The sequence below is a fragment of the Cygnus atratus genome, chromosome 1, assembly GCF_013377495.2.
Source record: "Cygnus atratus isolate AKBS03 ecotype Queensland, Australia chromosome 1, CAtr_DNAZoo_HiC_assembly, whole genome shotgun sequence".
NCBI lineage: Eukaryota > Metazoa > Chordata > Aves > Anseriformes > Anatidae > Cygnus > Cygnus atratus.
Genome location: NC_066362.1, coordinates 4196044 through 4318245, shown reverse-complemented (window position 1 = coordinate 4318245; position 122202 = coordinate 4196044). Strand labels below are relative to the sequence as shown.

At 43.6% G+C, this 122202-nt stretch overlaps 1 protein-coding gene across 1 annotated transcript; it reads left to right on the top strand.

Annotated features, from left to right (window-relative positions):
• Nucleotides 1-6316: 6316 nt before the first annotated feature.
• Nucleotides 6317-116712, top strand: SFMBT2 (Scm like with four mbt domains 2). Its single transcript, XM_035549394.2, has 21 exons — nucleotides 6317-6476; nucleotides 18877-19046; nucleotides 24982-25076; nucleotides 28265-28505; nucleotides 56080-56168; nucleotides 59336-59582; nucleotides 65782-65879; nucleotides 76774-76875; nucleotides 77528-77675; nucleotides 82213-82295; nucleotides 83974-84100; nucleotides 90331-90444; nucleotides 91717-91759; nucleotides 92334-92404; nucleotides 93567-93706; nucleotides 100880-100989; nucleotides 108603-108778; nucleotides 110347-110519; nucleotides 112340-112588; nucleotides 113615-113743; nucleotides 115726-116712. Exons 2-21 carry the CDS (start codon nucleotides 18941-18943, stop codon nucleotides 115864-115866), a joined length of 2682 nt encoding a protein of 893 aa, XP_035405287.1. The 5' UTR covers nucleotides 6317-6476; nucleotides 18877-18940; the 3' UTR covers nucleotides 115867-116712.
• The last annotated feature ends 5490 nt before the right edge of the window (nucleotides 116713-122202 follow it).

Here is a 122202-nt window from a genome sequence, read left to right as displayed (position 1 = left end):
AGGAAAATAAAAACATGATTTCCTCCTGTGTAAAGAGACATGTTCCCCGAGACAAAAAACTTTTCAGAGTAATAAAACCTATTATGTTCTTTAAAGAACTGCATTTATATAGAATAATAGAATCATTAAGGTTGGAAAAGACCTCCAATATCATCTGGTCCAACCATCCCCCTACTACCAATGTCACCCACTAAACCATGTCCCTAAGTACCAGGTCCAACCTTTCCTTTAACACCCCCAGGGATGGTGACGCCACCACAACTATAATGAAAGGTGGTCAAAAGACCCACCCAGTGCTGGTGAAATCTTCTTGTATTTACCCTTCTCACGTTGTTTGCTGCAAGAGGAGATGTCCAGCCTCCAGGCCAAGTTGTGGCCATCCAGCTCATGGTTGGCCTCCTCCAGGGCCACCAGCTGTGCCCACTTGCATTGGTGCTTGGCCATGGTCTCCTCCTGGATTCACATGGCGTCTCTCTGGCCCTAAGATCAGAGTTAATTTTTAGGGCAAAATGCCCGAAAATGCAGTCCAATGGAGTGGCACTTTTGTGTCGCATCCCTCCCATGGGATCCTGGCAGAGTGTCCTAAGGGTACTTGAGGTTTTGAGGCTTGCTGGGATAGTATTGGAGGACTGGGTAGGACAGAAGGAGGCAAATTTAGCGTGGATCATACTGCCTACAAAGGGAAATCCCTCAAGTAACCCCTGAATATGCCCAGGGTTCATCTCACAGAGAACTTGTTGGTTCAATCCAAAAGAAAATCTGGGACATAATTCATATTTATGGTGCACAGCTGATACAAGAGCAACAGGAAAGTGGCACGAAAATTGGATACTTCACAATTCAGCTGAAAATACTGTAAAGTATGGCTAGCATGGATGTCAGAAGCTGTTCCTGTACTGAGGCACGGAAACCATCTCTTGTCAGAGGTGAGCCAGGGTCTGGTATCAGAGTCTAGAGTTGGCAGTAGGTAGGACATGAATTGCCAAAACAATGTGGTCTCAAATGAGACCAGAAAATCCCCTTTGTGAGAAAAAGTTCCCTTTCTGAAAGCTTTCACAAGAAATTCCTTCTTTATTTATTAACCTGCAGCCACGTCTTGCTTGACAGAATCCTAGTAAGGAAAGTATTTATATACCTTCCCTCCTGATCCCTGGACTGAGATACTTAGTCCCGAGCTCATTATGACCTTAAATATGTTACCTATTACCTTTAATGGCATATTGCAGACTCCTGCACTCATATGCATTCTTATTAAATGCGTTTAGCAACCTGGCAGTGAAGAAATAGAAGTGTCAGCTCCTTCAAATTAAAATAAAAAATCAATTATGCTCTAAGGGGCAGATGGAGATTAAGCTGAATGCAATGTACATTTACACTACTGTGGAAACCGAGGCCTTTATGTGCAATTAGTGGCATTTTATTCTTAATCTTTCTCCTTAATACAGAAGGGGCCATTAAAACAGTAAAAGCCATCCACGTGCCTGCTTCACAGTCAGCTTCAGAGAGATGCTTCTAAATGTATCATTTTCATCTTATTTTTGTAGGTCAAAAACATTACTTATATGCCCCTTTAATTCTTTGCTGTTATTTTTGGGGGTGGCAGTGAATGGGGGCTGGAAAGATGGAGGAGAAGGCCAAGTGCACAGTTGCAGGATGAGTTTTTGTTGAACCTGAGAGTAATTTTTGCTGGTACTTCGTGCATGTTGCATCCTTTCTTCCAGGTTTTGTCCAGCTCATTGGAAATTGTTAAAGGGGGATGTTTGTTGGAGAAACTTCAGCATGAAGCATGTTGTGGACAGGCTGTTGGGCTTTTATGGGAATGTGCCAGGACATTTCAGCCTGCAAATAACCATCTCATAATTCTGATTCAGTACCAAAACTGTGGCAGTGCCCGTGCTGGTTTTTGGGTCCATTGTGCAAGAAGAGTGTACAGAGAGCTAGGACAACTCAGTATTTTGTGTGCTGTGATACAGAAGGCACTCAGCTTGCAGCAGAAGCTCTGTTCTTCCACTGGGACACTCCAGCAATGATGAGAAATGCAGATGTGAGGCAGAATTCAGCTTTGTTTATAAGACATGAGCTCCTGCTCCTGCTTGTCAGTCAGAGAATTTGGCCTCAGTTTCCCCAGCCTCCCTTCCCAATCCCAGCTCTTAGAGGCTAAGCACACCAGGAGGTGTTTTCCTGCTGGGGAAAGGCATGTAAATAATCAGAATAAACAAGGAAGCTGTTAATAAATGGTACAAATGAGCAAGTTCTTGCCATGGGAGTGGATCTCTTCTGTAGTGCAAGCATGATCAATAAGACTCACAGCTATGAGCCCTGGTATTGAACCTCAGCGCTGTGATTTATTGGATATAACACATACTTCCTTTTCATTTACTACTAAGGCGGAAGAGCTGCTGTTCAGCACACTTTCTTAGCATTCTTGGGCTGCAGACATGATGCACTGGCTCAGATTTTCCAGATAATGTTAAAACCAGTTTCCCTTGAGTTGCTGCAGGAGAAGGGGTACAGCTTTTTACCTCTGCAACCACCACGCAGGGCTGGTGCTGTAAATGAAAGGGTTTGAAGTGGTGGGAGATGCTAACCAGGTTCCTTCCCTTTCCAAAGGGAATGTTTCACAAATCCCAAACCAGTAATCTCACTGCTGCTCGCAGTGTTTAACAAGCAGGACTTTTACTACGGATCATAAAGAGAGAGTTTAAATTTTGGATTAACTTCACTTATGCTAATCTCCCCTTTAGATCATGCCTTAAACACCTGCCTTCAAAGCACCCTACGCTCAACGGTAAATCGGGAGAGAAAAAGTGTCTGCAAAACGCTTTGTAAATTTGATGTTCTTCTCCAGAAGATGGCACTGTGAAACTAGGCTTAGAGCATCCCCGTGCCAGCTTCCAGGAGAGTTTTACCATTTTACGTGGTATCAAGCTCCACTATTTGCACCACCTGCATGACTAATGCCATTTATTAAGGTTTATGAGAAGTCTCTATACTGTATGCAAACAGAGAATCGCAGAATGGTTGGGGTTGGAAGGGACCTCTGAAGATCATCCAGTCCAACTCCCCTGATGAGCAGGATCACCTAGAGCACGTTGCACAGGATCATCTCAGCACCGTGTTAAGCCTGTGGGACATTCTGAGTCTGTGAGGCTCCTGGCTAAGTTGGGGCCAAAAAAGGATGTCAAGGTGCACACCCATCCATAAATCCTACTGAATGTTCTCCCTCAGGACATTTATCTTCCCATGCCTGGAGAAAAGAGAGAAGTTGGGAATGTTAATGCCCCTTTTGGTTTGTATGTGCATATTATTGCTTCTCTTTGTGTAGGGGGTGCTTTTTATATCCCCACATCTCCTCTATCCTGGAGGTCAGAAACCACTAGTACCTTATCTAAAGTAATTGGACTTTGAATTTCACTGGTTTGCACATGTTCCTCTTGTTCAGCTGTGAAAAATTGAGGGTGTGAACATCCTTTGGAGATGAATATCATAAGCAAGGCAGATGGATGATCATCATAACTTGGGTAGTTAGTGCTCAGGTCAATTTCATCTTTTGTCAGTGCTATTTGCATAAAAGTGTTTTTCTTAAAAACAACCAAAAAATATCAGTTGGGAAATTTCTATTCCGTACTCCAAATACAAGTGTTGGTGTTAGGTGGCTGACAACAGGTCTGACACTCAACAGCATCATCAGCAGCAAAATTAGTGTAATGTGGTAGTTGGAGACATATCCCTGGGAACACAGGGCCACTGAGACTAAAACCTGTGCTAACCTCAGTGTGGTTTTTCACCGATGGATTAAATCCATTTTATATCTTGGGATACTCAGCTGGGACAATTCAGCATTTCTCAGAGTGTTTTCTTTTTCCCAAGGATACTCTCTGAAAGGTAGTACTAAAATGAAATTGCTCAGATATTGCTGCAATTTATGTCCACTAAACCAATTTGTATTCTCAGCTCTGAACAAGATCCAAAGTCTTTGCTGCCAACAGGAGCTGATACAGTCATGTTCAGATCAGGCCTGCTATAAATCTGCACCTTTTCATTCATATCTGAAAGTCTTACGGTAGCAGCCATTTAGAAAAAAATCTGGAGGGATTTCCTTCCTCAGCCTTGATTTTTATTTATTTATTTATTTAATCCACCTTTTTGGACACCTTCCATAGAGTTAATTTAGATGATAAATTCTTCGGACAAGGATAATGCTTTCTTCTACATCTCTATGAACATGGCCAAACACGCTCTCAGCTCTTCAGAAATAGCCTGTAAATAGAAATATGAGAGGGCCAAGAGAGAAGAAGTCCAGGTCAGTGGAACCAAAGCAAAGAGCCCTTAAGTGTGAACGGGAACAGAGCACAAAGGCAGCTGGTGGTAATGGAAAGAAGCTGAAGAAACATCTGAAATGACGTGAGAGCTGTTTCTGCATCCCTAGGTCGGATGGTGGTAGTGTCAGAGCTTGGCAGTGGCACCCATGGATGTGTTATAGTGAGGGGAGCCTCGGTGTGACCTAATTTGGGGAGGGTGAAAAGGAGCAAGAACATAGACATCGTGTTTGCAGAGAATTTTCCTTTCAAAAGTACAATGAAAATCTGAAATGTCTCCCTGCTGAAAATGTCAGCCACTTTCCTGGCATCTTTTAGATTTTGGGTCTTATTTTGAAGTTTGGACAGTGTTCCCTTGCTGTTTTGAAATCCCATCCAACCTGTAAGCCAGAAAAAATATGAACTGCCTGATTTATGTGTTTTACAGCAACTCTGCTAGAACCAGAGGGGCTGAATCGTTCTCCATGGCTGTTTGGAGACGGACCACGAATGGCAAGAAGGTGGTTTGTGGGGAAGAAATGCACGGTCTGCAGAATTTGCTCTTTTCTCCAGTATTCAGTATCTCCTCCATGAATATATCCCAGGGGAAGAAAAAAGAAAAAATAAATAATAATAAAAAAGCACACCTTTCTTCTTCTCTACTGCACTCCTCACTCAGAAGTGACCAGAAAAAGTCAACTGAGACAGAGATTGTGTCTGAGCCTGTGGTGTGAGATCTCAACTTTATAGCCTGGGCGTGGGGGCAAACACACTGGTGTTTGGGGTGAATTTCATGGGTGGAAAGGGCAAAGCCCTGTGGCGAGGAAGCCCCTTCCCTCTGCTCCCCTGTGGACCTGTTGAATACTTGTGTGCTGCACCAGACCTGGTCCTGGAGGATGCTCCAAAGGCATCTGGCTGCATCCTCAGCCCTATCAGGGATGCTGCAAGGAGAAGGGATATGAAAAAAATCCAAAAATCCCCAGCAAGGAGCATTGTGAGCCTCTGGGCAGGGCTGCAAGGCAGGCAGAGGAATCCCTGCAAATTCCCCTCACCGCCCCGCTGCTGAGCAAAGTCGGGTAGGGAAAGCCGTGGAGCTGGCTGAGTCGGGGCATCCCCCCCCTCAAAATGGCTTCAAAGGTGGCTTTTATTGCCCTCATTGCCCCCGGGAACACTTGTGCCCCTCCGGGGAGCTGGAGCAGTCAGGGCGGGGGGCATGGGGCGGTTTCCAGACCTGCGTCGGGGCCGATTTCAGGAGCTCGAAAGAGAAATAAAAAAAATAAATCAGAAAAATCCCGCAGTGTGGCTGAACGTGCAGACACCCCCGCACAAGCACACCCGCACGGCGACGTTCATTCTGTCGCGAATCCCCTGCAGCCACTACAAGGAAAAAAAAAAAAAAAAAAGGAAAAAAGAAAAAAAAAGGAAAAAAAAAAAAAGAAAAGCCCAACGCGCAAACGACAGCCAGAAAGTTGTGTGTGTGCCTGCGCGCTGGGAGGGGAGCGCCCCGGCTGATTTTGCATCTTGCCTTGTGCCTCGCCTGCTTTGTTTTCATTTTTATTTTATTTTATTTTGCAACAGGGAGTTAACAGGTAATAGAGGGGCAGGGGAAAGCCCGGGCAAGTGCGGTGCATTTTTTCCCTGTTTTCCCATCCTCCCTGGAAGTTTCTTTGCGACCCAAAATCGGGCAAGAACCCGAGATAAAAGCTTGCGGGGAGCGGTGGGGAGGGAAAAATCCGAGGGAGACGTCCCACTCGGCTAGCAGCACTGCTGGCTTTGGGGCATTTTATGGGACAAAAATTGCGCGCAAGGCGAGACCCCGCTGCGCGCTTCCCTGCGCCGCTCCCCGGTGATGCCGGCTGGTGCAAGGGTGGGGGGGGGAGAGATGCGGGGGATTTTCTTTTCTTCTTTTTTTTTTTTTTTTTTTTTTTGAAGCTGCTGAAAAAGGTCACTGAAGGAGTTGGCTGCTAAATAAAAAAAAAAAAAAAAAAAAAAAGCCCTAAAAAGAGCGGCAGGCATGCGCACTGCGCGGATGCCATATTGGAATGAAGCTGCCGCGGGTGCGGGCGCAGGGACGGCTCCGCGCAGCGCCGCGCACCGCGGGCTCCCGCTGCTGAGGCGCGGAAAAAAAAAAAAAGAAAAAAAAAAAAGAAAAATTTTAACCCCCTCAAACTTCCTCAGGTAAGGCACCGCATCCAGCAGCACCTCCCGGGACTCTCCTTGCTGGCATTTCTCTTTATTTATTAATTTTTTTATTTTTTAATCTTTTTTTTTTTTTTTTTTTTTTTTCGCAGCGCTTGGGTGGAGAGAGTCGGGTGGATTTTTTTTTTTTTTTTTCTTATATTAAAGGAAAGCCGAGGGATGGAAGGTGGCCGTGGGTGTGTTGTGTGGAGAGGTGGAGTTGTTGGGAAGTGTTTGCGGGAGGCTTGCGGGGCTGCTGGGGCACAGCCCCGGCTGGAGCCGGTACCTGCGCTCGGCTTTGCGGCTGCCGCTCCCCGCGCACCCTCCCCGGGCACTGCGGCCGCAATTCCCCGCCGGCTGTCAGCGGGTTCTTTTCCTGGCATACTCTGCATGCCCTCATTTCTCCCTCTCTTTTTCTTCCTTCCTTTTTTTTTTTTTTTTTTTTTTTCCCTCTCTTTAAAGTAATCTATCTTTTTGGGGTCTTCCCTGACATCCTTCGGGGGCATCCTTCGCATGCAACCCCCCCTTTCAAATTGCTGCGTGTCTCGGAAAGAGTTATTTTGGGTGTGTTTTTTTTTTTTTTTCTTCCGAATCTGCAAGGGTGAAAAAAAAAAAAAAAGCCGCCGCAAATAGCGGGGAAGAAAAAGAAAAGAAAAGAAAGCAATCAGCTGTGCCAAAACGTGCAGCCCTGATCTCTACATATTTTCCCCTGTAGCGCTCCCGAACTGCGGTAAATGAATATTTATAAAGCTTGTCAGTTCAACATGGCGGGTTAAGGTGTCTTTAAAACTGAAAATAAACATTTTGAGGGGAGAAAAAGAGGGAAGCCAAGGTGTCACACGTTGGCTCAACTCTCTTTTGTTGCTCGGAGAGGTGCGCCGGTGAATTAAACGCAGAGAGGTGGGGATGGGATCGGTCCTCGGGGTCCCCCCCCCTGCAGGACTCGCTGGTGGGAAAAGTACAGGGGATTTGTGTGTGCTCGGAAGGAACCATGAGAAGGGGCACGCAGACTTCGCAGCCCGTCCGATTTGCCTTTGAATGCCAAAATCGCAGGCGTGCCACGAGAGAGAGCTAAAAAAAAATGCCGAGAGACGCGGCGATGATTTATTTTGCATTAACAGTAGACATGTCGTGGGATGAGATGTCCTGTTGGAGCTGTCAAGCCTTCCCCGCTCGACGCAGTCAACCGGGGATGTGCTTTTATTTTTTCGCCCCCCCTCTGTTGTTTAACAAAAATGCTCAGAAATTGCCGTGCATGGAAGTCGGGGCTGCCAAACAAGTGGCTTTACCAGTGCGTGCCGCAACGAGCATCTCTTGTGCGGAGAGACCCTAAAAAGCCCACGACGGCGGAGGCGACTCGCAGCTTTTGCAAAGCAAGCAAATGAGAGTTTGCGAGGAGTTTGCAGGGAGTTGTTTGTGCTCTCCCCTGCTGCCGTCTGCAAATGCATTTTTCGGGAGAGTGGAGGAGCGAGGCTGGCTCTGAGGCAGGAGAAACTTCCTTGTTCCAGTGCCGGGAGTGCTCTGGTGCTGCTGCCCGGGGATCGTTTCACCGTGGTTGCAGGGTGTTAGCGTGGGGCCATCCGTATTTTACAGCCCTGGGAAGTGATGGGAAGCTCCAGCATCGCGGGGATGGAGAAGCCAGGGAGGATCCTGGGGGGAAGATTTCCCTGAGCCTCTTGGAGATGCTCTCCAGAAACCCACCATGCTTTTAGTTAGCAGGAGGGGTTGGAGGTGCTGTTTGCCCATCGCAGCATGCTCGCTGAGGTTTTGCCTTCCAGCGGGGCTCTCTTCCATCTTCCCACCCCATTTTTCCCCTCTGTCCAGTCTCCGTTCCCAGTCAGGACCAAGTTTTGCCACTCAGGGAGCCAGCACACTCATGTCGCAGGGGTGGGGACAGTGGGGACGAGGGAGGGGGAAGGATTCTGACCTGTTATCAGAAAATAGCATTAATTATAAGCAGAGCTGCTTGGGGGGCAAACAGCGGTGGGACTGAGCTTGCAAAATCCAAGTGGAGTGGAGTGGTGTCAGCCTGTGGTATCTTCTGTGGGGTGGGAAGGGATGGAGCCATTGCAAAACGGGGAAAAATCTCCCCCATCCCTGCTCTGCATCTCCCCCTCCCCACGTGCCCTGCCCCTTGGCAGAGGGGCTTTTGGAGGCAGTTTGTGCCCCCGGACACTGAGGCGGGAGATGTTGTAGCAGAAGGAGCTGGAGGCTGAGCAGAAAAGCAACTCTGGTGGGGTTCCTGCTGTGGATGGGGGCACAGAGGGGGTGCACGGGTCTCTGCAGATCCCTCTCTACTTGGGCTATTGCCCCCCCCCTTTTATTTTTTTCATTAAAGGAATCTGCTTAAAAGTAGAAAAAGCAGCCTAAAATGGCACTTGCAAACTGTGCTTTCTGATGGGAACACCTCGCTTCGCACCAGTGCTGCCCACTTCAGGCTCTGCAGCCAGCCCCCCACCCAAGATGGGGTGCAACCCCCCCACCCTCCAGGGCAGGGAACACCCCATCACCCACAGGGGCTGTGTTTATAGGACAGCTTTGCTCCCCCAAATCTTTGCTCCTATTTCCCCCAAAGAGAGGGGATCCTGCACAAGCACTTCTGATTTCCTTTGCTGGGGGGCAAGGGGATTATTTGCTGGTGGGCTCTGCAGGAGTTGGGGGGAGTGGGTGAGGCAGGTTTGCTCTCAGGGTTTGGGATCGTAGCCCAAGGGAACAAGGACACAAGTGGCCTGTTTTTTTTTCCTTTTTTCCCTTTTTTCCCAGCAAATTATTTATGGAAAGGAAGAAAATAGTCTCACAAGTCTAATAACTTCAGTGTTTATAAAGGATTAGATCCTAATAACTCCTCTGATAAGATGGAGGCTCGGTGTAATCTGTTACTAAGTGAAAATGTAAAAGCCATTTAAATAGATAGAGCAAAGAGATGCTGGGCAACTAGCGCATTGCAAACAAAAAGGAAATAATACCTTTTACTGATTTTTTGGGGTGCAGAGCATAACAGGATAGTAGGCAGCTGGTATCATTTCATTTATATATTGAGAAAACATTTACAGATATTCAACAGATGTTTTCAGGATGCTGCAGAGGTGGAGAGTGTGTGGCACAGCTGTAAGAACATCTGTAGAAGGCAGTATATAGTTGTGTGGCTGTGATTATGAGTGATAATTGACTGGCTGGACAGACAGCTGATGTTTTAATGAAACATTTATTAAAACTTTATGACGGTGTTGCCAGAAATAGAATAAATACTGCAACTGTCAGCTCTTTAGTCTAGTAATGCTTTTTTCCCCCATGGCTTGTGCTGTGCAGGGTGGGCTGACCCCTTAAATAAAATAAATAAAATAAATAAAATAAATAAAATAAATACATGTATGTATTTCAAGTTGCTTTTCCAGGCCTTTTTGCAGGGATGTGGCCACAATATGGGCCTCCAAAGGGATGTGGAAAATACCTTGTGGGACAGGCCATGAGAAAGAAGGTGCTGTGTTGTTTCTTCAAGGACTTTTTGCTGGCTAAATTCACATTGTTGTAGGATGGGGGGGTGTGGTGGTACCAGGGATGGTGGCTGAGGAAGGTGGCTACTCCCTGCTCATGTCCGAGTGACAAAGTCATGAAAGTTGTGGAAGCTCCAAGAATCAGGCTGCGGAGATGAAGCATAGAGAAGGAGGAGCCAGAGGCACGTTTCTGAAGGTGCCCAGGGAAAAATTAACGGGGTGGCCACTTTTCAGATGACCTGAAGGTGATAGAAGCGTCCCAGGTCCTTTATTACTGTGTATTGACACGTGCCATGGATCGACTGGTGCAGCCGGGCCCCCGGTGCAGAAAATGAGATGCTGTTGGTAACAGTGATGCTGCTTGCTGAATTTGTTCTATCCCTGTGATGCTCCAGTCCTCAGGAGCAGTTATTTTAGAGTGTCCGGTGGTACCTTGCCAACATTTAAGTCTCATCGTTTCAAACTATCTGTCGATCTTTTTACAATAGTCATCTCTGATGAAGCCAGTCAAATCCACCCTTTGGGTTTTCAGTCAGAAGATTTATATTAGCTTTGTTTTCTGTGTCTTAGGTGGCACTCCCATGGTGAGTAGAAGTGTTTGGGTTGCAGAGCAGGGGGAATGCAGAAGTATGAGCAAAAGGCTTTGTCACTGACATTTAACAGCTCCTGAAAAAGTTTATTTTGAGATCAGCCTTTTTGCAAGGCCTAAACAAAGCGTTCTTGAGAGGGCTGGTTTGGAAAGTGTGATCACAGTTACTCCACTTTCATGAATCAGAAACGTTTGTTCTAAAATTAAATAGTAATAAAAAGCCATAAAATCCCCCGAACCAGGCAGATCTTGACAGCTGACCGAAAGATCATTTCTGAGTAGGTGTGAAGCTTAAAAAAAGGTATGTGCGGAATCTAGGCTATTTTTTCCTTGTGCTCGTGATTCTTGCTTTCGTGATTAATGCTCCAAACATCACCAGGTGGCTTGTGCAAGGGAGCCCTGATTGCTTGGGCAAAGTTCTGAGCTCCAGTTTGAATATAAGTTATTGGGAGGGTGTGAGGCCACACATCGGGATGCTCTGCTCTGTGGGGCATTCATTCTGGATGACCTGGGGCAGCTCACGTGTTCGCTGTGGCATCTCTCAGAGGCCACATGTGGGATGAAAGGGAATCCAGTCGGTCTTGTCTTGGAGCAAAGGGGTGGAATTAGCCCCCTAAATGTGACTTGCAGACCTCTGAATTAAAATGTCTTGTGGAGTTTGGTCCTGGATAGACCTTGGCAGGGGCTGCTGTCTGCTCTTTACTTGTCCCGGGGGAAGGGAAGGGGTGGCAGGAGATGTCCATGAGGGCTGCAATTTGGTTTTGCAGATCTTCCCACTTCATGGAGCTCATCTGGATGTAAAGCACTGAGAGGGATGTAAATACACACAGGACTAAGCCCAAGTGCTGATCAGCTGCGCTGTGTAAATGAACCAAACAGTGCCAGGAACCTAAAATGTCATTTTTCCTAAAAAGCGTTGGAATCAGATGGCAGATGTTTCCTTTTTTTTTTTTTTCCTAGTTTGTGTATATTTATTTATTTATTTATTTATTTGGAGAGTGGCTCTGACTGCTGCAAGGCACCGTGATGTAAAAGGCAGCACTCATTTCCCCAGGCAATGGGAGTTCTGGCTGGTGAGAGGCTTCTGAATTGGACTCTAAATGAAGTCCGTGAAAACAGTGTTTTGTGTTTCCCTCTGGTGACTTGGCTGATTGGTCCCTTTGTGGGGGTCTGAGTGATTTTTTTTCTTATTTTTTGGTCCATGTGGCTGGTGCTAGATGAGATGTTTTGGGATGATAAGCAGCTGTGCGTGTTCGTTACCCCTCTAAAAGGCTTCCTTGTTTCCGACACAGGGGTGGCAGAAGAAGGGGCACTGCAGATGGTTGATGTTGCTGCTCTGCTTCTTCCCTGCATGTTTTTTTTTTTTTTTTTTGCCTTTGTAAAGGGCAGTGTTGGGGATGTCAGCTGAGTCTGCTCCATGGCCCTGATTCAGCCGAGCACTTTAAAAGATGCTTAATCTTAAATATGCCACGTTCCCAAAGCAGCTGGTGTTTGGTGAGTGCTGAACGTGTGTGGAAGCACACACCAAAGTGGGGCTGAGTCACGGGGACTGCCTGTTGAATCATGGAGAAGGTGACAGCCACCTAGCAGGTGATGGAGCAACCTGGAATGGGAAAGGTTAGCACGTGGCGACTTCCCTCTCCCTGTCCTGGCACCTTCTGCTGACATTTAGCTCTCTGCAAAGAGGATGTAAAATAGCCATGCTGTGGCAGGAGGGGATTTCACAGCTGCTTGGGATGAGCATAAATAATTCAAGCGCAGCACAGGGGAGAGGTGCCCGCTTGGCTTGTCTTGCTGTTCGGGGCAGAGCAGGAAATTGGTTTCAGGCCAGATCCTGCCATGAGCACCCCCCAGGTGTCTGGTGTGGGCGCTGAGCATGCAGGTTCATGCCCTGCATGCATGGCCTATGGGATGCTTGAGGAGGGGATGTCCGGGGTTAGCAGGCAGGGGTACAGGTGTGGCAGTGATGCTGTGCTTGGTTATAAACCTTCCAGCTCAGGTGGAAGAAGGGAAATTTAAGGAAAAAGTGCTTTTAATTTTAGAGGTTTGATCTAGTTCTTACTGAAGTCCATGGCAGGTTTTTGCTTTAAGTCTATCTCTGAGTCCTTAGGCTGCATTTATGCACAGGGCAGCTAAGAGTGGGATGAGTACCTCAGCCAGACATCTGTGTGCTTGCCTCTCATCTGTCTTTTTTTTTTTTTTCCCTAATACTGCAGGGCTTTTCACTGTAAACAAGTTAGTTGCTCTAATTAGGTTTATTTTACTTTCTGTCATCTTACCTCGCTGCTATTTATCTCCATGCGTATCTTGGACTTCGTGGTATGCTGGGTGGAGAGGAGGAGAAAATGGCCTAGTGAAACAGGTCTTTCTCCGTCAGCCTCAAAGTGTGAGGCATTTGGCACCAGGGCAAGGAGAGAGCAGTGCAAGGACCTGCTCAGTTACAGAGGCCTGTCACCACCTCGCATAATCCCTTTTTGACCACGTGTTTGCAGAGAGCTTGATTCCCATCCTTCTTCCCTTTCAGGATGCCAAATCTGGACCCTCCCCACTCCGATGATTCTTCTGTTTTCCCATTTTTGCATGTTTTCCCTCCAGGGTTAGTTGTCTTATTTTCCGTGCTAGTGTCCAAATGATACAGGTGCAATAAAAAACCCTGCTTGACAGGGCAGAAAGATCAGCCCTATTGAGTGGCTGGGGCAGGAGGGCTGGAGGGACCTCCAGGGCTTGTGCAGACCATCTTTAACCTTAGAGCAGGAGTAGCTGTAGCAGGACCTTTATCTGGACAGATCAGCATCCGCACACCTCCAAAAAGGGAGCCTCAGTGCCCTTCCCACAGTCTATTCCACTTCCTCACCAAATTCATTATTAGTGATTTTCTTTCCTGTGCCCAAATCAAATGCCTCCTCCTGTAGTTTAAACCCAAACCTTCCTGTTCTATTCACCAAGAACATGGAAAGCAGATTATTCTCTTCCTCTGGTCAGTGGTTTGTTACATATTTGTATTTTTTGAACATTTTTGGTTCGCTGGATTAGGTGAAATTTGTTTCTTCCACCTTAGAGTATATCTACACCAACACAGCGCTGTTTGAAGCGGTGATGTGCCCCTAATCAAATCCTGCGGGGTATTCAACGTGAAGGAGAAATTGTCACTTGATATAAATGAAAACACTGGGCGAGGGGAGCGCTCGGATAAATAAATAAATAAATGAAAGGACAGGAATTTGGAAGAAGTGATCCTCAAAAGGTTTCCAACTGGTACTTTGTCTGAGAAGAGAGACAGGCTCTTTCTCTGAGAGGTGAAAGCTGCTCCTTGGTGTGTTCAATAGCCCTTCTGAACGAGCCTCCGTTCGCATTGTGCAGATGCTTGGGGGGTGTAAATATTGTGGCAGGCTGCCACTAGCAATCCTGCATGAAGTATGGTTTTATTTAGGGACCTCTGCCTGGAGGAGCAGGCTTTCTTCTCAGGCACGGCTTTAGTCGGGGGCATCGTTGTGTTAAATGAAACGGGAGATTTGCAGCATTGCCTGTGAGCTGGCTTTTGGGGGAAGCTGGAGACCGCATTGATCGCCCTGGGATGCCTGCGTGTTTTTGGAGGTGGTCTCTGAGCTTTGAAAAAGGTCACCTGCGTTGTTTAAGGCAAAGACTGCACATCCAGACTTTTAGACCTGGCAGAAAGCGTTGCTGACTTGACCTGAGCTGTAAAACGTAGAGGTTGTGTATTGAGATTTGCAGTGTGGCTACTGGGGAGACTGAGCCCAGCATTTACTGGGGCTGGGATCCACTGGGACACGTGTATCTCCAGGCAAGCAGGGAAAGGAGCTCAATATTGGGTCAGAAACCCAATGAAGGGTGAGTCCCAAAGAGGCAAAAGGGGATGCTGTGGAGGAGAATGCTTTAGGGTGGGCCAGGGATTGACTTGGTTCCTGTTTGCCCTGACCATTAGGTGATGACTGGTCTCATACTGTGTCCCATGGGTCACAAGGTGCCTTCATGGTCACCGAAGAAGGGGGGGAGAGCCTGATTCAAGATCAATCTTGAGGTGGTTTATCTGCCTGCATCCTAGACCTAATCCCGCAGGGCTGAGTTCACTCTGAGTGCAGAACTAGTGCTGTTTGGCTCCTTGAGTTTGCTGGTGGATATCTAAAATCTCAGCAGGTGCTGTGCCAGCACAGGGACCCTCCCCAGGGCTGGTGGTGTGATGCAAGCTTAGGTTGTCTCGCTTCAGCCCCGCAAGTTGCCCTGTGCAGGTTTCTCTCAGCTAGCTGTAAAGGAGGGTCTAGGTAAAAGAAATCCCACCAGCATATCTAGGGTCGAGCTCTGGAAATGCAGCGAGCCCAGGGACCCCCCCAAGCATATCCCCGTTAGGGGCTCTTTGCCAAGGACATGGGGCCACGCTGGCAGCCCTGACTCCAGCCCCACAGCAGGTGCAGCAAGGCTGCGATGCTCATCACCCTCACTGAGAGGTGGGACCTCCAAGTCACTGAATGTTACTGAATACTGGGGCAGGGGCCAGATCCTTTGGAAAGCAGTGGGGTTGGTGCTTCTCCTCCGTTCAGGATTCAGCAGTACGTTGGCATAAAGTGATGGACATAAATTATCCAGATAGGAAGTTTCAAGGATGTAGGATCTCTTTTGCATCCTCTGTTCCAGCAGCCTACCTTTTTTATGTCAGGCCCTATTAACCAAGAATGTGTTGGAGGGGAAAGGTGAGTTTTTTAGGAGTAACTCCAAGGGAGAACCCAAGGGTGCTGGGTTTGTGTGTGTGTGTGTGTGTGTACCTCTCCCTACAGAAGCTTGTTCCAAAGGAAGGAAAAACAGGTTGGAGTGCACAGGGGACAAGAAATGTAAAATGGTGTGAGAAAGCCAACGCCAGCACTTATTCAAAGAGCCAATATTGATAGAGATGACAAGGCAGCATGTTTGAGATAATGATGCGGCTAAGACTGACAGCCGTGGGAAGAAGCAAATAAAAGAGATTCTTTTTTATATTGGCTGGCTTTTCCTACCTGTGAATTAAAAGTCTGGATGTGAATTAAATACCAGGGGAATGGGAGCTGCGTGGGGGAAGCATCCGATCGGTTTGAACCACCACTGTGCAAACACAATGAACAAGGGATCTGAAACCAGGGGCTTTTTTACCCCCTCCCTCTTTCAGTTGCATTTTGTAATCCCTTTCCTTCTGTTCCTGCCTGATGCAGTGTCACCTTGAGCATCTTTTGCTGTAGTTTCCCATCCCCTGGTTTACTTGTGGTCCTTAATTTGAGACAACACGTTTCTTTGGATGGACGGAAATCAGCGAAGGGCAGCATGCGGTGCTTGTTTGGTGGTGGCAGGCAGGTCAGCATGCTGCTGTTACAGTGTGGCTGGGGACTCCGTTTGAAGTGTTAATTAGCAGCAATTAATAAGAAGAGAAAAATTAATACCCTATGTCAGCTTTCTTTGCTAGTTAGTTATATCAACTCAGGCTCAGAGCTATCTTGGAGCTTGTGTTTGCACAGGAGTTTGGTCTTGTTGTATGGTGTTGGGAGGATACTCAAGCGCTCTCCTACCATGAACTATGAACCATTTATTCCCAAAATAAGAAGATAAACCATAGCCTCTGGCAGATCCAGTTTTCTTGGAATGTGAATACTCTCGATGAGACACCTCAAAACCAGAGAGCTGTCCATCACTTAAAGAAAAAATATGTTACAGTAGAATTAGACCAACAAAAATGTCGATGACATTGCTGAATTTGGCTGAGATTCTGCATCGCCCCCTTTTAATGAGGCTTAGACGTGGCTGCTGAGGATCGATCCCAGCCATGCTGCAGCCACTCGGGCAGGTTCCTGCTCTTTTCCCATCCATTTCCCACTTCTGATGGGGAAATTCCCGGACGCAGAGGAATAGTCCCTTCTCATGGGTCTTCTGGCAGATTTGGGGCTTGACTGCATAAGAAACAGCAAAGACTGTCATTGTCTGAATGGACGCCTTCAGCTTTCTGTAAGGTCCTAACTTTGCCCTGTCAGCATCATGGGAATGTTACAAGGTTTAACTATGCTATCAAACAGCTTATCTTTCTTCTGGGTATTTGTACTGGTACCCCAGAGTTCTGTTTAAGATGATTGATCTGTTGTGTTTAGATTCGTCTCTCTCTGTCCTTTATTTTATTTTATTATTACTATTTTTTTCTAATAGACCCAGATTACTTTCCATCACTGTCTGGTCCTAGGCAAAAATGAAAACTGCTTAATCCGCCCAAGGTTTAGCTTCTGCTGACAGTTCCCCTCCTCTCATATTTAACAAGCTTGATGTAAAATCCTGATACTTAAACAATTTATTATTAATGATATTTACAGAAGTATTCTCTACTGAAGGAGAAGTGATTTTTGACTTTCAGTAGACTGATTGCTTCTTGTTTCATGGTTAATTGAAAGTTAATATACACTGGGGATGAGTGATATATATGTTCTGAGGATAGCTGCACTCAAAATACTCATAGTATATAAAACACTTAATTCATTTAACAAGTCTCATGTCAACAAAGAATAAAGATAAAATGCTGTAGTGGCCATCACAATGGGGAAGTGATCATTATTATTTATGGTATGCTCCAAGTATACTAAGCACTTTGCAAAGAGACCAGCAAATATATTGCACTGAATAGGTTTACAATCTCCTTTTTTATTTTTTTTTCATTAGTAGGTTCCTTTAGGGTGAGGCACACAAATCACTGATGGAAATCTAACTTTGCCCAAACCATCTTCCTTGGTAATCTGCATCTATCAGTGATGCTTTGTGAAGCACGCATGGCTTTAGCATGGTTTAACTGTACTCACGACAATGCCGTTGTGATCACTCAGCCGGCAGTTAATGGGTGTTACACTTACACTTCACGTGCTCCTCATTTTTGTCAGTTCCTGCTCTAACTGCTCATACATGTCATTTTTCCCCTCACATTTTTCACTGGAACAGCCTTAAAAACTGGGAATGAAAAATCTACAACAAACCAGTCTTGCTCTATTTTATAACCACCGTATCTGGTCTTCCTGAATATGCTTCCTGAGCAGTAAAAGTTGGAAAAAATCCCATAATATTTTTACACTCTTATTACCTCCTGCTTTGCCTGGCCTCTGGCAGTAAACTGTTTTCTTACTTTTAGTCATGCTTCTTGCAGACATTCGGTGTTGGTGCTGCCAGCATAGTCCTCGCTTTCATGCAGGTATCGGAGGCATCCACTAATAAGCAGGACCCGTCCTCCACACCCTATATTCTGGACACACACCTTCCTTACCATCTGTCTTCACTTTAGCATATCTGTGTGAATAGCTGGTTCCCTCTGTGCCCATAACCCACACTCTTGGTTTCTCTTTTTCAGCCCTCCTTTGACACTTTGTAATTCATCACCATCTCGGTGAGTTTTACTGAAAAGCTCACTTTGGAGTTCTTTTTTTTATCTGCTCCTAAAGGTGTATCTCTGGGTATTGCTTGTCTGGTGGCTTGCTCTTGCTGGAAATACAGTTCTCATTTAGTCTGGTATCTGATTCAAGATCTAGTCAGTCTGTATTTCCTTTCTCATATCATTTTTCATCTCTTTGTGTTTTTATTCTGTTAGATTTTTACTATGTTCATTTCTTCAAGAAGAATCCCTTCTGCCAACATGACCCAAACTAAACCTGAGTTAATATTTGCTACCTTGGGTGGTACTAACTGTTGCAGTTCCCTTAGATCAGCCTTCATTAAAAAACAGTTGTGGCTAGCACTATTTCATTCTGGTGTCTGCATTAAGCATGTTGAACTTTACTTTCTAGAGTTTTTTCCAGTCTCTCCCAAGTATTGTCCCTTCATTGTTTCTTCTGCTTCTTTTCTGTAAATCTCCCCCTTCAGAAATTTAAGTGTTTATGAAATGAGATATAGCTCAATCAGTGTTAGCCATCAAAAAGTTAGAAGCCGAGGGCTCGACTTGTTGGAGGAGGGCTGAGCTGAGCTGGCCTTGCTTGGGTGCCTTTTTGGGCAAGGATTGTGCCACATTATGGGCATGTCCTTATCTCTCAGTTGGCAACACAAGGAGCTGGACTGAATTTTGGGAGGTGAATCCTTTGTGTTCAATACTGTGGATGTTGCTTATTACCACACTGTCATCTCTATTATTGCATTTATTATTGCCACTAAAGGGAAGTGTCCTCTGCTGTGGCTCCTCATCCAAAAATAGCTTCACCTTGGATGAGGAAGCAGGATTGAAGGGTTACGATCAACACAGAATAACTTGAAACTCCTTAGGAAAGGCTGAGGGTTGGTGTAGGTAGAACAAATCACCCATTGTTTCTTTTTTATTTAGTTTGTGCTCTAGGAACTCCCTGCTGCAGGATGAATTAGGAAGGGAAGGACTCTTCCTCTGAACCATGGACACAAGGGCGTCCTTCATCGCCACCATGCAAGAGACCCAGCATCTCTCCCCAGAGAAGGATCAGAGCCCAGCCAATGGCGACCAGGAGCAGTTTGATTCAGGTGAGCTCTCCTTCACCATCAGGGGTTACCTACATGGTCACTGACCAGCGGTAGGGGTGAGGGCAGTCATGTTATCAGGGGATCATTAGAGGTGGTTGTATGGCTTGATGGCCTTTTTTGAGCCTTGTGGGTTGGACAAGACTGTGTGTCCCATATTGCGGAGTGCTAAAGTGGATCCCTGACTGATGGGTTGGGAAATTTCAGCTTTTCTTCTACTGGATTTTTTCTACAGTACATAGTAGCTGCTCCAATTTTAAATAAAAAACAGTAGAAAGCCTTTCCCAGGACACTGTATTATGTTTTTCCTGTCCCTCCCCCCGCCCTTTTTTTTTGATTTTGTGGTTAAAGAAAGGATATTAATGTTCAGAAATTACAGTATGTCTTCTTTCTTCTGACCCTTATCCTCATTTTCATCAGACTTTTTTGAGTGCTTCAGGTGAGAGGGCATCACAAATGTCATCCCAACCATCAGAAAGCTGGTTGCTCATTGTCTTTGAGCTCATGGGTATGACTGGATGCTCTGTAATGCTCTGGGACAGGCAGCTAGAGGTGGGGATTCACTGGGTTAAATTCGGGCATCATCACGGTAGATGCAGGAGAGTAGGTACGAGCTTCTGGTTATTTCTTCTGGAATTAGGTGCTTTAACTTCCCATATCTAGCCTTAATGGGAGGAGACTGTGTCTTATGATGAAGTTGCACATTGGCTAGAGCCAGCCTATTTTCTTCTTGATGCCAAAATGGAAGGCCTCTCTTCTTGCCGTCTCATGTACCACCTCTGCTGCCCATTGCAACCTGGCTCACTAAACCAGCAGAAAGCTAATTCAGAAAAAATAAAGTGGGTAATTTCCTGCCAATTTTGTGAGTTGAAAGGAAGGAAAAAGGAGGGCCAGAGCACATGCTGGTGGGAGTGGAACCTCTCCCGGTAGCACTATGTTGCTAGTTTGGCTCAGTTATAACCTGTAACTTCACCCTTGTTCTGCCTTGGCACAGGAGAGCACAGCTGATGTACTTGTGGAGTGCAACACTGAGCCATCAGTCAGTTAATCTGTGCAAAACGGTTTGTTTTTGTATTGTGGTGCTTGCATTGTCACTCATATGCTTGAATGCTTTTCCAGAAATCGTTTGCATTTCTGTAAGAGTGATTCCTGACAAAAGGATCCTGAGATGTAATAGTAGTTGAAAATCTGTGTTTGCAGGTGAGCCTCTCAAAGGACTGCCTAAAGTCTGCTTCCATGAAAATAGGTGCCCTCACCAGTGGTGAATAATTGATCCAATGCTCCTCAAAAGCAGTGGTAGCAGTGGTGGGGTGAAAGCTTTCAAACTCCACATGCTTTGCCTTCAGTGCCTTTTGCATCTGTTCTCTCAGGTGGTGCTGTCTTGTGCTTTGTTGGTAGCTCTGTGCTCAATTCAAGCTCCAAAGCTCTGCCTTTGGTCCACTTCTCACTGTTTCTCCCTTAGCACCCCAGAAATTTGGGGGAGTGTGTTAAGATTCATCCCATCTGAAAGAAACAGGACACTTAATGTTACTTCAGGTAAGAACGTAAGTATTGCCTTGGGTTCTCCTATAGACATGAAAGAGAAAGAGCCCCCCCGCTCCTAGGGTGACGCGTAGAGATGGCTGCTGAGCGTCACCTAGAGTTGAACAGCTGAATCTGGAGCTGAGATGCCTTAAGACACTTAACAAAATAAATAAAAAATATAGTCATCACCAGTGAAGAGAGAGATGTAGCTCCAGAAAGCAATTCATCCTGTTTTAACATCAGTGCTGGGTCGCCTTTGGGTTGAGTCACCAGGTTGAGCTGCCTGCTTTTTCCCCAGCGAGGATAAATAAAAGTAACCCTGGCTGGAGCAGAAGGGAACATCTAGATTCTGGTTGCCCGTGTGAGATGGATCCCCGTCTCGAGGTGTGATGGATGTCCCCTAATTCAGACATTTCCAGAACAGACACGGCAGCTTTTTGTCACCACCAGATCCATTTATATCCGGGGGAGAGAGGTGGGATCCCCTAGGGTGAGATGCAGTTGGCCAGCTGTAGACGTTAGTTTTGGAATGACAGGAACTGGCCCATGGTACCTGGATGTCTTTGAGGATATGGATCTTGGTGATTCTCCCAAGGCCATGCAGGAGGTTTGTTGTTGATCAGGATTTCCCCCCGGCCCCAAGCCCTCAACTGGTGTGTTAATTGCTAAGTTATTTTGCCCTTCAGTTCTTTGTGAGTGACCAAAGTCACAAATGCATCTATGTGCCTGTAAATAAAATATCTTAACAATTTGCCACAAACCCTTTAAATTTCCAAAATTGTTCTCCTTCAAGTGAGCCTGGGAAAAATCTGTGCTTCTGGAGCCACAAGTTTGGAGTCTTTTATTCCCTTTATTTCCTGTAGCCAGACGTCCTGGGAGGCTGATAACAGCTGGAATAGTTGCATTTTTATCGTGTCAACGCATGGAGGACTGCAGAGCACTTTAAAACCATTGAGAGGCTCAGAGATAATGACTGGTTGATTTTATTTGCCGTCCTAGGCTTGTTTATACATCACTGTGTTGTAGGCTAGCCAGCCTTGACTCTCTCATTAAAAAAGAGCACTGGGCCTAAGCACCAGTAATTGGAAAGGGAGCTGATATGTAAAATAGGCCTAATGCCAAATTTGTCATCTTGTGGGGATCTCTGCAGCAGAGCCGAGACTTTTGTGGTTGGAGTGTGTGACTTGGGAAGGGACAAACAAATAATAGCTTTGGATAATCTCTTCTCGAGTGGGCATCTTTGTCATCACGTGTTAGGAAGGACTTTGCCTTTCTGTGTCTGCCTTTTAATTGGGGATCTCCAGATACTTGAGAGAGGCTGGTGAAGGCTGTCCTGTGCTCCTCATCGGTAGGGGTGTTGTGATGGATGAGGAGACTTGTGTACAGTCCCATTAATACACACGTGGATGGGGTAAAGGGGTGTAACGCCATGTCCCTTGGACTGCTCTGACCCCAGGGCCATGCTGTGTCTGCTCTGAACTATCCCCTGCCAGATTTCTACAAGGGAACAGAATCTATTAAACAAATAAAATAATAAAAAAGGAAGCTTCCAGTCCCTTCACAATCTTGTGTGGTAAAATGAGGGAATATAAAACACTGATGCCGTGATGAATGAATTCTCTGACATTATTTTTACAGACCTTGTAAAAGTAATTTCATGATAAAGTCTGCAGATAAAACACTGTAGAGGCGTCAGACTGGAGATGTGTCGGAGAGAAATGGATTGACGGAGAGGGAAGTCTACAGCTCTCATCGCTGGGGGAAGAGCACTCGTACTGCCAGGGCCTGAGCCTCTCTATTTGGGTTTAGAAAGAGATCTGGCTGATTTTGAAAACAGATGCTGTTGTGAGTTTTGTTGGACTGCATGTGAATGAACCTGCTGGTGAGGCTGCGGGAGCAGCGGGGTGAGTGATGCTCTGTGTTGGCACGTGGCAGAGTAGGTCATGGGTGATAAGATTTTAAAGGACTTGTTGCATCCATAACTAGCATCTGTAACGCTAACATAATTAACTTACTGTTGCCAAATTCTGGAGAAGATTTTGTCGCCCTGGAGACATTGCTCCCTGCATGGGCTGAAGATGTATATACTGAACTGCTTGAAAATCCTGCTCTGTGGTAATTACTCCTTCCATAAGAATATTTAGGAAGGATGGAGATAAGAAGAAACTTGCATGGATTCATCCAGAAAGTTAGAGCAAAAAGAAGGAATGAAAACTGAGAACATACAGAGAGCATCATGGGCTGGGAGAAATGTCTCATGCTTTGAACAAGAAATATCTGAGCAGGAGAGCGAGCCCTGGGCTGAGCTGGAGATGTCCTCAGGAGATGTCCTTGCAGTTGTTGAGCAGCCCATCCTAGCAGCACAGGCTCAGACGGATGCAAAAGCAGGGAGCAACCAGGCAGAGGGGATGTGCTTTTAGATGTGCTTTAGCTTTTTGCCTTTGCTTTTTCACATCAAATGTTACTGGCTTTTAGTGGGACTGGGATTGGCGGTGCTCAGGGTAGAAAGCTGCTTAAACATAGAAGTACTTTTAAGGCTTTGGATAAGCATATCTGCTAACCATCTACTCATGGACTCACTTTTTTGTAGAGTCTTAGCCTTTGAAATCTTTGAACCTGGCTCTCCTCTAAAACATTAACTCCACAGGGTTGCAGATGTTAAGGCTGAAGGATTTCCCTGATCATCAAAGTTGCCTGCCTGCGTGGTGTAGATGAGAGAAAGTCTTAGCAATTTTTGTACCAAGCTCCTACCTCATGGCTAAGCTGTGACTTGTGTTTCAGCCAAGAATGAACAGACCCCTCATTTTGGGTCCAGTATCTCAAATAGGGCCAGTTTCTATGCCTGGAGGTTTTTGGAATGATTGCACTACACGAAACAAAGCCCATCCCTTATTCTACATTGAATTTGTCTGCTTTCAGATTGTTACCATGGGGCTGGGCTATTTCTTGTCCAGCTGAGTTGAAAAGTCATCTGGTAGCCACCTTATCATGGGAGTAAATGTTGATTTACATCTCCATACTTAAGCAGGTTAATTGAGTTTGCAGTAAGGACTCAGACCTTAGGCTTGATGCAGCAGAGTGCAGTGTTCAAGGGTGATGATGGCTCAGCACTCCTCTTTGAACTCCCAGACAAATCTTTTACTCTCTGCCAGCTCTGACTCAAAACCCCTCCTCCGATACATTTTTTTCCCCTTGCATATATATGTCTGGCTCCATGGGCAGCAAATAAAACCTATTTCGTCCCCTTTTAATGAAGAGAGATTCCTATTGCACAATATAATTTTCTAGTCCTGAAAACTGGAGACCTGTAGCAATAATTGCAATAAATTAATCCTGCTGTTTTCTTCATAAAACTGTCTGGGGAGGTTTCTTAATTCAGTTTGTCATGAGTCACTTTAATTACATCATGACCATGCTGATGAATGTTTGGGCAGGTAAGGGTCTCGCAGAGTTTGCCTGATAAATGCTTATTGCGAAGGGCTCATTGCTAGACTGTAAATATTTTTGCTCTGGGGACGAAACTGGCTTTGTGAGATTGCCTGGGAACAAAATGAAAACAATCAGATTTGGCTGATTTTCTGTAAGTGAAGGAAGATTTATTTTTAATTATTGCTGCGTGTGTTTTGGTGATAGTTTGAGGCCTCGGCTCTGCTCTGCTCGGGGTGGATGTACAAAAAGAAAGAGCAGTAAAGTCAGCTCCTCTGCCATGGGGAAGGATCATGTGTGGGGCAATGGTCTGGATGAGGGAGGAATGATACAGAACCCCAAATCTGAAATGGGACAAGGAGAAATGCAGGGAGCAGTTTTTTGAGTGGTGCAGGAGGTTTAGGGGGAAAGCAGCTGTAGCCCTGGGTGAATGGTCCCATGGGGATCTTGGCTGATGTATTGGGACAGAGGGAGGCTGAGCAGGGACAGATAGGGTGGCAGCACCGAAACTGGGGCTCCACAGCCCCAAGGGTTGGGGTGTTTGCTCTGCGGGCTGCTCAGCCAATGGAAGCAACTCCTAACTTTGTCACCAGGATGCTGCTGTAATTAACAGTCCAGGGGATCCCAAGGCTGGGCCATTACACCCTAGAGATAGTGGACAGGCAGCCAGTTCCCTTGTGGCAAAGGCACAAGTCCTTGTTGCAATATGGTGAGGTTGTTCCGCTGCTGCCATGAAAGCAGAGTGACTTCTGGTCTCACAGTGGTGGCTGCTGAAGTCCCCAAATCTGCTGGAAGTGTAGTCAGAGCCAGTCAAACCGGCTAAGCACAGATCTTTAAACAAGCTTTCTGTGTTCCCTTGTGTTGATGTTTATATCGGTTGCTACTCTCACCCTGAACTCTTTGACATAACTTTTGCCTTCTTTGGCTGTGTTTTAGGCTGCTTTCCTTTCTATTTTTTCTTTTCTTCTTTTTTTTTTCTTTTGAGCAGATGAGGGCTCCAGCATTGAGGATGCAGACTTCAACTGGGATGAGTTCCTGGAAGAAACAGGAGCCAGCGCTGCTCCCCACACCTCCTTCAAACACGTACGTGCTTCGACTGCGCCTCACGAGCATTGAGCATGTTCCCTCTTCTGGTTTTCGGGGGATTCCTGGCCAACTGAAGTGGGATCTGACCATTTGGGGCTGGATTTGGCCCTCTGAGGATGTGACAGCCTGCATGGGAACAAGGTGTCTGTGCAGCTCCTGGCCATCCAACTGGTGTTTGGTGACATCAGTTTGCCTGCACTGCCTGCCTGAGTCACAACTCAGGGCACTGTGTCATCTGCCCTGGGTTCAGATTGGTCATTGATGAAGGTTTATGTTGCTCAATAATATTCATGTTTTTATAATGTTTATAATGTACTCAGCTTTTTTTCCATTCCTCTCTTTCTCCTTTTCCTTTTTAATTTATTTCTATCCATCCCAACTCATAGAGAATGACCTCACAAGAGTGCTTTATTTCTCTGAAGGTGTCCTATCAATGCATGATTTACTGACTAGCAGGGTCACCTAGCACTAGAATCCAGCATGGCCCATAGGAAGCCATAGAATAGAATAGAATAGCCATCTTACAGCCTCCTTTCAGGAGATGCTGCCTCAGGAGTGTGGGAACCAAACGCTTGGGTAGATAACCCTCCTGGGTGCATGTGGCTTGTGCAGACATAAAGGAATCCTGAATATGCCCTGGTAGTTACAGCATGGTCTGTGCCTCTGGTCCATATTAGCAGAAGTAGTATCCAAAATCTCTGAAATTTTGACTGCTGGAGAAGATTGGAGCATGCTTTGAAGAAGGAGTCTTCAAGCAGAGCCCATCGCAGTCAAAGATCTCATTGTATGGGACCAATTTCTCCATCTGCAACCAGTTGTCTAAGCTCTTCTGTTCAGCCCACCCACGTGCTGTTCATAGCCTGCCTTTATGCAAGGATGTGGACAGAACTGAAACCGATGCACAGGTTCTTCATCATAGTCAAAGGCGTGCATGAATGCTCTGGAGGATGTGGGCATCTTAAGCAGGAAGAGAGGGCATTTAAGCTGTGATGCTCTCAGTTGCCTTAAACTGAGTCTGGTTGCTGGCAGAGACATTTTTTGAGAACTGTGTAGTTGTGCTGCAGTGAGAAGGAAGTTCCCTGAAGAATCTGTTGCTACTTTAGGATTAGTCTCCATTTTGATGACTGCCTTCATGTCATTAAGTTATCTTTGTCTTCAGGTGCCTTCTTGATTTGTTTTGAAGAAGTAAGGAGCAGCAGTGATGAAAAGCCTCTCTCTCTCCTATCAACATCTGAAAAAAAAAAATCATATAATCCTCCATTACCTATTTTGTTTCCATTTTAACAGCAGTAGAGTATTGCAGGATGAAGGACCATAATTTTCTGTACAGGAGAATTACAGGATGATGGTGAAGTTTTGTTGTAGTTTATCTTTGGTCCAGTAGCTGTCAGGAAAGAACATCTTGTCCCACCATTCTGCTCTGGGCTCTGACTCAAATACTGCATCCAGGTGGAAGTTCTGTGCTTCGTGAAGACCTTATGGATTTCTTTAGGTGTGTGGAGATGCTTGTCTCATCCTGCTGATTGTGGAGTCCCACACCTGGGACTGTTGATGTGATACAAGTTAGCTCTGAGAATTGTCCTTAGCATCTATGCTTCACAGTCTGGAACTTCGTCCTCCAAAAAATTGGGTTGGCTAGGGACTAGAAGGCCCTCAGAGAAACTAGGTTATCTGTCTGTTTCATCCCCAGTTTGTGTCACAAAGTCTCTTACCTCTAGAATACTGCTTTGGTCCTTAATCATGGTGAGAGCAAGGAGAGAAACCACAAATGCCCATGTATCCTGGATTATTCTTGAGGACCCTTGACATCACAAGAGCTAAGATCCTGTCTTATGACTAAACTAGTAAATGTCACACATTTTCCTCAATCTTAGATGATCTCCAGAGGTCCCTTGCAACCTCAGCTGTTCTGACTCAGGCATTGATGCTGATGGAAGTGCCTGCACAACTAAAGGCATGTGGAGTGTTATAACCCGCAAATAATGTATGGCTTTGGCTGGCCACCACTTGTGTCGTAAACTGGAGTGGGGTGAGTGAGGCAGTGCTAGATATTCCAGAGGAGCTCTTTTATTTTTTTTCTGCAGCTTGGCAACCTGAAGTATGAGTCTGCAGGTGGCTATGTAAACTGTAATACATTTATCTCTGTGAGCAGAAGAGGCATTTTAACCTGTCATGTAAATGAGAACTAAATCAGAGACAGGCTTAAACCAGATTTAAAAATCTCTCTGGTTTCAGTAGGAGATAATGTACTTAGAAACCTTTAAGAAGCCGTCCTTAAGCATCTCATAGGGAGTCACAGGCTCCATTTTGGGTGGACTTCTGAAGACAAAGCTGGCATTGCAAACAGTGGACCGGCATCTACCTCTTCTGTACCAACAGCAGCTCGAGACACCCCACTGGTCCTTGGAAGATTGATTGCGATGTGCCCATAGCAGTCCCTGCAGGGTCCTAGAAGAGATGCACTGGCGCCTCCAGTATCCGTGGGCAAGTTACTTGTGACCTGTCACTGCTGAGATGAATGGAACTGACCTCTCCATCAGATGGCAGGACGGTGACGCCAAGCCCTTTGCTTCTTTCAGCCATGGATCCTACCTTCTTTACCAGGGTGCTGGGAGAGTGAATTGGTTGTGCTTTGAGCTGCTGGGGATGGTTTTAGTGGAAATGCTCTCCTTAGTCTGCTTGGCGCAGCATTCAGCCCTTGATGCTTGTCATACCTCAAGAGGTGCCTCAGTGTTGTTACATGACTAATTATTGTAGCTGGACCTAACTCCCAGAGGTGCTCAGTGCCTGCCTGTTCTACCGTACATGCATCGTGTGATTTGCCTGACAGAGCTGTGGGGTGGGAAATGGAACCTCACTAGGGTTACCCACCTTTTTCCCAGGCATTAGAAAGATTGATCATGCTAAGACAGCTACCAGCCCTCTCCTAAATGTGGTGCACCTGAGGTTGCCACTGCTGGTGGGCCCCTTTGGAGTACATGGGACCTTTCATGATGTGGTATGTACTAGTGAAGTAGGTGTGATCCTGCCCAGACTGGGAAGGAGGTGGTTGTATTAAGGAGCCCAATCAACTGATGTCCTAGTCCCAGATCTGCTCTTTAGTGGCAATGTTGGCTTGCTTAGACAGACAGGGAGTCTTCCTGCAAAGAAGGAAAAGTAACACCATGCCTTTCTCATTCTGTAAGGTTGAAATCAGCCTTCAAAGCAGTTTCCAACCAGGGATGAAATTAGAAGTGGCCAACAAGAGCAATCCGGACACGTACTGGGTGGCTACGATCATTACAACATGTGGACAGCTCTTGCTGCTTCGTTACTGCGGCTATGGAGATGACCGCAGGGCGGATTTCTGGTGTGACGTAATGACAGCAGACCTTCACCCCGTTGGCTGGTGTACGCAGAATAATAAGGTCCTGATGCCTCCGGATGGTGAGTTCTGTGTGTTTTGCTAGAGCTGTGCTGATGGTTAGTCTCCAGACTTCCAGTCAATGTGGAACAAGTGCTCCAGGTGCTTGTTGGGTGGTGTTGGGGTGGTGTTGAGTGATGCAACACCAACAACTGATGTTGGGTGATGCAATTCCACTTAAGTTGTTGTACGGCAGTTCATGGCCATGCCTCCATAGGTCAGTGGGTAATTCAATTTGCCAGTCGGTCTCCAGGTGAGGAGTTTTTGTCATGCTGGTAAGAACAGAAGAAGCTTCTGGACGAGGTTGTCTTAACAAAGAAATGCATTGCTAAATTGCCAAGCCATGACTTTAAGTGAGAGCCAAAAATTGTCCTGTACTTGAAGAAAGGAAGGACCAAATTCAGGGTGAGGACAAACTAGAATTAACAAGATATTTGGGTGTAACCAAAATCAGAAGTTGGCTGTGCACTCAAATATTTTGCCCTGGAAGTTTAAAGCCTTCTATTACCAGATTCTTGCAGCTTTTAATTCCGATGGTAGATATACATCAATAAAGATAGCAAAATTTGGTCATCATAAATGAGGATGTGTCCTGATTCTCTGCTCTTTGGTGCACAAAAGCTGAACACCAGAGCTGTAAATCCCATGTGGAACAGTTTTTTAATAATACGTTTGATCCTCAATGTTTAAGAAAAATAATGTGGTGGGTTTATTTGTTTGTTCATTTTTGCTGTGGACAGCAACAAAACAGCTGTGTATTCTTACCACTGCGTAGCTCCAAGCAGAGGCATTCTTGTCACTGTTGCTCATATGTATTCCCTCTGTACATCCAGTTTATTCTGGGCTAGGGGAAGAAGAGATGAATGTTTAGCCTCTGGCTTGTGAATGTGTTTGAGAAAAGTCTCGTTTAAGAATTCTGTCTGCTGAAGTCATTCTTCTACTTGCTGTTCACACGACCGTTGAAAAAGTATATGTGCCATTTGTGTGTCATGCCTGACTTCTGGTGTAGCTGTTGCTTCAATTCCTCTGGAAGTGAGCTGTAGTCTATGGATTAGAGCAGAAACAGGCTCATTCCTGCCTTGCATATGCTGAACTCTGAGCTAAACTGTTATCTTTTTGTTTGGATCTGACTGCCTTTTGAATAAACAGAAAATTGATTGTTTAAAAAACAACAGCAACAGCAACAAAAAACGTTAAATATGTCGGAGAAATCTGTTGGCTTAGGAATAAGTCAAATGATGTAAGAGGGGTTAATTTTTTAATTTTATTAGTGTCTTAAACTGCCTTTTATTATGTGGATTATAATCAATGTTACCAGAAGGGTGTACAATGCCATAAACTAAATCTCAAAATGCCATGGTCAAGGGGTAAAAGATTTTATCGACTGCTGTAATAGTAAATAATGGTTGTTTCGTAACTGGAGGCATACTGCTTTTCATGGAAATGTTAGAGTCTGCTCTTTGGGTTGTGGCTACTTCATGTAAACCGTTTTGCTTGAGTGACTGCAAATGTGGAGTGCGTCATGGCTCCTTTCTCCTATGTCCAGGTGATGTAACTGTAGGCCAGAGTATTAAATCTGGGAAACTTTCCTGCTTTTTGGGTGTGTGTTTTCTGGTTTGTTGTTTGTTTTGTTTTGTTTTTCCCTCACCATAAGATGTAAGCATTTAAGAGCTTGAGTTGTATTTTGAAATGAGACATCTAAAACATCCCGGAACATCTGAGCCTTCAGGACTTCTCTCAGTTGGAAAAGAGGGAGGTCCTAAATGCGTTCATAAATCACAGAGCTCCTCTGGGTGTTTGCTTATGGGGCTTGGCCTGTGGTCAAGGGTGGGCTTTGAAAAGACTGTAGCTCCCGTGGGGACACTACAAGGTGGAGGGTGTGTTTTCAGGAGTGCATCTCGTCCGCTGTAGGGAGACCTGAGCTCTGACCTGCTTTGGAAAGTAGCTTTTGAGTACTGGACTTCATTCTATGCAGATGTCTGAAGTTTGTCCTGTGCTTAATTGTTTTGCTGATCAATGACTGTATCTTAATGAGCTGAACTACACTACAGTCCTGAGAGTTTTATCTGGTGAAACCTGCAGGATGAGAACTTGCATTGATACAAAAGAAACTGTCATTCCCAATAAACTCCGCAGAGGTTTTCTGCCATTTTAGCATTGCACACCACTTTGTTGTCAAACCTTTTGAAGAAATAAAAGCCAGCTCTGAATTGCGTGGCCTTGTTTTCTAGGGGCCCAGTTCTGCACATATCGATCACAATGAGGGTATTTGTTGGCAAGACCATGCAAACAGAATGGGCAGGGCCAGTTACCTGTTGTTACAATTTGTTTTTAATCAGGAGCCAAAGGCATATCTGCCAAGAAGGAGTTGCTTAGCGGGCAAAATACTATCAGTGGTACACTGCTTTGTTTCTGCTTAGGAACCAGATAGGACTGATCAGTGCAAATCTTGTAAATGTGATGCCAGACAACACTGGTACAAGTGATAGGGTGGAGAATTTCAATAGATGGAAGAGAGATGGAAAAAAAATGGGCTGATTCAGTTTACCAAATCAATAGAGCTTGATTTAATGTTCAGCACATACAGAGCTTTTAAGGGGCAGCTGCCAAATAATTATTGTTTATGATCCTGATAGAAGGAAGTCATTTAATTTACACACTGTTACATTATTATTTATTGGGTGACGTTAGTTTTGCATCATGGTGCCTGCAAGGATAATGTCAAGTCATGTTATGTCCTCCCCTGACATTATGGTATAATGCACTAAAATAGGACTGAGGCCCAGATGCTTCAGTTTGTAATAAAATGTATTGGCATATCAAAGGACGGTGTGAGTGTGCATGTGCCTGCAAGCTTCACCCTCCATCCCCCTTCCCTGCAGGAAATCAAAGGAGTAAAATTGTAGTTACTTCAAGCTTTGCCATTAATTATATTTTTCTCATTACAAATCGGTGTGTAATTTGAATTGCAAACTCAACTATCCTGGCAGAATAGATCTGTTTACCATTCAAAGCAAAATGAAAATTATTTAAATTAGTTAATATAGAACTCATTTGAATGAATTGGATGTTTATTCATGAACTAGCTGAGGCAAGTGTGAAGCTGTCCTTATGGTCTGTAGCTTTGGCACTGATCAGCTCTAAAGTCACGTCCTGGGACAGAGATTTCTTTTTTATTTCATATTAACCATGGGGTAGACCAGTGGGGTAGGTACTGCCTGATGTAGTTGAGTCTGAATTTTTCATCCTTTCTGGGAGGTCCCTTCAGTAACTATAATTCATTCGAGGAAGAGTGACGTTCTTCAGAGTTTGTTGACAGTTGCAGGAGTGTGGTGGCAGGGTGAGATTTGGCTTCTGCACCGTAGATGCGGGATGTAAAGTACACCTTCCATTGCTTAGTTAAAATTGCCCCATTATACTGGCCTGCATGGAAGCAGAGACAGCTCCTTCATTGCTTCGTGTGTTTTACCAAGCTCCGTCCTCCTCCTCAGTACAGAGCTGATGCGGTTGTTGTTTCATATCCTTCATCCCTTGGGATCTCTTACTCGCTGAGCATTAAAAATTTAAGTCTATGTAAACTTTCCCTTACTCGTAATTCCCTTAACAGAGAAAGGAAGAGGTCTCTCGCCTCCTTTAGCCTGTTATTTCCATGTGCTGTTTTCCTTTGTTGATGACAGTTGGGTTCATGAACACATTTACCATCGGGTAGAAGAGCAGTGTGGAGAACCTGACAAGCGTAGTAGCTAAATTATGCATTGTGAAACACGCAGAGAGCAGGAACGTCTTTTGATTGACACTTGGGTGTTTTTGTACAGATTGCAGGTTTACAGCTGAGCCAACAGAGCCGAATCTCTCCTTGCACTATCTTAATGCGTTCTGGGATGCACTAAAAACACTGGATGACAAGATTATTGTATACACATGTAATTGCTGCAGTGGTTTTGCTTTAGCGTTATTGACAGATGGAAATTCAAATGGGGCATTTCGGAGTGTGGATCCGCATGGTGATCTCCGGTCTGCTCGCAGTGTAAACCAGGAGGCAGAGGAGGCTGGAGATGTAAAGGAATACAACAGGGAGAGAACCAGGTCTATATGCTGGTTTTACAATGAACTGGTGCAGATGGGAAAACCTCATCTAGCCATGGAGTTGGAGATCACAACGATCGATTGTACTGTGTAGGAAAGCAGACTCTACTTCTCTATTACACCAATATAAGGAGAATTAAAACTCAAAGGCCTGATCCTGGGATGTAATGAATCCTTCTTGCATGGTGCTGAGCTCCACCAGGCAAAATATGCCAGGAATTGCTGAACATGAAGCATTTTGCCTGCCCTCTGTGAAGGTAAATACCACCATTTGGTCACTCTCTGAAGTAGGTGTTTGTACGTTGCTCAGGTCAGGTTAACTTTTATGTTAGATTGAGGTGAAAGGAGGAGAATGTCACTCAGATTTCAAGTGCTGGGTTGGATTGTGGGCAGGGTATAGATTAAAAATTAGATAAAACTTTTGTGACACACAAAACTGGGTTGCCTTCTAAAGACAACTGTATTCCCATTTAGGTTGACATTTCTCACTGTGACATGTAGTCTACCTCAGTCCTGCTGTGGACTGATAGAGAGGTCTAATTACAGATTCCAGGTTTCAAATGAGAATCTTAATAGTCATTTCTTTTTTTTAGTCATTATCCGAGTCTATCAAAGAGCTAAACCTTGCTCTTTGAGATCTTTGGCGTGAGCAAGGGGAGAAGTGGATCTGTTTGGCCATGGTAGTACTCATGGCACGAGGCCTCACTGGCTTCTGCACAGTCAGAAGATGATCTGTGGTATTGCACAGTACATTTGTGTGCAACATGTGGGCTAGATGAATACATAGATTAAAGAAATAAATTAAGTCTGAGCCAGTTTTCCCATTTTGTTAGAGTTCAAGTGAAATAATCGATGGATGTAATGGTTAGAACAGACACCAGGTTTGGGATACAATGGAAAATAATGAAATTGAGACAAAATGGGGCACAGGGCATGGGAAGAAGAGCAAGGGGAGATGGTGAGGTAGGAAAAGAGAGAAGAACAAGCTTTGAGTAGTCAGTTTGTGTTCAGAGGGTAGATATGGTTTCATTCAAGAAGCCCTACGGGCACCGAAGGCTTTTCTTGGGGACACTGCTGAGGCTGGTGGGTGGTGGTGGAGATGTGGCCCTGTCACTTGCCTTTCAACCCCATTCTTGGACATCACTTGTGTTCAGAAAGCTTGTCCACAGGGTTCTTCAGGGTGACAGAGGTAACATTTCTGCAAATAGGTTCAGGCCTTCAGAGCTGTTCTCAGAAAAGGCGATCATGGATGTTTTTTTAAATTAAAGCCAACTTTCCCCTGGTAATCTCATCCCAGAGGAAATAAAACTTAGACTATGCCTGCAGCTCAGTGATTATAGTGCAAGTAGAGGGATCAGATGGGCAGGGCGGACTTCCTTTATCTTTCTGAGGAGTTGGCTCGCCTCCTCTGACTTATCTGAGATGAGTTTGCTTTTCAACTGGTATAATTGAGAGCAGATCTGGCTCTGCTTTACCTCTTTCACTGAAGGCTCACCTGAAATATTACTTCCTAAGAGCTCGAGGCTGGAGAAAATCAGTAGGCATTCACTGGGCTTATGCTGTTTTACATCTGCTAAGAACCGGGCCCTCGAGCCAAGTGAAATGAAACTCGGAAATCTTCTTTGGCAGGTTGTACTGTGAAAGACTGGATATTTCTAAAGTAGTATATAGATTTTAAAAAAATCTTGCTTAATCTTTATCCTCTTATTCCATCAAAACCAAATTTAGACTAACCTAATGCAAATAGATTGCAGGATTTCTTTCTTTTAAACACTGCAAATGACTCCTAGTGCAGTGTTTTATGTGCTTTTCAAGTCAACTTTAGCAGAGTATTAATTATGCAGGGGTGACGTTAGCATAAATAACTAGTCAGCAAATAAATGTCAATTAAATATTCTATTAGCATAGTAGGCAGCTTTATGCATTGGCATAGAACATTTAGCAGATCATACTTAACGACCATGTAAAAAAATAGCATTTTTTTTTCTTTGCTCTCTTAATGATGGCAGAAGGGAGGAGAGAAAGGGAGGTAAATATAATGCTAGCCTTGGCTGAAGAGCTTCGGGTGTTTGGGCTGAAATTTACCCTAGTGGGAGGGTGTCAGTTGCCTCCGTTGTCTCTTGGGAGCTTGCAGCAGCTGGAGAGCACTGGAGCGCATCCTGGCTCGGCATCTCCCCGCTGGCCCCACGCAGCCCCTTGCATTCTGGCTCCTGAGAAGAAAATATTTTCATTACAGCACCCACGGGAGTTTTTTCTTCCCTTCCTTGACAAGAGTCAGATGGCTCAGTCTGGGGTGTGAAAATTCAAGAGTTAGCCCATTTCTCGTGCGGTGTCAGGATGATGTTGTCTTGATCTCAAAAATAGTCTTTTTGCTACTGTGTGGAGCTGCAAATCTTTTACACGTGGTGTTGGCTTTAGTTACTTTCGAGACACTTCATATTGCCAAATGAGGCTGTTCTGGGGTAAACCAAGTGTAATAGGCCCCCGTGTGTCTTTTGGGAACGTAAGTAATCATTGAGCTACTGTGCAAATGTGGCACACCATGGTCAGTGGGACAGGCCCTGCAAAACATTTGAGTTGTTGATTTCATTAAATGTAGGGTTTCTGAGCATCTCCAGATCTACTGGGCTGGAGTCAACTTTTTTTTTTTTTTAATATATTATTATTTGATTATTTGGAGTCAACCTTTTTATTATTATTTGATTTTCCTTTTAATATGATTTTTCAGGTCTAGAGGCAGAGTTGCAGAGAACCTTATAGGGATTAAGTGCAGGCTGGTTTGTAAGGTGAGCTTGGGAGTAAATGATTTACCCTGGTATTTCTGCTGTGAGACTTGGACAAAGAAACACTGAGTGGGAAATGAGGTGTGTGCTGCTCTGGCCTTAGCTTTGGGCTGTGGTGATGCAGGCTATTGAGGGGGAAAAATAACTATTTGATTAAGCATATATTATTTTGTTTCAAGTTTTTGGGGAGTGTGGTGAAGGTGGTCCTAAGGGAAGACACCTCCTGTGAGGCTCCCAGCCTTGGCTCTGCAGTGCCCCTGTGGTTTAGGTGTGTGTAGGTGGGGTGCTGTCAGGCTCTCTGCAGAGAGGAATGTTTCTCCTAGGGTGAAACCCCATCAACTGAGGTCACTGTTTTTACTTCTCTATTGAGTTTTTGGTCAAACTGACTTAGAAGAGGTGGGTTTTCTTCCTTTACAAAAAGCCTTTGCTTTCTTCTCCTCAATATTTTCCTTTGGAAGAAGTCACTGTTTCCCCCTCCTCCCAAAATATCAGAACAGCTGTTTCTGGGCTTAAATGCCCCAAATGTTGTTCTGAACTGCAGCAGTGCCTTACGGGGTTTGTACGTGGGAGTTGGTCCCTCCTTGCCCTTTTGCCTTGGCTAGACTCTAGGCCTCAGGAGTCTAGGCCACTAGGCCTCTCCTTGTGACGGCAATCTGCGATGAATTCTCCTCCATGCCCCATGAGATGCTGTTGTGCTTGGGGAATCCAGGCCCTGCTGAGGATCAGGCACTTGAAAACCCAAGGCACAGGAGGTGGTTTAGGTTTCCAGCAAAAATAAAAAAAGACAAAGATGGTACATGAAGGAGGCTCTGGTTATTAAAGGCAAGAAAAGAACACACTTTAATCAAAACCTAATTTTCCAGCAAGAAGCTGTTTCAGCAGAAACACTTCCAGCAGGCCTAGTTTCCAGGGACAACGAGGTGTGCTTATGTTGCATTTATATTTATTTATTCTCACAAACAAATGGAGTAAGGGAAATGGGAGCAGGCCTGACCAGGCAGCTCATGGTCCAACAAGGCAGGGATGCATGCAGTGGCCACTAGACCTGCACAGGACCCTGCAGTGTACCCAAAGTGCCTGCTCTGCATCCATTTTGGGGTGCTTTTTTATTGTTTAGGATTTTATGGGAAAAATAGGCCTGGCCTACACCGAGGCTAAGTATCAGTGCAATTTCTTAGAGGTGAGTTTTATTAATGCAATTATCCCTGCACAGTCCTAATGCAAATCCTGGATTTTTGCACACTTATGAATGTAAGGCACTCTTATTTGGATTTCTAAATGTAGCCTATTCTCATTCCTGTGCTGCACTGAGATGTACAGTTGGTAAAACTACAGTAAAATGATATTACATCGCTTTACCGCTAACATTGAGGATACTATGGCACTGTTTGTCCTTGTGTGTTATTAGCCCAACTCGGAGCATGGGTTTAATCTGCAGGTTGGCTGGCAGCCGAGGAAGGGTTCGAGGAGGGGATCCACTGATGGAGTGAGATTTGATAACAAATGACTCAGACACACTGATGCTGAAATGAATGCACTTTCTGACTCCTCTTCTCTTGTTTAGGTGGACTTTCTGTCCCAGGACAGTAAGGGTCTGGGAGAGAGAAAAGGGGAATATCCTTCTTTGCAGTGTCCTCATGCTTAATGCAAAATAAATGGTGTTTTTTGCAGGTGCTTTCTGCCTGACTAGTGAGTGAGTTTGTCAGGCAATCCCTACACAGCTTTGTGTCCTTCCTCAGCAATTTCCTGATCAACCTGTCACCTGCCTGATGCTGAACTGGGCAAGCTTCACCCCTGCTTCACCCCTCCTTGCATCTAAAACTGTGCACGCATCTCCTGGAAGGGGAATTTCTGAGCATGTGTCTCTTAGCTGACCTGACTTCTATTTCCTTCTCTTAATGTGGGTGCAATAAATCAGTAGGGTGGTTTGCCGCCTGTAGCGGTCCCTTTTGGGTGGCACAGGGAAGACTGAATTATTTTAACTGCCGCTACCCTGTTACAATTCAAGAAGCAGTGCCTTGTGTACAAGCAACAGTGGAGCTGAGGGGTGTGCTTACTGCAATGAAAACTGAAAGCCTGATCCTTTCATAAACAGTCTGGAGGGGGATGGATTGGGGGGGGGTGGGTGGGGGGAAGAAAAGCAGTGTTTTTCTTGAACTTCGACAAGTTATAAATATATCCCGAGTGAAACTGATAGTGTGGAGCTTTATGAAAGATTTAATGAATAAATATTTCATGCCCACATGGTGCGTCTTCAGTAACACACGCTGCTGGTAAAAAGCAATAAACAAAGAACCTCCTTCAGGGTTTGTTTGGGCTTTCAAATTAAACTAATTTAATCAACTTTTTCAGTCAAGCTTGATATTAGTTCCTTTCTGTACACAGCACTGTACTTGGATCTGCTTGTTTTCTCCTGTAACCTGTTTTCCTGTTGGGAAGGTGTTTGAATATCAAAGAATGATTCCTTTCATCCCGCCACTGTGGTGTGTGTCTGGGTTTTCAAGGCAGAGAGCACAGTCTGACTTTCTCCCTGTCCTACAGCTTGAGGAATCAGCCGTCCTCCACAACTGTGGTTGTCAGGGTTAGAGGTCCCCCTGGTGAAGTTTTCATTTTCCAGCAGGGAGGTCGCTTGAGCACGGTACTTATTTCTGAATGCAAGCAGGTAGGCATCGTTTGGGTATTGGGAGCCTTTATCATCCAGTTTGCTGCTTGAAGATCCAGATTTAGCCGTGCATGCTCTGGAGACTGGCTCCATGTGGGCAGCAAGGCTTGCATGCGTCTGCATTGGGTTTATTGCTGCACAGATTTATGCAGAGATTGAAATGCTTTTCCAGCTCAGGCTATTGGCGAAGCTGGGTCTCAGGCATGCTGGTGCTGCTGCTTTATTGGGTGACTGTTACAACAAGTGGCCAGGAGGAGAGAAGGTTATATATTAGCACTGTGCTCCACGTCTTTGAAATACTTTAAAAAATAAAATAAGATCCATAGAGAGCTGTTTTTTCCTTGAAAAGAGCAGCGCAGCAGATAATCGATTCTTTCACAGCTGGCCCATGCAAATAAAGAGCAAGCAAGGCACAGTAGGGAGGCAAAAGCAAGGGTGCTCAGAAGAGTAGAGCTGACTTTGAGAAGACATCTGTGGACATAGCTGCTCAGTCAGTTGCGGATTTGCTCAGACTTGGACACTGTCATGCACCTTCATGTGGGGTGCTGGGGTTTTTTGTGTAGTCTAATGCAGGTGCATGTAACGGGACACTTCTCAGATTCTTTTCCCACAAGAAAATGCTTTTTGTTATTGTTGTTGTTCACATCCACTGATCTGGAATCAATTTTTTTTAGTGGGCAGCATCAAGAACTGGAATTTTTCCCTTGGGGTTGGATGGAGTAGATTCCCATGAAGCGTGTGCCAAACTCTGGGTCATGGCAAAAAAGGGGTTGTGTTAGAAACTTTGGAGGAAGCTCTGATTGTCCAAACCCATGTAGACCTATACTATTATTTTTATTTTTAATATTATTTAGGGAAATTGTTAGATTGTGTTTATCTAGATCATGATTAGATCTAGATTATCTAGTTGCACCTTTTGCTAAGACTGATGGCTTCCTGCAGCAGCACTGAGGCAGTTGGCTGATGGTTGACTGAATATTTCAATAGCTGACTGATCTATCTGGAAGTGTTGACAGCACCAAATTCTGCTGTGGCTCCCGACTTCCTGCACGGAAAGCATGTTTGGATGGGACTCGAGCGCCATTCAGGATGCTCAGAGGGCTTGAGATAAGTAGTTGGATCCTGTGGCTTTGCCTTCTGCTGCTCACAATTCTGGTCACAGTCTGTGGGATAACGCTGCAGCCGCTGCTGTGACTAAACCATTGGTTCTGCACCTGACATTTAGTGTGAGTTGTGCTGGAGGAACAAAGATACAGGGGGAAAAGAGTAATTGCAGCATGACTCTGAATGAGAAACTGTATTTCCAAGGAAATATATTGGAGGAAAAGGTTGTGAGCAGACATCAGGCTTCTCTGTGAGCAGAGATCTCCTGAGTGGCCTTTTTTATTTTAGCAACAAGTAAAATGGGGTGGATTTTTGGAAGATACTTTTGAGGCCATGTCAGCTAAAATATCCCGTTGATTGTTGCAAAAATAACAACCATTCGATCCATTGCACAAAACAGCAAAATCCTCCCCCCAAGACACTTAAGTTTCAAGGGATGGAAGCATGTAAATTATTTTACAATTAAGGTCCCAATGGGGCTCCTAAATAAAAGTTTGGTTGAGGAGACAGTCGGTTTTAGAAGTACTGGGCTTTCATGTTGAGCCACTGTTTGACGTCACCCCACTATTTGCTGCAAACCATATGAATACAGAAGAAAATGTAGAATGGCTGAGAATCTGTTCACTGCCAAACAGCTCTTTTTGTAGATGTGTTGAGTTGTCATTGAAGAGATTGAAACGTCCTTATTCAAGCAGGGGTCCCTGAGGTGTGTGCCTCGCTCATGACTGTGTAGATTTCCACACCTGGAACATCCAGCAGTGTCTTTTTTGGGTTGTTCTCCCCGTGTCACACACATCCTGGTATGTGAGCTCTGAAGCTGTTGAGCTAGAAGCCCTGAAACCATAGAAAAGTGCAAAAATTGACCCTGAAAGCATAACAGTGCTTAACAAAGCACTCTTCTTTGGCATGGTCAACCTAATTAATGTCCAGATAAATGGGATTTTATAAAGTGTTCTTTAAAAATAATAATTGAGAGAGTCTAAATGGCTATTCTTGGTAATTGCTTTTAATTTCCCTTCTCCAGTCTCCCATAACTTCCCCCAGAGGAATTTTGGAGTGAAAATGCCACCTCAACTGGAAGACTAAGCTTAGGTAGTTAATGTGGCGATGTAATCATCAACAGACCTTAATTGCAAGTGGAGACATCTGTGGAGACTTAAAAATAAGCAAACAAGCAGACAAAAAACCACAACCAAGCAATCATTTATAGTGTAAGCATGGCACAGTTTTTGGCCTTTTTATCAGGGAAGGAGGTGACTTTCTGTAGTAGCTGGGAAGGGTAAATAGCACAAGGGACCTGATCTGGAGCACACAGCAGTCAGCATACACATTCCTTCAGTGAACCCTTTTTTGATCAGGTTGAAGATTAAATTATGTCTGTTGTAGCTGAGTGGACTTCGGGGGATTTTCTGGGCTTGTTTAGGGCAAGGACAAACCAATGTGTCCAGTGTTATGTCTTCAGCAGAGCATCCCTTCCTACGCTAGGCTAGCGGCACCTCCAAGGTCGCTCATGAGGAGCATGCATTTAGCAAGCCTGGGAGGCTGCTAGGAGCAGATGCAAGCGGCAGCGTGATCCCGAGCCAGCTGTGACTTGCTCTTGATTTTTCTCTCATTACACATGGTAATGCGGGCTCCTAGTCATGACGGAAGGGGCTCGCTTCCCGAAGCAGACCATATGCTCCTGGAGCCCGTGCAGGTAGCTGTTAGGCAGTGCAGAGATGAAGTGATGGTCCTATAAAGCATTTTCCTGGTGAGAATTAAAAAGCAGTTCCTCCAACTCAGAATACAAATTCTGGCTCAATTTTGGCCCTGTTGCATGACATTGGAAAGCTTTTTATATGAATTCCCAGTTATTTTATGTGTCTGGGACAAATCTGACCCTGTTGCATAAAATTGAAAAGCTTTTTCTTTTTGAATTCCCAGTTATTTTATGCGTTTGTGTGTTTTCATTCCTGTTTGATTTTGATCACAATAGGAAAAAAGAAAAAAAACACAACAACCAAATTGGCTTAAGGATGTGCTACAACACTTCTTGACTGGTATTTTGTTGATGCAAGGCAGAGCATCCACCTCCTGTGTTTGTAGTGAAAAACAACACTTTTTCCCACACTGTCACTGTTGAGAATGGATAAAAAAAATGTGGGAAGTTCAGCTTTTTATGCCTGTGACATAAAAATGCAGCTGCTTCCCAACCTGCTGGAGTTAATACAGAAGGTGTATCCAGAGAAAACTTTGCCAAACCCAGGGAAACATTCTGCTATGTACTGTATGAGTTTTAATGAAGAGGCTCTGCTGTGATGAACCTGGAGCCTGAAGAGGCAAGAAGAAAATCCTGCAATTCTCCCATGCTTTGCAGCCCTGGCAAGGTGACCAAGCAATTCCTGGCAGCGTGACAGATCCGTGCCCTGGGCATTTGGGCAGTGAAAATGGCTCTTACATAGAGACTTGTTTTGCTTTGAGCTGTTCGCTGTTGACCTTGAACTTGTCAGCCTTGACATCAGCAGGTGGCTCTGTTTAGAAGCCCTTTTACCCCGTAAAGCACCTACAATATTTGTTCAGGAACAAAGAAGGCAAAAATACTCTGATGAAGCTTTGTATACTGAAGATGAGATTAAGAGCTCACAAATGAGTTTAGTGAGCCACAGCTCTGCACTGAGATTTAGGAGTCTTTGGTGTACTGGGGAAGGCACTTGGGTTCATCAGAGCACTGTCACATCCAGTCTTTGCATCCCATAATGATGGAGTTGCTAAAGTGCTAAAACTCAAAGAGGTTTGGAACATTGTAGAGAAGCTGCTTCCATTTCAAATCCTGCAACATGCAGTTAATTGCATTTCAGGTAATACCTTGTGAAATACTCTATGTTGATCTCCAATTCAGATCTAAACTCTTTAAAGTTAGGGATTTTTTTTGATCCTGGGATTTACAGTTCAAGCCCTTTTCTAGTTTCGGGTGAGGAAAACACATGTTTAGCAAGCACAAAATGAGTCTTGATGGAGTATTTCTTTGGTGTTGCAATGATGATTATGAATTTACATCTTGTGCATAGGATGTTAAGCACCTCACAGGGCCTGGCTGTGCTCAGACCATACCATTAGTTTCAGGAAGGATGAATGTTCATAAGGACCTCCAGGGTCTGATTTGTGGTGCTTACGTCACGCAGCTGAGAGGCTCCAAAGTGATTAAATAGGATTTGATCATTAGAAGCAGGCAATACAATTCCAATTAATTTCAGAATGAGCTGCAAATGCTAAATTCAATTTTTTTTAACACATGTTTATACCTCATAGGGTGTCAGAAGGTGAAATCATGGTGAATGAGGTTTGTCAGCTATTTCTTTGGTAATTTGGGAAAGTACTGGCTAACTCTTGGGTTGTGGGGAAGGTTGGATTTCAGTTGCGGCCCATGCTCTGACCATGAGCGGTGAGATTGTTGGAGAGAACTGTAAGCAAATCCTTAAATTTGATCTAGTGTATCCTGGTTTGCTGTTTGTACCTTGTAGCACTGCTCCTCACCAACTCAAACACCATGGCACTGGCCTCCTGCCTGAGTCCAGCCAATATTTTCCACGAAGATGTCTCTCTGCCTGTTCTCTCTGAGATGTTTCCATGCCTTGGGTTGGGGGTCCAGGTAAAAACAGCAATGGCTTGCTTAGAATCAGAGAATCATTCAGGTTGGAAAAGACCTCAAAAATAAACTAATCCAACCTTTAACGTAGTACTGGAGTCTACCACTAAACCATGCTACTAAGTTTTACATCTACATGTTTCTTGAAGACCTCCAGGGATGGTGACCCAACCACTTCCCTGGGCAGCCTGTTCCAATACTGCACAACCCTTTCAATAACGAAATTTTTCCTCGTATCCAATCTAAACCTCCCCTGGTGCAAATTCAGGCCGTTTCCCCTTGCATATCACTTGGAATCACTTGCTTTTAGCTTTCAAATCACTACTTGTGTCTTCATGAGAAGGCTCATTTTGAGGACTGCCACTCTGTGGCCATCCAGGCAGGAATGTTTCACCTGCACATAGCCCCAGCACCTGAAAATTTCAGGTAATGTGAGACGAGATGCTTAAATTTTAGATATGGATAAGGCAATTTTAGATATGGGTGAGGCAAATCTAGTCTTGTAGTATCTGTTTAAAGGCAGAAAAACTGAAAGTCAAAAATGTGCTTTTGTCTGTTTTCTTGGACTCATGCATATCCCATGAATTTGCTAATAGAGAAGAAAAAATAGTCAGTCTCTTCGTAGTCTAGTGCTGTAACCAGGAAACAAAACTTGCAACCTCATTTTTTTATTGATGTTTCCCACCAAAGCTGAAAAAAGAGACGTCTAAATTACTCTTCTGTTGTGTTTTAAACAATGCAATGCATATAACAAACTGCAAGCATCATCTCCACTAATTCTCATCTTTCTGTAGCAGGTGGGAAATGAAAAAAAAAAAAAAAGCAGAATGGATTTCTTAGACATCAGGTCTCTCTCTGTATGTGCTTCTGTGTTTTGATACCTTCATTAACAGTGGATATTTGCTGTAGACTGTTGGCACTACCAGAGAAAAAGAGGTAATTGTGCAGTGAACTGGTTTGTTCTTTATGTAAGAACATTGTGCTGCTGTAAATTTGTTGCATTTTACAGAGACGTCTCCAAAGAATAGCCTTCAGAAAGTGGCTATGGGATTTGGAAGTGAGAAAAGGCACTTAGTGTGTGAGATAATTGGACAGAGCATGAAGGTGTGAGGTCAGAGCCTTGGGCACAGTATTTATATTGCAATGACATCTTGCAGAGTGGCCCGTGACTTTTAGATGTTGTAATGGTGCAGAACCCCTTTGGGGCTGGTGTTTGAGATCCCAAAGGTACAGGACATAAAAGTGCCTCATGTGACCACTTGAAAAGGAGAGCCAAGGGGACAGAGTTTGGCATCTGGGCCAGGATCAAGTGGCTCCAGACCTCCTTTCCTCCACCAGCTCCACTTTCGAGCATCAGAGAGAACTGGTGCAATGCAGCACTATGTGAGAGACGCCCGTGCTAACCCATAACAACTACTAGCATGGCTCAATGCGTGCCTGGTGCTGTGCAGAGGTGCTAATTCTGGGTGTGAAGCAAGCTGATGGCTATATTTCTGTTGGTTCTGGAGCTAGCTTGGATATGGACTGATCCCAGAATTGCTGCATTTTGCTTTGTGGATGTGCATTTCTTCACTTTCTTTATTTCTCGTCTGGAACTAATGCACAGGAAGCATATGAAGTGCTGTTTGTTGGCTTTATCAGGGTGTTGATGGGCCAGCAACGGGCATGCATGTCCTCCCCAGAGGCTGCTTAAACTTTTTAAAACAGATTTTACAAAGTGTCCGTGTATCTGTATCTACCTGAAACAGCACGTGTCTGTGTAATGATGACCAAATGCCATCTCTGTTTTTACCCAGAGGGGTTACAGCTTGAAAAAAAAATAAAAAATCTGAGAATCTGCCTACTAAGTGTGATCTTGTGCTGGGTATTTGGTGCACTTACCTGCATCTCATGTAGGTACACACATAACCCATCTCCTGCCATCTCCCTCTGAGGTCTGTGGCCTGGGCCACTTCTGAACACCTTCTTAAGGTGCTGGTTTTGGCTGGAAAACAGAGCTCTTATAATTATTGTTATTATTTTTTTTATAAGGATACAAATTGATTTTTTTTTTTAATGGGATAAGAATGGATTTCAAAATCACAATCAAAATACCAGGTTCCCCACCTCCCTGAATGCTCCCAAACTCTTGATTTGACAAGGCGTTCATTAAGACTCCTGGGTCTGAAGATTGTGAGTTTGAGCTCTCATCTCACGTGATACATCTCTTCTGTGCGTTGAGCATAGCACTTAATGCGAGTGGAGGAAAAAGTAATCAAGGAACGTGCGTGGAAGCTTGGGGTTAAGTAGAGAGAATCATGGAGTTTGGATGCTTATTTTCACAGTGAGCTGTCACCCTAATGGACACTGATACTAATGATGCAGGAACCCCCATGGTTATATGGTTTGTTCAGAGTTTTCAAATGCTGGGCTTTGCCTGGCTTTCAAAAATACCTTCAGCAGCTCTATCTGTGTGTGTACGCGAGTGAGACCATTCAAGTGAGCCATTCTGGCTTAACTTCTAATATTGTTGTTGATACCAATGAAATTTAGTTACCTTGAACCTGGAAGTGAATTGGGCAGAGAGCAGTGTTATTGCTATGCATAAAAATGTACAATCTCTGTTTAGATAAGGGAAAAGCTAAGAAAATTTGGAGAAGTAGAAACTACTAGCTTTGAGTGAAGGGGTTTCTTCACCTTTGTAGTTATACAGCAGGTTTTTTATTATTTATTTATTTAATTTTTTACATAGGTAGCCGAAAATAAACCATCCCTCTTTTACCATGTTGGATGCTATAGCAAAATCAGAATAATCAGCCTTCATTTGTGCCTGCAGATGCAAGAGCACAGATAACTGGCCCAAGTAAAAATGTTCATGTCTGGAGAAGCTTTTATGTTCCCAAGTAAATTGCCAGGCAGCTGCTTTCCCCAATTTGTGGCACTGTAATGAAGCTTTTTCCTCTTGTTTGGTACCTAACCTAGATAACAAGCTTTCAAAATTGTGTTCCAGGTGAAATTAATATAAAAGCACTTAAAAAAATGGGTTACTCATGGCAAATGCTCTAGAAAGTTGACTGCCCCATGAATACCACCCTATGGAGACTGGATGGCCATAGGTGACTTTTAGGTACATTGAGGACCATGTGAATTAACTTGTTGCATTCCTGCAAGGCTGGAGGATGGGAAGAGATGAGTTTCCCTCTCCTCTTGCTGTCTCTGGCTCTTCCTCTTCCCCAGTTCCTATTTTCCCATGGCAGAGCAGTGCTGTGTCTCAGTGGTCCTTGGCTGCACAGTGCTGCTGACATGAAGGGAAGGGCTGCGACGAGTGCAAATAGAGCTGCTAAATTTACTTCTGTTCTTTATCTACTTAATCTGATTGCAATTGATATACAATGCCACCTAGATAGAGCAGAGCTGCTTCTCATTATCAACACACTTCTCCTTACTTATTTATTTATTTATTTATTTTTTATTTTAAGCAATCCATTGCAAGGAGGATATTGACTTTAACTGAAGGGGAGTAATTAATCACAGTACTTATGAGTAAATCATTTACTGCAGCTTGCATGCAGGATGTGGAGCTGAGACCATTGTACTCAGTCAATCAAGGCAGGCTGCACGGGCTAATGGCACAGGGGTCACCGTGCTGTTGGGATTTATTAGGCAAATTTCTCTTCTGATCTTGGACAATTTAACTTGTAAGCAGAAAGCCGTAGCAGTGGGCTCTGAAGAAGAATGTGCTTGTTTCCATAACGTGTTTGCAGCTAAGGCAGCTGAACGTACTGTGTGGAAATGCCTCAGTGGTCGCTGGTGGTGACCCTCCTGCCAGCTGCTTTGTGCTGGGTGAAGTTCAACATGCTGAGCAGCCCCTTCCTTGGAGCTGCAGTGAGTTAATTACTGAAAGACCTTGGCATCATTCAAAAAAAAAACAACACCAAAAAAAACACCTTTAATGTAGTAGCATCCACTCACCCTTGCTGCACGCACACACAGTTTTCTCCCACAGCATCCACATCCTTTTCTTCTTGCACCTATTGGACACAAAGCACAGACCAAAGCAAGCTGCAAGAAATGAAAAGCAACTCCCAAACCACCTGCTGCTTTTTTATTGTTAAAAAAGTAACAGTTAATTAAGGACTAGAGAAGCCCGAGGGGAATAGTGTGTCTGTGAAGAACTAAAAGGATGTTAAGAAGTAAAGTCTAATGTGGACAATGAGACATTTTTTTCCATGTGATTTTACTTGTTTTAGCTAAGAGTGTACGTGGATCATTTCTGGACACCTTGAATGGCAAAAGGAAGAATAACAGTTGCAGTATACTGAAATTCAGTATAATTGCACAATAAGGGAATTTTTTATGGTGAGAACATAAAGCACCGAAAGTGTTCATGCCTTTTTTCATCTTTACTTCTCTTCACTTTTTCTAATCAAAGGGTGCATGTAGAATTGGGTATACAAGGATTAAAATCTGTGCATTGGCCCTTTCTTGGATCAAAATCATAAAAAGTGCCGCATGGGTGGTTTTTTAGAAATGGCGTTGGGTTGTTTGGAGTAGCCTGAAAAATGGAGCATGCCAAGGATTTTGAAGACAGCTAAAAATTATTATTATATGAAGTAGCTCATGAGGTCTAAACAAAGAAGATTAATTTGATGTTTACACATTTTCAAAGTTTTATTTATAGAAAGTAATTAGATAATTAACAGCTGTAAGAGCAAGTAGATCAATCCATAGCTTAAACCAACATCCTCCAACAGTGTACAAGAGCAGCTCATTCCATTACAGTTATCACCCTTTCATACATTAGCCTGTTATAAATGCATCAAATGGCACCACGACGTACTGCTAACTCCAGGAATATATTTTGAACATGGGTGTATTCTTTGATAGAAAGTCATTTATAATTTCCATTTTCCATGAAAATCCCCTATATAATATTTTCTTTGAAGGCTTTCCATTTTTAAGGCAGGTAGGTATATAGAAGGTGATGTCTGAGCTCTGAGGTTTATATCCCATGAAATGTATGGCTGCATCATTAGGAAATGAGATCAACAGCTTTTGATGCATGTTTTTTTTTTTTTGTCTTGGCACTATATTTTCATTTTGTGATCTGATTCAAACCACAGAACTCTGCTGGTGTGAGAACAGAAGATTGTTTGAAGTTTTAAATAAGAAAGTTGTTTGAAGGTGTCTCCAGCCACATTTGGCTTTTTTCAGGGAGCCCATGAAAGAACAAAAAATAAACAGTAATTTTTCATGGAAAATGCCACTAAGTAGCTTTTTAAATTTTATTTTATTTTATTTTGGAAATGTCTAATAGGGGATCTTGTGCTAGGCTTTGTAGGGTCCACAGCAGAGGTTGTTCCCTTCCCTGAAGGACTTGGGGATGGTTCAGAAACAGTGCAGACACAGCCTGAGCCTTTTGCTTAGGGGCACGGGGGATCCTTGAGCAGGGGCAGCACCCACATCCCCATCCCATTTCCACCTCCAGTCTGGTTCACAAGGCTGTATAGTTCAGCAAGCTGACTGAAAATGTTTAGCTTCAACCATTTTCTGTCAAAATGATCTTTTATCAAAATGGAAATATTTTGCAGGAACATGTCAGTTTTGACAAATTGTTTTGATGGGTGAAGTCTAAACAAATTGTTTCAGCATTCTACGTTGTTTTGATATGAAGACATCTCATTTCGACTCTATCATTTAGACCTTTGTAACTTAGTTCCAACATATATTTATATGTTTAGACCTTTATAACATATAAATACTGCATCAAATGTATGACAGTTTAAAAAGTATCAGATGATACATTTCTGTATTTTTGCAGTATGCTATTTACCTTTTCAAAACCTGCATGTCTTAATATTATTTGTCTATAAACTTTTGAGCATCCTGAAATACTTATTTGAGAAATTTATTATTCCTTTTCATGAAGTGATGGTGTTTTAGCTTGTTTTGTAATGGAGTGATAAGAATTTCCCAGGTCCTGTCCAGTTATAGTTCCTTTTGTTAACCAGTTTTGTTCATTCCAATCCCAGGAAGGAATTAAATTTTTAATAATAATAGTTACCACAGTGAGAGAGTTGTTGCTTAACAGATTTATTCCAAAGATTTAAAGCCATTTTATAAAGCTATTTAAGACTCTGCTCCTTGCTTCAGGTATGAAAAAAATTGAAACTCGGATGTTTAGAGGTTAATGGGGACCAGTGGGGATTCTCCAGTGGAGATGTTGGCAGGCTGCTTGTGATCCTGGGTAATTAAAAAAAATAAATTACGAACAGCATTTTTTTTTTAAAGTAAGGACAAAAATTAGCATAATTTGATGTTATTACTTGTCTTGTGCCACGTTACTGGTGGCAGAAACACAGGTCCTCTTGGATGGGCTGGTGTTAGGTTGTCCGCATGCCTACCCGACGTGTGCTCAGAAGATATGGAGAAGGATGGGCATAGGTCGTTATCTTGTTCTTTAATATATAGTATCATCGATGCCAAAGACTGTCAAAAGCTGTCCCTTATTCAAGCTTCTTGCCCAGTGGCATGGATCCTCTGCCCCTGACTGGCCACTGTGTTTGCAAGACTGGTCAAGGTGCAGGTGTGTGGTCGAATGCCACAAATTATTTTGAAGTAATTTATGTTCAAAGATCCCTTGTTGGTGGAAGTATAGTTTTGGCCTATTCTGCCTCTGTGCTTCTTATGCCTTCCTTGGAGATGAGAAGGGTAAGAATATCCATGGGATGCGTAAAGGTGTTTCGGAGGAGTAGCTTATCTAGGTGCTATAACCCAATGAGGTATTTGTGCAGCAGTTTGTTCCCTTTACTGAATGCCTCAAACTTCAAATTCCTGAGTCTTGCTCATGCCAATTGAGGGAGTGGCATGTGGGGGAGAAAAATGTCCCGAGAAGGAAAAAAAAAAGTGCATGTTCTTTCCATTGTCTTCACTGTCCTTTAGATTACAAGGCTTTTTCCTGAAGTTTGCAGTACACTGTTCTTGAAGGAAAAAAAAAAATGGAAGAAAATGAGGATTTTCATATGATCCTATGACCTTAGGAGAAATGGCTTTAAGAGAAACAGCAACTGCTAAAGACTAGATAAAATCCCTAGAGTTGGTAATGTGATAATAGGATCTCATACTCATTGAATGGAGCGCCTATGACTCAGTGCTTTCACGGGACTGTAAATGTTCTTTTAATCTCTTATTTCTCTAGAGAGGCAGATAAATCTGAACCCATTATACACTCTGGCTGAAGCAGGGCACAGAGATTATAAGGTTGCAGGAGCAGAGGGTGGCAGCACCGGGAACGAAGCAGCCGCCTTGGTTCTCAGGCATGTGATTAGCATGATTACAGGGAGTGCGGTGATGCAGGGTTTGCAGCTCTCTGCACTTTTTTGACCTCTCTTTGCATGGCTTTTGTAGTCAGCATGCACAATGCAGGGGGAAAGGGCCACTTTTGAGCTGTTAACAGTGAAAAACGGGAAATCGGGTGCACAGTAAGTGATGCTGAAGGTCTTTGGCACATCAGCCATTGACCCAGGTTGCAGCAGCGCCGGGTCCTCAGATGCCCCTGTGGTTCTGGCAACCCAGAGTCATCAGGAAAAAGAGATAAATGAGTAGAAGTGAGAAAATGGCAGGGAGCTGAAAGGGGGGAAGGAGAGGAAAGGACGTACAAGCAGAGCTTTGGGGCAGGATGAATCAAATAGAGAAAGAAGTGGGAATAATTATTACTATCTGAGGGATATTGGGTGCAACCTGTTTTTGATCGAGTTCAGCCCCATGAAAGAGGAGCTCAGTTTTATAGCCCATACCATCAATTCTGAGGCAATAAATAGAGTCTTAACGTGGAAGGGTCCATTTTCTTTCTAATTTAAAAATCTGCTGTAATACCAGCCAAACTAGAAACTGCTCTCTGAAGTAAGTATTTTTCACTGAGAAAGGCAAGAGGGCTTTGCATTTTTCTCCATGGTAACATGCTACAGGGACTGCAGCAGAGCAGAGATACTTGGTTTTTACTTTTGCAGGTGTGGATAACTTGATGGAGGTCGGTTAGGAAGAGGCAAAGCCTTGTCTTGGCCTCAACCAGCCCAGTGCTGGACACTGGCTGAGTCTGGGGATTGGTGCACCCATGCAACTAACTGCTTCTTGTGAACTGGGAACAGCTGTAAGAAATCAGGGGTCTTCCTCAGGTCCTTTTGTAGTGGTCTAGATCCAACTGGATCTTACTCTCTGTGCATTTAATCCTTTGGGAATGGAATCTGAAGCAGAGCTACTGGCTGCCTGTAACTGCTGTGGGTACACCATGGCCCAGCAGTGTGCGGACCTGGCTTCAGTTTTGGGTGCCTTGCTCCAAGGCAGGTGGTTTGCAGCATTTTTATGGCAGGAAGATGCCTTAAAGCCTTTGGCCTTGGAGGTGCTGAGGTGTGAAAACCACCACCAGTGCTGGCTCCAGGGTGGAGGGAACCCGATCCAAAGGAAATCAGCACATCTGCGTACACAAGCTGTGGCTCCCAACAAGTTGTGGTGTTGCCTGCTGAACAAGGAAAGAAGAGTTGTTAGGAGGTGCTGGCATTTTCAGAAGATCACTTTTCCTGTGCTGAGAGCACTGCTAATGCCTGGCTCCTCTCTGGATTATTTAGTGGCTAATCGTTCAGTTCAGCTCACACTGGGGCCTTTGCATCAGTGCGGGCACTGAGTCTTTTTCTGCTACCACATCTCTGCTTCTTTTGAATCATTTTCCTGTGATACATTTGATGGTGTTTGGCCCCCAGGGTCATTTTCAAAGTAGTCCCAATGTAATTAGGATATCTCAAATGTTTTCTTGTCATTGGGTGTGCTTGGAGCCCTGTTGTGGTATGGGTGACAGTCCCACAGAGGTCATGATGGAGCCATTGAAAGGGAGAGAAGACACAGGTATCTGAACCCTATGAACGCAGCTCCTGACTCACTGTAGTTATCTAAGGAAGGAAAAATTGTTTTGAAAATAGCAGTACTACAGGAGTTTAGGTCCCTGTGAACAGGGTCTTATGTTCTCTCCACCTTCCTGTCCCACCAAGTGGCCAGCCTGCTGCAGATGGGCTCTAAAAACAATTATTACAGCACATCTGCAATAGGAGAGGTTCAGTTGTGTATTCTTCCTCCAGCTAATAAGCCAAAATGTGAATTAGTGATCTAAAATCAGTGCTTCGGTTCATAGGTGCTGGGTCAGATACACCAGAGAAGCACCAGCATTTCCTGATAGATGCTCAGGACGGATGCGTGGGCACCCATGCACTACACTGCCAGCTATTCTTGTTTACCCAGCGGATTTTCCTTTGTTCAAATATTCTTGTTTAACATTTTGCTTGGTCCTCAAAGGCTTTTTGCAGATCTTGTGATGATTCAGATTCACTTCATTACTGCTGAAAATTAATATTTGCACTGTAATTATTTGCACTGCAGTACTGAGAATCCTGATCATGCTTTACAGGCATGGAAAAAAAGTGCAAATCCCTGTTCCTAAAACTTCCAGTGCAATCTGTTCTCTCACAGAGGTTTCCAGAGTCCCTTTATCTGCACTGCAAAAGAAGATTAAAATGAAGCAAAACATGCTGGATTTGTTTGGGGAGGACGATTCTGAAACCGCTTACAAACTGGGAGCAGAATGTTTTTTCAGCTGAGGTTGTTCAGTCTGAAAGCAAAGATCAGCTTGTCACTTTTGGACTTTGGAAGCCTGTAATCCAGATTTAAATGTTGACAGAGGCCCCGTTTTATTTAGGTGTCCGAAAGCTTTGAGGTTCAAGTCGTTTAGGCAGAACAAAGTATTTTTTTGAGAGGCTTTGAAGAGGGGGCTGACTGACAGACAGTGAGATCTGTGAATCCGGCACCGTTAAGACATCTGAAATTGGGCATCTGGAAATGGAGGCTTATGAAATCTGTTGTCAACTTTGAAAATCCTGACTATTTTTCTTTTCTCCTGCCAGTTTTGAAAGTTTGAACCGTGTTCTTTTTATCACATTTGTCATTCCTTAGTAACGGAGCTCTGGCATTAAAAAATTGGCTGACAACTTTGTGGGTATGAGCCAACATGAAGTTCAGTTTGCACCCTTCTCCGATGCACCCAGCGTTGTTTGCAGCAAGAGGCAGAAGTCTGGATTAGAAGGGCTCCAGTCTCATTCATTACAGCAATTACTATCTTCTCACTGATGCCAGAATTAAGCTTGTTTATTATCTTAGTGTAGGTGGACAGGAACTGATGAGGTGTATGCAACAGGAGTGTTGAGAGAGAAAGCACCTTGTATAAACCATTTCTTCTCAGGCTATTCCTTCATCTTAAATAATTCAAAGGTGGTAAATCTCCTGGAAATCATGCAAAATTGGTGCTGCCTAAGACTTAGAGCAGTTCCAGGCTACCTTAAGTGTTATTTTATAGAAGCTTGAGACCAGCAAGTTTGCTGATTTTAAATAAATTTATGTGCTCTTGCAGTGTTGTTTAGATCTATAAACTGAACATATGGTTTGAGTGACACTGGGAGAACTGACTTTTGGGGAAGGAGCACAACTCAGAAATGGGATCTAATGTAAAGTCTGCTGAGCATAGATTCTACCTTTTTCCATGGCCATCTGTATGGATTGCATAAGGTATTTAGGGTATAAATTGTGTTTGGGCCAAAGTCCAAATGTGCCAAGTGCCCAAACTGGAAGTAAGCCCAAGCATGAACGTGTTTTTCCCAGTTTTGTGCCAATATCATGTAATTATCAGACAAAACCAATGGTCCCAGGGTCTGGAAAGGGAGGTGAGATTTGTAGGAGATGACATGCAGAGGTCAGTGTGAGTATTGCCAGTTCTGAATTCTGCTGGGCTTTGATTTCTTGAGTTGAAGCTCCTGCTAATTTCAGGCTCTCTTGACTGAGCTTGTTGAAGGAAATAGCTGCTGGTTTGGAATATTTACTGCCAGGCAGCTTGGGATTGACTTTTTTTTCTCCCCCAAAGGCAATGAATATTTGCTAGGCACTGAAGCTTCGAGTACCTGTGATGAACACCCCTGTGCTGGGTGCACAAATACAGAGCATTTCATCAGCTTGATACCAAACCTCTGTTCAGCCTGTGTATCCATCTGTAGCACAGAGGGAATAAAAGCTATCCCTTGCTGTGGGCTGTGTAGCACCCATAAACCCCTGACAGCATGTACTTGGTGTGGCCAACTCATGGAGTTGCAGGAGCCTGAACCCATTTCTCCATCCTTCCATTTTAACCTGTCCATCTTACCCTTCCTGGGCTTCAGGTTCACGTACAGGCTGTCATCTACCTTCTGTCTTTGGACAAGAGGAGAGACATGTCTCCTTATCCCAGCCCCTACCAGGTACATGCCTGTAAGCAAAGGAAATGAGTTGCATGTCTTCAAAGAAGAGAGTAAATTGCTTTTTTTCTTTGAAATAGTCAGTAGAAGAGAATGAGCTACCCTGGGCTGAGCTGCTCAACAGGAGATGGGTCTAAGGGAACAATTTTTGATGGAATACTGGGGCTTCCTGTGGAGTGGAGTTGTTTGAAACACTTCTACTCCTACCCATGCTTCAGGTGGGGTCTCCGGTTTCTCGTATCCATTTGACACCAGGTACGTGTTTATTTTCCTTTTAAAAAGAAGAGCTGAAGCAGTATCATTGGCATGGGAGACAAACCCACGTAAAAAGTTCCGTCATGACATCTACAGGCAACTTTTCTCTCCTCCTCTGAAACCATCCCGAGGCCCTTGTAGCCCTTCCCATCAAACAGAGCTGTTACAGGTCCTTGCTGCCTTTTACCCATTTCTACAAGCAACTGGGAGGCCTGGGAAAAATAACTCTATGTATTCCAGCTTTGGTCCTTCCTTGCTGCTGTTCACTTCATGCAGTGAGGATGAACAGCGGGGATTGTATAGAGCAATATTAACTCATGGTACCAAGTTCATTTTTGCCTTAAGGCCCTGCTATGCTGTTTTATCAGGAATTGTGTGGCTATGGCTTGAAAGGTGCTTGTCTTGAAGAGATCCAAACCAATTTGTGCTTCTTTATTCATTGTTCGGCAGCAGGCCACTTAATGCATTTATAGAAGGCTCAGGTTTGGCCTCCTTGTCTGCAGGTAATAGTGGCAAGATTTGTGCCCACAGTTCGCTGCGTCTGCTGGTCGTGTTTCTAATCTGAAGCCCTCCTGCTCTAAATACTGCAACTACACCTTCTCAGAAAGCATGAAGTGCTTCAGTCTTGGTTGACTAACATTGTATTTCCCTAAAGTGTGAAGCAAAGGATTTGGCTTCTTCTGAGCGAAACAGAAGGGTTGCTGTAACGTCATTATTTAGGACCTGTGCTGGTTACTTACAGCCCTTCCTGGACTCTCCTATGGATTAATAATCTTTAAACCATGTGTCCAGTTTGTTCGGAAGAAATGGTTTAATTTTCAAATGCTTGTGATTTTTCCCTTCTGAAGGTGTTGGTATGATTAACAGCATAACTATCACTGTTGGTTGTCTAACGTGTAAGTAAGATTTTTGGGGGAGATAAATGTTTGCGACATCACCTGATTCCCATTTACAGACAGGTGGAATTAAAGTTTGGCTTCTGGGTTTCCAACTGCAGGTGCACAGTGAATTCAAAGAGGCCTCTGAATCTCCGGAGTTGAGATTTGCTGAAAATACTTTTGGTGTCCAACTTGCACTAATTTGAACAAGAATTGAACCAAAATTTGAATCCCAGAGGCAGCATTTATACATTTTAGTTTAAATCTTAAGAAACTGTGTTGACACAGATCCCAAAAGTAACACAGACATACAGCGTATAGTTCAAAAATGTCTCAATTTTTTAAAAATGAAATAAAAATTCACAGTTAACAAATAAAAATTCCTGATAAATTGTCAAGTCTTCTTGCAAATGTATTGACTCAGTAGCTGACATAGGATAATCTCAGGGCTGAGTTTTCTGCTAAAGTGCCTATAGTTTCTGTTGACCTTTGAAGAAACTTAAAAGTTAGCACAACTTTTTTTGTCTGTGGTCATTAGTAAAGATGCAAAGAGACGTTATAAATCATATCTGAGCCTACCTGGTAAGCAGCAAACGAGTGGTTACCCAAGCAGTGGCCAATTTTGAATGGGAAAGATGGAGATGATAAGCCACGCTGTTGTAAATCATGTCACTGGCTGTGGCGGAGCAACCCCTTCCCTTATTTTGGAGATGTGACCACATGCGTGTGTGTGTTGCCCAAGCAATTGGGCAATGAATCAGCTTTTTTCCTGGTCTGGATTGCAATCATACCTGAAACTTCAGAGCTGATAAGCCCTGGGGAGCTCTCTCTAAAATACACGTGGGAAATCCATTGCAGCCTGCGGTGCTGAGCATTTCTTTTCTTCCCTCACCCTCTGCAGCAATCAAAGAGAAATACGTGGACTGGACGGAGTTTCTTATACACGATTTGACCGGCTCCAGGACTGCACCTGCAAATTTACTGGAAGGCGTATGTATTAGATTGCAGTTTCTATCTGATTCCGTCTCGCGATGTGCATGCTGCAGCTGTGTTTGTGCTCACCACGTGTAGGGCTGTGTGCTTGCAGCGTCTGTGTGCTGGCAGTGGGCCTCTTCCTGTGCTGGCCAAAAGTCAGGGGTGACATTGCCTTGATTCTGCTGGCTCTGCTTCCGACTGAGTCTTGGGGTAGTTTATTGGCCTTCAGGCTGGAGGGTTGGTTTTAGAAATATGGGTACTCGTAAAAGTCTGGGTGGTGAAGGAGAATGTTGAAGGGGTGTGTAGGAAGGAGGACTTCAGTGCCCTGTCACCTCCACCAAACTGATGACCTGAACTTCCAGGCCAGGACAGAGGTTGGAGAGGGGGGGTTAGGATGTTGATGGGGAGCACTGCCAGGATTATAGGTGTATGGAAATAGCTCCTTCAAGGACATTCCATCCATACCTAGATGATTCTGTGATTCTGTGATCTAAAAGCAGCAGTCAGATTTAGCAGGGAAGTCGGGTGAGGTGACCTCGGTCATAGGTAGCCAGGAGAGAAGAAGGGACTGTTCTTGTGGGTGCACCCAGATGGCCAGGAGCCCAGCCTGTCTGAGGCATTTGCAGGGAGCTTCAGCTTGCCTTGAGATACTTGACAAAAATCTCATAGCTTCAGCTTGAAACTGGGAGTGAGGCACCTTCTCCACTGGGACATGCCTTGCTCTTGTTTGGATGCTGTGTGGGCATTTGGAGAGCAGACAGCCCGTCCTGCAGGGGATGATTCTCTCTGCCCCTCAGTGTTTAGTCTGAGAGTGAAAGCAAACAAGTGGTTTAGCTTTGTGTAAGCACTCATGTTGGCTTTTTGAAAGGAAGGGTGCTTCCAGGCACCATTTTAAATCATTTTGTCCCTGGTCACTGCCACAAGCCACAGCTGCATCCTACTTCCATGCAGTACAAACCATGTGCAAGGGAGAATTAATAGTGTATTGTTGGGGATTTCGCCCCACCCCCCCTCTTCCCAATCTGTGAGCCTGACAGCCCTTGAAAACCCAAAATAATGCACATCCTGAGGGCTGCTGCATCCCTGTTTCTGGACCATTCCCAGGCAGCATATATGAAAAGTCAGTGGTAGCCTGCACCCATCCCTGGCATATGGGACAATGTCACTGCAAACCACTCCGTTCCTGTTCTGTAGGGAAAGTAGGCAGCCCAAGGCAGAAATGCAGAGAGGGAAAACAGTGCTTTGGCTTAAAACAGTTTCTAACCCTTTTCTGGTGTTTTATGCAATATACACACTTGGTGCTGTCTGTGTCGTGCAATGTATGTAACCCCCTGTCGACAGATTTGCTGTTTGTGAGTGCTGCAGATTGTTCTTGTACTGTTAAATCAATATGCAGTGATACTTTTTTTTTTTAACATGCTAGCTATGCATTTAGAGTTCTTGCATTGTGGTAAATGTTAATAGTTCAAGCAAACCAATTATTAATCTTAGCCATTGTGTTCTCAGGGGTAAGTGACAACCCACTGGCTTAGAATCTAGCACGCAAATCAGAGAAGCAATAGATGCTTTTTAGTGGCCAGGATTTATAATAATAAGCTAAATCATTACACCATTGTTTGATATTAAAGCATGTTTTATTGCAATGAAGCAGTTGAAGAGAAAAAAAATAACATTAAAGTTGATTTCTATTATACTATTATTTTTTGAGACTGCATTTTGCTATGAAATAATATTTGAAGAGATTGTGTAGGAGCCTGTAGCTTATAGAGTAGAGGATTTGCTTATAATGTAGATATATTATTTGAGAAATATCTATTAATCTCAGGTCTGGTTAAAACTGTACATGTGATAAAGTTTTAGTTAATTTTGTTTTTTTTTCTAACCAAATTCTTGTTCTGTTGCTTGCATTTTGGCTTAAGAGAGATGTAGTCAAATTTGGTTGCATTTCAAACTTTTGAATGTTTTAAAAATTCAATGAGAGTGCTTTTTGAAAAAATAAGGCTTTCTCCTCCTTTTCTTCTAGCCACCCCTATAAGGTACTGTTTTGGGCTGACTCTGATTTACAGAATTAATATTTAAAAAAACAACTGTCAAAGTATATACTGTTTAATTAAGTAGAAGTGGGACAAATGCATACAGAAGTAAAAAGATTGCCCCATTTTTTCATATATTGTGCCTGTGATTAGCATCTCCTTTGAGGAGCAATACTTCCAACTCTTGGAGTGGTTTTTAGTGCTGTTCTTAAAACCCTAGAAGTAAGAAATCGAATAAAAATTAGAACTTGCATTAAAAAAAAATAAAAAAAAAGAAAAAAGAAGAAAAAAGAAAGAAATAAAGGAAAAAAGAGCTCTAACGCATACATTAGTGGTGAAAAGCTTGACAACACAGAGATGCTCACAATCACAAATCAGTGAGCCCCAAAGGTATTGTTCTGGAAAACGTCTCACAGTTTTTTAATGGCTGTGCTTGGCAGCTTTGCAGGTGTAACATTAAGCACATGTGTAAACGGTTGCAAGACTGGAATCACAGGAAATACTGTGTGTGAGCAAATGACCTCATTCATTGGCTTGACCCATGAAATCCTATGTGGCTGGGCTGTGATCCCAAGGCCAATTAATGTGGTGGGAAACTGCAATTGGCTTTGATGAGCTTTGGAGTAACCACGATACACTCCTGCGTCCATCACAGTGGGAATAATTTGCTCTACATGCCAGTAGGAGCAAGATAAATTTTTTTGGTGGGAAAGATCAACGTACAGAAGGCAATTTCAGTGTCATGCCCAAAGTAGTTGCCTTTTAGGTAAACACCGGTTCCCAATCCTGTGACTGGTTCTTACCAGCTGCAACAATGAGAATTTGGTTTGAAATCCTCCAGTATAACTGGGCTTTGAGTTGTTCAGGAGCATCCTAAGTGGATGTGCCTTATGAGCTGTTCCACCTTTTATTATTCTTTTTTTGTTGTTGTTGATGATGTCAGTTGAGAAATTAGCACAACTGTTGTTTTCTGTTTTACTTCTGAATTTGCACTTGGAAGACATTGGGTAAAATAGAAGAAGAACAGACTGTTTGCTGATCGCTTGGATGATGGTGTGAAAAACAAAAATAATCTTCTGCTGTCATCTGTTTCCTTGAGAAGTCTTCAAATAAAGTTTAAAATAAGGAGTTTTGCTTCTATTCAAACAGCCTCTGCGAGGAAAAAACCCTGTAGACCTCATTACAGTTGATTCCTTAATAGAGCTGCAGGATTCCCAGAATCCCTTTCAGTACTGGATAGTTAGTGTGGTTGAAAATGTTGGAGGAAGATTACGCCTTCGCTATGTGGGATTGGAGGAGACTGAATCCTATGACCAGTGGTTGTTTTACTTGGATTGCAGACTTCGACCAGTCGGTTGGTGTCAAGAGAATAAATACAGAATGGACCCACCTGCAGGTAAAAAGCCTTATCAAAATGCTGTCTTCTTTTGAGGTATTCACTGATGCTTTGAAATACTTGTTCAACCCATTTCTTTTTCTCCAGCATTCGTGTTGCTTTGACGGTAGTTTTTAACTGGAATACAAATTACATATGAGAGACATCTGATTTGGGTTTAAAGTGGGTCAGGTACACTGTATTAAATGTATTTAATAAACTCAGTTTAGTGTAGCTCACTCCTGAAAGGAATCAGTGTGCATTAAGAGCAGCTTTGTGCACCAAGAGGCAGAGCTTATAGGGATGGTCCAAGGTTGTGCCTGCTTGTGCACCTCGTTTCAGTGGTGTTTTGGTGGCCAGGTCTTCCTGGCCATCCTAGTGGAGGATGCTGGGAATCACAGAGTCAGAATATGCTGAGTTGGAAGGGACCCACAAGGACCATTGGATCCAACTCCTAGAAGAAGTCTTCTGCTCGCCAAATCAAGTTCTAGATGACATCTCTCAGCATTTGCTTTCCCTTCACCCAAAGACTTCTTGCCAATCGTTCTTTCTATGGTCATACACATTTCTCTTGGGTAGCAGTGGATCTCCATGGAATTTCCTGGGGCTGGAGAAAATGCTTTGAGATCTTTATGGTCCCTTTAAAGTAGGTCTTTCATATTCTGCTGTAACATGGCTGTACAGCTGCCAAGTGAGACCTGCCTTGTGTATAACCAGAAAGTGCAGTGTGTATAATCAGAAAGTGCAGTGGAATGGGGCTGGGTTTGTCTGACTGTCTATGTTAATCTGCCTATCAAGGGGTTATGGGGTGTGTATTGCTAGAAAGTAAGGAATTACTCCTTTGAGTAAGTGTTTACAAGTGTTTAATGTTTACAAGACCACAGGTTTTGAATTTTCTCCAAGGGAGCAAAGTCTTTGCCAATGTGTTGGACCAGACTGAATATCAGGAGATTGCAACTTGGAGAAGAAGTTCTTTAGAGCTGAGTTTAGTCCAAAGCAGCTTGGAAGAAGGGAGATAGAGATTGCAGTTAAGCGAGTGTGGAGTCGGAAGTCACAAATCCAAGGGCAGGTTCAAGGGACATAGTCAGGCACATGCAGGCTAGGCCAGGAGGCTGGCCAAAAGTAGGCCTTGGGGTCAGCTGGAATCAGATTTGAAATACTGGGACTGGGTTCAGCAAGGGAAGCAGGATCAAACTGGTGGGGCAAGGAGTGCAAGGCTCTGGGTGTAGGGAAAAACCAAGGATGTATAAGGTTTAGCAAGTCTGTTAAGGCCTTGGGACCACAGCACAACAGGGGCTCAGGGCTGTTTGTGGCCTCCTGGAGAAATTCTTGCAGAGGCGTTCACTGGCACAGTCTGGAGCTGGGTATGGATATGTGATTCCATCCAGGTTGTACCCCATTATGGTGGGGGAAGACTGGAATGGTGGATTTTCTGCACCACACTAATATTATTGGTAAAAACTTTGTGAAAGCTTCCGGGCAATTGGGTTTCTCTCTACTCAGGGCATGTGATTGAGTTGGTGTAGCTTGAGTTGGTCAAGTTAAGACAGTTGACGAGAGTTCTTGTGGAGTTAGTGGTCTGGATAAACATGGCAGTCTAGCCTGCTGCATGTGTGGTCTGCTTTGGGGCACAAAATGTGCAGCCTGTGTATTTTTCATAGGGCTATGGCTTATACCTGGGGCCCCAAAGCTGCTTGCTGTGTCTTGTGGAGCATGGCCCACATTTGCTAGCTGTCTGCACCTCTAAATTGGACTCCCCAGGATCACCATTTCCCTTGAGAGATGAAGTGCTTTCTTCGTTAATGCATAGCTTTTGGCACAGCAGACCTCCATGTTTTCCTGTGTTGTTGGGCAAATCGGCCAGGTCTGTGCTTTGTTCTGCTTTTGCCTTAGGCAAAGTTTTCCCATGGGTATCTAATGATGGAAGAAAGGTAGCTCTCCTTTGGACAGATATTTCTGATGTGGCTTTTCTCCACTGCACCTGATTCAGAGTGATTACCCTGATACGTGCAATTGTGCTGCTTACAAATTTCTATGGGTCTTGGGTCTAATTTGGGGTCCTGAATGCTTTTTGGAAGCGCGTGTGTTTTTCTTCAAAGATAGGTGGGAACCAGTGGTCCCCATCACTTCTAAATCAGATGTGAATGTTGGAAAGCATGAATATCACTCACTCTGTTATTTCACAGAGAATTTGTGTTACAGAGAAACACCTTTTCATTGATTGTCTCTGAACCCTCTTAGCCTGTGTAGGTTTGGTGAATCAATACAGAAATAGCCTCAACTATATGTGTTTCCTCTTTGTCTATTCCATTCTCCTTTTACTCTTCCTTTTATGCACTTGTGTTTACCTCTCTACGTATTTCCCTTTTTTTCTGTCTTCCCAGTTGTGTTATCTCTAAACCTGTTATTGGTCTCTTTATTTGATGAAATTGTTTATGTTTTCTCTTCCCTCTCCTTGATTTAACTGCTTTTTAAATGTATTTCATGTCTTCATCTAGCATCTTTTTCCTCTCCTTGGCATTTCTCTAGCCATTCACCTTTTAGTGATCATTATTATTAATGAATTCAACAGTCAAAATCTTCTTCCTGCCTTCCATTGACTTAAATAGGTAATTACATATCTAGGGGGTGTTTCACTGGCATTTGCTGTGACGAGATCCTTTGGGTTTAAACCTTTCCATTTTTTTATGAGTCCTGTTCCCCTGAAGACTTCCCCCAAGGATCTTTTTTGACCCACCCCTGCCCTTCTGGGCTACCCAGTTATCAGGCTCTGTACTCGGGAGTAACCAGTCAGAAACGGGAATCTAATGGTGCTGTGGAGGCAGGAATACTGGCTGTTCCATTTCGGACATAGTGGACAATATTGGCCATTTGATGTCCACATAACATCAATGTGTTCATAAAGCGTAACAAATGACTAAAGCTTGTCATGCGACAGTTGTGGTGAGACAAGCAGACAGGTGAGCAGTAGTGAATTGTCAGGATAAGGTGCTGGGCAGCAGAAAACACTGAAGAAACTCAGGAATGAAGCTACTAAACCACAGTCTTGTCACAGGATGTGATTTCATAAGGATGCCAGACCAGGAGAGTGTGCCAGGGACATGTCCCTGTCTGCTTACCTCTTTCCTGACTTCTGTAGTAAACTGGGTTCCAACTAGAAGGACCTTTGGCATCACCATTGTGGAACTTCTTACGAAAATAATCTGTGGTTAATATTTTGGGATTTCAACTTATCCTTGCTTACTAGATTTGCTTGCCATCATGTAGGCCTTGAAATGATGCTTCAGTGTGAGCTATTGCTTTCTTTATGATCAGTGGAGAGAAAGGGTGTGCCTAAGACAGGCCTATCACAGATCAGAAGAAATGACATCTTCATAAGCCTATGTTGCCACTCACAAGATCAACAGGAATAAGCACAAAGCTCATTGTCTAACTTTTGAACCTCTGAAGCCAGTTGAGATGTCTGCTTTATGGGTAACTGGAGCAGCCTTGGACTCTGTATAAATCCATTATGCATCTCCTACGAAGAGAAGCTGAGGGCATGCGACTCCTCCCAAATCAGGCTGTGTGCTCAGTTGCTATCAAGTGAGGATGTTCAGCTGCAGATCAGCTCTGCAGGTTGTTACAGTGCTTTACCCACCCCTGACTTGGATGCTGTGTATGCATCGTTAGCTTTATTTCCCGATCTGTCTGGGCTGTGGTTTCGCTGTGTTGATCCACCTCTAGTGCCTGACAAGTTGAGTTTCATTTTGCGCAGCAGTCTGAGGCCAGTCCTTCAAGATGAAGGGCCTTCTTCTATAAAAGAAATATAGATCCAAATGTCTACACCATTCTGGATGGACAGGTCTCTTTTCTGAGGCCATCCATATCCTAGTACCCACTTGCTGTACAAGAATGTGCAAGAGAGTCCTTAGGAAATAGCATCCTTGTTTCATCCCCCATAATGGGAACTCTCAGTGGCTCTATATGTCCTGAAAGCCCTTTCTGACTGTGGCAAAGAGATCCTACCATATTTTTTCCTTCAGATGTACATCTGAATCCAAGACAAGCCTCCTTGCTAGCTCAAATTGGCAGAGACCACTTGACACAGAGCCACCGATGGTCTTGCCTGAACTGTTTATGCAGGAAGAGATCGTCTCATTTTGTGTTGCTTCCTATTTAAAGACAAATTGGCAGTCATTTTAATTGCTCTCTCCTTGTTAACCTAAATACAAATTGACACAGTACACTCTGCTCAATTACCTGCAACACTATCACTTAAACAAAATGCTTTATGCTCCTTTAACCGTGCGATTTAGTGTCCATAAACTTGCCAGCATAAGCTAACTGCCATTGTCTAATGAAATGTGCACATGATGCTGCTTGCTGGTTATTGAAACAATTGAGGTTGTCTTAATCTTTCAAAGCTTGTTGACACCAAAGTTGCTGCTTGTTTTCTCTGACGGTTGCGCATGAGAGAGTTGCTCCAAAATGCCGCTTTCTTCTCTCCCGTGCTTCACTGCCCCCATGGTGAAAGACGAAGTTCTGTTATCAGCTTGCTCTGTCTGGTGAGCATCCAGCTGGGTTTTCCAGAACTTGGACTTTTTGTTGTTTGAAGCTACAGGTTGAGGCAAAATCGTGACTTAATATTTCCCTGCTTGGCATCATTTAAGCTAAAAAGGGAGAAACAAGGTGGGTCATTTCCCTCCCAGCATGTCAGCCCAATCAAGTCTGCTACAAGTAAGGGAGAACTGGTGCAACAGACTATAAAGTAATGAATAATGAGATAAAAAGAGCACATTTCTTAATACTTGTGATGGCTGCATGTGCTGTAAACAAAGACTTGAAAAGTATATTCCCATTAACAACCAAACAGTTGAGAAATTTAAAGTACAGCCACGAAAGGTTAAAATTTCCCTTTAGGCGTGTTTAAATTCATATGCATATCCTTGACATCTGTCTGAAGTAGCAAGGTTTGATATAGTGGAAGTATAAATACATCCACTTCCAGTGAGTGATTCTGCAAATCCTGTTTTGATAAGGTCTTAAATCTATTGAGATCAGAGCATAAAATTCTCTTGTACTGTCAGTGCTAGGTGGAAACAGTGCTTGCCAGTTCCTTTATATATATATATATATATCTTTTATTTCCTCCTTCAGAATTGTAAGATACAACAGTAAATCTTTGCTAGCCAGCAAATATATATGGTTACTAGATGTACAGAATTTATATGCAAATTGGACCAAATTGAACTGTGCTGTGTGTGAAGCCAAACTGACAAAAGCAAAGCTTCACCCTATTCACTCTGTATCAAGGTTCAAGTTATTAATAAGTAAATGTTCATTTCCATTTTAATAATTGTTGCAATCTGTCTACCTATCTTGTCTCTTTAAGACCTTGATATGAATGTGCTGCAATAACTTGTTATGTGCGGGATAACAATTTGTTTTCTATGGCAGAAGTAAATCCAATATAATGTTCTTCATCATAGTATTGTTTCCTACATTGTTTCCTTTGATGATTCATAGGCATTTCACTGCACCGAACCATAAAGGGCTTGCTAATACAATGATTTAATAATATTAAACCTATTTAAGGAAACTCACTGAAGGCAATGTGAATCTGCACAAAGACGCTGCCTAAAAGTGTAATGATTAGAATTCAAAAGCGTATGTCTTTGAGTTGGTGCGATACTCAGCTTTCAGTGTGGCACCAAGAAATGCGTCTGTGTAGAGATCTAGCTGAAATGTTCCTCCCCCTCAAAAAAAAAAAAAAAGGCACTAAAAAGATGACCTTTCCAATGAACAGAAGCATTGTTAAAGATATTTCTGGTTTTGTTCAAGTATAACTAATATTGGCTGAAAACCTGAGGGTCCTCAAATTGGAAAACATCAGGTATTTTGAGAATTGCAAATCAAAGGAGTTTTTTGTTATTTTCAAGTAATGAGACAGCATGGTTCTTGTTTCCACAACAGAAAATAAGGGACGTGTATTTTCCTGGGTTTTACTCCAGGATATAAAACACAGTCTTCCTCAAATGTGCCCCTGCTAGTTGCTTTTGCGTTCAATTTATCCACACTGTACAGCTTGGGATATACACACTGCTCATTTCACTTGGACTATCCATTTTTATGGCACGGGAACTGAAGTCTTTCAAAAACGTTTGATTCCCAAACAGTCACCTCTTGGTCTTGTGTTTTTTTGTTTGTTTGTTTGTTTTTGTTGTTATCATTGCTTTAGATATCTATTCTCTGAAGACTGTATCTGAGTGGAAATGCTCTCTGGAAAAATCCCTTACTGATGCAGCAAATTTTCCTCTTCCAATGGAAGTATTCAAGGTAAAAGATGCACATTTTTCTTCAGTTATGTGATGAATAAATAACATGCGGTGTTTAGCAGTTTATGTTAAGCTTGTGCAGGAAATGCTGTTGCTATAATACAAAAGGTCACAAGTGAGATGTTTGTATAAAGTGAAGTTGGCTCATGTGCGGACTCTCTGCCCTGACACCTGATTTCTTGCCATCACTGTTTAATAGATGCTGGGGAGGGGGTGATCAGCATGGATTTCTCCAACATCCCTATTTCTCCAACATCATTTTTTTTTTGCAGACCTGAGTTTTCACAGCCTGTGACAGCATGGGGCTATGATTATGAAAGTGGACATAAAGTAGCCAGCTTTCTCTGAGCCTTGCACCCAGATTTTCATCTGATTGCAAGCCATGATGCAGAGAAACCTCCTTCAGGGATCTGTAGTGGAAGTAGGAGATAATTTTCCTCCCGTGTCATTTTTTTTCTCAGTCTGGTTTTTAACAGTTAGAGATGTACTTCAGCCCTGAGGCACCAGCTTTAATATCCCGTCCAAATTCACACTGCTATTAATCACGACTGCTCCAGATAATCCTGATTTCTAGCTGTTTTTTAACGGGTGCAGCCTTGCTGTGGTGTGATGGAGCTGCTGTGGTGCTCCATCCCCCTGGTGCATCACAAAATCCCGATGCTGCCTTTGCCCATTCTGCAGGATCTTGCCGGCAGCATCCCATGAGGACTTCAGGCTCCTCGTCCAGCTGAGAAACACTTGAGTTAGCAACATTAATTTGGGAACTCTTTGCTAATGGCTGAGGCAGTGGCTTATTTGCTTGCTATGAGAAAGCTCTGCGAGGCTGGGAGAAGTGGGGAAGGTTTGTGGGTTGGCTTTCAGCACTGATGTGAGTTTGACAAGCCACGTGTTGTTACGGGAATGGCGTACAGAGAGTTTTGGTTCTCTGCTGCTTCTTTCATACAGTGCTTGAACCCACAAACTATTAAAGCTTGAAGTTTCAAGATCAAACATGTGTTGCGTGGGGCAGGGATTAAATCACAATAGGGAATGCCTAATGTGTAAATTTTATCCCTGTCTATATGAGAGAGTGAAGAATGTTTCTGATGAGGCTTATAAAGCATCTTTTTCATCTTTTTTTTTTTCATTTTTTTTTTCTGGTTTATAACTAACAGCTGTTTTGCTGCCTCTTCTCAGCATGCTAGACTTATACCCACTTATTTTAATTATTGCATGAGGGTCATAAATTTAAATTCAGCAAATTCCAGCGAACAAGCGGTGTGGTTGGAGCTTGCAAGGTTGTTCCTCTTAGACAATGCAGTGCCTTGCAATTCTTGAGTAGCCCAAGTGGAGAGATAATCTAGAGCCATGCATGACAAAAAGGCAGGAATAGGGCAGTTCAGCTTCTTTAATTGTACTGTGAAAGCTGAGTACAAGGAGAGCTGAATTCAGTGTCTGGTGTTACCTAAGTCTGATTCTGGTGCTGGGGAGGCAGGAGGCTGAATAAATGGCTTGCCTGTGGGCATCAGTGTGTCCTCCTCTTTTAGGGGGAGTCAACCCCATCTTATGCCTGTTGACTATGGATTAAAATACGAGAGATGGCCATGCCTGTGAGCATGTCTTCCTCTAGTTATGACTTAAACATGAGTTATGGAAAGGCTTTATTAGACCAAATGACGGTACCGTTGTCTAATCATATAAGATGAGCCAGAATTTGCAGGGGACCTTCAAAAAGAATCCCAGAAGATCCCAGCAAAATATGTTGAATCCAAAGAGTGTTGTCCCCCCCCCCCCCCTTTTTTTTTCTTCCCCAAACCAGCACAGAAATAATGCCTGTACACAGTGCCAGGGGACACCGTGCTACTACAACTGTCATGTGTTAGATGAGATATAAAACACAGAGTTTGACAGCTGGCAACTGTTAAAGATCTTGGTCTTCTGGAAAGCTGGAAATGTTTACTTCGGCAGAAATGGTAAACTGCCCACTGAGCAATTATATTCCACATTTCCCTACAGAAATACATCAGTGAGGAGAGCGTAAGTGTGTGCTTGCTGTACAGACATGAGCAGTCCCTAGGGTGAGCACATGCACATTTTTTTGGCTGAATTGCGACTTAAATTCCTGTTGCCATTTGAGCTGTGCTTGGTTGTGGGCAGTGTCACTAGTGCACAGTCAAACTGGTCCCAGGTAGTGATGGCCAGAAAAGCAGGTCTTCATTTGTAGTGGGAAAAGTGGCTCCTCTTGGGGGTTTATCAGGCCATCGTTGCTGTTGGGAGAGAAGCAGTTTGGTTTTGGTGCCATAGGGTCGGATTCTGCCTGAGACCTTGTATGCCATGCATTTGAGGCTGAATTATCAATGCTGAGCAGTACGGCAGAGCTGGACTTGTGTGTGGTGGTCTTCAGCAGGTCTGAAAATCCCTTGTAAAAGTGCAGGCCCAGTCTCCTCCTCGCATCCAAGGAGAGGGCACCAGACCTTACGAGCTGGTTGCAAGCAAGGATCTTCGTTCTTTTGGTGCTGTTTTACACTTGGCCATATGTTGAAAGCATTTGTAAAACGCTTTAGGATCCTTTGAGAAGGAACGTGATGTTCAACTGCCAGAAAATGTCACTATTATATAGCTACTAAACATAGTGTTTTGCAAACTGCACCTCCTGGAGTAAGTTTTTTTTTTCACAAAAGCTTTGTGCAACGCATCCTCTGTTTTGTCATTCTGTTCTTTTTAGAAAACATGTTGATTCTTAAAGAAAACTAAATACAGACTGGATTTTCAAGGGTGTTTGCATAGTTTAGGAGCAGAAATCCTTCCAAAAATCCGCAACCCAGGGAAATGTGTTCCCTGGGAACAGGAGAGCGTGTTCGTGCTCTGGTTTCAGGGTGCTATAGGGATCCCTATGCTTGGCTGAATGCCAGTCACAAACGGGTCGGGCTTCAGAGCTGAGAAAATGGCCAAGGCTTTGGGTGTGAATAAAGGTGGGTGGTCTGTCACTGAGGCCAGTTTTAAAGCTGTGTGACACCAGAGTTTGCTTCAGTGACGCCATGTTGGTGCTTTCTAAGGAGAGGCCTTGCAGCAGGAAGCCAGACTCCAACCACAGTGCCTTTTAATTCTAATATTTATGAATAAAAGTGTTTTTTTAGACTTAAATCCTTGTAATTTGGTTAAGATGAAGGCTGGATATAGATCATGGGACTCAGTTTCGCAGGCAGAGGTGGATTAGTATCCTGGGGATCTTTGACACCCCAGTAAGCTCTCCCTGGCCTCCTGTGCTGTATCTGTGGGCCCTGTGCAGGTTTGGATCCCTGGGTGGCTAAATCCTGGGCAGCTAAATCCTGCCCAGGAATTGGGGTGCCCGTCACCTCTCCATGGATATTGCATATGGGCATCCTACTCGCAATCCCCCAGCATAAAGTGGTTCCTGTTGGCTAGGCTGGATGGAGCTGCATCCCTAACCCGGGCTGTGTTCAGCTGCTTGAAGAGCACAGATGCTCAGGAGAGAGAGGGGTTATCTAAGGTGCTGATTCCTGATTGATAACTTTTGGTCCCACTCTTGTCTCCACCTTTCTGGTTCTCCTTTACTGAAGTTGTTCTGGTGGTGGTCGTGGCTTTTTTTTTTTTTTTTTTTTTCCCCACTTGAAATTATTCTCTCTGGCAAACAACACCTGTTACCCTACACTGTTCCCAGCCCAGCGTGACCCTATTTCTAACTGGAGCACTTGGGTGTTTCCTATAATCAGTAATGGTAGTCCTTAAAACTAAAACTAAAAATGGATGGAAGAAATCAGCTGGGACAATTCTCTCTTACTGAGAATGATGAAGGGAGCACCCATCACCAAACTGGGTGGTTCTTGTTCCATATTCAAAAGTACAAGGAGAAATATTAAACAGGACTTCTTTTCCCCCTCCCAAATATATATGTTTGTTTGTTAGTTTTCCATTCCCTGAATTGCCCATTTTTGGTATTAAGTATGAGATTAAGATGGACTATTTATTCAAGATCATGAGTTTTTTGTTCTTTTTTTTTTAAAGAACAGCATCTCTCAAAAAATAATAATTTATTTGTCTGTTTTATGGTGTTTTATTCCATTATTTGGTCTTACAGCGAAGTTTCAGTGCAAGGAAGAGATGCTCAAGGGCTACTTTTCTGCCCTTGACTATCTGTCACAGACAATCCTGACTTGAGTGGATGAATGGACTTGAAATCCAACTGGGTTTTTCCATCTTCAGCCCCCATAATGGATGGGCACATGCTGATGCAGCAGGTTAAAGCAGCCGTGCTTTTGGTTTCACGTGGAAGCCAAATTCAAGCATTAGCAATCCCCAGCCCCTTCATGCACCGATGGCTTGGCTAGCCTTCATGGTGCACGCTGTGCTTTAATAACCCACGAGTTGCCATGTAGTTTACAGACTGCCAAATTATTTATACTCCATCTGTTCTTCCTCATCCGTAGCACTCGTCAGCCCTTCTCCCTGGCTGCGTTTTGCCTGGCTGGGCGACATGCATGGCCTCCCATCCCCTCGGATGTGCCTCCGTCTTTTGACCCACTCCTGTCTCAGCTCATTAAATCCATTTATCTTTGTAAGACCTAATGACCATCATTAGGAGTATCCTCCAAAGGTCCTTACAAACTGCTTTCCTGGCCCTTGGGAGCAAGGATGTCTCCAATACCAAAGATGCCACTGAGGTGAGATGAAGTCTGGTGGAAAGACCTGATGGGGAAAAAAGTCTTAACTTCTTTGCAGATCCATCCTGATGGTGGGCTGTGCAAGGAAGCAGGTGGGGAGAGCATTCCAAGGAGGTAAACGAAGTCAAGCCCTGTCTGAGATGCCAGGCCCTGCCTTCTGAGATGCCCCAAGGGTCTATTTGGCAGCACTGTGTGAAAGTTGGGGTGGGAAGAGAAGTGCTGGAGGGAGTTCAAGCAAAGCAGATGGGTTGAGTAGGTCCCTCAACCTGCTGCCTTCTTTGTCCTCCTAGCTGCACGTTTAGCAAGCTTGGTTTTCTTTCTCCATTACATACCGGAGGTCTTTTGGGATGATGAGAGGTTAGCGAAAGGCCCTATCCATTTTACTTATTGCATCCAAGTTCAGTGTGGAGGAGTTTGTTCATGAAGACCTGACCTCTGCCTCCCACATCCTTGGCCATAGCAGTGTTTGCCCTTCAGAAGAGCCAATGTGCACCTGCAACCAGTCCACTCTCATGCAGGGGGTGGGTGTACCATTCATCTTCAGATGGATGACTTTTCCCAGAGAAAATAAAAGTCAGCTCTGTCCCGAAGCTGTTTTGTGAGAAGGATGCAACTCACAGTGTGCATTTAATTTATTCTGATCCTCTCTCTTCTGACAAATTCCCACCGATTTCTCAATAGCAATTACTTCCGGGATGTTACTGAGGGCAGACTCCATCCAAGCAAGTGCCTATGGGGACTCAGCCCCTCTTACTTACTTAGAGGTGTGAAAAGAGGCAGTCATGGTTTCATTTTGAGCATGCGGGTCAGTGTTCCCACGTGTGAGATGGGAGCCATGCGTATGACACAAAGGTTCACTAGCAAACACCAGAAGTGGTGTGGCGATGCTGAATGAAGTAATTCTGCTGTAAGGTATTTGAAAAAAATGAAAAAAGTGGATGCCTATCTGTCTCTCTTACCTCTGCCTCTGCCACCCGTGCTTCCACCGCCCAGGCAAATCAAAGCACGCACTGTGTAGGAGGGGATCTTTGCCCTAATGCCATCTGCAGCCGGCCGAGCCATACGGAGAAGGTGTATTTGGATTTAGCCCGGCTACTCTGCAACGTTGCTGTTTCTATGGTAACTATTTATATTCAAAAAGAGAAGCTTAAAATCTGTAGGGCTAAATTTGATCCTAGGCAGAAGCATCTGTGGTTTTTAAGGGGCTCTTTGGTAGGTGCAGGTGGTCGCGGCTGCCAAGCTCAGGGTCACAGAGCCTCCAAAGCCTCCTTCCCAGCACCCTATCCTCTTCATCCCACCACACATCTCTCCAGGCTGGTCTTCCCACCACCACGCTCGTCCAAACGAGGGACAATTTGCTCCTGTTGTGTGTTACTGGGGGATCTCTGGGTCCCTGCAGAGAGCGTGTCTGCAGGGAAAATTGCTCCGTGTTTAGCAAAGGACGTTGATGAATCGCAAACAAGACTGATTCATCTGCAAATAATGCAAAGGGTTGCATTTGGGAGGGTTTCTTTATTTATTTTTTTTGCTCAATTAAAAAACAAATGCCAGATTCCTGTAGAGGCAGTTTAACCACTGCTATTGCTGTGCATGTGACTGGTTACCAGACATGAGCTTTGTGATTAAAATGAGGCCATTAGAAGCAGCCGGTATCTTAGAGAATTAGGGAAAACACCGGGGGAAGCAATTTCTTTCAAAACAAAAGCTGAAATAAATAACATGTTTCCAGTCGTACCAGATGGAGCCTGCTTCTTCTATGTCCTTAGTAGGGGAAAGCAGGAGAAAGTTGATTGAAGGGAACACCATTTCACACTGTTGCATCTGGTGAGGATGAAAGGAGGCTCAGGTTAATCATACATTAATTGTTTGCTGTTTCTGATCAGCCTCTCAACTTTGCAACTTTTCAGCGTTCAGGCTTAGTTCTGAGTTCTTATAATTGGTGTGAATGTGACTATCTTGGACTAAAAGAACCCTGCGTTTGGGGGTATTTGAAAATCAGACTTTTCCCCTTATCTGCATGCTGTGTAAGCTGTTGGGTTTAAAATGAGATGACTCCAGTGCTTTATGTTGAGGAAAATGGACTAAGAACGAGCATTTCAGAACCAGAAGGAGATGCCTTTCTTTGGGTTTGTGGACACAGCTACCAGAACGGGCCCATAGCATGACTTCCCTAAATGCCACAGGCAAAAGCAGCTTAGCCAAGTCCCACTGCTCTCTGCTTTGCCTGGTGGAGTGTAAAAAGACCTGAGCTCCAGTATTTTATGACCAGAATACTGCTGTGATGTGGACAAACTTGAGTTTACTTACACTTAAATGACATTGGTGTAGTAGAAATACTCAGAAGCCAGATTTAGCAAGGTATTCAGGCGCCAGAAAGGGCAAATAACTGATTTTGCAGTATATCTTTTTGAGTTCAAGACCAATGCTCAGAGGAAGTCAGTGAGTTTTCTTTAGGACTTATGCACATCACCCACACAGGTGCATCCCCAAAGCCTGTCCATATCCTTGAGTCTGAATACTTTTGTAAATCCGTTTGTGGGCTTCTTTTGGAATGACATTTAGGCTCCCAAGACACCCTGACATTTTTGAAACCTGCACTGCCTGTGGCTCATTAGCTATGAAGGAGAAAGTCAGGCAGTTCTCTCAGCACCTGAAGAAGAGGGTTGGGAATTAGGAGCCTGGTTCTTCTCCCAGCCCAGTTGCTGACTTCTTGTTTGACCTTCAGCCGTTCCAGCATTCAGCCTTGCAGCTGGATGATGGGAAGCAATGCTTGTTGCACTGAGCTGTTGCAAAGATGTTTTTGTGGAAAGGTTGCAGAAAAATGTACTCTAAGAAGATGCAGATAATGATGCAGATGAGTTAAAGCTGACTTTCAGGTGGCCTGGAGGGTTGCAGCCCATGCAAACCGGCAAATTTTGCAAGTGCAAGCTGCTCTCAAATGGCAAGAGTGGGGCTGAGTTGAATTGCTTCCTAGGCTTTGCAGTGAGAGTTGTGACAGCCGATGGGTTTGGGCTGTAAGTGACAGACGTTCATTCAGTGGAGGGTTCTGCAATTTTCCATTCATTGCTTGTAAGCACCATTGTGGGCTGTAATCCATCATGTTAGAGATGGTGATCCTTTGAATGAGCAACTCTGGTGCTCGTTCCACGTTAATTCATTGTACTTTCCTTGGTGTGATTTTCGCTTTGCTGTAGGGGATTTCTCAGCATTGTTGTGGCTTGTCGGGCTAGCTTTCTTGACTGCTTACCAGCAGTGAGGGCTGGGAGGTTATTTCTGTTGCCTGTTAGACAGGCTAGCTGCTTGTGTAAATCTGCATGGTCGGTGGGGCTGTTTCTGGGAAGCATTGCCTGCCAGCAGGAGTACAGGTTCACTATGCACGGGGCTATAAAGTGCTCCAACTGACCTATTCGACTCCATTGCAAAGCAAATTGAAACTTGCTTGAAGTAGTTGCTAGAAATTAATGGCTGGTGACATCCTCATAGGTGGCTTTGAATGCCATGGGCAGTCATAAAGGGTTGGTTTCTGCCACCCAGAAACATTTCAGGCACTGCTTTTGCTCTGCTGCAGGGTCTGGTGGGGAGCCGGGGGAAGGTCTCACCCCTTTGGTCCTCTTTTTGCAGCTGCTTTTATTTAACGGGCGTCTTCCCTGTCAGTGTGAATAATGGGAAGAGAGCACAGTTCATTATCCACTGTATCACTTTGAGTCTAATACTAATTAAAAGCTTTGCCTTCACTTCTGTAAAACCTATTCTTAGAAATTATGTAAATTAATTGGAGTTTTGAAGAGGAGCATATGCCAAATCCTAAGTAATTCCCTGCTGGCTGAGATAGCTCCAGCACTGGAGCCGGAGAACGGCATTGGGATCTTTTTTCTTTCTGTGGCTGCAGAAATCTAAGGCTCTTTTGGTAAATTTTGATGCTTCTCTTTAACAAATATGTGAAAGAGATCAAATATCCAGACCATGACCATTTGCCAGAGAGGTACAATACAAAGGTTTTTTCTCCATGAAAGCTTTTCCATCTCAAAAATGACATTTAACACAGACATGCTTTTTGCTTCCACAGCTCTTCTCCAAACAAATGTACGTTCCTGCTTCAAAGAGAATTTTCTGCCTTAAAAAGGAGACGTACCTAAGATCCCACGAGTTCCCCTTGGGAGTTTATTCTTGCTATTAATTTAAACATTAAAGATGTTTACATGAGATCCCACTGAATGAGAACGGAGATTTGATCCTAAGATACATAGCACATGGACAAAAGGGGATGTGCTTTTGAAGTAAAACAAATAGCTTTAAATGTTATTAACTTCATGTTTTTTCCTACTTAATTATTTTTCCCCTTCAAAAAAGGCCAGAGTAAAAAAAAAAAAAAAGAAGGAGCAGAACCAAAGAAACTGATTCAAATAAAAATGGGAAGCAATATGGTTTTAAGTATTTTGGTCTCAATCAACAAATCACTTACAAAGTTGATGAAACTACTTGCATGTTTAAAGATAAACATGATTAAGTACTTTGGTAGATCTGGGCTTATTATGTAGCGAAGCCGGATGCGAGCGTGAGTTGAATCCTGTATCTTTTGATGGGAAGATGCTGCAGTGTAAGCTTGCTTCCAGATGTACATTTTGCACAGTTGCCTTTTCTTTACAACCTCACCCCAAGGATTAAGAGGTGCTGGGTGTGGATCCTCGTGTAGGGAAGGAGTCATCCCTCCAGCCCAGATGCTTTCTGCCTTTGGAGATTTGAAGTTCACTGCCAGTGAGGTGTGATTTTTGCAGCCATCGTCTTTTCCCAGCTGAAGTATTTTTGGTAGTAAAGATGGCAGTTTCGATAACCTGTCTGACTGATGCATCCCTTGAACTGTGCAACATCTATATACAAGGAGCCAAATTCTCTTCCCTGAATCAGCCTTTTATTCAGCGAAACGTTCACATCATAAAATTGCCAGAAATGGGTCTCTTGGCTTGCTGGGACTTCAGTGATGTGGAAGTAACTGCCAGCAATTGCAAGTACAGCTGATGCTATGCTGCAGGACACCAGAACTCCTAAACGTCTGCTCCTTCCTCAGCCATTAGTCCATTGTGGTGCTTTGGACCATTATTACTAAATCTTCCTCAGTTTCCCCATTGGTACATACTTCCCCTGCTGTGAAGCTGAAGTCATTACGATACTTTTTTTTTTGACTGCTTTTTGGTTCTCACATAAAAGGCACTATAACATTGCAAAGCTAGGTAAGATGAAAACAACTATTCCTTTAGCCTTAGTAGGATCTTGTAAAACCCCTTATCTCTAATGGCACTGGGAATGTACAATCCCAAAATAGAAGTTGTTAAGTCTGCAAGCGAGAACAATTCTTGGGAAGGAAAGAACAACGACATACAACATCAGATCAATAGAAAATAATTTTTGAACAAGAGTACAACATGTAGCAGTGAATGTAGGTGGGAATGACACTGCTAAGCACTTTATTAGGTAGCCTTCTGCATGTATTTTTGAGTTCAATGTGTGTGTGCATGTTTTAAGTGTAACAGCATCACCTTTTATGCATGTTTTGGCTGAAACACAGATTGTTAAGAAATACTGTAGGACACTTTTATTGAATGAACACGAAATACGATCATTACTTTGGAATTAGGATGCCAACGTATATGCCTATTGGACAGGGGTCATGAGTGATGGAGTAATTTGATAGATGTAACAGTAAACTGATGGCAAATTAGGGAGTCAAACCAGGGTTGTTTCTGGGCTTTGGGACTGCATCCTGCTGATGCCACAAAGCTGTTGTGTGCAGCCTTCGGGGCACAGACGGGTTTGATGCCAGTTGAAGGTGTCATGATGGGCATGTACCTGAACACAGTTCCATGTTTTCCCACCACCATGTTCTCTCATTGCCCACCTTTCGGGTCCAACTTCAGTGTCTGCACTTTATTCTACCTTCGATATGGTTGGAGAAAAGACCTTGCCTCTTAAGGTACATGGAAACCAGCACAGGTCTGTATTTGGTGCCCTGCAGGAGCCAGGCATCCACCAGGGTGAATTAGGGCCATCTTGGGCTGCTTCCACCCATAGGAGGACCAGGAGCACCTGGTTGGATTTGGGGCAGGCAGGTAATCTGGCAGTCAGCTGAGTAACAAAACCCACATGGAGACATTTCAAACAGATTTCCAAAAGTATTGACCCCTCCTTGGTGGATGGTGCTGACACACCGCCTGTTCTTCCTCCCCGTTCTTTCCCCAGGACCATGCTGATTTGCGAAGCCACTTCTTCACTGTGGGGATGAAGCTGGAGGCGGTGAATATGAAGGAGCCATTTCATATCTGTCCTGCATCAGTGACCAAGGTGAGCTCCCGGCAAGGAGGGCTGGGAAGAGCGTTCCTACTGATTTCCACCATATTTAGAAAAACTCAGGAGTAGTTCTTCATTGCCTGGAGAACACATTAAGAAGCATGTTCAAAAGTCGTCTGTGAATGTTTTCCTTCTTCAGGAATTGTTTCTGTCGCACCAGCATCACTAGGTGACTATATATGCACTTAGATCTGATTGGGATGAAGATGTCCATCTACCACTTTCATGCAGAAATAGGGAAGCTGTCTTATATCCCTGTCTTCTCTCCATGCATGCATATTTTCCCTGCACATCTGGGAAATCCTTTGAAATAAAACAGCTGGACAGACGGGGTACCTGGGTATTTAATTCACACTCTCAAAGCAAGAGAGGGGAAGGCCATGGGGTCTCCAGGGTTGCCTCCAGTCCCTGCTCAGCCATGGGCACACTGAGTGACCCTGGATGATGGAGCTTTCCCTTGCCTTGGTTTACGCATCTGTAAAACTCAAGCCTTGTCTCTTTGGCAGATCACTTTGATGACAAGTGTTAGGTGACTGGGGGTTATTTTCAGGAGTAGTTTGATTCCAGTTTGTTTCAGCTTTCTGTGTTTGCTGGTGTTGTGGCGAATTTAATATCTGATTTTGTTTCCTTCTTTTTCTTCCCTTAGGTTTTTAACAATCATTATTTACAAGTGACCATTGATGACCTGAGACCTGAACCCAGCAAAATCTCAATGCTTTGCCATGCGGATTCCTTAGGGATCTTGCCAATACAGTGGTGCCTTAAAAATGGAGTCAATCTCACACCTCCCAAGGGTTTGTATTCCTTCTCGATGATTTGCAGCTTTCCTCTTAAGGAAGCTAGCCTCCTCTTAACTGCCTTTAAAACCACGCCGCTCTTTGCTGCGCAGCATCACGTTAAGCATCTCCAGCCAGAGCATCTCTGTTGAGTCACTGGGGCTGTTCTGGCTTATAACAGCCTGTGAACATCTCTACAAACGTGCCTTGCTGATAGATTGATGTCCATGTGCTTTGAATTCTGAAGCAAGCTGCACTGAAGCCTAGGAAATTCCTGTAAAATGCATCTTGCTGCTGCTTTGTGTGTGCAGAGCACAAGAGGAGCATTAAAAGCCATATTATGTTAGAGACAAACCAGGCAGCTCCACTACAGCATCCCCATAGGTACAATGCTGAGATGAAGCAAAGCTCCTAAATCTAAATATCTCCTGTATTGAAATCACCTTGTGCCTCACCAGTAAGCTCATAACTGCCTGCTAGGAGTGTGTAGACATTTCTTTAGCTGTCTCGAAAAAACTCCAGGCGAACACAAATTCAGAGCAGTGCTCGGGTCAGAGCTAGGAGAAACAGCCTCCAGCCATGCTGTTTCCCAACTTTGTAGCAGTGCAGTTAATTACTTGCAATTTCAGACAACCACCTGCAGTGCCTTAGCAATATTTCTTCACTTGCAAAATACGTTGGCTCTCTGGAATTTCGGATTTTTGAATCTGGTGTTGAACTTTTGCCAAAAAATGGCATTGCTTGGGAGAAGAAGAAATGCTTAAAAAAATCCTATGAAGTTGTGTACAGGCATATTTGTCTTCATTTTGGGAAATTATGTGTGTGTGTGTATATATATATATATATGTATATGCTTCTGCTCATCCCAAGGAAGTGAAGGATTATTCCCTGCCAGATTCAGAGTCCTCTTATGTAGATCGTAACTTGAAATTCTCACCAAAGTCCTGGAGCCCTGTGCGTGCAGCTGTATATAGTGTATCTATGATTAATTTGTTGCTTTTACTGAAATAAATGCACTCTGTGGATGCTTTACCTCCCTTCTGCTTAAATTCCAGTGTAATGACAATACCTGTGTAAGTGCTCACTGGCCAGAAAAGTTGCTAAAAATGGAAGTAAATTCAGTGTTTTCTTGTTTTGTTTTGTATGGATTTGTGTTTTTTTTTCCATCACAAATTCACATGCAGCTTCCCCCAGGCCAGCTAATTAACTTAAGTAAACCGTAGGCCAGACATTTCTCTTTAAAGGGTCATGGCCTAATAATTTCCAGTCCATGTTGGTACAAAGCCTGTCTGAGGTGGTGTTTTATGGGTCAGGTGTATGAGCAGTCTCTTTTAGACACCAACATATTTAGAAGTGTCTCTAGCATCCTTCTACCTGCCCTAATGTATTTCTCAATTTGGTCAGTAAAGTTTAAACATCAAGGAGGCATCTGGTGTAATGTCTGGTGATTGGGATCTACGTGGGCTCAGAAAGTGTATAAAGTCCTTCTTTTCTGCTGTCAGATCAGAAATCGTGGAGAGAAGCTATTAAAAGAAGTGTACAGCAAGTGGTACATAGATGCGCAAAATATGTGGTTTCTTCTAGTGTGAATGGGGACTGCATGCCCAAAATACATCAGGACTTAAGGTGTCAAAAAACTCTTCCATTAGCAAGCATGCACTTCAAGTCACTAAAATGTCATTAGACACTGGAGCACTTTCTGAAAAAAAAACAGCCAACAAGAAAAAAACCACCACCAACAAAAAACAACAGCAGGAAAATATAGATTGAAAGTGAAATGCATCCAGACCCACATTTGAGGTGTTCTCTGAGAAGGATAATATCAGCTTTGGATAAAGAAATAATCAGGGCTGATACGAGAGGGCTGCAACACTACTGTTGAATCGCTCTGTGGAAGGAGGAGGGAATCCCACCATTTCCACTCAAACCACTGGATGGCTCTACCTGCCCTGGGGCATCCAGAATTACCTTTTTTTTTTTTTGAAATGCAGATTTGACAGTTCTTCTGCTTGGTTATGTTGACAAAATTTAATGTTGCCTAAATGGCTCTCCTTGTTGAAAGGCATAAAAAAGTCCCCATGGATCAGCAGATGACAAGGGAAAACCACAGAAGTCCTTTTTCTCTTGGTGCGAAGTGTCATTGCTATGTTCTGGGCTTGTTTGTTTGGGTTTATTTATGGTTGACAGAGAGGTTCTCTGATTTTAAAATTGACTGATTTAACTTCATCAGAACAGCATGGCGGGTTGGGATATTTGGGTTCAGAGTACTTTATTTCTTTAATATCTGTTCTTTTGCTTTTTTGCCTGTCAGGCCTGTGTTGAAACCAAACATGTAATAGATGAGTCATGAGCAGGAGGTGCAAACATTTGCTACTAGAAACAGAGAGCAGTATTTTCCTGTACAGTGCCAAAAATGAATACCCATTTACTGCTGGTGTATAAACATTGAACAAGCACTGTTTATATTTATTGGAGCTGGATTTATAGACCACTTCCCTTTAGAGTGGCAACCATTGTTCCTTTTTATGAGCTATTAAGAGGGGGAAAAACACTGCAGTAGCACTCTTGGTTATGAGACTTACTAAGGAAATACCATTTCCAAAACCTCCATTACATTTGTATTGTTACATTTATTTCTGATTAAACTGCTGAGAGTCAAGATAGCAGTCGCAATGAGGTTTTACATGTTTGGGGGGCAGTAGGTGAATCATGGAAGCCAAGCTTTGAACATTATTATGTGGGCTGAGCTTTAAAGGCTAACAGTTTGGGGATGCCATGTGCTAATGAGGGCACACATATACCTTACATCATGAGGCTCTGTGAAGAGGTACAGGTTTGGTTGAAGGTTATTCTTGTGTATGGTCCTCTTGGAGCAGTCCTCGTTGGGCTGCTGAAGTGAGTTACAGCAAACTGCCCTCCTGGGTTTTGTTCCAACTTGAGTCTCCAGCAAAGGGTCTCACAGAGATTTGGGTAGTGCATGGCCAAGCCAACAGGTTGTGTGTGACAACTCAGGTTTTTATACCCTGCTGAAACCCTGTCAGTGTGCCTTTCCCATCCACTCTGCCAAAATTAAGAGTCCAAAGCTGTTCATGAGGGGTTTTAATCAGAGACATGAGAACATGCAGGGTGTGGGCAGGTTTTTGGGTCCCTGGGAGCATCATGGGGTGAGCCTGATATTATATAGTATGGATAACTGCACTGTGGCTGTCTCCATCCGAGTCCATCATCATAACTGCCTCTGGAATCAATGAAGTGTGAAAGGGACTTTTGCGGAGTGATTTTGCTCCTCCTGAAGGAGGACATGCAGATCACCGCTAGATCTGCCTACTTCTCCATTGACTCTTCAGGGAGCCCTGGGATGACAGACACAGCTCTAGGCACCGCCACTGCAAACATCTGTATGTGATCAGATGAATCCCTTCTGATAGGATGTGCGCTTCTCCTCCTGTTTTCCATTTCATTTTATGAAGCTGAAAAGTATCTGGCAAGCAAATAACTAGAGAGGAAAAAGGAGATGGAAAAGCAGCAGTAAGAAAATACTATTGTAGGAATTGGTTGTTAATGTATGTGAAAACAATACAGGGAGTTTTTTCATATGAAAAAATGAAGATTCTCTGTAAGTGATGGCCCTTTTATACTTCCCTGTGCATGTTTATTTCTAGCTTTCCTATCATTATTGTGTTTTACTATTGCATGTTCATGTCCCACTGAGATAGGCATCTTAGGACCCTTTACTGCTCAAGGCTTTATCTCATTAATTTGTTTGTCAGGAATGCAGTCATTAAGTTTAGAAGCTCATCTTATCCCAGATACTTGCATCTTAGCAGGATGCTTGGGACTTCATTTTCAAAGTTTTTAAATCCTTTTTTTTGGCTCTGGTTGATGGATAAGTGACTACAACTCAGTATTCCAGTCCTTTCTTGCCTACAAAAAAAATCACAATTTTCACTGTCATAAATGATTCATTCCCATCTGATCTTGAGTGTCCCTTTTTGACTGTCAATGAAAAAGACATTAAGGGATGTTCTTTAAGATTGAGTCCAGGCTGAAATGCCAGACAGGGAGATTAAGGGGAGAATTTGGCCTTTAGATGACTCCTGAAACTTTCCAGTGAGAGTAGTTCTGCAATAATGTTATGATGTCTTGCTCCACAGCTTCATCTTTTAGATACCAAAAGAAAGGAGAAAGAGGTCTATGGCTAGTCCCACCTGGAAAACAGGGACAGTAGCACTTCTTGGTAGCTACAGTTTTATTAAAGCCTGAGAGATGCTCACTGGAAAGGGAAAATAAGGAAAATGTGTATGTTTTATTACTTTTTAATAAAGACATGAAGTTTTCAAAGGGAAATGCAGAAGTGGGTGCTGGAGGGGTGCTGGTGTTGACCCTCAGGATGTATGAACGGGCATTCAGGGAGCTCTGCTGGTCCTGCACATTTCACTGAGACGGGGTGGGATGCTGAAATGCAAATGGTTGTCTGCTCGGGGCCCAATTTGTGCTCTCCCTCTGATGTGAAGCGGTGGCTGATAGCACTTTTTTCTGTCTTGTTGTCCTGCAGGTTACTCTGGCCAGGACTTTGACTGGGCCGATTACCAGAAACAGTGCGGAGCGGAGGCGGCGCCTCACCAGTGCTTCAGAAACGTAAGCTCTCTTTTTGTCTCTGTGTTGCGCCTGTCAGACCACATAAAACACGATTGCTTCCACCAGAAAACTTTAGCAAGACTCTCGGAGGTCCCCCAAGAGTCTGTCATAGGAAGGAAGCCAGAAAAGTGTTTCAGGTCTGTCTCTAAAAGAGAAAAAATATGATCTTACTCTTGTCCTGACCTGATTCAGTGAGATTCCCTGCTCTTCATCTCTTTCCCAAAAGCAGAGTGTTGGCAGTCCCACGTCACACCAGCCGTGTTTCTGCATGGCACATGGGGGCTGTGAAGTGGCTTTCCTCAACCATAGCGGCCCAAGCCTGGCCTGGAATAAATCTTTGATGGCAAACTGATGACCTGAACACTTCTTATTGAGGAATTCGGAAGACCTGTGCCACCAACAGAGTTTGACCTGGGAATCAAATCAGAGTTAGGTTTTCTTTGCCCCGTTTATTGTGCCTTCCTGTGCAAAACCCTCTGCCTCAGAGGACTTCAAGTTAAGATTTCTGAAAGTGCAGAGGGAAGGTGGGCCGTGCTGCTTCGCACTGATACAGTGGAAAAGCTTCACTTGTGCAAGCACCCTCCCTTTACTTTTTATCTCCTTCCTTTTTCTCAAGTAATAGATCTGTGCTCTCAACACCAGCAGCCTTGAAAATAGCCTCTGTGTAATATTCTCCAAAGATTAAATCAGGTCTAAGCACTATTTTTTCTCCCTTTTTTTTTTTTCAAAGAAACATTAATCAGATGAACATGTCTGTTATTCTTTCACTCCTGATAACAAAGTTCTCTGCAGAGGGATGCAATCTTACTGTTGTCGCTTGGGCTACCTCCCTGGCAGGTTGGCCCATTTGTTTCGTGTCTGTGAGAAGCTCTTTGATAGAAGTCTTTTTGCAGGCACATCTCCCACCTAGTGCAGCCAGACATAGTGCTGGAAGTGAGTATGCTGTAGCTGTTTCCCCAGGGGGGGATGTTTAACAAGGAGAGACAGTTATGAAATAGATTGACATGACCAAATGCTTAGTAAAATAAACTCCCAGCTAACTGTTTTGCCATTGATCCTGTATAAATTAGCCTCCAGCACTGAGCTGCAGTGAAAGCAGGCAGTGTGATGATAAATGAGGTTTCCTTGTTAGGCAACATAACGAGCATTTAAACAAACTCACCCTGCTTTCCTGCAGTCCTGGCCAGGTCTGTTTTTTGCAGGGTGAGGCTGATCTGTGCTCTGGGCAAGGCTTGGGACAGTCCAAGCAATGCTTGAGCTTAAGCAAAGGGAGAGGGGACCCTGGAAGTGACAGAGTAGCATTCTCACAAGCTCATGACCCCACGTTTTGGTCCTTTTATTTCTTATTCGGGGAGATCACTACTGATTTGGGACCATTGCAGCCACCTCTGGCCTGGCTTTGCTGGTGTGGAGTAACCTCCTCCCGGTCTCAGAGAGTTAGAGATAGGTGTAAACCATGAATTACATTGCTTCCTGATTTGTCACCATCATTGACATTTTCATAGGCATGTCCAGGGCAGCTCCATTTTAAACCTGGATTCCTCTGGGTTCTTCGGTGTCTCCTGCACTTACAGCAATAAGCAGACGGTGCTAATGCTATGCTTCCCGGCAGACTGTCTATTTAAAGTCATTCAGTGCTTCAGTGCCATGTTCCAGTGTTGGTCCTTGGCTTTTTCAGACATCCTTCAGTCGTGGTTTTACAAAGAACATGAAGCTGGAGGCAGTGAACCCCAGGAATCCTGCAGAGATATGCGTCGCCTCGATCACCTCAGTTAAAGGACGGTTAATGTGGCTTCACCTTGAAGGTACGTGCTGTATTTGTGTGGTTCACTCAAACCCTCCCTGTTTTGTCCTTCATCCTCTGCCCAATATTGCTTCCTTTGGCCTTGCCCTTTTATACACTTTAAATGGTAATGTAAGTTTTCGAGAATTGTCTTTTGCTCTCTCCAGGAGGGAGCCACAAGACCTTCCACCCTCCAACCACCTGGACTTTATTAGAGTGATCTCTGTTGACTATAGAAATCTCACTGCCATCATGATAGATCTCTGTCCTAGGAATGGATGGGATGTCTGCCTTGTTTATATGGCTGAGACTTCCACTGATATTTCCAACATGCTCTTGTGGGATCTCAGGTCCTCCTGCAACCTTCTTCCTCCCTTCTTTGCTCTTCTTTTCAATCCTTTGTTTCCCCTACATCCATACTGCTACATGTGCTGTTCCTCACCGTGGCCATTGCCTGCTCACATCCTTCCACTCTGTGATTGTCTCACTTCTTTCATTGACCTGAGAGAGCTTTTGTGGGCAGTAACTGTAATAAATAGTTTAGAAAGCTGTCAGCCTGTGGAGAATACAATGACTATACAAGCAGTATTAGGAGAATGCTGAAAAACTAGCAGGGCATAATGCTGTATCAAACCCTCCATTTTTACCTTTTCTTTAGTGAGGTATAGGTGAGCTCATTTTTGATGTGGTTTTACTCTTGGAACTTCTTTTACCTCAATTCATCTGAGCAAGGATGTCTGAAATTAGGGTAATTTAGAACAGCAGAGGGTTTCTTCTTATTATTGCTTTAAAAACAGCGTTATTTGTAAAATCACTGAGAGCAGAAAGCCATGGTTATTTAAATGTTTTGATGAGCACTGTGATAAACCATAAAGCTGTTGTGTCCTTGTCACAACATATTTTAATTTTTACCCATCAAGCTAACACACTATTGTTAGAGGCTGCTAACTTCATCTACAGTCAATATAAGAGCTTCATTTTCTCTCTGAAATCAATGGTAATTGGGTCAGCATCAACTACAAATGCCATATGTTTCTTTGCTTTCTTCTGGGGAGCCACGAAAATATCAAAGGCACATCAAGTGGCCCAGAGTCCTGCCCATCACCAGGCTCTGTACGATCTGTGCTCCTGCTGCTGGATAAATGCTTGGGGGAGACATGCTTGTGTCTGCCTTGTGCTGCCAGCCCTGACGCAGTGAAAAGGGAACATCTTGCTGTAACCCTCCCATTTGGAAAATAAAGTGCATTTGGTTAAGCTACCATGATGAAAGGGTGATGATAAAATGCCTTCATTCCTTTGCGTGCTGCCGCGTATTGATAGGTAGATACCATGTAGCTCTGCTTGTGCGTATCTGATAGATGCCACTAGGTGTTCCAAGGCATCTGTGAGAGATTGGGCTGATGAAAGAGCAGCGTTCTTTTAAAAACTTGCTACATACAAGCCCAGGAAACACAGTGGCATTTTTTTCCTCAGTGATCTGGAAGGAAAGCAAGGCATGGTCTTATCTGCAGCCAAAGGAGTAGTGCATGCTGTTGGTATCCCAGGCTCCGAAGAAGAGGAAGGGATGGGGAAAAATTAAGTTTGTGCAAAGTTTCAGATACAGAGTTGCCCCGCAGAGACCAGAATCGAAAGGAAACAGAGCATCTTCCCTTTGCTAAAGCCAGTGACACCCGCAAGCTCCATGGGAACCCTGTAGTGGGAGTTGGGAGCGAGGAAAGGGGTCACCCATTTCTTCTGTGATGGCCCGTGGGGCCAGGATGATGGCTCAGTAATTCTGCTGAAATGCATTAAAACCAGACTGTTGTCAGGATTGAATGTGAAAGCAGGGTGAAGCTTTATTCTCAGACATTATTGCAAGTTTTTTTGGTTCTTCCAGGGTAAAACAGCTAGGAAAATGTTAATGGGGTACAAACCATGCTCAGGCACATGATATCACGAAAGGACAGACCTACAGGGGTCAGGGCAAGGGGTTTCTGCATACATCCCATGGGAAATGAAGTCTCATGCATGTTCTGCACAAAAGTCACCTTCTCTCCTCTGCAAGATGCTCAGCTCTCAGTTTTCTAGGGCTGGGAAAACACTGAAAGCCAGACTGATGCTAACAGCTTCATCATCCCCTGGTGCAGGGAAGGTGCTTTTCCCTTCAGCACCATGGTGCACTGATTGTAATAACCCAAGTATTTCAGCGCCTGACAATGTGCAGTGCAGTTTGTACAAGAGGAAAGGTCTCAGATCAAAGCCCTTGAAGTTAGTAATAACATTGACATGTAACCCAAAGTACCTCATCTGTGCTAGCAGCTTGTTCTGAAATGTAACAAAGGCAGATGTTCTGTGGCATTTAGCTCTACAGAAACAACATTACATGGTAGACAAGGTTCTCCCGGTGCCTCTGCGATAAATCTCTTTCTCAGAGATTTATAACTCAATTGCTACCTAAAGAGATTCCTTCTGATCTAAAGCTTGGCAGGCAAACTGCTTAGTGCTTGTTGTGTCTTTGCTTCTAAGCCCTGCAGCTTGGGCTGGCTAAAATCTGGGGAGATCTTCTTCATTCTCTATCACCAGCATGTAGCTTTGTCCCCTCTGTGTTTATCTCCAGTGTACAGAGCAAGTACAACTTTGTACATCTGCTTTTGGTGGAGCATCATGCAATGGCAGGTTTTGTTTTTTTCATCTGTGAAAACCAATTGCCTTCAGACTTATGGTAGCTAAAGCTCATCTGCAGCCTGTTCTGGACACTTGGCAGATATTTTTATGAAAGAACTGGAATTAATGGTTGTTTGAAATTCACTTTTCACTAATACCATTGTTGAATTTACGCCCATGTGGTCAAGGAATCTGGCCCATTTTCACAAATGTCCTTCTTATATTGGGAGGTGCCTTCACTTTTCTGTATGGATTTGATGGGGTCTGGGAATCTTTCAGAATCATGTTTTTTTTTTTTTAATCTGTAATACTTTTTCAAAGGGACGCAGTGTTCACTAAACTGCCCATTACAGTGAACAAGGAATGCTGTTTCTTGGGTCTTTAAATCAACCAGTCCTCCAAGGCCCTGAATAAAGGCAGGGAGAAAGGCACATGTATCGCTCCCTTCTCTTGTCGCTTTCTCTCTGCCTTTTTACTCTCTTAATTTCTTAAAGGAAGTTTTTTTTACAACTTGTCATAAAAATCCTGTGTGTATGTCCTTGCCTTTTGAGTTCTTATATATAAATGCTTTACACTTGTTTTATATCTCAATACCAGGAATAGAATGATCTGTAGTAAAAGGAAAAGATGCAAAAGACTGCAAAAATAAAAAGAAGGCTTTGCTGCTGTTGAAATTCGTGACTGCAGTATGCACAGCGTTAGCCTAAAACTAGGCATTAAAAAAACAACAATGCAGAACACTGCTTGCAAAGTTGTAAAATAAATGTGGCTTGGACTACGGCATGGTGTTTTTTTTCAACTCCATTAATACACTATTGTTTCTAACTGATTATTTATATTCTTGTAGCAGCAAGACTCCCAACTGCCATGGGAGCCCATCACTGAAGACCTCGGGTCCCACCATTTATCATGGGCGCATCTGAAGCTTTCATTGTTGCCCTCCCAGTTTCGCTGTTTGACAGCCCAAACTGCAGCCATAAAACAGGACACAGTAGTTAAGCAGCGTCGAGTTAGACATGAGGGAACATTGCTTAATAAATCATGCTTTGTACAGTAGCAAAACTCTGTAAACTTCAGGGCAAGCATTTAATGAGCAGCAGTATAGTTCCCCTGTGGACGGAAAGAAGTACAGGGCTGATCCAAGGCTGTGCACATCCCATCACTTGCTGCTACTTTATTACTCATCATCTGCATTGTTAATTTTTACAGGTTCATTTTAGATTTTAAGGCTGAAACTTTCTGGTGTGAATTTATACAAGTAATAATGTACACTCTCTGCACAGACTAGGAATTTAAGGAAAACTCTCCTGTTAATCGCTACTCCAGAGAGGTGTTCCATAATTTTCCCTTGGATAGTTTTCCAGAGTTGCTGCACTATTCTGCCTATCCTATAAGATTTATAATGGGAGATGGAAATTTTCCTCACTCTATTTCCAATCTCCCTGTTCTCTGTTTTTCTATTTAACCTCTCAAGTCTCACGGACATTTCTCGGTCTAGCAAGATGGCAGCGTAAAATGCAGCAGATGAAACTAATGAGTTCCAAACAAGCTGGTTTCCATTTACACGAGTTAGTCCAAATGAAGCAGTGAGATGTCGGAAGTGGAAGGCAGGATTATTGATTGCCAAAGGGAAGAAGTAGTGCAAGCGAGGCCAGAATAGCTGTGATTATGTCTTACAAGAAGAATAGTGGTGTTGCAGCAGAACAGACATTGTGGTGCTTTCTTGCTCGTCAGGGCAGCTGCAGCTGGTAAAAACAGTTTTCATGCCACATATATTGTTTGTGAGCAGGAAGGTACCTCTGATTCATTTATTGAATCAGAATAACACCATAGGACAGTTACAGTCATTAAAACAGTAGATTTTCCCAGATCAGTTGAAATTTCAGTGTGTTGATCTCTTGCTCTATTTATGACTCGATCCATTGCTGGCTCACCTTGTGAATGTCTTGCCTCTGACTTCAGCAGTTCTCACATCTGATCCTTGGCTGGGTTTGTGGCATTGGGTGAAAATGTTTTGCACCCTGGAGAGTGCATCTTCTGTCAGGTTCAAACTGAGCTGTGACCATTTGGTATTTCTTCGCGGAGGTAAATGGTTGTTCAGGGGATGCCAGGCTGCATCCTGCATTGTGTGGCTTCATCTTTTCTTCTTCCCTTCCCTGTATGCTGGTGAAGGAGACCAGATCTTCAAGGTATGATGCATGAGCACAATGCAGGGCTCAGAGGAATACCACGAAGGCATCCATGAATTTATGCAGACAATGTGACTGCTTTTTTATTTTTATTTTTATTTTTATTTTTATTTTTATTTTTATTTTTATTTTTATTTTTATTTTTATTTTTATTTTTTTTCTCCAGCATTCTAAACACTAGCACCAATTTCCTGCTTCCTTTGGTTTTCAGTACAACCTCACACTCTCAAAAACACAGCAAGTTTATTGCTAGAGACAAGACCAATCCAAGTGCTGCAACTCAAGTCTTGATGCCATTCCCATCACAAAGTTCAATTACTGTTTCAATTACACTGCAAGCCCTTGATGAACATTCATTAGTGGGAAGCTCCCCGTCGTCATCTAGCTGAGCGCAGCCAAACGCTGCTGCACTAAGCAGGAGGCAAAGATGCTGTAACAGATGCAGAAGTGAGGATGCTGCAGGGGAAGCTGCTAATCCTTTGGTCTGTTTTATTAGGAGATGGTCTCATGCTGTTGCTGGTCCTAGTGTGGAAATGGCAGAGGGACAGGAACTTGCTGATGAGGCTGTACAAGCACAGATGGAGTTGAATTGGAGTCATTAAATGGTGTCTTGACACAGGGCCCGGAGTTGTTTCTGAAAGACCTCAAAGTTAGTGGGAATATTTCCAGTGGGCTTTGAGTGAGACCCAAATAAACCAAGACAGGCGAGTGTCTTCTGAAGGAGACATAGTAACCAAGCTGGAAGAGATTGGCTTTAGGTGGAAATTTCCCGTGAGAATTTGGAGCCCGTGCTATGTCAGAGATCTTAGTGCATCTATCCCATTTAGGGTTTTTATGTTGCCTTGTTGGGTGATCAGCTCAAGTTTCATGTTCTGTGAGGAGCATTAGGGGTATTCACGGTACCTCTAGGCAGATGAATGGCCATCTCCCACCTTTAAAAACAGTGGCTCGAGGGCAGAACTACACAGAAAAGCTTCAGGGGAGCATTGAGGCATAAAGGCCGATCACGTTAGCTGCCATTATGTTATATCCCATGTGCATGCTCTTACCAGTAAGAGTAAGCACCCAACTGTCCTTCTGCTACTTTGCTCATGCAACTCTACGAGAGAGCCAATGGATCGGTCAGGCTGTCTTGTTCGGGAAAGTCATGCGTGTTTAACCTCACTGGCTTTTGGCTGCTTCACTACACACCCCTAGTGTGCTCTTAATGTGGGTTTTCTCCAGTATCACATTTCACTGTAAATGCAACAGCCTTATCATCGCTGTCTTTGCAGAATTGAAGATGAAATGATGCCTGATTTTGATGCAGGGAAGCAGATTTATTGTTACGTGTTCCATCATTTGCTTCCCTTGGTTTGTGATGAATGCTTGAGTGGCTCTGAGCTCATGTCCAAATTTAATTATAAATTTGTGTTTATAGGTTTACAGATGCCCTCTCCAGAGTATATAGTTGATGTAGAGTCTATGGACATTTTCCCAGTTGGCTGGTGTGAAGCGAATGCTTATAACCTAACTCCACCACACAAAGCTGTTTGTAAGTATATAGAAACCTCAAGCAGAACAGATATCGTATCAACAGTTTTATCAGGGAGTTTGGATTCAGCCTGTAATCCAATTCTTGAAACTACCAACCTAACTAGAGGACTAGTAACCAGCCTGCAAGCATACTGTAATAAACAGGAATAAATCTAATTAGATGCTGCAGCACTGCTATTACATAATTTGTACTTGTCTGTGTGATCAGTCTTTCTAAAAATGGGATGGTTAGCACTGGGAAAGGCCATTTTGTGGTTTGGGATTGCACAGTGTGGCTTGTGGGTTTGCAGTAGGGTTGTCAAAGAGAAACCAAGTTTTGTTGTGCTGAGCCGAGTTCAGTTAGGCAACTGAGTGAATTAAGGACACAGGACCTCGAATTGAGAAAAAAACAAAACAACCATAAAGTATAGGCCTGAAGGGACATAAAGAGGCTATCCTGGCACTCCGAATCCAACACAGCTTCACCTAAATTGAGAAATGTCTACTGGCCTCTTACCATGGAGCTTCTGCACCTTCCCAGGGTATCTATCCTGCTATTTCACTGCCTTTATGAGTCCAGGGATTTTCCTAGTGTTTAACTTAAATCTCTCTTGGCACAATCAAGCCCACAGTGTTTTGTCCTACCTCCAGTGCATATTAAGACTGATTTCTTTCTTTTCCATTCACGTTTGAAGGCGGTTCATAAGTGCCTAGTGGCTTGGTGTTGTTCTCCTGTTCCTTGCAGAAACTATTCAACCCTGATCTCAAGCCACCAGATGAAAAATTAGCCTTGCTGTTTACATTAATTAACATCTGAAAGGCAAATTTAAAAATGTGTCAGCCCTTTTGAAGAGTTAAATATGCTTAAGTTAAAAATCAGGCAGCCAGGGCCTAATTTGGGAGAATACTGCTATGGCAACATTATGCAGCCTTATCGCAATTTATAGCTAGGGATAAATTATGCTGGAGGTAATCATGCTTGTAAAATGTAATCTTATCCATATGTGTTTCTGTATGGAAAAATATTTGTGTTTTTATTTAATTTTTTTATATTGATCCCATAAAACACAATATTAGCATTCCAGAGGAAGGATTAAATGTATTATTACATCTTTAAAGCAGATTTTAATGATGTAGTGACTTACTTAAAAATACCAGGAAAAGATGGCGATAGTAATTAAGTACCATTTCATTGTGTTATAGTCAGTGCATTTATACGGCTTTTTATGCATTATGGGTGTATTTTATAGGACAGAAGAGTACAAAACTAATTCTTGCTTCATTTTTGCAGTGCGAAGGAAGAGAAGAATTGCAGTTGTGCAACCAGAAAAGCAGTAAGTTTTTGTTTTTTTAAGGTGATATTTTTTATGGTGATTCATCAGGTCTTCCAGGGGAAATAATACACAGCATCTGAGTGAGTTTGCGCAGTGCCACCCAGATACTGCAGCATAGTTGCAATGGAATTTCTTTAAATCTAGAATATTTGTGAACATATTAGAAAGTCTACGTAAAAGAAATTTTTGCTAGCTGGGACTGTGCAGGCATATCCAGTGCCTGAAGGCCAGTAAGGGATACCTGGGTAGGACAGGCGTGCACCAGGAGAGCATTTCCCTGTCTAACCCTTCCAGTTCCCAGACACTAGAATTTAAAGGACTTGAATGTGAATATTTGCAGTCCAAAGGGCTAAAGCTCACGGACTGGGGTGCATTTTTGGAGGATGGGCCAGTCTGGCTCCTTCTTCTGCAATATGCAGGTTCTGGGCTATGATAAAAAGTGTGGAAGCAGGGTTGTGTTTGATGCATCTCCAGTCCTCACTCCAGGCAGATGGTGGTGTGTTTCATGGTCCAGCCTGAAGGCTGGTTCTGACCCATTTAACCCTAATCAATACTCCAAATTGCTCTTTAACAGGTTACCATCCACAGTGCCTGTTGAGAAAATACCTCATGACCTCTGCCCAGTTCCTCAGCCAGACACAACAGGTAAGGCTGCTTGACACCAGCGGGATCTCAAGGGTCCGTTGCCTTTATGGAGGGGGACAACCCCAAAAATGGAGTGTGTGTGTCGTATGGGTGGGGAGATAGGGCCACATCCTCAGGGGGCGCAGACCTACAAGGCAATGCAGGGAGTCTCAGATGTACAATATGCAAGGGTCCAGTCCTCTGTGCGGGAATGCTGTGTCTTGCTGGGCTTATTGAGGTTCCCCTACAACCTGCCCATTTCAGCTGATCATGTTAGGGCCAGAAGCTCTCGTGGAGATGGATGTGGCTTTCTAATTGCCATCTATTAAATTGCTTACACCAGGACTTAATGTGTCCCAGTGTTAGCATCATGACCATGTGGTATGGCTGCTACTTCTGCTAAAGGTAAATTTATCTCCCATTTAGTGGTGGTGGGAGGCACCGAGAGTACAATATTCATTCAGTTAATTGTGGAGACACTGCAGGAAGGGAAGGATTTAATTCACTTTATTTCATATGTCTATAGGACACATATCAGTATCTGAGCCAACAGCCCAGCTCTCTGCCATAATCAGATGTGGTCAAATGGGCTCTTTTTGGGTATGATCATCTGAGCTATTGTGGACAGCCATTTGGATGGTGTCCGGAAGTATCTGCTTCTCTTCATGGGCTGTAAAGGAGCCCAGGATGATTAGCCCAGATACAGAAAACTGCTCGTTAGACCCATGTCATTTCAGGGGAGTAGCACCCAAGTTCTTACTGGGTTGGAGGGTAGCTAAACAGGGATTGTGGAGCCCTTCACCTGAATTTTCTCCTTGAGCTGATTACATGCCTGGTCAGAAGCAACTAACGTGTTCCCTTCATAGCATGCTGCAATTGAGTTGCTCAGGTTCATCTGCGATATGAGTTATGAAAGAGCCTCGGGTCATGTTATGAACGAAATCCCTTCACGATTCTCCATGCAGTAGGGTGTGCAGCCGTATTAGTTACCATTAAAAGCAATTAATCTTCCTGTGTTGAATGAATTCGAGTAGCAGAGGCTTCTCTACCTTCCATCTTAGGGAAGACTTTTTATGACCCACATTTTATTTCTCCTCCTTCTCCCATCGTGGAGGGAGAAGAAGAACCCTTGATTTATTGTCCCAAAGTGTACACACACATCAACGACACTTTCTCCTTGCAGGCACCATCAATGGGAGATACTGCTGCCCCCAGCTCTACATCAACCACCGCTGCTTCTCAGGTCCATATTTAAACAAAGGCAGAATAGCAGAGCTACCTCAGTCTGTCGGGCCTGGCAAGTGCGTGCTGGTCCTTAAAGAGGTATGGCTCAGCTATCTTTTGGGAGGACTTCAGGGGAGAACGTGGGTCGTGGGTTGCTGGGCCCAGAATTTAATAAGGAAGTATCTAAAATTGTGCTGGAATGCTGTGGCAGCTTCCACAGGTTGAAAACACAAGCTGGGAAGTTGGGGTATGTGCATGCATTGGGGGTTTTAACACGAGAGGAGACATTTCTGAAACATGGGGAGTTTTCTTGGTTGGGAGCAAGTTTCATATAACTGTGGCTGCTGTGCAAGAGAATTAATGTTCTGGCCAGAGCTGTCCCTGAAGAGGACCTCTGTGGTTGTAGCCATCAACCTGTTTCTCCTGGCACAAGCAACGCAGCATCCGCGCTACTGTCGAGCCATCAGATTTGGCGTGGGGGACACCTTTGTATGTGTGACCATGGTCTTATGGGCCTCAGATCATTGGGATTCAATGTGAAACAGGACAGAAAGTTAAGCATGGGTGTGTGTGCGATGTGCTGAGTGGAAGCTGTGGTGTGCCCAGCTTCCACTGGTGTACCGTCCATATACAGATGAGAGGCAGGATGACTTCAAGTGGGAGAGGACAAGATGGTCCTGTTGGATAAGCAGGGTGCTATTGGTCCTGTGGGCACTATTTCAACTTGACTGGGGTCTTCTAGTAATCTAGGTCTTCCAGCTTTCTTGTCTGTACCTACATGAACCCCACTTGATGTGGATCTGAGCTCCCTCTGCCTGCAGAGGAAAGGCAGGGGAATCTTCAGGGCTCTGTCTGTCTGATGTATTTTTAAGACCCTCAGTGCCCAGCTCAGTGAGGAGGTTTAAGTTGTCTGAAGTGAGATGGATTTCATCCCTTGGCAGAAACACCTGAAATGTGAGATTCCTCCCAAATCACCCACCAGATTTGAAAACATGCTTTTTCTGTACTGTAGAGTGACTCCTATGTCCCCACTCCCTGCTTGCCTCTGTACGCTGCTTTAACTAAACACAGCAGCACTGCCAGTTGTCTCACATGGTTAAAAAAAAGGCCACAAAGAGAGCCCAATAATCCAGCTGCTTATGCAGGTGGGACACTTGGATCTGCAAAAAATACAAATCAAAAATAGCCCTCAGCAGAAAGCAGGATAAAGTGGTTGCAGAGCACAAGTTGACAGCTGCCAAATTTGAAAGCCAGTCCGCGGTGGCGTGCTGGTGGGGAGCGTTAGCAATCTGCTGATACTTGAAAACCAGGCAATGAACAAGCAACATGGGGGAAACATGAGGCATCCACAGCTAGTGGGTATGCTAACGTTTCTTCCCCCTCTCCTCCTGGAATTTGGATTTTGTAAATGTAAGTAGTGCAAAGCTTCTGCCAGGTCCTCCCTGCATGTCTCAAGGCTTTGTTGCGTAGACTAACACCAGCTTCTCCAAATTCCTCAAGAATGGGTCCTATTACTGACTGTGGAAACCAACCGAAGTTTTCTATGAAATCCAGTTTCTCTGACTTCTTGTAGAATTCCTTGCTGAAAGAGCAAATATCAGTGTCAACAAGACATGAGCATCTTGCTTTTGGAGACATAAATGATTCCCAGAGGAGGACCATGGCAATGTCCCGGTGTTTCTTGGTGGTATTTTGAAGATAAATCCAAGCTCATTAGGTCTATGGGGACCAGGTCTGGGTTCTGGAAAGGGTGAAGAGAAGGCATTTGGGGTGTTGCTGTAGAGGAAATACACCTGGTTCCTATCAGCAGCTGCCAAGACAAGAGAGGTGTCAGCAGCTCAGAGAACCATGGGCAGCAGTGAGGATGGGTGTACACAAGCAGCTGGAGGAGGCAAGAGGCAGCAAGGAAAATGTACCTACCACTGAATATCGTATCAGCTACCAGAGCACCTAAAAGGATTGCAGAGCTGAGTGCTGAGAGCAGTGCAGGAGATACCTCCTCCACCCCAAACCCACAGCCACAAGGCTCTCCAGAGCTGCACAGCTCACAAAGGTCCCTATCCCTCCAAGCCCAGTCTCAGTACCGAGCTTGATGGCTTTGTCTGGCTTTATACCCACTGATGACATGGCCCAGAGAATGCAAATGCATTATAATTATCTCTGTCTCACTATATAGGAGAATTACAGGCCATTGTAAATTATGCATCAGCATAACTTGTCTGGAATAGGTAAATTATACATGAGCTTTACTCTGGCAACACACAGGGGAGTGTGGGAAAGACAACCCCAAACAACAGCTATGAAGGAAGAACAGATACATCAGCAGTCTGGTGGGAGCCTTTTAAATCACCCTGGTCTCCAGCCACAGCTCTCTGCCTTTAGAGATGTTCTAGTTAAAATTTGAACCTGTGCCAGACATGAGCTAGTTCACAGTGGGCAGCAGTCTCTGTGATAGAGATGATGTTGTGTTTGACACTGATGAAAACCCCAGACTGAAAACAGCTGAATAACCATCTCCTGCCCCATTCCCTGGCCTGGATTCCCTAAAACAAGGAGAGAGCAGATGTCCTCTCTCCGTTAGTACCAGGTGGTGGGAGACCTTGCTCCTGGCTGGGTGCTGAGCAAGTAGCTCACCATCCCCTGTCTTCCTCTGCACTCGACCATGAAGGATATATCAAAAAAATGCAACACAAATGGGATTCGTGCTGCTCCTGAGCCATCTTTTCCCCCAAAGTCATCTTTTCCCCCAAAGTCATGTCCCCTTTTTACATCCATCAGTGAAACATCATTCTGGATCCAGCTCCAAATAAATTGGTGCTACCATTCAGTACACCAATAATGAGATAGCTGTGGATCAGTACTGCCTGGCTCTGGTCTAAACAAAGTTGGGAGATACCCTTGTAGTGTGGTGTAGGACCTCCTCCTTCTAGGTGAATTATCTGGGCCATTCTCACCTGGGCGCTGGGAGAAAAGCAGGATGGATAGGTTTGCTTTTGTGGAACACCTCTTTTCCAGCACAACAGGCATACCCTTGATTTCTGCCCACTCGCTTTGCACCAGCATTGGATGCAGAGGTTGTGAGCTCTGCAATGAGGAAGCTGCTAAGGTACCTCCCCGAATGGCCCCCATTGAGCAAGATTTCTCTAAAATTTTGAGGGCAATTACAACATATTTTGTAGTTTGATCAAAAATACTGGCTTTAGTCCTGTGTTTGTTAGTGCAAATGTATCCTTGCATTCGTGCAAAGCCTGGATGATGCCTCATCCTTCTTAAAGCCTGGTGGTTCATTACTTCTGGTGCCAGCACAAGTCTTTGGTTTATTGTGGCTTCCTTCACCCCAAGAGGCAAGTGAGGGTGTTCGTGCCTGTTGTTTAACATCGGCTTCAAAGTTTATCTCATTCCTGAGATTCTTGTTTGGAAAAGAAGTTGAGACTGGGAGCCAAGAGACAGTGGAGGCATCAACTGCTGCCATCCAACAGCTGCATCTGGGCTGGAAAGTAGTGGCTGTATAGTAGCTAAGATATGTAATAAATACTAACTTTAAGTTAAATTAAAATAAACACACTGTCAGCTACAGATACAGTTCTTGGGGCAGAATATCTAAAAATACCAAACTGTTCTTCTATCTATGCCAGCAACTTACCACAGCAACATTGTAAAACATAATGAGATGTCTTTTTTAAGACTTCGGATGATCTATAACCCACCATATCTTAAGGAAATATGCTGTAAAGATTAATTAGCCTCATTGCTTACTGCTATTACTATTTTTAAGACACTTTGCTCTTTTTCTATTTAGATAAAAATGGACTTAAAGGTAGCATGACTGTTAGCCTTTGCCACTTATGCAAACAGGAAAAATGAGCCAGCATTTGTGAAAGAATGCTATTACATTCTGCAACTTGAATTTTTTTTTATTTTATTTTTCAGCACAGCATGACTTCTTAGGAGAAATTTGCATAATTAAATCATGGTGCTCAGAAAATTACATAGCTTGTACTGAGCCTTAGGTGTATGATTGAGTCGTGTTGATGGTGTTATCATTAATTTTAAGACATTGTTTTGGGATAGCAAAAATTTTTTATAGTCTAGAAAGATATAAACTGCATTTATACAAGAGGGTTCACTTACACTGCCCTCAAGACTGCTTCATGGATGTCAACTCATCTATAGTACATCCTCCAACTTAGGATCTGGCCATTTGTATTTTTGAAATGTCATAGACTGTCATGCCACTTGAATGCTACCCCCTTGACTATGGCAAAAGCTCAGTTTTAAGTGCTTTATCATTTAACGAGAGAATCAAATAGCTCTTCTTTCTCTGCCACACAGACACATCATTATTCCAAATAAAACGAAACAACTTGTTACTGTTTAGTCTGAGGCTAGCCTGGGAATTAGGGTCTCTCCTGTTAGGTAGAAGTGGGCTCACATCTCAGACAGAGGAGGAAATTGAGTTTCTCCTCAGAAGGATGCTGGTTGTAGGGCTCTTGAAGAGGAGAAGAGGCATAGTGCTATTTTGTGATATCACCTCATTAGTGATATTTCCTCAGAAAGCTTCATCCAGGATTGTGATAGTCAATGAAGAGGGGTCAAGTGATGGGAAATTTGCAAATCCCACCAATCTCTGATAGGAAGAAAGATGCTGAAGTACCCAGTGGCATCAGACACTTCCAGACATGGTGCTTATAAGGTTGGGCAGAGGCTCATGATGTTGCTGCGTGATCATGCTCACCAATGTGACTTCCACCTATTTGACTCTGAAAGTTCAGCAGTAGCAAAATAAAACTTCATAGATGCATAGCAGCAAAGGCTGGTGTTGTCTCATCCATCCTTCTGCTCCAAGGCACTGCTTGCTCTACCCAAACCTTGCTTGATGGAGAGGGCTTGAAAATAAACTACCAAAGCCTCGCAGTACTCACACTACAGCAAAAGGGAATTTGGTGAATCAGATTCAAATTTAACCCATCTGACGTGGGTGAAGGGACTTTCCATCTCCAGAGAAGGCTGGAAAATGGTCTAGGTTTCTTCACCGTTTTTCCTTTAATCCCAGTTAATTTTTGTGCAAGAAAAAAAATAATATTTTTTTTCCTAGTGTTTAGCAGTGTGTAATATTAAGAGAGAATGTTGTTAGAAGGTAACATATTTAATGTGGTAATGGACTCCTGCTGCACTGTAAAATGCCAGACCCAGTGACTTAAATTTGAGATACAAGAAGGGTAAGAGCTAATGCTTTTTTTTAAATCAATCAATAAATAAATAAATAAGTAAATAAAATCTTCAGTTAAAGGGAAATGACTCCTCTTACAAAACACTCATTTAAAAACTGTATTTAGAAGTTTAGCAAGAGTCCTGGTGATGACAAGCGACCTTTGAGAGAAGTACTGGCATTGTGTTTTCTTTGCAGGGCTGGAGTTGATTAGGTGTCCAGGATAGTGCTCAGGCAGTGCCAAACAGTTATTTGCAGGGTGGGATTTTCTTTTCTTGCTCACTTCCTAACTGTTTTGACAACTCATACAAACACCATTGCACTGATAAAGGATCAGGGCAGCACTGTTTATGGGAATTGGTGTGGAAGAACCCCCTGCTTTCTGCTCCTGGCTCTTTCACCAGCAAACAGGGTGGGAGTCAAAGTGTGCTGAAGGAGACCGTCCCCAGTAGACACCTGACAAGGTGGTAAATAACCCCCTAGATTTGCAGATCAGGAGGGGAACACGTGAGTTATGAATGAGCATGGGAGCCACCCATTTACTTTGTGTTTATTTGAAAACCCACTTTTGGCTTTCCTGCATTGGGTCTCGGTATCTGTTTCAGATACCAGTGCTGCATCTGTTTGTGTGGTGAGTAGCAGATGAGAAAAGATGTGAAAGAGCAACTAGGTGGAGTTGCTCAGAAGCTTTCTTTTGTTTTCTTGGGAATCAAAGCCGTCGGGAATCTCAGGTTGTGTGACAAGCTAGGAACCAGATGGAGAACTGTGGGTAAATCTGTATTTTAGTTTCCCCTTGTGTGAGATGAGTGTGCTCATAGGGCGCTTTGAGATGTGCAGGTGATCAGAGCTGCATAAGACATTGGGTCCTGTTAGTAGGCATTGCTTTAAGTGTCTCTAATTACATCTTTTTGAAGACTGGTTCCGGTTGTTTATCCAAGGGACCAACGATAAATTAAATTTTGCTTCTATTAAATAATCTAGACAGGCTACTCAAACCACTTCTGTTTTACACAGTACGATGTGACATGAATTAAAGCCCTTGCCTGAAAATGATCCACCCTTCAAGGTTTTCCAAATGCCAGCAAATCATTAGATTGCTGGCTTATTAAAGAAAAACATAAAAAAGGAAAAGAAGAAAAGAATGTTAATATAAACTCGTTGCTCTTTGCAATATGACCTGGTCAGTTTTTCATGAAAAACATGGGTGCTAGGGAAACTTAATGCTTATCATACTGAAATCATTTGAGGGCCCTGAAGAATTAAGAGCAGGCATTAGGTAAAGAGCTAATTTATATCAAAACCAATCCAGATTCATTGTGGAGTCATTCATGGGCATACAATGCAGAGTGTTCAAACACATGATCTGGTGCTATTAAGAGATTTGTTTTTCTTGTATTTATCTCTTTAGGCCAAGTGTAGGCTATTAAGGTTTGGATCCTCTGAGCGAATAGTAGGAATTATTTTTATTCTCAAACACTTTGGATTAAATGGATTGGCACATGTGTTTTATTGTAAGGAGTGGACACATACTGGGTTTCAGGCACACCTCCTGCAAACTCTTTTTGTGTAGACCTCATTAATATTCGGTTAATACCGTCAAGGCATGCAGCACTCAGATGCTTAAGTGTACTGCCAACCTTAAGTACGTGAGTTTCGCATTTAGTGTTCAGTGTGTAACCCCCACGTGACTTTGGCCCTGGCTGAGCCATCAGAGACGTTTTCATTTTTTACTAAATTGAGCCACTGTGGATGCAGGGAATGGAACCTGCTTTGGGTGAGGGGGCCTGTCTCAAGGAATAACACTGGCGTTCCTTTAATGGGAGATCTTTGGGGTTGGCCAGCAGCATTTAATGCAGTCATGGTATCATACCGAGGTGTCATCCACAACATGCTTGGCACATTGATTCAATCTGGGACATCTTATCATTGCATCTAGCACATGCCGTGTGCGTCCTTGAACATAAATTGGCATCTGTACGCTTCTCCTGCTTATATAGGACCAGGGAGCGTGGTAAAGGATTGCTTTTAAATCCATCAGTGTTGTTGGTTTTATGTCTCAATAGGTTCTGAGCATGGTGATCAATGCAGCTTACAAGCCAGGGAGTGTTTTACGAGAACTGCAGCTAGTGGAAGACCCTCAGTGGAATTTCCAAGAGGAAACACTTAAAGCAAAGTAAGTCTTCGGTGTGTGCTCCTTTATATAGAAGGCTTCAGAAATTGTACTGGCTTGGGGAAAAAAAGAAAAAAAGAGCAGGAGATTTTCTGGATTGTGAGAGTTTTGCTTTTTTAATTATCATTTTGCTTCACTGAGCTACCTGCCTAGTTCTATAGCAACTTAAGAAGTGAAATGTTCGCCTGAATGGTTCATTTGTATTGTCTTTCTCCAAGCAGCCATCCAGATTTTGAAGAAAAATGCCATGTTCATTCAGTGAAGTCTTGAGTTTTATGATAAGGTGCTGCAATAAGCTTGGCTATTATTGATTTCATTCAATTCCTGGCTTTCTAAATGTAGCAGTATTGCTGCTTTTAATATAGAGCCTGTCACTCTAATACAGAAGAACCTGGCAAGAATCAATGGCACAAAAAAGTGTAAACAATATCGCAGGGATATGTTTTTAAATAGGAAGGTGGTTAGGACAAAATACTAGCAGATGTGGGATTCAGATTATGTTTTAATGCCTTTCTAGAATAAATTCTATCTAAATCTAAACAATATTTAAGAAATCTTGGGATCTAAAAAAACCTCTGTTTTCCTTTCCAACTTTAAAATGTACCATTTATGTCTTCTTTATATATGGGCACTGTACGTAGTATGTATCTCAAGAGCCATTATTCCTCTAAAAGAGGAGAGAATCACCAATACTCTCTCCAGATCCCTCCCAAAAAGCAATTCTTCCCATTTTAAGACAAAGGTCAACAAATAGTTCTTTGTAGATAGCTCTCTCTTTTTGACCAGCTTGATAGCTGTGACTTTTTGAGTACTGACATTAAATGCAGTGAATTTCACCCTTTATGCTGAACTCTGTTACTCCTTTTCAAATAAAAGCAGTTTTCTTTTGGTTATTTACAATGATTTGCTGTCAAATATGGAATTATTGATTGCTGTTGTATTTGATCTTTGGCCATGCTGATACTGCAGAAAGCTCTTGTGTGCTCTGATTGAGGGAGAGAATTGAGAACCTTTTATTCCGCACAATCAGAAACTGGAAAGGAGGATTGCAATTAGCATTGAGAAGCTACTATAAAATCCTATTTTAATTTGCTTCTCTCACCCATGTGGAAAGTCATGCTTTTGTGTTCATCAAATGAAATTTTGTGGATGGGAATCCAAAAGTCATCCTTGTGCATGCAGATTTTCGTTAAAAATAAAACCAGGTCATGGGCGATGACTTCATTGATTCCGGGCTCCCACACCTTGTACTAGCAAACAACAGATAATGCACTCCAAAAAGTACTTAGCAGTTGTGAAGTCAAGTTGTAATGCTCCATTTTTATGTTTGATACTGCAAAGACTCAAGCTTGTGGGCAATTTTCCTATTAGCAGTGTTCAAAATAGAAACTTGTTGGGATTTTTCATTTGAGTGTGAGTATCTATGTGGTGCAAAAGCAGTAGTATGTACTTCTTAAGGCTGCTGCAATCCTTATTACACTTACCCTCCCTCACTGTTACCTGATGTGCTAGTTGTACTGTAAGGACCACCTCCATCTCCTCTACTTTCCTCCGTGGCACTTCCACCCATTTGTTTCTGTGTCTTTTTCCTTCTCCTACATATTTAGCAGGGCAGCCAGCCTGCTGGGATATATCTTCTACCTGTATAGCCTGCCAGATAAAAGTGTGTCAAGGTTTTATATTCAATGTTGGCCAGTCACAGGCTGTGTGCTCCTGTATGATGGCTACCCTAGGAGGCAGCAATCTCAGCTCTTCAGCAAGTCAAACAGCATCTTTCAACTTTATCAAGCCACAGGGTGGATCTTTACAGTCTCAGAGCTGGGACAGCAAGTCTTGGAGTGACTTCTAAGCATAGAAATATATTCTCATTCAGTATGGCGTTGTCCTATGGCTCCTTAGGAGGCAGAGCTAATGGTGCTGGAGAGAACCACATGCCTGCAGCTGTCTGGTTTCTGGGGCTGGAGCACAGAGTGGTGCTGACGGGTCGTACCAGCTTGCCTGCAGGTACCTTGAGTACTTCTTGGTGTGTAACAAAGGGTAGACGTGCCCTATCTGACTACCCCAGGATTTTTTTTTCCCTTCCTGGGTTTACTTGAGCTGTTTCATCAAGCCTACTGGGGTTTTAATTACATCTGCTTGTGCAGAAGCAGAAAAGGAAACACGCTTATGAAATCAGCTGCCCTGAGACGTGCAAACAGCACATGCCATGCTACATCAGGTATGACAGTCTGTTGTGCTCCGGAATCTTAAACAGAGACCTGTAACAAGCAAACGCCTGTCTACATCGAGTTCCAGCTATTCCAGCTCCCAGTGGTGTCTTGCTGCTAATGATGACAGCTCCGCAGCCAGCTGGAGCGCCAGCGCTGTAATGTGACATGTCATGTCACCGCCTTCCTTCTGATGCGAACTGACAACTCCTTAGATCTCGACAATGTTGTTGTTTGTTTGCGGCGATGGTTGTGGTAGGGTAGAGCAAAGGGGAGGGAGGAAGATGGTGAGAAGACAGCGTTGTTTTTTTCCCACTGGCCCAAATGCCAAATCATTCACTGCCACAAATGCATTAGCCCAGTCTTAGGGCAACCTGCATTTAGTTTATGCTGCTGTCAAGAGTGACCAGTGCAGAATCAATTACGCTAGCCTTGCAAAGAAGTTAAACAATTTAGATTGTCCAAAGAGATGTGTCTGCAATGTCTGATGGCATTCGCTTCCCATCAGCACTGCTGGCTCTCTGTGAAAATAGTCAAACCTGATTTATTGGTGATGATGAGTTAGAAATGTCAGGCCCAATCCCCTGAATTCCTGTGAGGAATAGACAAAGCTGTGGGCATTCAGCCCTCCTGTTTTTGATGCTTTAATTTCAGTGCCTACATCTAGATTTGGCTTCCCAATCTTATATACAAAGGCTTTCATTTCTAACAGCTGTAAGCGGGGTTGATTGGGCTTACCCATTTTTACAGGACTTTGTAAATAAACAGTACCACTGTGTGCAGAGCATTATCTGGTGTCTTGTTTGAAGCCTAGTTAATCAAAATATGAAAGACGCGTATTCCTGGACTGCTTGTCAAATGAAGTTCTGAGACTTGCAAATCCAGTAGCTGAATGATAGGAATATTAACCCCAAATCACAGTCTTTTCGCTGTGGCTGCTTTACAAGACTTCCTTTCATTTTCAATAGATTGTTTTGACGAGTTTGATGTCTTCTTTGGCTTGCTTTTGCCTCAACAGCTGGCAAGGGTTGCTCTCAGGCCTCCCAGGTTCCTAGCCCTGTTTGAGGGAATGAAGCATTACCCGTGGTTGATGGAAAAGAACCTAGAGATGAGATAAGCAAACTGGACGTATGCAAGTGCACGCAACCAGATGGGATGCATCCAGCTCTGCTTGAGGGAACAAGCTAATGTCATTGCAAGGCCACTCTCTGTCATATTTGAAAGTTCACTTGATCAAGACAAACATCAGATTGCACCTCAAAAAGGACAAGAGGGAGAATCCAAGTAACTACAGGCTGGTCAGCATAACCTCAGTCTCTGGAAAGGTTATTAGGCAAAGCCTCCTGAAGGCTATTTCCAAGAACATGCAGGACCAGAAGGTGGCTGGGAGGAGTGAGCACGGACTTAAAAAGGACAAATTCTGCCTGATGTGATGAGATGACTGCTTTGGTGGTTGAGGGAAAACCAGTGGAAGTTATTTGTGTTGATTTTAACAAGGCTTTCGTCACAGTCTCCCATAATATCTTTAGAGCCAAGCTGTGGAGTGGTGGCAAGTCCAGGTGGCAAGCAGTTATTAAGGGTGGTCCTCAAATGTCAGTACAAATCTACGATGTGATTTGTCTTCTGCATCAGCTCTGCCACCTACTTTTTGAGGCACTGCAAGGGTGAATTAGTGTAATTACCACTGTAAACTACCATGGTTTTGTTGATTTTACCCAGATTAGGCGTATTTGCAGAATCCTTGGTATTCAGGACAGACTGAGTAGCTTTAAAGGTGTCAAGGTTTTGATGAAAACTTTAGGGTTTTTATTTATTTATTTTTTTATTGGCATTTGCAATGGTCCATACAGGCAGGGTTTGAATCAAACAGTGAAGTGGATGTTAGACAGTTTGTGCTGCTGGACTGGTAAGTTGCTTCTGGTAGAGCCAATGCAGAGAGACTTTGGCTGTCTGCTGTTGGTGGCTGGTGTTTGCAGGAGATTTCATATGTTTGGTGGACTTTGAGCTTGGAAAAGAAATTGGAAATTTCTTGCAAAAGAACAGATAGGAATTTTTGATCCTCTGAAAGGAGATGGAGGCTTTTAGACACGGAGTTATTCAAAATAGTCTCAAAGGTTGTCAGAACTGTTAGCTATATCCTTGTGATGAAACCTTTGAAAATGAGGGTAATCTCAAAGCTCTTGCTGTTTGATGTATCTTCATCACAAGCCTTTTCACATCATTGCACAATGGACCCCAGCTGGAGCTCCTAGAAGACATTTTATTCTTATGAATGTCTGGTTCCAAAAGAAGAATAAGTATGATACTGCCAGCAAAGTGCTATTAGCTCAATATTGTTGCTCATGAATCAGCAAAGATCCTGAGTGTATTTTTCCTGGAAATTGTTTCAGCCAGAAGGGTTTCTCCAAATTTTGGGAAAAGAAAGGGAGAGTAAAGTAAAATTTCTTCAGCTCGAGCTGAAAAATCATTTTTAAAATAACAGTGATTTCCAAGCAAACTAAAAATATTAAGCTTGACACAGCTGTTTTCTGTCTACAGTGCTGCCATGCTGTGCATGCAGGTTACTTACTGCTTAAAAGTAGTTAAGTTGATAGGAGTCCTTGTATGAAAGCATCAATAGGAATATCAGTAGTAGGTAATTTTTTGAATGATGCTAATGGAAAAGGTTTTTCTGATTATACCCAAAGGAGTTCTTTCGCATGGCTGTCCTAGACAAGCTCAAATTACATTTGGTGGCATTTGCGTTAGAAATCTGTAGTGTGAGAAATATGGAAAATATTAGTAGAACCTGGTTTATAGTTGAAGGAGGTGCTGCCAAGGCCAAAATAATGTAAAAAATAATACTGCGGCAAGTATTAACACGTTGGGTTGTTGAGACTGATTGGTGCACTCGTGTTGATCTACATTTTGCCATCCGGTCTGTTAATTGCTATGTGTGTTGCATTCAGACCAAACTGTGAAATCAGTCAGTTGTTCGTTTTCCTAGTTTCATCTTTTTCTTTTACCAGGCACTTTACGATGTACAATGGGTCCTTTCTGGGTAGCCAAACACAATAGGAAGTATGCAGTTAGAAGTCAGCCATCCTTGAATAATACCCATCAGGCAGTTTTCTTAGCTTGTAAGAAAGAAGATCAAGAGGCAATTTGATTACAGTGCTTTTGCAGGGAAACAAAACCAGATGCAGTCTTTTCATTCTCGTGGTGAAAGTCAGAACAAGGACAAATAAATGTAAGTTAAATCCATACATATCCATAAATAAAACGAGTCATAGATTTATAGATACAGGTTCTCCTGCTGCCAGGTTTCTTCCAGCATGAAGACCTTAAAGGGGAGGCTGGTGCTTTTCTGGAAGTGGTGCTTTAGTCCAAGCAAAGTTGTTGGGGTTCAGGTGAAGGTAGCACAATGAAATTCTGCAGCCTGTCACAGATTTACTGACCTAACGATCTAGGCCGTCATTAAACTTAATGGCTTCTGGAGAAGTAATAAGGGCAGGAGTCTTTTCAAACACATTGAAAAGAAATATAAAACATTTATAAGTAGATATATTTTAATGCCTGTAGAATTTGTTCTTTTCATATTAAGTTTTGCCAAACCCCTTTTAGCCAACCAGCCTGCACAGCTATTTCATAGGGGAGCTGGGATAACAGTGCTCTCTGTCTGGAAGAAGCACTTTTTCCAGTTTATATCATATGTCTGCCAAGGTCTGTCAGGGTGCACAAAGGGTTGGCTAATTAAATAAGGAGAGTGAATGGCTCCAGGACTGTCTCCATAACCTGGGGTCATTTTGGGGCACCAAATAGGGTGTCAGAGTCTCTGGTACCTTGCAGAGATGCTCCTATAGGTTCTGAAAGAGCTTTGGGTTGAGGTGATAGTTTGAATCAAGTCTTTTGTGACATGAGAATGGTTGGATTGGGCTGTTCTCAGACCTGAGTTTCATTTGGGTACCCTCTCTACAGCACTTCACATACCATGAGATTAAACCCTCTTCCCATATCTCAGTGTTTCCAGAAAGAGCTTTTGGGTGGTAGAGCAGAAAGAGTTGGTTTCTTGGTTGTTTTGTGCAATTCAGTAAAATCTTCAGAGGGAGGGAATTGAGTCCAGGTACATGCTGTGTATTTTAACTCTCTAGCCACGTCTCCTTTGTTTCTCTTCCTCTTCCTCTTCCATATCTGACTGTCAGGAGCTGCCTCCCTGCTAGTGACCTGTGGGTTGTAATGTACTCACAAATGCTTTGTCTCATTTTTCCTGATGACTCTATCTTCGTCTTTGCTTCCAGTCCCGTAATCTCTCTCTTTCACTGTCCCTCCCTCCCTTTCTTTTGTGTGTCACTTTTCTCTCCTCTAAAGCACATTTATAATGCCTTAGCACCGGGCGCTTGCATGATTGTCTCTTGTGTTGTATTCCTCAGGATGTGTAAGAGATGTTTTAAAAACCTTATCTCACTGTTTACAATAGCTTGGTGCTGCTGTTTAATAAATTATGGGGATAATTGGTTTTTCAGAGTTCACATCTACAATGTATTATAGCACGGATGTAACCATATCTTTCTTTCACTTATCGCTCAGAAACAGTTCATATAAAACACTGAAATAAATGTTTTAGTAGCACATGGTTAACAAATTTAAGACAAACCTTTCATTGCGGATTTCTGCTCTAAGCATTCCCTGTAGGAATCGCTGTTTTTAGGGCCTGTTCCTGGAACCCTGTTAAACCACTCCAGATGAGTTCCTGATGAGTTCCTCGGGCTTTGGACTGCCCAGATCTCATAGCAGTGAAGTCATCTAGTCTCCATATGGCAGACAATCGAGGTTCACCCAAATACTTCTACAATGCAAGTGACCTTTGCTTGCATGATCAAACTGTGGGCATGTTGTGAGCTGGCACATGATGTGGGAGCTGCCTCAGGAAAGATGGCAGTGGAGGAGACCAAAGGTGTAGTGAGGGTTTCACAGCCCATCACCAGTGCAGGGTGGTAACCAGAAAGTTCTGCAAGTCATATAAGCTTCTCATCACAGGTCAATATATAAGAAGAGACTACACCCTTCTCCCCCAAACTTTGTGTCAGGTCATAGTATTAGTGTACTATCCTGCATAATATCTGCACCAAGTCTGTTGGAAGCTTATTCTGACTTTTGCTGTATCTCTAGGTATATCCAGTTTGCACTTGTATGCCTCCCCAAACCAAACCGTGACACAGCTCAGCTTCCAGGATCATTTCACCCAACCTTTCCTTCAAGTCTGCCTGAAATGGAGTCAGTTAACCAAGCAGACCTTTTATTCCTGCCCTCCCAAGAGACACATGCTCCCAAAACCCATTAAGGACTGTGTCTCCCTAAGAGAGGGCAGCATCTGGTCTGTAGCATCAAAGCTTGATTGGTAACACGGGGTCGTCTTGAACTCTTTTCTAGATACAGAGGGAAGACGTACAGGGCGACTGTTAAGATTGTGCGAACGTCGGATCAGGTGGCGGATTTCTGCAGAAGAGTCTGTGCAAAGTTGGAGTGCTGCCCCAATTTGTTCAGCCCTGTGCTGGTGGCTGAAGTCTGCCCGGAGAACTGTTCCATTCATACTAAAACCAAGTACAGTGAGTATTGACTGCAGGACTTGTTGCTAGCCAGGTATCAGAGCAGTGGGATACTGTGTGAGCTAGTTATGGAGAACATGAGTTGGATAATACATAAATATTGAGTAGGATTCATCTCATGTAGGTTGAGTAGTTATTTAATCCTGGCTGGGTCACTATGGTCTCCCTTAGTATTCTGTACAGAGAAACAGGCATTGCCAGAAAACAGTCCATCTCACTCCATCCTAATATATCTCTTGGAAACTCACTGCTCTTTGGAAGTATTGACTTTTCTTTGTATGCAAAGTTAATTTAAGGAGCACATAAAAGGAGCCTGCAGTGGCCAGCGTAGATTTAAACCTCTGCATCTGAGACAACCTTCATTAGCTTAGGTGAATCGTGTCCTCCTGCTTAACAAAGAGTTTCCAGCATAATCACCAGCATGGGCCAGTATTGCAGTGCTGAGGTGCTGGAAGGAGTTTGGTAGCATTGACCTTCTCTGTTCAAGGTGTTTAACATTTGAACTTGTTCCTGCCTATTCAGGAAGGCTGAAGTTAAGTGTGTATTCAGCACTTTTTGTTGTCGGTGTTACTGTTATTACTGGTCGGTGTTACTGATTTAACTGGGTCTTAAACAGGTCAGGAAAGTGGAAGTGGGTCCTTCTATCACAGAAGTTGCAATGAACCAATATGATTGATTTGAACTGATTTGCTTCTGTTTGGTGCCAGGGTTGAAGAAGAAACAGGCTCAGAGAGATTTGTATCACTGAATATGGGTTTCTATAGAATTTTACACCTGATAGACTCCTAGCTCCCATTGGTAGTGAATGGAGAGCTGGAGGGGTACAGCTGGGGGATATACAGCTGTGATTATCTTATCCTAGAGCTGGTGTTTGTATTTGGCCAGATGAATGGTGCCCTAAACTGATTTTATGAAGAGCTTGGTGCGGTTCCAAAATTTGACGTGGGTGCCAAGTAGCATTTTAGATGTCCCAGGACACTCTGCTTGTCAGCCCCAGAGGATGATGTAGAACATGTCAAAAAGCAGATTGAACAAAGCCCCTAATGTAAAGCCAGGATGCTTTCACGTCCTTAATTTCAGTTTGGGCCAAGAAATACTCAAAGTTAGAAAACAGAAACAAAACACATTCCTTTGTGCATTGAACCAACATACATAATTCAGGATAGCTAGCCCTCTCTACTCTCTACTGAAACTATTAGCAACTGAAAATGTGTCTAAGGCTGTTAACTCATGCAGAAGGGCATTAGATCAAGTATGAAACATGTTGGCTTATCACTTAAAATTACTGCTCAGCTTAGTGGAAACTTTCTCTAAGTACATAGTGTGGGGTTAAATTCTGAATTCATCACCAATAAAAGTGTATACATAAAAGCTGTAACATTTTGTGCTAATCCACAATGACATCTTATGTTTACACTGGATTTTTTTTTCCAAATCAAGGCATTTTAAAGCTCCTCGTAAAAGTGCACCTAGAGTGTAACACTGAATCAGTAGCAAAAAGCGAGCTGAAGTTCCCGTCTCTTCGTGGTTTAAAGTTTTCAATTAGAATTTTACTTTCGTTTCTCCAGCTTATTATTATGGGAAGAGGAAAAAAATCATTAGGCCACCAATTGGGGAAAATAACAACATGAAAAGTGGTCATGTCAAGCCAGCCAGACGCAGAAAAAGGCGGAAATCCATCTTCGTGCAGAAGAAAAGGAGGTCATCAGCTGTCGATGTGAATGCTGCAGGCTCTGGAGAGGTACGCATTGCACTGGGATAAATCAGCAATTTCCCTCATCGCTTCCCTCCCCCCCACACACATCTGCATCTCATTTTTGAGGGACTTATCAACAACCTCCCCCCACTTCTGTCTCCCATTTTGAATCCCTCCTTACCACTCTGTGCTTCTAAGATTGGACTGGTTGTACTGGGACACTTTGAGGATTTCTGCCCTTGCCCGTTCTGGAATTAGCAGATACAGTTTTTGTTTCCACCTTTGCAATGCTCACTAGCTAATGTGCTGTCTGATACAGTATCTTTGTTTTCTTTCACTTCCTTATAACCCTGTAGGCAAACAGATGAACCTATTAGATACTTTTTGCAGCATCCAGAAGACTGGAGGAGGTCTGTGACCCATGTCTGAGATCTCTAAATATTCTAATAAATAATAACTATTGGGCCAGTATGGTTTCGAGGGCTTTTAATTCTTCATTAATCATTCATTCAAGCTAACAATAGAAGTGCTGGAAGCCTTAGAAGTCAAGTAAATGGTTTGTGTCCCAAACGTGTGGTATCTGAGGCCTCAGTCTTTTCAGGACGCAATGTGATATGACAGGATCCCAACAGCAATGATTCATGTCCAACTGAAAGCTGGAGCCAACTTGGTGAAATCGCTTTTTTGTGGACCCTTCCTAGATGGTTTTCCTATGACAGTAATGATAAAGCTCTTGTGTCCTTTCCTTTCTTCAGCTGAGTGCTATCAATTGCTGCTGCTTCATGCAACCCAAAAAAACCCTCATTTGGTTAAATTCCCTCTACTTCAGCTGGAGGGGGGCAATTTCTTATCCACTATCACTCGATTGCTTGCATCTTCATGACTTAGTCCTCATTTAGGTGTGGTTCAGCCTCATTTCCTTAAATTATACTGCTTCAAAGGAATTTAGATTGAAATAAACCCATTTTAAGCTGAAATCAACCATTACCCAAGTTTTTCGGCCTTTCAACCAATATAACTAATTTGGTCTAAATTTTCTCTTTCACTTAAGACCTGTGCATGTGCCTTGGATGCATGATCAGAGCTAGGTTGTCAAAGCAATTTGGGCAATGTAGGTATACATAAAATTCAAAATACACACTTTCCATCAGTTGGAGTATGTCTGCAAGCTCTGTGTGACAAAAATCCCAGGAATCTTCTGGGATCTGCTAGTCTCATTTACCTGGAAATTTGCACTGCATTGTTAATAGTTAGGTTCTGGGCCAAAAGTAGGGAAATCTGAGTGAAGTCCTTTCTACCAGATTTTATGGAAATGCCAGCTAAGCAATGCCTTCCATGCATTGGTACATCCAGATGTTTTTAAAAGGTGACGTTTCCTTCAATTCCAGTGACACCTATGACAATTAGAAGCAAGGTGAAAGTTTAAAATCAAGCCTATTTCTGATTTTACTTCATCTCAAGCAACCTGTGTTTTGTTTTTTTGCCTCAAATATTTTTTATTTTCCCTTCTCGTGCACATCCGCAGTGCCACAGGGTTTGAGATGCCAGCACAACAGAGGAACATTTCATGCCAGATGACTTATTACTATTGCCCTTTTGTTAGAAACAAATAAAAAAAACTTGTTCACTGGGTATTTTTTACATTTTGTAACATATCCAATTGAGGTATTTTTTACATTTTGTAACAAATCTAAATTGAGGGTTAATCTACATAGCAGTGTAACAAAAATGAGATAATTTGGTTAAAATAAATGTTACCCCAGACCGCCACGGACATGGGTGTGCAGTTTGACCCGGTGCCTTTTGAGCTGTTGCTATATTCATCTCCATGGCTGGCTGCCATTTCTCTGACGGTCCTTGTGCAGGAGAGTGAAGATGATGAGCCAGATGTGATGGAGGACGAGACAGGGAGCGAGGAAACGAGCTCCGAGCTACGCGACGACCAGACCGATACCTCCTCCGCCGAGGTGCCCTCCACCAGGCCCCGGCGAGCGGTCACCTTGCGGAGCAGCACTGAGTCGGACAGGCCTCCTCCCACGGAGAGGGCCCGGCGGAGCCGCAAACCCCAGCCCCTCTCCTTCGGTGAGGCAGAGAAGTGCTCGCAAGTCAAGGAAGTGAGTGTGCCTGCAAGCTCCCAATTAACGGCATGTTTTCCCTAATGCTTTCTGCAGGTGACACCAAGCTGGGGGAAGTGTTGATCTTCCGGAGGGTTGGAAGGCCCTGGATTGATGGGCAGAGGCCAATGGGATGAGGTTCAACATGGCTAAGTGCTGGGTCCTGCACTTTGGCCACAACAACCCCATGCAACGCTACAGGCTTGGGGGAGAGTGGCTGGAAAGCTGTGTAGAGGAAAAGGATCTGGGGGTGCTGATTGGTGCTTGCCTGAACATGAGCCAGCAGGTGGCCAAGAAGGCCAACAGCATCCTGGCTTGTATCAGGAACAGGGTAGCCAGCAGGACCAGGGAGGTGATCGTCCCTCTGTACTCTGCTCTGGTGAGGCCACACCTTGAATGCTGTGTTCAGTTCTGGGCCCTTCACTACACGAAGGACATCGAGGCCCTGGAGCGTGTCCAGAGCAGGGCTACAAAGCTGGTGAGGGGCCTGGAGCAAAAGTCCTGTGAGGAGTGGCTCAGGGAACTGGGGTTGTTTGGTCTGGAGAAGAGGAGGCTCAGGGGAGACCTTATTGCTCTCTACAACTACCTGAAAGGAAGCTGTGGGGAGCTGGGGGTTGGCCTCTTCTCGCAGGTAACTAGTGATAGGACCAGAGAGAATGGCCTCAAGTTACCCCAGGGGAGGTTTAGGTTGAAATTAGGAGACATTTCTTCTCAGAAAGAGCAGTCAGGCATTGGAATGGGTTGCCCAGGGAGGTGGTGGAGTCACTGTCCCTGGGGGTGTTCAAGGAAAGGTTGGACGTGGTGCTTAGGGACATGGTTTAGTGGGTGATATTGGTGGCAGGGTGATGGTTGGACCAGATGATCTTGGAGGTCTTTTCCAACCTTAATGAATCTATGATTCTATGATTCTATAAATTGACCTTCAGTGCCAAGCCTTTCTCATCTGAGGAGGGCATCTCCACTCAGCAGCGGCATGGTTTTCCACACCAGGTAGTTTTCTTTATGAGAGCTTTTATTTTTTCTTAGGAAATTAAGCATGAAGAGGAAGAGAAGCTTGTCTTGGACAGTAATCCGCTGGAGTGGACTGTGACGGATGTCGTGAGGTTTATTAAACTGACTGACTGTGCACCCCTTGCCAAAATATTTCAGGAGCAGGTAGAGGTCTTCATGTAACTCTTCTCTTTGTGTCCGTGGTGTTTATTCACATAAAAAAAAAAGAAAAAAGAAAAAAGAGTCTGATGAGGCATGGGTACCCTTGGAAATTCAAGTCAGAGCCTTGTCAGATACTCAGAGAGAAAAGAAATCCTCCAACCTGAGTCCTTGGCAAAATCAGAAAGTTTGGTCCTTTCTTATTTGTGGTTCTATGGTCCATGCCAAGGCCCACAGTGTAGCACAGCACCTTAGAGTATTGACAGATAGTGGTTATATGGTACATATACATCTGTTTCTCTTGGCCACATGGTTGCACCCGTTTTAAAATATCGGCCTGGAAAGCAGAAAACTGCCAATCAAGCACAAAATTGGCTGCATGAATTTTGGCACCAACACCCAGGTGCTCCAAGTATGTAGGCACCAACTTCCCATCTACATCTTTTTGAAGATCTGGCAGTCAGGCAGGCCCTTGGGTGACCTAATTCCAGGAGATGCCAGACATCTCCCATTATGGAGGTAAGTTTACAGGAGTAGAAGCTAATGCCCTTCATCTCAAGTTAGTGTGAACGTGTAAAATTTATATAGAAACAGCCATGCCTTGGCTAATGAGTAACAACCACTGCTGAAAGTAAAGGGCAGCTCTAGGAAATCATAGTTAGAAAGAAGCAGTGTGGTTAATTAGTCCATAGCTGATGGCACTCAGTGGTATGGCCCACTGCATGTCGAACTATCTCTGATTTTTCACCATGAGTAGCAGTGTACCAGGGTACAGCAGCTTTGACTGGGGGAAACTAAAGTGTGAGTGTAGAGCAAGGCTGAAACACTCTTGTAGCACGATGCTGTAGTCGCTGCACTGCAGCGTGCTCCAACCATTTGTTAATCAGCCTGGAATAACTCCAGGGCTTGAAAGCTAACCCTGTCCCTCCTGTGCAAGAGAATTTTATAGGAACTTTAATCAAACACAGATGACTGGAGCTTTTCCTTTTTATTTGCCATACCATCAAGCCATAGCATCAGGCTTCAGCATAGGAAGAACCTGAACAACGGGACAGTCCTGATCAAAGCAGTGTTTAAGGTGTCCAAATCCTCCTTGTGTTTAACACTACCTAATCAGGGCTGTCCTGGGGAGTTTATGTTGCCTGGGAGTTACAGTGCTTTTTCTGCACTTACATTCTGATCCTCCCTAGGGGGTAAAAAGCAGTTTTGTAGCCCACTGGTCTGCTTCTCAGTCCATTAAAGAGTAAAGAGGACTTGAGCATGTAATTAAAAGGAGGATCATAAAGCCAACAGAAATCCCTCATAAAATGTCTTTCGTCTGGGGTGCTAGTTCAGAGAGTTTGGAGCATAAGTATGTCTGAGGGAAGGAGGTGACCTCTGGAGGACCCTTCACCACTCCATGATTTTGTGATATCAGAGGTTGCAAGAGCTCCTGGAGCTCCAAGCCCCCTCTTCTTGGTTGTTCAGCAGCTGATGCAGAACAAGGCAGATCTTGGATAGACCAGGAGACACAGCATGGACTGAGGCAGACGTAAACCTGTGTTCAGCAAATCATGTGCCAAAAGAGAGGAAAGAAGGGTCTGGCTTGGCACTGGGACTGAGTTCAGTTTGTCCTTCCAGCTCCCTGCTGTGTTTCCTGGTGTGTGCTCTGCAGCCTTCTCCTTGCCTCAGTTCCTCAGCCATAGAATGGGACTTATCCGATCTTTCTGGTCCCCTCTTTAGAAGGTGATCCAGCATTTTCACAGCTGGGAGGCTTTTCCCAAATGGTGGGTGAGGTGAGAACCTATGAATACACAACTTCCAAACAAAACATCAGGTACCTCAGAAAAAGGAGATGGGTTGCATCAAAGTGGGAGAAAAGGGCAGAGGACAAAACCGTCTTTAATTTTTGGGGTAAACTTCTCTTCTTGCTTCTCCATATCTGGTTCTGCTTTCTGCCTTCAAGAATCCATAAACAAAACCATTATCACTGTGTTTTTCCTCCCCAGGACATTGATGGCCAAGCCCTCCTGTTGCTGACACTGCCCACGGTGCAAGAATGCATGGAGCTGAAGCTTGGTCCAGCCATCAAACTGTGTCACCAGATTGAGCGAGTAAAAGTTGCTTTCTATGCACAATATGCCAACTGACTGCACTTCTCCATTTCTTTCTATTCCCCTTCTTGTTCCCTCTCTTTTTTAACATTGTGACTTGTTCAAGTTTTTCATCCCCTCCCTCTTTTCTTCTCCAAAAACACATGGAATTGGAAGCTCTGGGAATTAATCTATGGGGGAAAAAATAACACAACGAAAAACTAGCAACAAATTGAACTAATTTTTCAGTACTTGTAGTAAAGCACACTGAAAGATTGCTGGCATCTCTTCTCGTGAGCCTCGCCAACCCATTACGCTGTGGTGCCAGGCCAGCTTTGATCAGACGGTTTGTCATTCTTTAAAGCAAAGCTACGGATGGCAGACACATTCCCAAGGAGAATGGTTGGACATTTTCGGCTGATGATGGTTTGTGTAGGTCAATTTCTGGACACGAACAATCCTTTTAGCCAACTCTGACACACTTCTTTCATATTGAAATGGAAGTGAACATCTGTAACATGACCTGGGCTTTACTTCAAATTGATCTTAGTGATCAGTGGGCTTTTTTTGACCCCCCCTCTCCAGTCATACGAAAGGATGAAGTGTTACACCAGTCGTACGCTACTTGTTATACCGGAGTGATTTATAAAGGAGGACTCAACCCATGGTCTCTGTATGTTATCAGACAAAGCTGCAGTGAATTGACAGGGCTGCACCAAGACCTAAGGCACAGTAATGCTTTCTGAGCCATGCTGGCTGTGTACAAGAAGCTGAATGTCTCAGTGATGGGATCTGTACAGTATTGCATTCTTGTAAAGGACCATGCATGATGTCCTTCATAGTCAAGCCCATCCAGTTAAATTCAAGTCACTTCAAAGGCCTGGTTTTGGAGTCCATGGCATTAAAAAAAAAAAAAAAAAAAAAGGTGTTCAGATTTATTGGTGAGACTGTTGAGAAAGTGCTGATTTCACTTGCACCTTCATGAATCTAGTTGATAGGTGGGAATAAAAATCATCGATGTTTTCAGGCTGCAGTGCTTTCAGGTAAAACACCAGCTGAGGATCCAGCCCATTGCACCCTCTGTCACCAGTCTGTAGACAGCCTCCAAATTGTCCCAATGGCACCCTGGCCAGTGAAATTGGGGGCTTGCTTTGTGCCAGGTAGGGTGAGCAACAGAGAGGGTTTGCCTTAGTTGTATAGATATAGGATAAGTATTTTCCATTTACCTTACAGGGATATATGACCCTCTGAGTCCCACATGTTGAGCCTGATTTTTCTGTAACTCAGAAGAGGTCAGTGGCATCACATTGGCATAAAATTCTCACAAAAGCAAGAACCAAACTAATTCTTCAGACCAAGTCTGAATTTTGATCTGACTTTAAGGTGCAATAGAATTGAATCCATCCATCAGAAGGCGAATTGGATGGTTTGTCCTGAGTTTTAGCCTGATTTCGTAGGAAACCACTGATTTCAGTAGTCTTTTATTCACAAATCACAAACAGACCATAGTTCCCTGGCCTCAGTGTACTCACCCTTGAAATTTAACACAGTGATACTACAACGCTGTAATGCCAGAGCCACCTTGCTGTAATGCCAGAGCCACTTTGACAAGACCTCTTCAAAAAGAAATGCCATTTCTAACCCTAAATCTGAAATCAGTGTTTACAGCCCCCACCTCCAGCAGTTACCATATGTTGACAACAAACTTGGATCAGAAAATCCTGCGGACCACAGTGTGCTCAGATAAACCTCCTGGCCAACACCAGGCTGTCACTGCTGCTTTCTCCTTCATCAATTATCACCTTAGATTCTTTGGATTAAAGGTGGAAAGCCTCAGAAATAAACATTCTGGACTACATCCAAATCTGCTCTGGAGCATGTGTTAGGCAAGAAGTGTTGACTCTTTTGCCATGCATCACTGGAGACTTTCAAGTCTGTCTTTCAGGGATTTTCCTGATTTGCCACTGAGGAATGTGATGGGTGCAACCACTGCAGGCTGGGCCAGATCCTGCCAGCTCCTGGGACTTCACCGAAGATCTTCTTACATGGGAGATCAGGAGGACTGGACCTGCTGTCAGCTGTTGTCTTGTACTGAAGATCTTGTTGTTCAAGTTTTAACCAAATGAAGGGAAAAGAAGTAGTCACCTCTGTGCCAAATGGTTTTCTTTTGTTTCTCAGAAATCCAGGAATAGGATTCTGGACTGTTGCAGACATTCAAAAACTTGGCTTTAGACTGGATTTCACACTACTTTGGATTCCTCTAAAGATCCCCTAAAAACATCACACCTCATTTCATCTCTGAAAAGAAAGGGATTCTACCCAGCAAAAAGAGAGCAGAGCTGGGAAAAAACAAACAAACCAACACAGTGTGCTTCTCCCAGCTCCACCTTGCTTCAGCCCGCTCCCTCCCACAGCTGGTGCAACATCTGCCAGCAGGGGATAGCTCCCAAAAGACTGCTGTCAGAAGAACAAGTGTACGAGGACATTTCAAGGAAGGGAAGGAGAATGACTGTTCACTAAGCAGCATCCTAGCACTGATCCTTTGCTTACCACGTCCACCTTCTTCTGAGCATCCTTTGCTGCTCTGATGTTCCTTGGAGTTTCTGGCCACTGGGATTTGTCAGAGACATGTAATACTTGCTGGGATACATTGAAAAAACATTCAGTGCTTTCTCCGTCAACCCTGTAACTGTAGATATTAATTCCTATGGCAGCTAACTACTCGTGGAGGCTTGGTCAGGGAGCAGACAGCCACAGACTCTGAGAACAACCAGCCCTGGTGTTGGCCAAGCTGGGGATGGGTGGAGCATTGAGCCCACCACATGGGAGTCTTTACTGATTGTTCAGGGAAGTCAAATCATATTTAAAACTCACCTATTAAACAAACAGACAAAAAAGAGTTTAATTTTAGCTCGCACTGGCTCTTTTATTTCCTCAGGTTTCTCTCTCCTTACCATTTGTCTTTCAATTTAATGTTCTCCAGTGTCCTCTCATTTAGCTCTCTCTATCCTTTTGGAGAAGATGATAACCTGAAATTAGCCTAAAATTACCTTGCATCAAATGGGTGGTGAACGGTTTATTTTTATTATTATTATTATTATTATTATTATTTAGTCTACAGGATGGAAAGAAAAAGAGGATTGGGCTACTGTTTGTCTGCTGCAGTGATTGCCTTCCAAAGAAGCTGGAGCTGAACCTCTTAGACAATTTCTTAAACTAGAGGGGTAAATGGGCTTGGCATACTTTAATTGGGCAGTATACTCAGATTGTCACTTGAAACTCTAATCTCTGAAGAGATCAGAGAGAACTACTTACTCTTGCCTGTGCTTCAATTCCTGAAAATTAGCAAGGCTTTGGAGTAATTTACTTCAAAAAAAGATGTTTGAAACCCATTCTTCTTAGGGTAAAATAGCGCTTCTACTTGCTGCGTAGAAGCTATGTAGTATAAACCACTGGAAGGTTTTTTTTTTGTTTTGGTCCTGCGTGGGTTCTGGGTCAAATGCAGAGCTGGTGCAAATTCATAGATACACCAGTAACATTGGTGAAGCCATGTCTTCTCCCACCCTGTTCTGAATTTGGTACCCAGAGCAGAAGTTTATTGTGTTAGCAATTTAAAAAGGCCACCACTGTAAAATGCTGAATTCATGATTATCCATGACCATTACCAAGTGCTGAGGAGCAACCCTGCAGTTGCTTTTGGGCTGTTGGATGCTGAACTTCAGCACGTGCACACAGACTGCTTTTCTCCCATAGGAAGGGTGTGCAGGCACCTGTTGTTGGCCTCTTTTCAGACACATAGGACTGAGGATGGACATTTTTAGAGCTTTGTGCTCTGGAGCGCAAGTAAGGGATTGTGGAGCTGCATGGTACCTGTCCATCTCCATCTGGCTTCTTTTCAGCTTGAGCTGAATCAGGTTGAACAAGTCCCTGGGCAGGTCCCTGCTCCCTTCCCAACCCCATCAGCACTTACCTTACAGAATTCAACCAGCTCCTAGTCTTCAGGCCCAAAGCGCTGGTCTCTGACATTGGATTAAAGGGGTAACTTAATGAAAATGCCCTTGATTTCCAGCTGGTTGTCCTGCCTCCTTCCTGCTCCTCTCCAACTGCACAGAAAAATGTTCTCTTTGGTTCTTCTTCCCTTTCCAAATTAAAAACACAGCTCCCATCCCCACTCCCTGTTCTTTCCTCAGTGCCAAGGTGACCGAACCCTGGCTGTTTCTACCTCTCAGAGGCTTGTTGGCCTCAGCTCTGAGAAGGATTTCAGGGTCTCCAGCTTCACCGTGTTAATCATATGCACTAGCTCTTGAGAGTTTGATCCTGCAGGGTGCAGAAAACCTCCTAGAAATGCTGTGGTAACCACTAAGGTCAGGACAAATGCTTACACACCCTGTCCTTAGTGAGCGTCTAGCAGATGCATGTCCTAGCTGAGATGGCCTCATCTACGCTGACAGAGGTATTTGAATGTTGGATAGGATTTACAGAGTTTCTCAGTAAGTTGGATACATAAAGCCCATTAAGATTTCACTCTGGGTAAGCAGCTAATTTGCCTTAAACTGGAACATCACCATTCCTTGACTTTAACCCGCAGCCTTCTGCAGTCCACAGACGTTGTCTGGAGCAAACGCTGTCTCAGCTCTTTGAAGGCCAACCAGAACCATTGGGCCACCATAATCAATGACTGGTCGCCCGAAAAGCCTGCTCTGGTCTTTTCAGGGCGTAAAATTGATTGTGATGGAGCTGCCATGTAACTGCAATGTTTTAGACACTCGAGGTATTTCAAATGCTTTTTGCTTTTTTGGTGCAGAGTGTCTGGAAAATTGATGCAGCTCAGACAGTTCCTCCAATTTCAAAATTCAAGTGCCAAAAGAGAAGAACATGCTGCAACTGAACACCATTGAAACCAGCTTTATTACACGCGGATAAATATAGTCTCAAGGGCTCCATTTTGGTGCTAAGATACGTCATGCTGTATTTTCCATTGCTTGGAATTACAAAGCTGATTCCCTTTTTCAAGAAATAATTTCTGTAATCAGCAACTTCTTAAACATTAGGATTTTATATTCTTTTTTGCTTGTGACTACACGTTTCTTTAATTCAGATACACTCAACAAATAAATCCCCTTCCTCCCAGTCATGTGAGTTTTGGAAAACTTTTGTACAGTATATATATATATGTACATATATGTAAAAGCTCTTTAAAAATGTGATTGCATGCAAATTTTTTTCCTTTGATAATACTTTTTGTCGTATCAGCTGACCTATGATTAAGGGAATCTGTTACTCAGGATTTGATCCAGAAGTGACTGAGGTTAGTTAAAGGACCCTCACACATGTGGGCTGTGAGATCAGGTCTTCATGAAATTCTTCCACCTAAAAGTCAAAAAGTGTGGAGTTAATTAAAACAAAATTTAAAATCCTCCTTCTCCCAGCAGGTGGATATTCAGCTGCAATCTGCCAGGCTTAACGAGAGAAGGCTCATGTCCTTAGGTACACATGAACTCCAAAGAAAGGAGCAGAAGCATTTAATGTTCTCATTTATTATTTGGTATGATACTCCGGCAACAAGTGCAAATGGTCTTAATGGCTGCATTTAGAATATGAGCCAGTCATCAAAGATGAGAATTTTACAGCCCAGTTGTCCTTTAAATGTCAGCTGTCCTGCAGGAGAAGAGTGGTTTTGCAATGATTTGGTGCCATGCACTGAAATTCTCTTGCTGAGAGAATATGAATATACATGAACTGCACAAAAACATACTGGGTCATAGTTTTAAGTACACATGCCCTTTTTATTATTTTAGTCTTTCATGTGAGTTCTTACCCTGAAAAAGCTTTCATGTTGCTGATTTAAGACTCCCACCTCTGTAATGGTCCATGGCACAACATGCCAGCAGAATACATTTATATCTAGCATGAGTCAGGGAGTATTTGTGGACAAGCAGTTAGTTCAAGTGAGATGCGTGTCCTGCTTAATGCAGCACGACAATTTCTGTGTGGCAACCTACCCACAAATATTCCTGGCCTCAATACCTTCCAAGGATGGTGGGGAGGGTTTCAGGGAAGAAGAGGAGGGTTAGAGTTCTGGGCTTGAGATATCTTGGATATGGAGAAGGACCTCTCCAGAGAGGGAGGGGCAGTTATGGTCCATCAGCATAATTCCTGAAGGCTTCTCTGTCTTGTTCACAACAAAGATACTTTGAGCACTTGCAGGGGCAAGGTGAGAGGAAGGAGAGAAGCTGGCAATACATGCACAGCTAGTATGCTGGCAGGTTTGTATTTTGTTTTGCTGGTGGAGAGGCAGGGATTTGGCCCAGGTGGTTCTAGGCTCCTTGCTGGGTAGGGAGCAGTAGGGAAGATCGTTCCTTCTTCCTTGTACCTAGCTCCTGGGCATCTCCT

Coding starts and splice junctions, on each gene's coding strand:
- SFMBT2 (XM_035549394.2), top strand. CDS start 18,941: ATGGACACAAGGGCGTCCTTCATCGCCACCATGCAAGAGACCCAGCAT. Junction 59,583..65,781: donor CAGAATGGACCCACCTGCAG/GTAAAAAGCCTT, acceptor TCATTGCTTTAG/ATATCTATTCTCTGAAGACT. Junction 91,760..92,333: donor GTTGTGCAACCAGAAAAGCA/GTAAGTTTTTGT, acceptor GCTCTTTAACAG/GTTACCATCCACAGTGCCTG.